The 133,526-nt window shown below is 41.5% G+C and overlaps 2 protein-coding genes and 1 long non-coding RNA gene across 14 annotated transcripts in view; 2 read left to right on the forward strand and 1 right to left on the reverse strand.

Annotated features, from left to right (window-relative positions):
* Positions 1 to 7,015, forward strand: part of C9orf72 (C9orf72-SMCR8 complex subunit) — a 13,871-nt gene extending 6,856 nt beyond the window's left edge. For 5 of the 7 annotated variants that reach the window (XM_062604500.1, XM_062604501.1, XM_062604499.1 and 2 more), the window contains 7 exons: positions 1 to 39; positions 2,138 to 2,210; positions 2,655 to 2,771; positions 3,147 to 3,382; positions 3,833 to 3,890; positions 4,417 to 4,526; positions 4,606 to 7,015. The exon at positions 1 to 39 is cut by the window's left edge and continues 26 nt beyond it. In XM_062604500.1, coding sequence (XP_062460484.1) covers positions 1 to 39; positions 2,138 to 2,210; positions 2,655 to 2,771; positions 3,147 to 3,382; positions 3,833 to 3,890; positions 4,417 to 4,526; positions 4,606 to 4,792 — 820 coding nt within the window. In that variant the 3' untranslated portion in view covers positions 4,793 to 7,015. Of the gene's footprint in view, positions 40 to 2,137; positions 2,211 to 2,654; positions 2,772 to 3,146; positions 3,383 to 3,832; positions 3,891 to 4,416; positions 4,527 to 4,605 lie in introns of those variants that run through there. The other 2 variants (XM_062604503.1, XM_062604504.1) reach the window with 2 other exon arrangements.
* Positions 7,016 to 27,993: 20,978 nt separating this feature from the next.
* Positions 27,994 to 112,643, forward strand: MOB3B (MOB kinase activator 3B). 6 transcript variants are annotated; one of them, XR_009961899.1, is made up of 6 exons: positions 28,246 to 28,269; positions 65,779 to 65,920; positions 66,856 to 67,460; positions 96,831 to 97,033; positions 102,075 to 102,204; positions 112,507 to 112,622. XR_009961899.1 is itself a non-coding variant. In XM_062604412.1 (4 exons), the coding sequence occupies exons 2-3, from the start codon at positions 67,043 to 67,045 to the stop codon at positions 96,990 to 96,992; spliced, it is 576 nt and encodes a 191-aa protein (XP_062460396.1). In that variant the 5' UTR covers positions 27,994 to 28,269; positions 66,856 to 67,042; the 3' UTR covers positions 96,993 to 97,033; positions 102,075 to 102,203. The 6 variants fall into 6 exon arrangements, 3 of the variants coding, with proteins under 3 accessions (XP_062460396.1, XP_062460395.1, XP_062460394.1); XR_009961898.1 differs by lacking the exon at positions 65,779 to 65,920 and having other exon boundaries at positions 27,999 to 28,269; XR_009961900.1 differs by lacking the exons at positions 28,246 to 28,269; positions 65,779 to 65,920 and adding an exon at positions 28,447 to 28,616.
* On the reverse strand, positions 112,484 to 115,549 carry LOC134156409 (uncharacterized). Its single transcript, XR_009961901.1, has 2 exons — positions 114,356 to 115,549; positions 112,484 to 113,679 (listed from the first exon to the last, which is right to left on the reverse strand). It is a non-coding gene; the product is annotated as an uncharacterized LOC134156409 (long non-coding RNA).
* Positions 115,550 to 133,526: the final 17,977 nt, after the last annotated feature.

A 133,526-nucleotide genomic window follows, 5' to 3' on the forward strand; every position in this document is an offset into this window, starting at 1 on the left:
TGACATTGGGGATAGTTGCCATGAAGGCTTTCTTCTCAAGTACGAATTTTAGTTTTGATTTATGCTGTAATAAAATGGTTTAAACTTGTGTGTGCATACATATGGGTGTACATGTACATATACAATTATCTGCATGTGCATGTGAACATGCACTAGATTAGTTTTGCTTATAGGAGGAGAAGAATTACATGTATTTGTCTTTTTGAATTTTTGTCTATAAAATGCTGTAGAAGTTCCCGTCACTTTAGAAGAATGTCTCTGGGCTAATAGCTACATCTCTGTAGACTGTGTTGTCACAGTCATTTGCTTTATAATAGAATTCCTATAAAATATAATTTTTCTTTTATATATTTGATTTTATGAGAATATGAGTCAAAGTTTTACATTTTTATGAAATGCCAAAAACTTGCATAAATAGGAGCCATTAATGGTATGGCATATAGAATGCTTGTTAAATTGTATTATTAAATTTCTGTATTTCTCTTTTTTTTTCTCCTGTCTTTAATGTACAAGTGAAAGTATTTGCCCGTAAGAGCAGTTTGGTTTCTTCCTGCGGGAAAACTTATTTCATATATTTTAGTTTGTTCTGTTACCTTTCAGAACACCTCCAATGTAACTGCATTCATTTATGTAGTGTTTAGTGCCTGTTTATAATGTCTCATACACTTTTCAGTGCTACAGAAAATTATCTAATTCTTCATAATAATGTTATACTTAGTTCCATAGAAAATTTATAAGTGAATATCATGGTATGGGTTATTGTAAACAACTAGAGCCATTGATCCTACAGCAATGAGCTATTTTTGTTTCAAATGTAGATTATTGGGCAGATAGACTATATGGTATCAGTTTTCTCTTTTTGCTGCTACTTCTCCTTGGAAGTTTTGTTCTGAAATTAAATAATAACTTGGCCATTTGTGTGAAGGGTCCAAATGTCTGCTTTTTAGCTTATCTGCAAAGCTTACCAGCTCATTTAGGTTCAGATGTCAAGTCTTAAATATAGTCTTGTATGGATTTATACATGTCATTGAATTAAAATTGGATTAAACCTAAAAAACTGGCGTAACAACACCAGCCTCTAAAATAGGCTGTCATTTTTTTTTAGTAACTTCTAAATGAAACTGAGCATCCATTTCTGCCTCAAAGGAAGAATTTTTAAGTATTCAGGTAGCCTTAAGTTTAACTCCTAGAATACACTTGATAAAGTAAATAGTAGCAGGTCCACTAGAGTGCACCTGCAGGATTTTAGAGTCTGAGCATAACTACTATAGTCCTTGTCTTTTAGATGTGTTTAACAGAACTGGTTAATCACACAATGCAGTAAGATAACATAAATGTACTTTTGTATAACCACAGATACTGGAGATTTTTTTAATGGTACTTACGTGTTCCAGGATATCTAGACTTTTTGAAGCTGTGGGCCAGGTGTTGCTTTGAGAAAGTGCAGGGGGGAAGGGAGCATGAGGATAAGAAACCGCAATAGAAGTTTGCTAAGGACAAGTTAATAATTGTGAAGGTTAGTCCAGGTATGTTTACTCTAGCCTCCAGACTTAAGATAAACCAAATCAGATCTGTGCTGCTGGCAACTCATAAGACAAGATCATTCAACTGCCAACATGCCTGTGTGTATTCTAAAGGATTCAAGCTTGTGTCATGGTCTTGCCCATGTACTTACCAAGAGCTAGAACAGTTTACCTGCCAAATCTCCCCAAACTGGTTTCTGATCCACAGTATCAAAAAATGAGAACAAGCATGAAACTGATCTTCTGTCAAGAAGCTTGCAAATCCATCATTATTAATATATTTTCTATTACTCTAAGGTAATGATATAGATTCTGTAATTAAACTAGATCGTAGCAGTAGATAGTTTTTGTTTGCTCTATAACTGGTGTTGGGAGATTGAGTGACAGTCTTCTTATTTACCAAAATGAAAATGTAGATACTGCCAAACTGATGGATTTCATCAGTAGCTTACACAGGTGTATGAGGTCCTATGGTTATGGGACTATAAGTGTGGGCCTATATTTATACTAGCAACTTCATTCTTCACATCTTCACACTTCATTCTTCTTGTGAAGATGGTAATTCTTTTATTTCAAAAGTTTGATTATTAACCTATGTTTGGTTTTATTTGCAGTGCAATTAGTTCACACCTGCAGACCTGTGGTTGCTCTGTAGTTGTAGGAAGCAGCGCAGAAAAAGTTAATAAGGTAATGCATTTTCTAATTAACCAAACTGAAATTCTGATTATTAAGAGTGTTAGTGTGTTATTTGGAACAAGGTTTATAAACACACTTGAGGTGAAGGAGGAAGGAATACTGTTGTGTGGTTATCTTACTGCAGCTGATTTGTCTAGCAGTTGATAATTCTGCCTGAAAATTGCCTTAGCAGTTGTGTTCTGGCAACTGTAAGAAAAGCAATGTATTTAATTGTTACTGATATAAACAAGTAGCAAATGAGTCTGAGCTTTTAAAATCAGGCTTATTAGCTAAAATACACAAACTGAAGAGGTCTGAACTGGCTTGCCCAGTTCAGCTATGTCAATGGCTACTGTCTGTGTACTCTTAAGAAATAAGTGTCTGCATAATTTTTCTTACATGGGTGAATAAATCTGCATCATGTACTGCTTGTGTTTTATGTTCTTTTTAACGCAGATTGTGAGGACATTATGTCTGTTTCTTACACCGTCAGAGAGGAAGTGCTCCAGACTCTGTAGAAATGAGTCTTCTTTCAAGTACGAGTCAGGACTTTTTGTTCAAGGCTTGCTCAAAGTAAGTATGCTTAGGAGAGTTCTATTCTTCTGTAGTCTAAGAACTTTATTCAGTGGATGGGTGTGCATATGATTTGTGTGCAAATGGTATCTTCAGAGAAATACGTCCTCTTCCTTTGATTCCTTTCTGGCACTATAGCTTTCCTTGTAACTAGTTGCATGTGAAAATTCCAAGCCAGTCTTTCTTCTGACACATATGTTTCTTGAGTATTGTCCAGAATTGTTCCTATGCTTCGAGGTACAATAATAATACTTTTTTTGCCTACCTGGGGCTAGAATCCCAAAAGGCCCCAAGTTTTTGTGTCGTACCAAAAGAAAAAAAAAAGAACAGTTCATCAGTCGTACAGTTTCCAAGTATTTTTTTTCACTAAAACAGGATGCAACAGGAAGCTTTGTGTTGCCCTTCCGTCAAGTAATGTATGCCCCATATCCTACTACACATATAGATGTAGATGTCAATACAGTGAAGCAGATGCCCCCTTGTCATGAACACATCTATAACCAACGACGATATATGAGATCTGAGCTGACAGCATTTTGGAGAGCTAATTCAGATGAAGAAATGTCTCAAGATTATATTATCCACACAGATGAGAGTTTCACACCTGATTTGTATGTACTTCTCTCTTACATCTCTCAGTGTTACTTGATTTGCTTTTAGAAAGCTCCTTGAGCTCTGGTAGTTGCATTCGTTTTGGAGGGATTTACCAGTTCCGTCAGTAGTTTTGTTGCACTAAATATTACTGAAATTCATTTTCAGTGATATTTCTGACCATGTTCTATTGATTTTGTTGCCTGTTTTAATTAGGGATGTAACAGAGCTAAGTGTATTTGACCAGGTCCAATGACTTTCCTGGGTTTACTTCATTTCACTCAAAAGTTTTACTGTACAATTCTTTATTAGCTTTAAAATTAGCAGGATAATATTTCACTTAAATTTTGAATTCAGTTTGCATTTCTGTCAGATTGTAAACAGTAATGCTACTGCTGTGCACAGCTGCTGGGCAGATAGTGGCCCTTCATGGTGTTAGCTCACATGCTTCTTTGCTTTCTTATCTGTAGAAATGTCTTTCAAGATATCCTGCATCGAGATACGTTAGTAAAAGCCTTCCTGGACCAGGTAATTGTTGCTTTTTCAGAAAGAACAAGAGCAAAAGTTCAGTACTTTGAGTCCTAGAAACATACGATTTAACATGAACAGATAATTGGCTGGCTTGTTAGCTCTTCTTCTTACTAGTGCTGTGATTCTTCTCTGCATAACTAGAGAGAAGAATACTCCTGTTTCTTGTAGTATAATAGTGAAACTCGTTCTTATATAGGAAAAACAATGCATGTTTTCTCTTGCTGTGCAACAGTGTCTACAGTTACAGTATTGAGAGAGCTACCTGACTGGAATTAGTTTCCGATAATTTTAAGAAGGAAAATAATGCTTTATCCAAACAGAATTGTGAAACAGCTCTTATTTATTGTATTAGAGCATGTAGAAAACTACAAAACAATGTTGAGTGTATCTGCTGTTCATGTGTCTGATGTGCTGTAATTAAGGATATTTTATATGTGTATGCAATGTTTGTTTATATTTTACATTCTTAAAATTATTCTTGAATTTCCATGTGTACTTAATTTTCTGGTATAATTTTTAACAGATCTTCCATCTGAAGCCTGGCTTGTCTCTAAGGAGTACTTTCCTTGCACAATTTCTGCTAGTCCTCCACAGAAAAGCCTTGACTTTAATAAAATACATTGAGGATGATACGTAAGTGAACAGATAATAGAAAGTAGGCTTTGAGAAAATTGCTCTGTTCTTTTTTACAACACCCTTTATTTTCTTGCAGACAAAGAGGAAAGAAGCCTTTTAGGTCTCTTCGTAGCTTAAAAGTAGATCTTGACTTAACAGCAGAGGGCGATCTTAACATAATAATGGCTTTGGCTGAGAAGATTAAACCAGGTCTACATTCCTTCATCTTTGGGAGGCCATTCTACACTAGCGTACAAGAACGTGATATGCTCATGACGTTTTAAAGTTCTCCACTGCTAACGTGCAATATTGCAATCCTGCATGGTGCGAGAAGACATCTGTTAGTGTGACCACCACACATGTGACAATCAGTGACTGGATTGGGGATGAAGCATTAGGCAGATACACTACAGTCTGTCTGAAGCAGGAGAGGAGCATCTTAAGAGAGAATATTAGCTTAGCTAGACAAGCATGATTTTAATGAATCCATCTCTTCATGTGTTTTTTTTAACAGTAAATGTTACCAGAGGTTCCTTTGCCATATGGGTTTAGTAGGTAAATTCTAACATACATACAATAAAGGGAAGCATTTTAATTTTCTTTCTCCAGGGACTTTCTTCAGGTGTGTGTCAGTTTTTCTCTGTTCTGCTGTGTCAGTAATTTTAGTGTTTCTGCAGAACACAATGCATACATCCTCTCTGATCATGGAGGCTGTGGAATAGGGGCCTTCTAGGAGTTTCAGAGAGCTTTTTAAAGTGTTATTATGTATGTGGTACATAATATGAAATAGGACTTCCCTCATCTCCCTTTTTAACATTACTGGCTCCTTCATTTGGAGCATTTAAAGGTGTTTGATTTTTAATATACTGCAAAGTGCTGTTCTGTGTGCAAACTGTTGACTGTTAGCATCTTAAAGAGCAGCACTCTGCACGTGGGAACTGGATCATTATTTAAGCAGCTTTGTGCCTGTAAGTGCCAGCTGGGACACTGTGACACCTCCTGCAGTGCAGTGTCAGTAATCCAGCATAATTGAGCTCTTTTAAAACACAAAACAGAAAAATGTGTCATTCAGCAGCAGTTGTCAGTCTTTCTCTCTGTAAACTGCTGCTGTTCTTTCCGTTTCAGTTAAAATAAAGTTCAGATTAAAGGATTAGACCCTCCCAAAGAACACTAAGGTGACAGCCAAATTAAAAGAGAAAACAGTGATTTTTTAATTTATTTTTTTTTCCAATGCTATTAATATATTTAGTAACCCTTAATTCGGAGATGAGCACAGCTATGGACTAACATTATTAGCATTTTACTACGCGAATGCTAGTCAGTAATCTTGCCAATCTTCTTAGATCATCTTAACACATCTCTGGCTTTGCTTTGCTTCAAAATAAATCCCTGTTTTCTGTTCACATGCCTCAACCTCTCTTTCTCAGTAGTAGTTAGAGGGGTATGGTGTCAGGGTAATCCAGACCCATTGTATTGGGTTTGAACACGTTTGGTGTGTGACATTGAAATCATCAGTACACGTGTACTGCGTGTTGCTGTGTCTCTGCTCTGTTTGGACAAATGCAGGAAATATATTTGTGTCATGTTTTAGCGTAACCTCATAACTCAGTATTCATTATGAAAGAGCTGCATGTGTGTTTGAGAAGCCACAGCTACTTTATTGCTTACATTGTTTGTAACACTCCGTGGTGATCAGGCTGCTGTTTTTAGTGTCCCTTGCATGCAGAGAGGCAAAGAAGGTAACAAAAGCCAGATTCCCAACTTTTCCTGAAATGCGCAATACTCGTATTTTACAAGGAATATTGTCCTTCATTTGGGTGTCCATAATTCCCTTACATTTTCTGAAAGACAAAGATTCACAATTACATATTTAGAGCTTATGAGAGACATGGAATTAAGCACCAGCTGCACACCATCTTTGTGAATGAACATCATCAGCATTACCTGGTTGAATTAGTAACGTTTTGTGGGGCTGTTTTGTTGCTGTGTATGTATGTAGGACTCCCAATAAGCTCAGTGCTTCATGAGGCTTGTCAGAATTACACTGATGTATGTTACTTTTGCCAGGATTGTGTTTGTGTTCCTACCATTTTATTTCCTTCTGTGTTTTTTATCAATTGATCCATTGGAGAAGAGCCTGATTGTGCTGTTTTTACTCTCATGTCTAAGATTGTGAAAAAAAAAGGATGTAATAAACACTGCTGAAACTGCCAGTGTAGAAGTTGTGTTGAAGTCTAAAGAGCTTTAAATGTGCTGCTGAGATTAATCACTTCAGCTTGATAACACTGACTCTGCTAACAGCAAAGGTCTGTTTGTTTACAGAAGATGTCACTTTTTGAAATTACTAAAAGCTGGGAACTTTATCAGTTGCTATTTTTGTTGGACAACCGTCACAAGTGCAGAATGTATAGTGAAGTAAGTTATTAAATGCATCCGCGTGTTGTGTTGTAAATCTTGATCAGGAAACAAAGTATTTTAATAAAATTCATGCACAATTTTTGACTTCAGTAGCTGCTGATTTTTTTCATAGAATTCCTGTTTTGTATCTGATAGAATCATTATCTTCTATCCTTCGAAATGAGGACGAAACCTTTTTCCTTCTTGTTAAATCAAAAATTATGGCTAGATGGTTAATCGCAGATTCATGGATAGAAAGACATTTGTAACTCCATTTCTGTTAAGGACCTGTGCATTTCAAGCTGAGACCAGTGTGACTTGCTATGTCTCTGATGTACTCAGGTAAGAATTTAGTCTCCTTACAAAGTTTTAATCCCATAAGGTAGAGTTCAGAAATGTTTCAAGGAGTTCACTTGTGTCTAGCAGTCGGTGAATACCTTTCCTCAGGATTTTAGTTCCTGACTGGGAATATATAAAGCCAGGACGGAAGGGCATCCACTGGAGTGTCGTATTTGATGGGACTGCAGAAGATACTCCCAGTCTATATATCAGTATGTCCTAATGTCAGTTTTATTTCAGAGCAAAATGGGTGTTTTGGTAGTGTTTTTCTGTCTGAACCACCAATATGATACACCAATATAGCGGGCCCAGGCCTCCCACACTCCACTCCACTTGAAAAAGGCATTAGAAAGATTTCTCTTCCTGTTTTCAGATCAGTGAAGACAAAGGGCAGTGGTCAAAAATTTAGGGATATCATACTGGCATGTGGGTCCCCTCTAGTGTCTAAATGGGAGCCTGAAAAATGTTCATTGTCTTTCCTTCAGTGGTAAAGTGGTGTAAAAACATATACATTAGTGTGCAGAATAGAGCATGGTTGTGTTTACCTCTGAGCTGGCATACAGCTCCGTTAGAGCTCCCACTCCAGCAAAACACCAAGGAAACTCCATGGCAGCGTGTCCTTATTTACAAGGTTGTTCATGTGAGACTTGGATTAAAGGAAGTAATTATCTTACTTTTCAAAGCCATGCTGTTCATGCACATGTCCAGAGGTTTGAAACACAGAGGCTTCAATTAAAGTTCAAATGTATGAAAAACAGACAGTCCTGACAATGACCATCAGGTAAGTCTGACTTCAGTTCTGTCCTGCAAGAACTTTCAGCATACCATAAGGCAGCTTTTCAAAGTAGGAATGAATGGAAAAAGAACTTGCTGCTTAAACAGCATGGAATAGCAACTGGTAATCATTCCCTTCTCTTAAATGTTCCTATCTCTATCGTCATCCAGATGGGGGAGGTCCCCGACACCTGGAAAAGAGCCAAAAGACAATCTGGGGAACTGCAGATTGAGCAGTTTCACTCGGGTACCAGGCAAAATCATGGCATATGTCCTCTTGGAGCCCATGTCTTGCCACATGAGGGAGAAGGTGGCAGTGGGAAGCTGTCAGCATGGCTTGACCCAGAGTGAATGATTCTTCACCCACATTGCTTTCTGTGATAAAAGCAGATTTGTGAACAAGAGGAGAACAGGGGTTATCATTCAGGTTGACTACAGCAATGCTTGGAGCACTCCTCCACAGTGTCCTTGTAGCAACGCTGGATGTTAGGGTCTGGCTGGATGCCCCACCAAGGGAAAAATGCCTGGCTGGGCAGTTAGACACAGAGGTGGTGGCCACTGGGTCATATCTGTCTGAAGGCTTGTGCCCTGTGGAGGGTCTGCTCTGGTGCTTCTTGTCCTGTTCAGCATCTGTGTCTGTGACCTGAGGAGGTGACCAAATGCACTGTTTGCTGGTGCCACCAAACCAGGGCAGGGTGAAGCAGCTGATATGCACAGGGGCAAGGGCTGCTGACCAGAGACCTGGAGCAGCGGGAGGAGAGGACAGGGCCCCTGTGCATCTGGAGCAGGAGCAAAGGGCAGCCCTGCCCTGGCCAAGCCGAACCCTGTCAGCCATACTAGTGAGACCAGGAGCAGCTCTGGGGAAAAGGTGCTGTCAAGCAGTGAGCTGGCAGGGCCAAAGAGGCTGGAGATAAGGGAAGGCTTTTTCCCTATTGAAACAGGGATAGGGAGGTGGTGCCATCTCCCTCATTGGAGGTTTTCCAGCTCGCACAGTATAACACCATGAGCACTGGTCTGACCCCATGGCTCAGCCTGCTCTGAAGAGGCTGGAGACCTACCAAAGTCCAGCCTCCCACTTGGACCCTGTCAACTTCCCATGAATGTTCCCAACATTCCCCATGGCATTGTATGGTCAGTTCTGAGTATCTCCAACGGCACATGTTAAGATGAATAGCAGCATATCCTTCATGTGAAACACAAGGGCTAACCAGGACCTCTTGTAGAAACATGTATCTTCAGCAAGAAAGGGAAGACTGCTAGAAGGGAGGAACGTAGACATTTAAGCAAGGATAATTGGGTAAAATCACTTAAAACACTTTTGGCCGAGTGTCGAAGTAAAAGCTTGATGCTGTGAAGCAGTGATATCCCCAAGGCAAACATCTGAAGCTTCATCCATAACCTGTATCTAACAATAAGCAAAATGTCTGAAAATGTGCAACAGCCAAAAGCTAATTGGTGGAAGTTCAATGCCAGCCTGCTCCTCTTCCATCTAGAAAATTGCCTCATTGCAGTACAACAGTGTCTTTTCCAGCTCCAGTTAAAAATGACTAACGGCTGCTGGACTTCTGGGTTTCAGTAGATGCAGCAACATAAGAAATTGCAGGTCAGGGAATACTGAAATCCAGTTCTGCAGCCTATATATACAGTAATTCAGTATTCCTGCCAAAGAGTTCAGTAGTGTATCTGACTGATGGAACTGCAGCTTTCTGCATTCATCCACAGGGATGCAAAGCAGTTTGTCCTGGCTGAGATTTCTGTCTGTCTCAGGCTGCCTCTTCACTGAAGATTAATCCTGCATCACATTGTCTCCTGCTGGTGTCCTCTGCCCTGCCTCTGTGACTGGAAATGGTTTCTGACAACTCACATTCTGGAGGAAGGGCCTTCTGGCATTTGGGGGCTTTTTCAGCAGCCAAGGGCAGTCACACAGACAAACCACACAGAGCAGAAAGGACCTGGAAAATAAGTAATGGCTAATTAACTTCATGCCAGCCTTTGGCAGAGAACTGGGCACTGGCAGGCTAAGGAACATTTTGGGTTCAGTCTGCTTTTAGCGTTGTTACTGCCAAAGCCTGCAGGTTGGAGACTCGAGAGCTAGCTGATGCAAAGTGATTAACACGTCTGTTGGTTAATGATCACACTAGAAGGAAATGGGCTGGACAGCAAAATTCTCAGTGACCTAGGTAATCAGATATACCAGCCTGTAATTAAATAACAATGCAGAGTATTTGGCTTGACAATGAAACTATTAATTACAGGTTTGAAGTCCAGTGAAATGCATAAGCATGTAATTACAATCAAAGTACGGCTCAGTGTGCAGGTGAAAAATCAATTTCCTCCCACAACAAATCTATGGACACAGACCTGATGGTGAGTTGTTCAAGGAGCATCCCCCCATACATCCCAATGGGCTGGGGCACACAGGTCCGCATCACAGTTGTCTGTGAACATTCCTGCTGCTGCTGCTGGAGGATCCACATTCCCTTTTTCTGTGACTGATTTAATACCTTTCTCCCTATTTTTCCTTATTTTATGCTGAATTTTTTAGCTACCTTTGCATCTTCTTTCCCCCACCAAGCTCCTCCCAACACCCCACACTCAGTTGTTCTACCCCATTGGTCCTAGTTTTCCTACATCTCCACACAAATTTATTATCTCTGATACTGCCACTTAGCCAATGTTGGGCATATGTGGCTTTACCAACAGTAAAGTTCAGACAGCTCCCCTGTCGTTACTCACTTCAACTTGGTTGGACTTATTAAATTCGCAGGCATAATCACTTTAGCCTCCACTCCCCTGTCCAGCTCCTGTTACATACAAGCAGGTTCTCACCACATGCACTGACTGTTTACGTAGCTGGGCAGCAAAGTAACTTGGTTTTCACACTTCTGATGCGGGCTGTCACTGACCCCCATAGGACTTTGGCTGCTGTGGAGCCACATGCCCCACGGGACCTCTGGTAGGCCAAGGCCAATGGGCTCGTGAGCTCTGGAATGTGCAGGAAGCAGACCGAATGAAGTCGTGAGGTACCTCTTGGTGCCAGGACTTCCAGGATGGGGAAACAGAGGGGCACTAACAAGGCTCTTTATAGAGTATAGGAGCATGGGGTAGCAACACAGCACTTCACAAAACAAGCTTGTGGTTACAGTTCGGGGATGCACAGAGTTAGCAGTGCACTCATGGACTTCTTGTGAGTCCATTGAATAAAGTTGCTCTTTGATGCCAGCTGGTAGTGGCAATGGTGGCTCTGTAAAAAGCAAATTGTGCTTTAGACCCTTTCACCAAATCTCACATTCGCCACAAAATAAAAAAAAAAGTAGCTATCTTTCTGAATGTTTTTCAGGATAGTTGCAGCCCAAATGACTGTATTATCTGGCTGAGCTGTAAGGATGCCTGTATTTCAGACAAAATCTTCACATAGATATAAGCCATATACAAATAAAATGTAAACTGTGAAGATGTGACAAAAATGAAGCAATTCCAGTCACCTTTCTGATAATGCATTTAAGGAAAAATAAAGATCATCAAAAATATCCTTAGCTAGCAGACTTCACTAACTTTCAGAATGTCACTGATCACCCAGTTTTCATTCCCATCTGTGCATATTTCAATAGATTTCTTTGTCCATTTGTGAGCAAACCTATCACTCTCTCACATGTGAAAAGAAATGTCTGTTTGTTTGGCTGGCCTTATGGAGACAACGTGACGTCTTCAAAACATTCCAGAGAAGTGCCAGCTTATAAATGTGCTCATTACAAAAAAGTACCCAGATCTAAAGCTTTACACTTTAGTATGAGAGTATATGTCTAGTTTTTTTAATTATAGAGTTTTGTACATAAAAGTTTGTGCAGTGATTGAGAGGATGGTTGTGTTGATGGAGGCTGCATTAAATGTTCCAGCATTTTATGTGGCTTTGGTATGCTTTCTCTTCTGGTAATTTTATTGAAAACTGCACTAGAGGTGACTTTTGTTTTGCTAAAAACTTTCAATTTTTAATCCCTTGGTTTTGTTGGTTTCTGATGCTTAGTAATGGCAGATATTACAGAACCAATGCATAGGGATAAATAGCAAATGGTATGTGCGCTGCATTAAGCATGGCCTTTCTACAGAGGATAATATCTGGAAGTTGAAGCAATGTTGAGCCAAGAGCTACCAGAGTGATGCTGAAGCTGCAGTCAGAGAAAACCCTCATAGCAACAGTTTTGAAACAGGGCATCACCCCCACTGCAGAGGCCAGTCCCTGTCTGAGTGAGGAGGCTGATGCTGCTGGTGCCCTCAGCTGCTTGCTCCTGGGTCCAGGCAAGGCTATGACAGGAGCTTTAAAAAGTTAAGAAATAAAAGATGCTGAAGAGAAAGGTTAAGTTACCTTGCAGGAGACTGAGGAAAGAACCCAAGAGGAGGCAGTCTAGTGCTTTAAGCCCCAGCCCAAATGTGGTTTACCTGAGTAAGAGAAGCAGGATGGGAATATAGATCATGTCCCACTAGCCCCTGTTACTTGAACTCTGCTCTTTTGGCTCTACGGCTCAGTGAAGGACAGAGATGTTTTCCTTTGGAGGGAAGAAACTCCCTGTGGCCTTGCAGCAGTTTAAATGGAGAAGAACTAAGTATTTTACACTTGAGGCCATTTGTCTGAACTCCAAAGGGCCTGACTGTGCAGACTGAAAACATTTTTGCTTTTAAACCCAAGCAGGGCTACTTCTTTCCCCAAACACAAGCCAGTGTTATTCTGCTGTGCAATGAAAGATCAATTCTTAGGGCTGTAAAAAGGAGGCTTTTAGACTGCTGGGGTGCCAGAGGTCACAAAGCCATCCTCTGCCCCATGCAGCACACAGAGACCTCCTGTCTATCTGCAGGCAGCTTCTGGGAACAGCTTTGCTGCAGTTGGTGGAGCCTGCAATGAACCAATGGGGCAGCAGACGGTGGGATTTCAAATGCTCTCTGTTTGCAAAGACAATTCACAGAGTATTTCGAGTCAGAAGCTGGGAAGAACAGCACAATGATACAGCAAAAGCAAACTGCGTGGTTATGTCTGTGCTGAAAGGGCAGCATTTACTCCAGTGCAAACAAAGGGTTTGGGTGGAAGGAGGAGGAGTTGGAGCGGTTAGGCACCAAATTCTTCCCAAGTGGGAAGGTAAAAAATACCCCATCCGTGGAGGTCAGGGAAACTGAGCCAAAGCCTTCTTGAAAGAAATGAAAAGATGCTAGGGAAGGCAGAGCAGTGAGAGACCATCAGTGGTCCAGAAGTGCAAAGAGAGGCTAAGAATTGTCAAGGCGGTGTGTGAGAATCACAGCACTGAAATGAAACCCAACAGAGGTATTCACAGGGTGCAGAACAGCCTTAGCGGGTGTGTGGTTACTCAAATACACATGCATGTTGTTTTGTTACATCGTGTTAGCACTTGGTGAAATGCTGGGCGGGGGTTTCATAAAGCCAAGTAACTAGTGCTGAGGACCTTAAGTCCACAGTGTATTTGTGTCAGCAGTTTCACTTCAGATAACCTTTAGTTCCATCCCATACCCTGATTGCTCACTAGCTGCTGGAGTGCCTCTTCCCTTTCAATCTAACAGGATACAATCCATTTTATGCAGTCCATTAGGTAAGCCAAACCACAGGGAGGAAAGGTGATCAGGTGAATGACCTTACGAGAGCATTCCTGGGGTGAGAGTGCTGCAGATGTACCCTCTGACCAGGCAGCTGATCACGCGTAATGGGTATGAGTGTTCAAGTGAAACTAGGAGGGAAGAAGGATACCAGAAGGGAGAAAATGGGAAAAAAACAAAAAAGAAAGGGGATAATTACCCAGGAAGCCCCAAAAGAAGAGGAAAAAGGAATACCATCAGGCCGTTATGTTCCAAGGTGGCATGGCACAGGCAAAAATTAATCTGAGATCTGTGCCTCTCCTTAGAAAAATTGCATGTTTTGTCATGAATTCATCTGAATTTTCAGCATTAAAAAAAAAAAAGAAGGTTGAAACCAAATAGATACGAGAATTATTGTACTTATGGGCCTCTTTTCCCCCATATCTGGTTTGGATTACTATTATTTTCTTTCTACTGTCTGAATATTGTTGAAATGCATTTATCTGATTCCTTCCTCCCATTTCCTCCCACCTAGCTAATCACTGAATGCAGTCAGCATTTCTAGCAGAAAATTCATGCATTCATGCATCATGCATCAAAAAAGCAGGCAGAAACATGCCTCAGCAAATACTCCCGTAATGCGCTTTATCATGAGAAGAATTTTTAAAGCCATCATTGCATACTGAGATGCTTGTACAGATGTACGGCTTGATCAGAGGCTACAGAAGCAGACTGAAAAACGTTTACTGATATCAGCCATGGGATGAGGTCAAGGAAGAACTTAGGATGTTTCAGTTTTTTACAATTTGTCTAGAGCAGTCTACAGAAAGGAACTGACTACTGTGTTCACTGCTGTAGGTTCCTGCAGTTCCAGTGTAGCCTGATTCCACTTAGTTTTACAGGGTTCCTCTCCAAGGGCCTTTTGTGCTGCAGCATCTCCAGTTTTCAGAAGTTTGGCTTCTCTTTAGAAAAATCATAAACACAGAAGCGAGGCATCTTGGAGACATGTCACACTTGCTTGTGGGCAGAAATCGTGGAATGCTGACTATTCTGCATGTCAAATCTTGGCAATGGCTGGAGAAAAATAATGCCATTATTGAAAACAGCATTGGTTGTTTTGTTTTGTTTTTCCTACAAAGGCAAGACCCATCTGGTTCTTATACTAATGGAGACTGTGTCTACCTGGTTAAGCAGTGCAGACTTCGCCAACTTAAGGACAGACTTCAGAACCAGGATATTTTTAGTGTTGTATGTTTGAAATCTGCTTAGCTCAGGGCAAGCAGGGAGGCTGAAGGTGAGGGGAAGAAGGAAAGAGCACCAAGTGCAAGATCTTTGTGTTTCTATGAGTCCTGAGGCAGGAAAAAGCTAAATGCCATCCACCACAAGCTGAAGGGATATTGTTAACACTGTGGCAGCATCTCAGAGTTTTTAGCTTGATGCATATGTGAAAGAAACAAGCTCTGGTGTCTGTAGTCATCTGGATACTGTAGGTTTTAGACAGCTGTTTGATGTTCTGGGTTGTTAGCCCTACTTTTCTTGTTAAGAGATTGCTCTGATGAGTACAAATGATCCTACAGGCAGGCGGCTGCAGAGATAAAAGGTGATGAGGTTTATACCTCATTAATCAGTGTTAACTGATTGTGGTGAGCCACTTGAAGCTAGCTAAAGATGGTTGGAACGGGAATTATTCAAGGTCTGCTATGTTTTAATACTGTTTTGCTTTAATGAGCGATTTCTCTGAAGGAGACATTTTGTTTGCTGTTATGTTTTTTTTCGGGGAGTGTGTGATAAATGCTCCTGGGCTAAAGGGTAGCAGAAAAAGCTCTTGAAAGTAGAAAATTTTAGTTAACAAAACAGCTGGGTTTTGTCCCAAGTGCAGACACATCTCAGTACCACTTTGAGCCAAGTCATGGATTGTAAGAAAGCAAGCTAGGCTTTGCTCTAGAAGGCATATCTACAGCAAGGATTTCATAGCCTTGATGATGCAAACATGTCATTAACGATCAGCTAATGACAGGATTGCTCATTTGGACACCTAAACCCAGCAATTGTTCACAAACCCTGTGGTGCAGTGAGGCCCAGCTACTAAGCACAAAGCCTTGCTGGCTGTGCAGAGAAGTGCTCACACAGTTACTCTTCAATCTGTCTGATGTGAGGTGACATGCATACTTACGATGTCCAACTTCTCTGCTCCCTTTTCTGGTCACAGTGATTTTCAGGAGGAAAGGAACAGGAAGCAGAAGCAGAAGTGGAAACAGAAGGTAAAGGAGAAAGTAAACAAGGCTCTTACTAATTACCTTCCTGGAAGTCTGCCATACAACTATGTTTCATTAAGGCACTTAGGCAGAGTGAGATGAGAACTGTAAACCACTATAAAGAGGTTTTGGAAAACAATCACAACCTCCCCAGAAACATAAATTAGCACGTGAACAAAAGAATAAACATGACAGAATTCTGGTATTTTGAGTGTTCCAGTTGCCTGTATATGCAACTAAACAAAACCAGAACAACAATTCTTTGTAAAAGCTGTTTCAGTTGAGATGACTTTGTTTGCCCTTCATTGTCTATACAGTAACTGCTGAACTGTGAAAGTTGTAATGGAAGTAACTTCTCTTAGGCTTTTTATTCTTTTCATTTCAAAGCTTGCAAGGACATTTTTGACACTGTGTTATTTGGTTTTTACAAGGACTGTTATGGGCTGTAGAAGTGACAGTCTCACTTGCTGAGGAGCCACGCTGACAAACTGAAATCTCTCTGTTCTTTAATCTCAGGTGTTTTGAATCTTTGCGTGTTTCTGCATGCAGTTTATTATCCTTGGACCCCATTCAGATACAATGATCACAGACCTAATGGGACTGGAGCAGTCCTGATGGAACCATCTCCCACTTCACATTATTCATGAAAGTTATTTAGCAAAAAAAAAAATCAGAAACAACCCAGAATGACGTACACTTGAAAAAAATATGCTAAAACACCTTTGTCTCCAATGTAATACAATAAGACTTGTCCTGGGTTTAGCAGTAGCAGTCAATTTTTCTCCTTCTTGGTAGCTGGTGCAGTGCTGTTTTGACTTCCAGCCTGGGAACAGTGCTGATAATACTGATGTTTTCAGTTGTTGCCAAGTAGTGTTTACCCTGACCAAGGACTTTGTGAGGCTCATGTTCTGCCAGGGAGGAAGGGAAGCCGGGAGGAAGGAGAGACAGGACACCTGACCCAGGCTAGCCAGGGAGGTATTCCATACCACAACATGCCTGGGGTGGGGGGTAACCAGGAGTTACCCGGAAGGACGTGGAGTCTTCGGGGTCGGACTCGTTTCTTGGCCGGTGGTATTGTATTCTCTTCCCTTGTTATTTTCTCTTATCATTGTTGTCGTTGGTGGTAGCGGTGGTGATTTGTGTTGTACATTGGTTGCTGGACTGTTCTTGTCTCAACCCGTAGGAGCTGCACTCTTTCGATCCTCCTCCCCATCCCTCCAGGAGCAGGGAAGGGGAGAGCCCCCGACGGGGGGGGGGGGGGGGGGGGGGGGGGCGGTGCTAGGTTTTAAACCAAACCACAACAGACTGAATTCCAGTATTATCAGACTAGGATTCCTTTGGCTCTGTCTTCTGTGTAGGAGGTGGAGTTGGCTTTCACAGACTGGATACTAGTTTGTTAATGGACATCACTTTCACGGCATTTTGGGTACCTCTTCTGTCTCTTTACTTTGGAGGTACCCATAAAGAATGTTTTGTCATGAGGTAGCTCACCTCAAGATCTTCATTAGACAATTAAGACCTCACTGAATTCATGGTTTGATTTGATTTAAAAGACACATCTCCTGAACCCAGCAGATTCAGAGATGTTCAGTGGACCATGCATAAATCTGAAAATCATGATGGAACTTTGTAAGCAAAACCAGTGGTCCCATACTGACTTTCTAGAAACTAAAACTGTGAGATTGTAATCCATGATGACAGGAACAGGAACATCTTGCATCAGTTTAGTAAAAAATGGCAATATAAGAATGTGTGATTAAAAATGCATGTGGGAGTTTATACATAACAAGACTTCAGGGCCAACACCGATGTTTTTTCTCTTCAGTTTCAAATCTTTTTTCTAAAGCATAAAGCCTCTGACTTAAGGCCACCGGGAATTCCAGTATCAGAAAGGACTGTCTTTTTTGTGTCATGTGCCTGTGGATGCAAAGAATTAAAACATTACCACATTCTCTACCTGACTGTGAACATACCGCAAGGACAGAGCAGTGTGGATGGAACTTTCTCAGTTAAGGCTCAAAAAGGCACTGAGAACTGCAGTCTGAGTTTTGTTCTTCACTTCCTTTCTATATTCAGTCCTTCCCACTGGACTGATTTAACAGGTTGCTTGGCCATCTGGATATAAATAACCAGTGATTAGTTTATGTAGTCTGGGAATGTATTTACATAAACATTGGTAATTTAGTCACCCTGAAACCAAGTTAAAGTGTCTGCAAAAGGCTTCATGCCCAGGTCTGTAGACTCCCACTGGAGTTACGCTAAGAAGATTTCTGTATGTAGCCAGAGCCCACTTATGCACATTTCATTTTATTTATTCAAACCTCGGTGCCTTTCCTTAGAGAATTATATTTCCTAGGCAAATAGTACCACTACAGATAATCCACAGGGATGTCTAGACTAGCTCTATATTTTGAAACGCATTCCCCACTCCTTCTATTAGTCCTTTTCACTACCTGGAACGTACAGTTTTATTTTGTGATGGATTAGCCCATATTTCTACATCTCAGGGAGATGAAGAGGTGTGCTGCTACCTGCTCTTACTGAATAAGTACACTATATTTTACCTGTAGTCACAGAACTGGTGTTTTGAGAGATGGGACTACTATTAAAGCTAGTAACTTAATTAAAAAAGGAAGTCGTGTTCCGAGATGAGATTTTAGAGTATGAATACTTTCTCTCTATCAAGTGAGCCCTTAATGTTATTTGAAGGAGACAGTCACCTTGGAAAATGTAAGCCTTCTGGTTTAACTCTGATTTGGAGCTGTATTTTCTAGATTTGTTTAGTTTACAAAGGAGTATCTTGTATGCCTTTGAAGGCAGTACTGGACCTTAGCCTTTCCTTTAACTGCTGTGGTAGGGAAAACTTTGCAAAACTTGTCAGACTCGGATGATATTGCTGTACGTGCAATGAAAAGTTAATTGTGTTCTTCTAGATGTTCCTATAGATGTCCTCAGTGAAACAGCACAGAGGGAAAAAAATGACTGCCAACACATCCCTGCGGGAAGCTGAAATGCACCATGTCTGCAGCCTTCAGCGTGAATGGGAGAACCAGCTGACTGCTAAAGAATAAATTTTAATACATGCTGCTCCCACTGCAGTATGCATGGGTCTGAGCCCTTCCTGGGGTCATGAGCCCACTCATCTTGGTGCCTGCTGTTCAAGCAAGTGCACTTCTTTCACTGAACTAGCACTTTGTCCATGGTTTTGCCTGTAACGCAGCCTTCCTTGTACAGAAGATAGTAGTGTTATCTTTAGATCAGAGAGAATTAAAAGGAAACACATGACAGTGTGCTCCATAGTCTGTCTTGTCATAATAGTCTGTGAATTAAAATTTTAGCTATTTAGTGTTCTGGATTTTCTAAGTCCTCAGAGAATAACTTTAAAAAGTGTGTTGTATTTAGGTATGTTTTACAAGACATAAACACCAAAAATGTCTTTCCAAGGACTGAAGTCTTCCTGACTTACAATAATGTTCATAATAACAGAATTTTGTTATTTATGTATTCAACCAGCTGACACTAGTGCATTCAGCACCTAAACTAATTATATGCTGCAAAAAAGCTCTTCCTAACCTTCCATCTCCCAGTTGTCAGACTGGAAAATAAGCTCTAATAACACATCTGGGAGTTCAATCTGGGAAGAAACAGACCTGAATATCCAAGTGCTCTTGCCACCCACTTCTCTTTTATATGAGGGCTTCTCCAAGTTGAGTGCCTCTTCTGCTGATAAAATAACCCAGATCCAAAACAATTAGAGCCTTGAAAGCTTTGAATTTTCCCTAGGGACTTCCAGGCAGCCAGTGCAGCTGTGTGAGCAGCAGTATAATGCTCTCCTGTTGTCAAGGCTCACTTATTAAGTGGGCTGCCAGGTTCCAAATGAGCTTTGGTGTCCAAATGGTTCCATTAAATAGGAGAGACTGGGGCTAGTCAGGGGATAGACCAGGCTGAATATAAACCAACAGTAATCTACAGCTTTTCCAGTTGCATATTCTGAAAGGTGCTAAAGTGTTACTTCAATACTCAACAGGAAAGACCAAGTACCAAGTAAAAATATGTATAATTTTGTGTATGAGAGTCTTTTAAAGTGTGTGTTCATACCCAAACTGTTCTATGTGTCATATATAACACATGGTATCCCTTGGATCACATACCAAGATGGTATCTCTTGGATCACACATCCAAGAGATACCATCATACCATCAGATTTCTGTGCCCCATCTATGTTATCAAGTGTTTACTGACAAAGCACGGCAGACATTCGCTCATGGTGTGCGTCCGTTCAAGATGTGGTTGGAGTATTTAAAGAGTAGTGAAGTTCTGCACAACTTTTTTTTTTTCTTTCTTTCCTAAGGTATTTGCCCCATAATGGCAGACCAGCACAGCATGGACTTACTGCATTTTGTATGAAACATTCAGAGTGGTTTCAAAAAGGGGTATAACTGCTCTACTAAACACTGGGATCACTGAGAACTTGGGCAAAGAGGGCAGACTGCAGGACTTTGCATATGGTGCTTTGATGATCTGCTCTAAGCACAGGTGGAGGAGGGATCATGGTAGCTTTAAGCAGGAACTAAGAAGCTTTGTGGGGAACCTCTAAGAGTGGAGGGATATAGGTAAGAGAAAACCTGGAGACAGATTTACTAGTAGCCATGCTTGGGGGAGTATTTTAAGTAGCTCTTGTACATTAGGAGAGAGTAATGCTGGATTATGAATATGAATGATGTTCCTTTTGCCTCTTTCCATGGAACTGTAGCTATATCTTTATTTCTGTGTGTCCTACAGTAAACAAAACATTTTTCTTTTTTTCTATTGTGGCAAATGCTGTTGGTTAGGTTGAGTCTGGGTGGGAATGTAAGCTTGTCTGATGGTTGATGTTATCTGGAGATCTCCTTGCTTCTTCCCCCAAAGATACTGTTGTGCATTATGTCATCTCACTGCCAGCAAGGGCTGAAAGAGAGGGCTCCACTTCACAAGCCTTGGGTCATTAGCTCAGCTGATGTCCCCAGATCAACCACCATAAAGCCTGTCCTGTCTGGTGCTCCAAAGGTTGTAATGGTTTCCACCCGCTGGGGTGATCACAATTCTGTCCTTTGCTATATGGGATCATTAGGGAAAGTTGTTTTCAGCTGCGTCTTTTCTGTAATGTCACTTGGGTTGAAAACAAAATCCTCAATCAAATAGCTCTTAACAGAAACTGAACCAGCATGCTTTGTAGACTTGACAGTGCCTTCATGGTACATTAACATCGCAACAATCCCAGGAGGAGATAGAATTTTGCCACTAGGCCCAGGAAAGCATTCTTTCTGCTGTTTATAAGGAATAGGAAGCAAAGATTCAAACAAACAAAAGAAAAAAAGAAGTACTTCTGTCAAAATGCAGTAAGATTATAGCACTTTCTGATCCACACATTTCTGGCAAATAAATCCTATAAATCCTAAAGAGATGTTGCAATTGTAAGCACAGAATTAAGTTCCAAGAACAGCTTGAATACAACCATTGTCCTGAGAGAAGCCTTGAGCAGTGTTTGAGACAGAGAAAAAAGTAATTGGATTTTGCTGTTTACTTTTTGCTGGGTATGAATGGCAAACAATACTTTAATCTCAAGGGGACAAAGGGCACTGAGTTCCACTCTTAGGCACCTTCATATAAATGTATAATCTCTTAATTGCCAGGAGTTGAACATTTTCTCTGTTTATGTTGCTAAGATTTTGCAAAACTTGTTTACGTGTACTTTAAGATAAAATCTAGAAGGTATTGCCTAATACCAGCAGAGGGGTTATATCTTGCACTAGAGAGTTCTTGAAAAGTTTTCTTAATGCAGAAACAAGGCTAATAATTCAGTTACATGCTGTCTTTTCCCTCCTTGATTTTAGCATCACTCACGCTGCTTAGGGAACACCAAAGAGATTGCATTACCACAGAGGTGCACACGTCCCTGCCTCTCCCCTTCAGCTGCCAGCCCTAGAAACCTGTGGGAATATCCAGAGGTGAGCAGAAACAGACAGACAGCAGAGGTAAATAACAGGATTCATGCAGGTCTCCTGACCTCAGCAGTGTTTCTTATTCACTCCTGAAGCCACCAGCAAATTTAGCCCATTGGTGTTCAGCTGCTCTACAAATGACACAGGACTCCTGCAGGCCAGTGCTGTGAGTTTTGATACCAATAACTGTATCTAAGTACCACACCTCCAGGTTATTGCCATCATCAGACCTCAGTGTTATTTGTTTCCCCCCCTCATCACCACATTTTGCTCTTGACATTATGCTCTTGAGGCAGACCTGGAGTAAAGGCAGGCAAGAAATGGCAGTATGCCTCAAAAGTGCTCTGCCCTCTGGCACCACAAGAAGGCCACCAAATGTTCTTGCTGATGCCATTCAGCTGCTGGAAATGAATTGTTGTATGGCAACTATAATTACCAGGACAATCAGCAGAGGGAATAGCTGTCTTTCTGAATCACTGAGCCAGAAAATAAGCTTTTGACAGGATCATCATAATCTCTGGCCAACATCAACAAAAAAGGATTCCAGCCCTAATGGAGCTGTCATGGGACCATCAAATGGTTTATTCAGAGTTTTTGTACCTTCCTTTCTGGTGTCCTGCCTCCCAACAGGTCTGGGAATGGTAAGCCCTGGTTGCAAGTAGTAGCCATTATACAGAAGCTGTTTTTTGGATGCTCTCTGAGCCACCCATAAAAATGCAAAGCTAGTGGTAAGGTGCTTTTTGTATCACTGTATTCACTGCTGCTGCTTACCACCATACTGCATATGGTGGAGCACCTCCGAATTGCTGAAAGCCATCACAAGCTAAAAAGAAAATTATAAAAAATTGAAAATAAGTCAATATAAGCAAAATTTGATTCTGTGTCTACTCAGAAATAGGAACAATTTGAAATCCCCCCTGCCAAACCATGTTCTTTTACCACATACATCAGTGGAGATACTGGAGATTTCCAGTCTGTGATACTTTGGAATAGGTTAAACTGGTGGCACAGTTACTAAATAGAGCAGAGATATGATTTACTGCTGTAATATTTCTTCTTAATGCCAACAACTTCAATGTATGCTCACCATATTAAAAAAACAAAAATGAAAACAAAACAAAACCAAAAAACAACAAACTACAACATAGTAACATATGAGTTTAGGGACTTTGGAGTAGAGTATTTAGACCTTCTATTATGACCATTTACAGCATCTGGAAGCATATTAGAAGTACTGCCATGCTAAAAATGGTAATTCTAGCTCTTGTTTTTTATAGGAAAGAAAAAGACTCCTTCTCTTTGTAATCACAGGCGCACATGTGTATGTTGGGAAGCGTAAATTGCCTATTTGTCTCACAAGTGGGGGAGACTGGAGACCACACTTTTGGGTCTGAGTTGTTCTGGCTATGTGAAGCAGGTGGCTAGGGAGTAGAAATAAAGCTAGGAATGAATGTGTGGAAGAGCTGCATTTGTTTGCAAGCCATAAAGTGGTGGTACCTGCTCCAGAGTGAGCAGTTTTGGCTTCACTGCACTTCAGACTATTTCAGCAACATCAGCATCATCTCGCCTTCAAACACAGGTGCAGATTTCTCAGCACTGCAGCCGTAGATGTTTTCAGTTCAAGCTGCTGCAGGCTGTCTTACTCCCTGCTGTGGCCTTGCCTAGGTTGGGGAATACTCGGTATGTTGGCAGAACTATCTGAGGAGCAACTATGCTAGATCTGTGTCATACATAGGAATTTCAAGGGGATGAAAGAGGATTACTGTATTGATCTTGTGGTTATGGCAGCAGGCCTTTACTGTGCAGTAATTTGGGGTTAAGTCAGAACTTAATGCTTGGTACTATGTAGGGCACCGTAGTGCTCTGAAGTACCCTACAGGCTATCAACTGAAAGGAGTACAGGGAGATAAAATCCAATCAGAAGATGTATTTAATTTTACATGCATTGTGGCTTTAAACTATTCAAAATTTTATTGATTCTCTGTTAAGTGTCAAATTTTTTTTATCATTATTCGTCTGGTTTCAATTTTTTTCCTACATAATTTTTCTGTAAATGATACAAGGTAGCCAAATTATGCTGGTGATTAAAAGAGAGGAAAACCATAGAGGTGACCATAGAGGAAGATCTCTTCTATTGATATGAAGGATACATAATGTTCTTTTCCTTCATTCAAGATACTCTGCTGCATAAACACATCCAAGACTCTGAGCCAAAAATGATAAAAGCTGAGCATATTCTATTATGGTACTTCTGTAAACTTTCCTCTTTTCTTCCTTTCATCACAAGGCACCCTTTGTACCTTGGGGTATAAAGCTAGAAACAAACACTAAATAAAACCAAAACAAAACAAAAAAAATTTTATTTAACTTGTTAAAACTTTCAAACACAGTACCTCTGACAGCAGCTCAGTTACATGTCACTGTCTATATGCTCAGAGGGTGTAGCATAAGCCTGTGGCTTCAGCAAAGCTGTGTGACTTACAGTCAGTAGTAAGGCCAGTCCCAATACACACAGAATTGGCTTCTGGTAAACACAAAGACATACTTACTTAAAAAACAGACTGAATCGTTTAAATTACATGTCCAAGGTTTTCTTAGTTACACTATTTGGAAGCTTCATGTGCCTACAGCCCCTGAGAAGAGAGCCTGCTATAACCTACTTCAATGCAAAATCAGCCGATCTGAGCTGCCACTGACAGTGGTTGAGCTAAATGAAGATGCTTTATTTTTTAGTAAAGCATCCTCAGCTTTGGGGGTGTTAACCATCACCAAAAGGGAGGCAATAAAAGATGCTGTCGACAACAACTTCTTAAATGCCCCAGCTGATTTCACGAGGCAGTATTCAGCAATGGCTTGGTTTAAACTGATTAAGGTCTTTGACATAAAACTAAATCAGGAAGTTCAATGCAGAATGGAATAAAAATTATTTATAAGTTTAAATTTGGTTTAGCAAAGCCATAACAATTTCTTGCAGACTCAAATAAAAACCATAAGCTTGCCATTTGAAAGAAGAAAGAGGATAAGGCAGGCTTTAATTTTGTCCTGCTATCCCAAGAAAACACAGTTTATGATAGCATCTTGGTTACAAACATGTTTCTATTCTTCCCACTGTCCCAAGATCAATTTTGATTTTGCTAGCCAGTTTTGTAAAACTGATTGAGGGATACCAGTCTTAAAGACGGTATGTTTCAGCAATTCCTATGCAAACTTATGTCAGCATAAACAAATAGAGAGGTACACAAACTTTGTGATCTATCAAGGAGGCAATGTTAAGTTAGTCATATCAGATACAAAACCCTAAAACAAAACAAAACAGATTGAAAAGAGACATAGGAAAATAATTCTTGTAAGCTCCACTTGCAAGTTCTTGGTTCCTTCAGAGTATCCAAGCACATCTAGAACCAGAAAGAGCAACATCACAACTGCTTGTTCCTGACAGTTTAAATTGTTTGTACCACTGTGATCTGCCCCATCTGTGTCATGCCCCATTTTGGAGTCTTTGTTTTGGTTTTGTTTTGTTCCTTGAGCTGTGTATTTTGCGTGGTAGGAAAAGGGAAGACCCTTGACTTCTGCAGCTTTCCTGTATGTGCTTAGAATAATAGGGCATACATGACCAAATCGATTCCTGGTTAAATTCTGCTGAAGTATGATAACTGGGTTTACAGTCCTGGTGTCTGGCTTCTCTCCCATCAGCAAAGAAGCACTTCCATTGAGTGTGCTGGTGAATGTGGCCACAGTAGGGCTCCAGTGTACTACATGACTACAGAGAAGGACAATGCAGACATCTTCCTGTTCAGAAAGTCAGCTGTCCTTGGTGTGCTTTTAAGCACTCTAGCAATTTGTGATAGTTACAAAAGAAGAAAGGGGACATATCTGAAGTTCAGGAAACAAATCATGTCTGTAGTTTGTCCTTTCTGGGCTTTAGTTTGTCACCAAAAATAAATCCTTCCTAGCCAAAGCTGGCAGGTTCTTGGTATGTTTTAATGATTATGAATCACGGAAAAGAGAATGCTGACCTCAAAGACACTGTCTATCCTTGTTTGAGTCTATACAACAAAATGAATCTTGTCAACCACACCTACTGCAGCTTTAAAACAATTTTCCACACAGCGTTTACAGGGATGCAGACTTTAAACTTTTGAGGATACTGGGACAATGGGAAAATTATAGCTTGTGTAGGTTGTTCACTTGTTTTTACTAGGGAACTTCTCTGAAAATAGTTTTACTATATTGCTGTTTTTTGACCTGGCATCACCCAAATATTACATTGAAACCTTTGAAAAGCCTTTAGGAAATTTTGAGCTTGGCACTTTCTCTTCTTTACTTACTTCTTCTTAGGGGTATGATCCCACAAACTCTTTGTACACATATTTTACTGTCCTTAATTTCCTGTACAGGCACACGGGACACAGTAATGACAACATCAAACCAGGTACAGCTCAGGAAAAAGAAAGGACTGATTCATTGCCTGAAAACAGGGAATTGGTAACGAGATAAAAAGCAGTTCCGCCAGTGACTTAAACCTGCTCATTCTGCTGTCAGAAAGAAGATTATTTCTACTGCTATTTGCTCAGATAGCTCTGTGAGAAACACCTAATGACTGCCACACTAACACTAAAAAGTTGTTTGAAAAAGGGTCACTTCTCAGGCTGTTCTTGCTGTATTTCTGGAGGTGCAAGGATCACTTCCACTATCTTTATTTGCACATGTTTGGGAAGAACAGTTAATCAGTCACAATATGGTGTTTCCTCTGAGCAACTCAATCTCCCCTCCCCAGTCACAAACTGCTAGATGCTTCTAAGATACATTCACCTTCTCTGGTTTGGCAGCCAATAGTTCCTAAGCCAAGCCCTCACCTAAGAGGCCACAGATCCAACCTCTTCCTCAAACCAGCTGAGGTTCTGCTTTGCTGCTGCCACGTGGGAGCTGCTCCCACACTTCGCCTCCCATTTTAAGAGAGGTAGAAGCTGAGTCCTTCTGCAATGGCTGGGGAGAAGAGGCCCACCTTCCTTTGCGTTTCACGGTAGAAAGGAGGCAGTGCCAGTCTTCAGCAAACCTTGGTGATTTATTGCAATCTTCTGCAAGCCGGTGAAGCAGGCAGACCTCTCCCCCATACCTTCCTCCAGACAAGATACTGAGCAGTTCCCAGGGACTTTTGTCAATGCTTGCCATAATGTCCTTGTTCTCAGAAGAACACCTTCAGTTTTGCATGGTCCTTTGTCTTGCATCTTTGTACAGCTATGTGGTTCCTCCTGGGTTTCTGTTGCTTGAAAAGAGGGAGTCTGGAGTTTTGTTCACTAAGTCTTAGTGAAAACAGGATTTCCCAAACTCAGTCAGCATTCCTGCTGGGTTTGAAATTCCTCCACTTAAGAATAAAGAGTTTGGCACACGGACATTTAATTTTGAGTTGGGTGGCACTGAAACAGGTCTCTGCTCTTACTCCCCTCTGTTGAAAAATGGTCAGTTGGGTATGTGTAAGACCCTGAAGTCTTTGTTAGCATGAAAAACCAAGAGCTCTTTGTCCAAGCTGTATATATAGACCCAGCTGTGAGGGTGGGTTTGGCTTTTTGTTTGTTTGTTTGCTTTGTTTGGTGGGGCTTTTTTCAAAAGAAGACAGTCAAATCAGTGTAAGTGTAAAGGTGGATTTAACTGTATGAATGGTTGTGTATCAGCCTATTCCGATAAATGCCACGGATTAGATAAACCAGAAGCCCCTTTAGCTGATAAAACTGCAATATGAATGCCATTACTTACCTAATCCTCCAACTCTGAGGGAAGGGATCATGCCCTTTGGCCTTCGCTAGTGTGGTAAAGCACTATGGCTGTGGAGGGCAAACCCCTCCGTAACACTATCTACGAGGAGTGCTGCAAAAGAAGGTCGTGGGGGTTGACATTTTCCTGGTGATTGTTATAGGCTCCGTGACAGATCACAGCTTCGCATTTGTTGCCTAAAGTAAAGTAAGTTTTCCACCAAACCCGGCTAAAGTTCGGTGTAGGATCTGGCCTCTTCCCGGTAGCTGTGAGGAAGGGGGCTGCCTCTCAGACGGGGCCCCATGGGTGGGGGCTGCCGTGGCGGGCTGCCCTTAGGGCTCCCAGGCAGCTGAAGGGAGCTGCGGCGGGGCCCGGCCCCCTCCTCCTCCCCGAGCCCCGCGGGGTGCTCCCTGAGGGCGGGCAGCGGCGCAGAGCCGTCAAGAGGGCAGCGCCGCCATTTCGGTCTCTATTGCTGCTCCACGCCCGCCAGGGGGCGGCCTCCGCCGAGGGCCTCACCACGCGCCGGGGGCCGCGCGGCGGGAGCCCGGTACCGGACGAGTGGCAGCGCCGCTGGGGGTCGTCCTCCGCGGACAGCCGCGCCGTGCTGTCGTCTCCGTTCGGTGTCCGTTCCCTGTCCGTCCTCCGGGGAAGACACCTGGGCGGGCGGCGGCGCCCGGAGGGGTGGAGGTAAGGCGGGGGCGGCTGCGGGGGGGGGGTCGGGTCAGGGCGGGTAGAGGTCGGTCCCTGCGAGGGGAGAGGTCCGTCCCGCCGCCCCACGGGCTTCCCGCAGTGACCGGGTTGCCGACTGCGACGCGCAGCCAGCGCTGCGGCCGGGCGCCCGTTCCCCGTCCGGTTCAGGTCCAGTGGAGGTGTCGTTCCCTGCCGCCCCAGCTCCTCCCAAGCCAAACGCGAGGCTCGACCACTGGCCACCCCTGCAGGGAGGTTCTCCAGGTCCCCGCGCTCGTCGTGGCCCGCCGGCCAGGGCCTTCGCCTTCGGATGTAGGGGAGGGACCCCTGTCCCCCCGAAACGGCAGGTGTGCGCTTGCGTCCCTGTGGCTACGCGTGACTCCCCGGTAAGCGGTAGTGTGGGTACAGCACTTAACTGGCCAGCAGCACTTGTAAAGGTCCTGCAGGCTTCCCCCCTCCCGGGGCTCCCCCACTTCGCCTTGTCTCCAGAAGGTGGGTCCCTGTGTGCCTTCCTGCAGAGCTTTGCTCACGGAGCTGTTGGTCTCTAGAACTTGCGGTACGGAGAGTGCCTGGAAACTATCGAATCCAGGCGCACCTGGCAGGACGCTGTGGCTCCTGCTGCCCGCCGTGTCAGGCGCTGAGCGGCGAGCGTGCACCAGGGTCAAGAGAGAAAGCAGGAGGCAAGTACTCGTCAGACTGAGGTTTGGGTTGTATTTCCCCCTTTATTTAAATCCGGTGTGGTGTCCCCCTGCCAGCCCATCGTCCTGCTGCACCGCGCTCTGACGGTGGTGAGATGCAGAGCCCTGCCAACCGGTCCTGTCGTACCCGTGTTGAGCAAAGGGGTGGGAGTTTGTCTTCTGACACGACAAACGCTGAGGCACAGCACGTTAAAACCAGCAATTTTGCTGCAGTTCTTTAATGTTGGGGCTGAATTTGGTGTTTCAAGAAACTTGGCATGCAGCTAATCTGCCAGGTGTTTCAGTTGTGGGGAGACAGGCTCAGGGTGCCGGATTTTGCTTTTGGTTTGCAGGGTTGCTCAGTGAAAAATGGTTTGTGTTAAACTCCTTGTCCATTAGTGGAATGCAGGATTTGAAATCTCTGCAGGCATCACAAAGTGACAACCTGAGAGCTAGTCTTGAGAGGCTGGCCCTAGGCTGGTTGTGGAGAAATCAGTAATTGCCGGTGGAAGGACCAGCAAACCCTAGAGGTACCTGCAGTTGGCTTAAAAGAGAATGGCTGCAGTGCAAGTGCAGAGTGGTCCTCGCTGGCAGAGGCTTCCTGAGAGTCCTGCCTGAGGCTGATTGTCTTCTAGCAAGACTGCTGCCAGCTGGCATTTAAAGCTGTAGAGGCCTTCCTGCCTCTACTTGATGGTCAGATCAACCTGTTCTGGGGCTGGCTGTGGGCAGTTCTCATAAACAAAATGTTCTAATTGGTGCAGAGGTGTGTCCTAAACCAAGTTAGAGCAAGAACAGGTTACCTTTATGATTATCAGATGGATAGAGGGTGATTGTGGATCCTTCCCACCCTTGCTTAGATTGCAGTGATTTCTTACACAGACAACACAATTGTTTCTGTTCTCCAAAACATTTAATTGTCTTTTTACGCACAAATATAATTTGTACATCATGAGGGAGACTCGTGAGAAAATGTTCTGGGCATTCTCAGTCTGGAGAGTTTGTGGGCCAGGTGCATTACAGTAGCTAGATGGAGAGCCTGTTTCCGCTTCTTCCACCATGGCAAAGCATGTTATTCAACATGTGCAGATTCTTCTGACTGGACCATCATTTGTGACGGTTTTGCTTCTTTGCTCTGTGGGGTAAAGAGCATTCCTGGCACCAGAAAAAAAAAGGGGGAAACTGTTCTTTTGTAGCAGAGAAATAACGCATCTCAAAGCACATCTCAAAGAACAGGGCAGGGGAGAAAGAGCAGCACAAGGTAGACAGGGTATAGCTAAGTAATACTGCATTCCAGAAAGTGCTAAAAAGCAGGATATGAAAGCAGAACAGTGTGATGTTGTTTGGCATCAAGCAGTTTGGCATGATGATTTAATGCTGTTTGCCACCGTATTGGTGTAATAGCTGGTGCTGCTTAAAGTGCATTAGTGAGTGATGTGAAACTTGGGACTGGACCAAACCATTTAAGCTCCTTTGCTGATATTTCTCTCGCTATAAATGTTTCTTTATCAACTGTCAGCTAAGTACTCGTCATCATTTGAGATCCCTGAGGAAGGTACTGTGTTCTGGAACAGAAACTGAAAGCAGCAGAGAGGGCCAAGCATCCTGGAAAGATGGATCATAGTTATTTGGAGTAACAGTTGTTCAAAAATGTATCAGGAAAAATGCGGTGCTGTTCTTTGTTTAATATTCAGTCTTTATCATGAGTCAGGTAAACTGAGGTCTGGAATAGTTTATAGATGGAGCACACTGTTTTTATGTTTCTGATTTAGGATATTATCTCAGGATTAGATGCTTCAGTAGTACCTATGACAGACATGAGTCTTGTGAGCCTCTTGTGAGACAGGGGCTTAGGCTTGTGCAGGTGAGATGGAGACAGCTGAAATAAGAAAAATATAACTGCAGTTTTAACTACTGTACAATTAAATTTACTTCTAGACAAATTAGTATCTTACTACTGCAATAAGCTTCTTTGGTGATGGGTAATTAGTATATTAGTATACTAAAGAAAAAAGGCTTCTGGGTGAACTGCAGGTATGGCTGAAGATCAGTTGTACACAAAGTAACAAAGAGACTCTTTAAAAAAAGTTTGTACTGGGTAACAGTAAGAGGGGAGGTTTTGCTCACTGTTCTCCTGTAGCTTTATTCAGTCTTGCTGCCACACTCGCCTTTTGTGGTGGTTGTCATATGCAGTGGGTATGCTTTAGTTTAAATCTTTACCTTTACAAAAGTATGAATTTTGTTATTGGTTTTGTTTGGATAATTTCCTTTTGGTCTCGTGAGCTAAGGAAAAGGTTCAACAATGTCCTGGGTCTGAGCAGTCTCAAGCACAACTACAGCCTGCATGAAGAATAGATTTGAGAGCAGCCCAGAGGAGAAAGACTTGGGGGTGTTGGTTGATGGGAAGATCTACATGAGCCGGCAGTGTGTGTACTTGCAGCCCAGAAAGCCAGGCATATCCTGGGCTGCATCAAAAGGGGTGTGACCAGCAGGTGTAGGGAGGTTATCCTGCCCCTTTGCTCTGCTGTCATGACATGCCACCTGCAGTCCTTAGCTCAGCCCCAAACACAAGAGGAATGTGGACCTGTTGGAGTGAGTCCGGAGGAAGGCCATGAAGATGATCAGAGGTCTGGAGCACTTCTCCTGATAAGACAGGCTGAGAGAGCTGGGATTGCTCAGCCTGGAGAAGAGGAGGCTCTGGGGAGACCTTAGAGCAGCCTCCATAACTAAAGGGGGCCTACAGGAAATCTGGAGAGGGGACTTTTTACAAGGCATGCAGTGACAGGACAAGGGGGAATGGCTTTAACCTGAAAGTGTGTATATTAAAATTAGAAATAAGGAAGAAGTTCTTTACTGTGAGGGTGGTAAGGCCCTGGCACAGGTTGTTGAGAGAGGTTGTGGCTACCCCATCCCTGGCAGTGTTCAAGGCCAGGTTGGACAGAGCTTTGAGCGACCTGGTGTAGTAATATGCAGTTTATTCAGTTACCTGGTAACAGAGGACCTTGCCTGTCTTAAAAACAAATCTTTCCCTATTGTTGTGAGCATTGGTTTTGGATTTTTGCTTTTTGTGATTTTACACTTATTAACATTTTGGGGTACAAAAAAAAAATTAAGATATATCTATCATAATTATGCAGCTCTCAAGTTTTAAAAGAAATGTGCACAGATAGATGAGTGCAGTCTCTGAATCAGGGACTGGAGGTAAAACAGCTGGGGAAGGCTTGACACCAGTCCTTGATTGGATGGTGCACTTAGTGTGCTGAAACCAGTGAAGTGCAGCTGAGAGCTGTAAGAAATGAAGTTCCATTATTTCTCATCCTTTGGTCATGTACTCTTACTCCAGCTCTAAATTTTGGGAGGACTTCAATTTGTCTTTTCCATCTCACAACTGTTTGTATTTCAAAGCAATCCAACCTTTCACTGACCAGCGCAACATGGTACAACTGCTAGCACTGAGCGTTTCAGGTGGTGCTTCCCTAAAAAATATGGAGTTTCATTTTTTCTTTTTTTACCTAGGAACATACTCAAGAAGCTGTCCACTTTTGTAGTCACTTATTTTTTCTTAAAAGAATTTTTAAGTGACTTCGAATCTCTGTACTAAGAGTCTTAGAATACCATTTTTACTTTCTTATTTTACTTCCCGTCCCCTCCCCCTTTTTTCTTGATGGAAGTACCCACTGACATGGTAACAGAGTGCTTGATAAGGTAGATGTTGAAATAGTGTGTATCCAGAGTGGTATCAAAACCGACAATAAAGAAAAGCTTGGACAAATAGACATGGGCTTGTTTCTTTGGATCTCCAGTTACAGTACTCAAAAAAAGTTGAAAAAAAGCACCAAACAACAAATCAAGTTTAATTGTGAAAGCTGTTACATGTGGCAACAGTCATGTAGAATTTTTCGTAGAAAAGTGCGGTACTTAATTTCTAGACACTGCTTTAAAGCAAAAGGTTGAGATTTGAAGTTATTTGACTTCAAGTAGTGAAAGACCATATTCAGTCTTAGCCAATGCAACTCTTTCCACAGGAATAGAAAGTTGAAATATAAAAATATTCCCATTTTTAACACTGAATTCCAGGCAGGGAATATGAAGATAATATTGCCTATAATAACTTCCTTTTTCTTTTATGGTATATAATTAGCTTGTAAAAGCAAAATTTTTTTGCAGAACGCCAACATAGGCAATTCTTAAATAACTGTTCCCTGTAAATGTGTAGCTAACTGCAGTCAGTTAAGGTCACCTGGATACTTCAGATTATCACCTAATGAGCACAGGGCTTTCCTCCTTTGGAAAAAAAAAAAAAGTCAACAAAACCAAAACAAAACAAACAGAAAGCAAAACCAATCAAACAAACAAACAAAACCCAACAACAACAGCAAAAAAAAACAAAAAAAGCTCTCCCATCCCAAGAAAAAAAAACAAAACCCAAACAAAAAAAACCACTTCACAACAATATTATTTCCCCACAGTAACCATCCATTAAAAGCAGCAAATTAAAAAAAAAAAAAAAATCAGACTTAAATGTGTAGATGTACTTGAACACATTTTGCTGCCGTGAAATGTCACTATGATGTCAGCATATTTGCAAAGTGTTTAAGTCAACAAAATGGAGATTTTGGAGATTAATTAACGTGGTTGTTGGGAATTTAACGTTATCCATGTGCCAGATGTATCTAAGGCTCCCTATACAACCAGTTAAAGAGCTGAACTCTTAGTTGGTGACGGAAAGTAGACTTACGACTCTGAAACCTGTTCTGTCCTTCCCCTGTTTCTGTAAAATAGGAGCACATGAAAATGAACTGGATGGGCCTGATCTCCTTAGCTAAATATCTAATTTATATGCCTAAAATTAGGCAGTTGTAAGTATCTTGTTGTTTGTTGTTGCACCCCTGGGATCAACAATAATGATACCATTCCATTAAGATCACTAAATGCAGAATTAGTTTTCCTTTTTTTTTTTTTTTTTAATTTTTTTCTCTCTGAAGTGGGAAGGAATTTGGAGATATATATTCTCTTTAAATAAAGACATGGGACTGAAGTTGCTGTCTGGCCCTCAAGCTTCTCAGGTAGTATGCTGAGTTTCCATATTCAGGCAATGAATAACAGCACATTGAAGTTGAGCTTTTGGGAATACTCCATTTTCTTCCCCAGTCCTATATAGTCACAGAAATATTTTAACTGTTTTGCCCTTACATTCCAGTTCCACATGTTCCATTTGTGATAAACATATTTTGTGAATCAGGTATGCTTAGAAGTCTGAGGTGGGAAAAGAAATCCATGTCAGAACCTATCCAGTGGTACTGAAGCCCAGTACATTCAAGGTCTTTTTAGAAGCAGTTAAACTGATGTAGATGGTGACTTGAAGCAATGCTTGGCTATGCCTGTATGAGGGGAAGTAAGGTAGGAGAGGAGTGGAATAAATTTGTTTGCATCTATGTTCATACAGTAAATATTTTCAGACTAATCTTGTCTGCTTATGAACACAAACCAGATACATAATTTATATGGTGTTGTGAACCAACATATCCTAAAAATCCATGCTGTAGTTATTGAATATGATATATAGCAAGATGGGTTTGATGTGCCCATAGCATATAGAGATAAGTCAACTTTCAAAATAAGGATCAAAGCTTGGAATTCACTTTTCTGCCTCAGAAGGTCTACTTGTCATTTTTTTTTGAGTTTAAAGAGGTTGAAGGCATGTTAAATTCTCATCTGTCTGTAAAGTAAGATCTTTATAGCATACAAAGGACTTGAGGAAGGTCTCTCTTCCTTACGCATCTTGTACTTTTTTATGCATTAGTGAAGTGATGCAATTAGTAAAATCTATGCAGTATCCAAATGCAGGAGTTGCAGGTCATAAGACAATTGGCATACACTGTGGGAAAACCACAAAATGTTTTTATAGTGCAGAGAGAATACAGAGGAGCAATAGCCACTTGTTCTTCAAAGAGTTTGTCTTCTACAGAAGTGGTGATACCAAGTGCTAGAGTACTGTCCATGTTTACCTTAGACTACTGAATGCTTTTTGAAAACAAGCCCCAATTATCAATTTGAAAATTATTAAAATATGGAAATTAAAAAATATTAAAAAGGGAAAAATGATTGAATTCTTACAAAGAATAAACAAAATAGATGTGACCTCTTCATGGTGTGTTTAGAAGACTCAAAAATTATAAGGCATGTTCTGAATTCCACTTGGACTGTTTCCCAGGAACAGTGGCTGTATTGCTTATCTTTTAGAAAATTGGTGATTCTTTGGAAGTACTTTTTCACATTTAATCTAGTGCTTTTTAGGAGCCATGTTTGAAAGTTCTTTCTTGCTTTTGATCATTCTTCTGACAAAGATATCTCTAATTGTTCAATTTGCTGATGAATAGCATTTTGGAATTTATCAATCTTGCTTGTATTACAAACACCAGCAGGAAGATTTTTGCTAAATAGTTAGAAGATTTGTTGGAGGAACTTGTAGATTATTCAGTGTGACATTATTCTTTGTGACCTTGGTGATCTCCATGGGGCATCTGAAATCGGTTGTTCCGCTGAGACATTGCTGGGAAAAATAGCCACCCATTTTGCACAGAAATTTCATGTTGTGGTAGTTCATTTCACTTCCTTGGAAATGGCAAACTGGATGAGAGATTTTGATGTACAATGCCAATGTAATGCAAGCTTGGAGTAAGCTTCTCTGAACCAAGGTGGTCATGCTGATGAAGTAGCCAGTAAGCTTGCAGTTTCTTGGTTGTCTTGTCTGTGGTAACGTGCTTCTCCTTTGTGTCTCTGAATTTACTTCCTTCGTATGACATGCTGGGTATTACTCATTTTGTAGGAATTACATTTTTATCAACTAAGATCGTGCCAAGGTTTACTGTTTATTTCAGTTTCAAACAGTTGCAAGGTTTGCTCGTTTCTCCTTTGACTGTATTTAATTGAAAAAAAAAATGATTCAGTCTGGTCAGTCAGAAGTTGTGGACATATTAGCAGGTTAGAATCATCTTTTCCTAGTCTTACTAGAGTAGGCAGTCTTGCTTTATGTTGGCTTAGACTGTGAAAAAGAATCACATCCCCAGATAACAGATATGCAGATAGGTCCTCTAAACAAGATGTAATTTTATTGGCTTTAAAACAAATGTCTTTTTTTGGTAGGACAAATTGTTTTGATTGAGGAGTAGCTTAAATTTTATTAGCGAAGTTACCCTGTTCTTGACACAAGCATTGACTAATTTGGGGCATATGTTGCTATCACTGCATTGTCAAAAAAAAATAAGTATATACAACTCAAGCCTTTTTCAAATGTCTTATGTTCAGGACCACCCCATCCAGTGTAATGCTGTCACATGTCTCCCAGTGTTTGGCCAGTGTTCTTCTCCAAAAATCAAGTTTTTGGTTGAGCTTGTAGAAGCACTGCAGGTAGCCACTAGCATTTTTATAGTAAGTGCCCAAAAGAGGCTTAACCTTTTGTGGTGACAGTTCTGAGATAGTGCCTCAGAAGCACTATGGCTCGAAATGAAAGTGCTTGATTGGCTCCTGAATATGCACTAGCAAAGTGCTATGTTGCTAGATGGTGCTGGCTTCCTCTAGTACAGTACCAACCCTTTTAGTTGGCTCTAATAGTCACACTACGATGGTGATTCAAAAGGAAGACTGGGTTGAACGTTAAGATAGGCAAACCTTACAAGGCATTTAACAGGTAGATTTGCTTGTCTTCTTGGAGGAATCTTTAAGGATTGCTAAATCTATATGTAAACCAAACTGATTTGGACACTGAAGTGTACAGAGTTTAGAAGGCATGGGGACATTCCTTTATGTAATTCAGCCTGCATAATTACAGGGATATTTGAAAAAGAATATGGAAAATGTTGGACTCCAGAATGTTTGATGTAAGCAGCAAAGGAACTTCTGGACATTTCTGAGATTAAAAAGTATTTTTTGTTTGGTTGGTTTTTTTTCATAAATGCTGTTGATGCTTGGGAGGACCTGTCATAATGTGACAGACTGAAAGACTGCTATGGATAAGCAGTTTAGAATCACAGAATCATAGAATAGTTAGGGTTGGAAAGGACCTTAAGATCATCTCGTTTGAGCCCCCTGCCATGGGCAGGGACACCTCACACTAAACCACATCACCCAAGGCTCTGTCCAACCTGGCCTTGAACACCACCAGGGAAGGAGCTTTCAAACCTTCCCTGGGCAACCCATTCCAGTGCCTCATCACTCTAACAGTAAAGAATCTCTTAAAGAATTCCTTAGCAAGCCACAGAACAGCTTCAGCAGTTATACAGTAGGACCTCAAGAATACATTAATGCTTCTGTGGTTATTCTTCTGGTTTTGCTACTGCTGTGTTAATGTAGCACTGTCATAAATTATTTTCACCCAGAGATCTTCAGAGAAGTTGGTTTATGAGTAAAATTGTGGGGAGGATGGTTTTGCATTTGGAAAACTGGACAGAGACTTAAGAAGATAGATTGGAATGGTAAATTTAATGCCTGGATTTACCACAGATATCTTTTGGTAAGACCTTGAATTACTTTCTCTTTCAATTCTTGGTTGTTTTTTTGTTAAAGATGGGATTATTAAATTTTCCTTTATTTTTTTTTGTTTGCTGTAGCTGTTTGCGTTCCTTACATATCTTATATGTGCTATGGCTTCTAGTGTATAAGGGATCTAAAGTTATTTCAAGACCTTGTCTTTGTTATATTTTTTTAAATTATTTTCAAGTCTGTGCACATATCAAAATGATTTAAGATAAACTATAATTAACATGTAGTGTTAGGTCAGAATATTTTTATCAAAATTTAGTGTAATAATAAAAAGTTACTGAAGGTTATACTAGAGGGATAACTGAGTTCACCTGAAATTAGGTGTATCACAAAAGATCCCGGGACATAGAATTTGTTAGTCTTTACACACGGTCTAAAGCAGCGGCAAATATATATGTTTCTCTGACTTTTTTACATTGACACAAAGTTAATGTTAAAAACGTAGTAGAGCGTTTATTTTTTAGCTGAGGAGGTTATAGTATTGAAAGTTTTGCTTTAATAGACTTGACTGAGCAGAATAAAAAGTAAGTAGTGGACTGAATCAGATCTTGATGAGTGGCTGGAGCATATAGTTGGAGATGCTGAGCTGAAATGGGTTAATTCAAGGCATCATGTGAGAACAACCAGATTCATGCCTGGTCACATTAAGAATGTCTGTACAGTAATGTCAGAGTGATCAGAGTCTGATCCAAAAGCTTTACCTTCAGAAACATGGTTTTAATGTCAGACTACAGGTTTGATTGTTCAGTTCAGAATTAAATGCTAATTCATTTCACCTTAAATTTGGCTCACGCTTTGCAGTAGAAAGCTCAGGACAGAATTTCAACTTGAAGTACATATTCATGCCTCTGTTGCATTAAATGGAGCAAATCCAGTAAAGCCTGGCCCTTTCATCTACTAAAGCAATATGAGAAACAGCTTAGTGATGCATAGCAAAGCTGGATCTGATTCACTGTTAAACAGTTTTATTCTGTTTATGCACTGGAGAGCAGAGTCACATCACCAGTCACACCTTGTTTTCCTTCCATTTTGATTTCATAGGTGATCCATGAGTTATTTGGATGTTGTGAAAAAATACTAAAATTTCAAGGGGAGCTTAAACAATAATTAAGAGCCTTTAACTGTTACTGAAAACACTTAAGTTTTCTTTTTTTCTGGTAGGAAATATACAGTTCAAGCACTAACTGCTTATAAAGCCCTCATTCATATTACTGAGGGCTGTACAAGTGATGGAACACTCACAGGGATAAGAAGAAAAGATTAATCTTTATTGAGTATCTGCCATGGGGAAAATGTAGACGTCATAGCCAACCAGAAAAAAAAAAAAAAAAAAAAAGAGGTGGAATATCCTGCAAACGTTGCTTGGCTTTCTAAGGGAGTTTCCATCTGTCTCACTGTGTTAGATCTTTATGACCCTAGTGTTCTCATCTGTTTGCAATCAGGTGTAATGAACAGACTAGCATTACTGTTCATCTGTCTGTAAGGTCACTTTGGCAGCCAATAAAATAGCATTCGTGAAAGCATATCCACAGTGATAGGAGATACAAGGTTCCCAGTGCTTTCTCACTTGTACTAGTCAGTGCTGGTCTTGTTAAAATGGTGTGTGTGGTAAAATAAGAAACCAAAATGCCAGACTAGATTCCAGGATAGGGACTCACTTGGTTTTCTTGCTGAGCAGTGTTTCTTTCTTTCTGGGAAGAGTGCTATCATGACTGTATTTCTTCTCTCAGATGTGAAAAGCCCTTAGGCCTGAATCACAGAATCCAATAAATATGATAGGGACACCTCCATCCAGCCAACTTGTTTGTTGTCAGTGGCGGAGGAAATGTTTCATGCTGCATGTGTTTTTAGAGGTCTTAGTCAAATTACTCTTGGGAGCAAGCCTCTAACAGGGTAAAGATGATGTTGAGCTTAGGGTTTTAAGTTTTAGCGTTTAGCAGCCAAATTGATGTGGTATTCTGAATTTAGGAGCATGTGCTGTGTAGAAGGTAACCTGAAGTCATGTGATCATGTCTTAATGTCACATCCACAGAGGCGAGCATTAGCTATATTGTGAAGTGTCTCAGCTCCTCACTTCTAGTACTTGGTTCTAAGACTGGTTGCAGAATGTAGAACAGAGCAAAACCATTTAAGACAAAACTCGTAAAAAGCTAAGAACTGCAGCAATTTACCGAGATTTCTGACTACCGTATGTGTGTTACAAACCTGTCTTACAGTGTTGGTGCCAGATACAGGTCAGTCTGTGTTGTATGTTAGTCCTGTATTAGAGGCTACAAACATGCATTAATATTATTCCATGTTATAATATATGCATGCAATGATTCTGTAGTTTATCCTGTGTATCATCCTCATAGTAACAAGAGAGTATTTATGGTCACTAACATTGTGTGGAGGGCAACTACTGTTCTGATGTAATGAAAACTCCTTTGTGTTGCTGAAAAATACATTTTACTTCAGTATGGCAGTTTGCTTGTGAGAAATGTCTTGAACAATGAGGCATGACTGTACGAAACTGCTAAGCAGTGATGCAGAATTGCCCAGATACGAGGAGGTGAAGACTTAACAGTATGTGCCAGGTGTGTTTATAATTTTTTAAAATTTATTTTAGGAGCTAATGAGACCTGTTTTCTGACCTTCTTTCACTTGACTCTCCAACTCTTCATCACAGTGTTCTGTCAAAGCTTGCAGAAGGTAGGACAGAGGCCATACTGTAACTATTTTAGAACTCAGATGTGATCTTAATCTCTCCTGAGTGATTAGGATTTTTCTTAGTGAGGTCAGCAGGCTCTTTTTCATCCCTGTCCAGCTTCTAATTTTGTGAACTTTGGAGGACAGCATTTATTTTGAGGTTTGAACTGCTCTCTCAAACATCATTGAAGCTGGATGATGGTTTGGAGAAGTTACTGTGGGAAGCAAGACAGTTGGACTGTGTAGTGCCTTGTTTCTAGGAAATCAGTTGAGAAGCGTAGTACACATAATTATGTATTTTCCATTTAAAAGTTATTAATAATACACATAGTATGTCTTTGGAATTAATCATTATTGTCAAGTATAGTTACAGTGGACTTCTTGTGAACTTCCTGTGAAATCTGGTGAGGACAGAGTATTGACGTGGACTTGCTTTTACAACAGAAGTAATAATCATGCCAGCTTCTGCTTGGGTATTTGGTTTTGTTGTTTGTTTTGTGTGCTTTGTGTTTTTTTGTTGGTTGGCTTTTGTTTGTTTTGTTGTGTTTTTTCCTTTTGTTTTTGGTTTCGCTATGTTTTTTCTCGGGGGAGTGGGGGTATTGTGCCCTTCTCCAGTAAATGTTGGTGTTTCAGATTAGATTTCTTAACCTAGGGAGATGATCACATCATGACAAGGTAATTTCCAGCAGTTCTAACAGCTGGCATTGGTAATGATCTTGGCTAAAGAATTAAATGTTAAGTGGTTATAGAGACACTTTTGTCTGTGACTGATGGATTATCAGGTAAAAATGTTGTTGTTGAAGGCTCTCATAAGTCTTGACAGAAATGTGTGATCACATAATTTGCTGCAGCAAGGCAGATTCCAAATTGGGAACAGTTTGGGTTGTTCCAGGAAATATGACTGTATCAGTTCCCTGCCTGCAGCATGCATGGGAGCGTTCAGGCAACATCTATTCTCACGCTTCACACTACATCAGAAATAGTTGAGGCTTCCTGCTTGAAGACCTCCAGTGAATCTTGGGACATTAAATTCTTTTGCTGTATAGAGTGTGACTCCAGAGTGAAGAACTATCTGTACTGTGTGTTTTACTACTTAGGATTTAGCCAAAGTCTGACTGTGAAAGAACTAGGTGGGCTTTCTAAGCCCTTTCTCAGTCTTTGTTCAGTAAAAGATTGTTTGGGCGATATGGGAGGAGACAGCTTCTGGAATGAGTGAATTGGCACGTGTGCCTTTTAATGTAGTGCAGTTAGCAAGTGGTCTACACTTTGGTACCAACACTTATTTTGAAATTCTCTGCACAAATGAGCAGGCTAGAGACAGATCAGTGTTGGGGGCAGCATCTGAACACAGGAATGTGCCAAAACTGTGACCCAGTTTACCAAAAAGCTTATTTCAAAGCTTTTAGGAATGACAACTTCAAACCCTATGATAGAATAAAGAGCATAGGTTGATGGGTTTCTGTCTGGACACTTGCATGTTAGATGAAGAGAGGCTGCAGTGCTTATTTCAACTTAACTTATCCCAGCTCCACAGTTATGACACTGACTGAGCAGTTACATCCTCACTTCAGAGGCCTAATAGTCACCTTCTGTGAACCATCATTCAGATTAGGTGTATGGATTTATGTCAGTATTGCGGTTGTACTCAATGTTGAATGCTGGAAGCCCCACACACCCACCTAATTTCTAGAATTGATGATTTCTTGGAAAAACTAAAACTGGGTTAGTGAATGAGTCCCCTTCAGTCCAATATTCCTCTTGACTGAAAAACAACCTGACTTGGAGACTAAGAGCTGCAAACTTTCCTAAAGCTTCTTTTCTAAAGGCCACTTTTGCTTTTGTAGAGATTTATAGTAAAATCTTAGGACTAATGAGGAGGGAGTAGAATTCAAACCAATAACACTTTTATTGTCAGATGTAAAACATTCACTTACCATGTAACAACATACTGAAGGTGCTGGAAATTCTTTATTATGAGTATGCCCTTGGGATACAGTAGGATTTATCTGCTGTGCAATACCTCTATATTGAAAGGGTGAAGCAATTGAAATTTCTCTTGCAGGTCCCACACCACAAGGTGTTAACAAGGCGAACCCCTGAGATGCACCACTGTTTTGGCAGGTATGTTGGCTTTGATTGCCTGTGATATTAATTCAAGTTAAAATAATAAACTAGAAAGATAATGCAAGAAAAACTCTTGGCAACAGTGGCATCATCGTTCACACCATAACAGTCTAAGGACAAGGGAATCATAGAATGGTTTGGGTTGGAAGAACCTTAAAGATCATCTAGTTCCAACCCACGAAAGGGACACCTTCCACTACTCCAGGTTGTTTAAAGCCCCATCCATCCTGGCCTTGAACACTGCCAGGGATGGGGCAGCCACAGGTGCTCTGGGCAGCCTGTGCCAGCCCCTCATCACCCTAACAAGAAATAATTTGTTCCTAATGTCTAATCTAAATCTTTTCATTGACAGTTTGAAGAATTAAAGATTAAAGAATTCAGTTTAAATTCAGGCTCAAGTTCAGTTTAAAGAATTAAAGGAAGGTAATTGCTTTCATTCAGTAGATAACAGTCGAGGAAGTAACAGACCGGTTTCTGGGTATAGAAGAGCAGGAGTACATGCTACACTCCTTGCCTGTTACTGCTTAAAATGTAAAAATTATTCTGGCTGTCCTGCATTTTTTTAACTGAAACAGCACTTCTGGCTCTGAAAGCCTCTGTTTGAAGTAAGTCTTGTCTGTTACTGTGCAGTTAGTACCACACCATGATTCAGACATGAGAAGAAGAGGTGAAATGGGATATAAGTAGCTCAGAACATGTTTCAGTGTAACTGGATATTGTATGTAGTACTCTTCAAGCCTTCTGAAATATTTGTAGAAAAAGAATGAGATTTTTTCAGACTGGAATGACCCTAGTGTACACAGAACAGGGTTCTGATTTGGGCTGCAGATGGGTCATGTGGTAGAATAGCCTTTGTGTGGGTCTGGAATTTCACCACAGTCCCAAGACTTTCATGGTAACTCTTAGGAATAACTGAATAGGACCAATTTTTACATGACGGTTCCCACTTAGTGCTGTTCTGTTAGAGGTGATAATCAAGGGGACAGCCTAGTAAATCTGTCTGAGAGACATAAGTTAGTTATAACTTACTGTAACATAGTAAGTTATATCTGAGAGAGATGATAGAACAGTATTGGTAGTTACCTCTCTTCTTTATTTGTTGCTTCCTTTTCTGTGACTGCTAGAAAAATGCCTTTATTTCCTGCCAGCTTTAGGTTCCAGGCAGCCAGGACAGCTGTAGACTGGACTGACCAGTCCAGCCTGCTGAAAGTGCTGTTGAAAAATCCATGCCAGCTGGGCCCTCCGTAGCAAAAGAAAACAAGTACTTCCATGATTCTGGTTACTAACACACTTTATTTCTACAGACTTGTGTGTCTTGGTAAGGTGATGGAGAGAAGTAACTTTTGGGTATTATTTCTGTAGTCCTAAAAGGGAAAGGTTTTCCTTGTGTTATTTCCAGTTTTATAAAAACTTAAGAGTATTTTTAGAAAGTGGAGTTAAAGTGCTGTTCTGGCTTTCGGGCTTTTTCTACCCATCTTGCCTGCTTGTTTTGGGCCACCTCTACTTTTTAGAGATGTTATCTCATCCACAAAGTCCATTTGTAAACTTGGTGAGTAGTTTGTGGTTTGCTTCTTTTTTTCTCCCTGTATTTTATGCAGCAGCTTAATTTAAAATGCTGCACAGGAAAGGTGTTGATGACTGCTATTGCCTAGCAAGCAACTAATAATTATATGATGCCCCTATTTTCTCCCAGTGTGAGGTAAGAAGGAAGGGGAATTCCCAGCACTGAGTGCTTAGCTCTGACATTCTTTTTTTGTGACAGAATTTAGGGTGAAAGATTGAGTCTTTCCAGCTCTGTAAAGAGAGTTGGGATGGGTTACTCAGTTCTTTGGATCTTGAGCAGAGGAGATCAATGGTAAGCTGTTTATAAGGAGCTTAATTTCTTGTAAGGAATATACTTATAAGTAATATATACCCTTTCAAGTAATATCTTTGTAATGCATGATATTTCTAATGGTGTCTTGAACAAAGTAATTTCCTGAATTAAAATCTTTTTTTCCTTAATTATGCTGTGGTTTTCACCACCAGGAGTGTTACTAGCAAATGGAGGCCCGATTTCTTCCTTCAATGGGATAGCAATAATTCAGCTTGGAGGAAGTGTGTTTTGTTCCCCAAATCCAAATAACTTTGTTCCAGAAAGCCATTTACTGTGGTAGAGTATGAACCTACACACAGGTTGCAGGTGTATGGAAATCACTTGAGTAAGTTCACATGTAGAAAGGCCTTTACTCTTGGTGCCCCAATGTGAATGCGGAGCTGTTAATCACAGGTTGATGGACAGACGTGCTATGTTGGAAAGAGACACAGGAATGGGAGAGAAGATGCTGGACCTCGAAACCTCAAGAGGTGTTGCATTTTCTGTCACCAACTTAAGTTTGCCTCTTGATACCTTTTTTTTTTCCTCCTCAGAACTTACGGTTTTCAGACAGTGACCTTAGGCAGCACCTTATAAATCTCTTCAGTCTAGAATATTGCTGTTCCTTTGGAAAGTGATACAGTTTGCAGAGCTAAGAAACAAGAAGTGAAGGAAAGGTGACAATCAAGTAGTTGAGATGATTAGAGTACCTGGAGGAGACAAATGTGAACTCATGAAGTAAATCAAATTAATCCTCTGCTCTTCATTCTGTCTCCAAAAATGTGATGACTCATGTATATGCTTTTTTGCATAACTTGGGCTGACACCTCCCACTTCTACTTTATTCTTCTCTGTTTGCTGGTTGAACATGCTAATTTAATGATTATGACCATGCCTATTCTAGTTTAATAACTCCTGGTTCAGAGAAAAAACTTCCTGAGGGACAAAAAGATGCCAAGTTTGTTACCCATTTTTCTGACATCTTAAAGTCCAGATCTATTTCCAGTGTGGATATGTTAGATCCAGAAGACTCTGTTATCCAGGGGAAGTTGGGACATAATGTTGTTTAATTGTGCAGGTTCAAGCTGAGTTAAACAGAGGTGCCAGCGTCATTTTGGAGTCTAGCTTTATGAGCAGATGGCAACACGGAATGAGGCAACTGCGGTTTTCTTCCCCAGTCTGCTGTTGGCCTGCTGTGTGACCTTGGACAAATGACTTGCTGTCCAGTACTTGCTTTTATCTACTATTCTCCAGTCACTGGAGGAGACAAATACTTTATACAGGAGACAGTGAGACTGGTTTTGATAAGAATTTTCTGGTTATATCTGCCAGCAGAGAGAGGGGCCATTTGAAAACCAGGTCTGTCACTATTACAGTAAAGTAGCTTTTATGATCTGATTTTTTTTAGTTTATTGTACTGATAAAGACGCCAAACACAGCTTGGGTACCTTAACCACCTTTAAAGAATTCTAAAGAAGGAAAATGCCCCTTGGGTTGTACAGCTCACTGTACAACCTCTTTTTACCTTTTTATCTTTTTCTAGTGCTTTGTGCTAGCAATTTAGAAATGTGTTTTCCATCATTAACTAAAATGGGAATCTAGACAAGAACTAACTGTGTCAAAATCTACAACAGAAATACCTACATTTGAGCAAATAATTCCTTTCCCCAAGGTTCTAGCTGTAATCGCTTTGTATCTTATCACTACCCTACACCTCATCCCAGAAGAAATCAGTCCCTGGGTTTATGTACTTTGACAAGAACTCATACTACTTTCACGAAAGCTTTAACATTTGCCACGTTAGCAGTCATGGCAGTGGCAGCTGTTCTTGCTCCTGCTGGTCTACTGTATTGATATGTGCTGGGGCCACCAGTGTTGAGGGGACCATTGAGTAGCCTAAGTGTACTGCTGGGCCAGAGTGCTCCAGAGGGCCAGATGGCCTTTACTCCACCGCACTCTGAGGACTGGTCTGGGCTGGTAACACAAAGCCAACACGTTTCTCTGTCCTAGATGCAGTGTTGAAGCATCAGGGCTAGCTAGGGTCAGGTGGCTGAGGTGATCTGGCTGTGCTCTGTATGAAAATGTTTACCTGACTGGAATTGTGTTGTCCCTGTAAATCGTAGTCAAAATTTGTTCAGTCATAAACCCTTTCAGAATATAGGCCATTGTGAGCAATGTCAGTCTAGAGATAAAATTGCCTTTCACTCTTTCAGGTTTCCCACCGAGTAAGCTATTGATAGATAACTGAGGGTTGCTGGAGTTGCTTGTTAGGAACTTTGTTCATGCACTTACTTGATTAATGTGTGTAATTGTTTATTGTACCATATAATCTGACATTTAATCTAGAAGGGTGGAGTTGCTGAGTTGTTATTTGCCATTATTAGATTTCTAAAGCAGGGCCATTAATTACTCTTAATATAGGCTTGTGCTCAGCAATGCAGTAAATTAAGCTGATAGATAAAACATTATTTTGTTGTTCATATTACCCTGTCATTTATAAATTTTGGGGTTTAATTATGTCCTGATCACTGTTTATATTGCTGCATTAATGTTATCTGGCATTAGTATTAAATTCAACACAATCTGGTTTTAATGATCAGTTAAGCTTTTCTTTAGAGAGGCCAGTCTTGTTTGATTCAATAAACTAAAGGAAGAAATGTACAATAGTCCAGTATGTTTCATCTGATGTGAAAGCTGTTTTTCAAGCATGTATAGGACTCTTAAATTCCACTTGATGGAAAACACAGAAAAAAATCAACTGAAAGTGTATTTTTGCTATTAATTTTAGGCAAGTATTTGTTGGCCCTCGAGACTACTCTTACCACTTAAGGTTCGGTAGAAAGGAGACTAAATTACCATCAATGGGCTGGTTTAGCACTATATTACAGAAAGGAGCAATTGTGAGTGCATTTTCTGAAACATTAAATCCTTGTGAAGAATTGGCTCTTAAACTTCATAGTTAGGAGGTCCTTAACACCCCACTGAATCTCATGCTTGAAAAGTATAGTAATTCCAGAGGTGGTTTCTTCCTTTAACAAAAATAGTTCAAAGGGACTGTAACTACTTAGTAGTAGTTATTGTCCATGGGGTCATCATCGCAGTTCTTCTTTAGAACTAATGTAGGACACTACTAGCAGATACTTGTTTCGAACCTGTGAATATGAGTGAATGTATATGGGTGCAATAGCAGAGAAGTTCTGATACTCAGTTTGACATGGAAGCTGGAGTTGAAATTTCAGGTTAAGTGGGAGCATGTTTACCCACAAAAAGATCTCTGCTTTACTTTAAGAAGGTGTTAATTTGATTGTGTGCTAAATTTAAGTATTCATAGGATAGTTTTGTGCTATTATGTGCTCCTTTTTTCCTGTTGTCTTGGGGAAGCAAAGCATGGCTCAGTTCTCATTCTCTGCTTAGAGCTGTAGTTTAAATGAGAATTTGTCTTTATACTGAAAGCTTATTCCTGAAGATCTTTCTACTCAAAGTAGGCAGTAGGATTAACAGTAGGTGTTGGTTTAGTTTTCAGGGATACTGAGGCCTGAAACTGAGTTGATTCCTTGTATTGCCAAAACTGTATTGCACCTGAGAATGTTTTCCTTGCTTCTATTAATGAAACCTTATTTTACATATAAGCATTAATGTGTTTCTGCTAAGAGGAGAATGGGCAGAGGAGCATGCCCATAAATCTAATGATATGCTAGTGATGAGAACATGAATGGATGTTAACAATGGGATCTGTAGCTTTGTCCTGGTTTCGGCTGGGACAGAGTTAATTTTCTTCCTAGTAGCTAGAGCAGTCCTGTCTTTTGGCTTCAGTCTAAGAACAATGCTGATAACACATCCATGTTTTAGCTGTTGCTTAGTAGCACTTTCCCTGACCAAGGACTTTTGAGTTCAGAGCAGCTGAACCTATCCACTTGTTTGGGTTGCTTCCTGCACTCTGACTGTGTTCCAGCAACGTCTCATCTTTTAATGCTCATGTGTAGCTAATTGTATTCCTCGGATAATATCTTAGGAACCAAAACAGTTTGAGTCTTAAGCAGACAAGAAGTGTAATGCTTGACATGATGTTTCCTGTGTTTTTTAAAGTGAAGCTGTAACGTCTGCCTCATATGGGAATAAACCATGCAATTAATCTAACAATCCTAATGATAAAGGGATGTGACAGATCAGAAGCAAGCATATAAGGTTACCTCTTACCTTTTAGCAACCGTATGTTGACATCTCTTTTGTGTGAGGCACAGTTCAGTGTATGCAGTTTCGCAGTCTGGATATGGTATCTCTGCCACACAGGTGAAATACGAGGCAGTATAACCAAAGACTGCTGTTAACAAGCAAAAGTTTTATGTGTCCAGCCTACCTACAACTGTTCTGTGGAGGTTTTTAAGGTCTGATGTCATTTGGGTTAAGGGGTGTTTGTTAGGTGCCCGTGTATTAGAAATTAAGGTTTATTTTATGCCTTCATGGGTATGTCTTGAAAAACTGGAGGTTACATCAAATGTACAAGCTTTAAAGAAAATCTATAGAATGTGAAGGGAAACTATTATATCTCTGTAAGCCAGAACAGCTACATGTTAAATCTGTGTAACCCTCTGTAGATGTAATCTGCTTCACCAAGTTACATTGGACTTTGAATAGTGCATTTTCCAAGGGGCCTATAGAACTTCAGAGGCACCCTTACATTTTTATTATATTCTCAAGACTTATTAATATGTTTATAATAAAATAAATCTCAGGCCTTGAGAGAGGTCTAGATGGACTTCTGAAAGTTATCTGTTATGTTGTATTAAAATATATCGGCATTGACCATTTTATTGCTGTGAGCTTAATTTTAACTCCTCCTGTTCAATCGAGTGATCAAAATGTATTTGAATATGAATGTATGCTTGCATTGCCATGTAACTTTATATTTTTCCATATTCAGAATCTTTCAGTTTTGCCTTTTGTTTTGACTAGGTCTGGTTTTGGTTTGGGGTTGGTTTTTTTTTTTTGCTTTAGTAGGTAGTGGATTATATAGTGCCACTATTCATGTATGTTATAAAATAAAGCAGTTGGGGATGAAGGAAACAGAAGAGTGATGATGCTTAGCAGAATTTGGAAAATCCTAATCTCTCAGCGGTAGTAGGTTAATTCCATTGTAATTATAAATGGTGTAGTCAATATTTGAGGTTTTCTCCTATTTTTATCATGTTTCTTTATAGTGATCATGTTCTCTAAATTTATATATTATTTATAGCACCACACTTTTCATACCAGCTCAAACAGATGTATTAAAGAATGCATCACAGAGTAGTGGGTTTTCTCTTGAATTCCAGATGTGCTGCAACACTTCTGGCTCTGACCTAAATGGAGCTAATCTCGCTTTATTTTAGAGCAAGCAGGAGAGGAATTGGGTGATAGGCTTTTGTCTTACAGGCTGTGTAACTTGTAGTATGTTGTCCTGTTCTTTAAACAGGAAGTATGCAAGAAGAATACTTCTCTAATTGCATTGTACTCCCACACACTTGCAATAATTTAATAATTGAACCTGTGTACACATAATGATATAAAAAGCATCAAACGTAGGTGGTTTACACTGTCTGTATATTTACCTGTTTGCTTTCCTGAGGTGAACCTAAGTTAGAAACTCAGTAGAAACAAAGTGGGATGTAGCCAGCAGCTTTTGCTTAGTGTGTGTGTCAGCCTTCTAAATTGCTGTTTAGCTGGCACTTAAACAGAAGCCTGTTGCAGTTCCTGTGACACATGACTGTGAGAAACACTTAAGTAGAAGAGTGAAGAACACAAGAAAGGGAAAAAAAGCACAAGGAAAATGAAGAGGATGTTTCAGAACAAAGAGAAGGAAGGAGAGAAATTCCTTATAGAGAAAAAACAGTAGGGGAAAACATTTTTCAGTCTTTTTCTGATCATAAAGCAGAAAGGGTGTGTGAAGCAGTATGGAAGAAGCTATCAATTACCATCCAATTTGCTGTAATCATGGCATCTGCAGATACACCTCCAGTGATTTTCACCTTGGTATTCCTGTCGTGGTTTAACCCCAGCAAGTAACTGCACCATGCAGCCACTTGCTGACACCCCTCTGCCCCTACCCCAGATGGGATGGCAAGGAGAATCAAAGGTATGTAAAACCTGTGGGTTGAGATAAGAACAGTTTAATAACTAAAGTATAATAGAATATATAGAATATAGAACTAAAAGGAGAAAGGGAAGAGAAAAAAAAAACGACAATAAACAATTGGTGCACAATGCAGTTGCTCACCACCGACACCCAGCCTGACCCTAGCATAGATCACTCCCTCCCAGATAACTCCTCCTGGTTTCTATACTGGGTGCCATGTGCTGTGGTATGGAATATCCCCTTTGGCTAGTTTGGCTCAGGTGTCCTGTCTCTGCTCCCCTTTGGTTCCTTGTGCCCCTCCTCATGGCAGAGCATGACAGACTGAAAAGTCCTTGATTAAGTGCTACTGAGCAACAACTAAAACATCTGTGTGTTATCAGCATTGTTCTCAGACTGAAGCCAGAACACAGCCCTCTACCAGGTTCTAGTGAAATAATTATCTATATCCCAGCCAAAACCAGGACAGTATGCACCCTTTATTCCATAGCATTCACGTCATGCGAGGTCCCACACTTTCCACCGTCACCTTTCCTGTCCTTTGAGATGTATATGTATGTATATGTTCTTTGAGATGTATATATGTATGTATGTATACACACATATATATATACACACATGCACATACACAGAGATATCATTCCCATAGTCTATGGACCATCTATATAAAAGTTTGTTGAGTTCATTCAGTCCATGACTTGGGGCTCCATGAGTCTCATGAGTCATGAGTCAGTTTGGGCAGGAAAGATGGGTGCTGTGTGGTGGTGGTTTGTTGGATGCTGAAGCCTATTCAGATGCCATCACTGCTGCACTTGTCCAGCTTTATCAGAGTTCATGCTTCATTAATGTGGTGATCAAAACGGAGTCAGGTTCAGATCCTCAAATCCAGAGCAGTGGAGATGGGCACCACAAGGCATCCAGCACAGTGATGGGTGTGTGGCTGCCATGGAAGTGATAATATCTAGTGTGTACAGCATTATAAAGTTCAATTCAGTGGCTGTCGTCACCCAAGATTACATCCACTTGAGGTACACACTGGCCTTCCCCATCCTCCCACATTACTCACCAAGTGCAGTAGGGTCCTTGAGTGAAAGCAGTCTGACAAGTGGGTTAGCCTTTGCTCGAGGCAGGAATAACCCAGACTGTTTTCCCCAGCAGGTATATTCTGTGGTGGTTTATTGTACAGTGGGGCCTCCTCAGTATGTGTTGCCTCCTCCTTTGGTGACATTCCAAAATCTTTGCCCTCTCTTAGTCCATGATGACGTCTAGGATTCCTTGATGACTGGGTTTTCCTATTTGAGCTTGCCATGTGGTTAGTGAGGCCCATTTACTTCATGTAGCATCAGTTGCATGATGTGTAGAGGACACCCTGCCTTTGAACATCCATCCCAGCATGGGCCACTGGGCTGCCAGGAGGAGCTGTGCTTCAGTGCCAGTCACTTCCGAAGCAGCTCAAACCCCTAAATAGCCTGCCAGTATGTCTTTCTCAGTTGGGCCATAGCTGGCCTCAGTTGCTCTGTATTCCCAACTCCAAAAGCCGAGGGGTCGACCTTGGGTCTCCCCTGGAGCTTTCTGCCAGAGGCTCCAGGTAGGACCGTTCTCCCCAGCTACGGTGTAGAGTACATTTTTTACATCTGGCCTGGTCCGGACAGGTCCAAGGCCTACTGCATGAACTACCTCCCTGTCCTGGGTTCAGCAGTAGCAGTCATTTTTCTCCTTCTTAGTAGCTGGTACAGCGCTGTGTTTTGACTTTTGGCCTGGGAACAGAGCTGATAATACTGATGTTTTAGTCTGACCAAGGACTTTCTGAGCCTCATGACCTGCCAGGGAGGAGGGGAAGCCAGGAGGAAGCAGAGGCAGGACACCTGACTCAAACTGACCAAAGAAGTATTCCATACCACAGCACGTCATGCCCAGGATGTAACTGAGAGTTACCCAGAAGGGCTAGGCACTGCGGGGTTGGAGGAGGTATCGGTCTGTGCTTGGTCGGGGGAAGCAAGTTATCGGTCAGCTGGTGGTGAGGTGTTGTATTCTCTTCCCTTGTTATTTCCTTTATCATTATTATTATTGGTGGTATCAGTAGTGATTTGTGTTATACCTTAGTTACTAAACTGTTCTTATCTCAACCCATGGGAGCTGCATTCTTTTCAGTTCTCCTCTTCATCCCTCCGGGAGTAGGGGGAGGGCAAGAAGGGGGGGAGTGAATGAACGAGCTGCGTGGCTGGGTTTAAACCACAACACTCCTGTTTAATTTGCTCAAAGGCTTGTTGTTGCTCATTTAAAATCATTTTTCTTCCGGGTCACATGATAGAGAGGGCTTACAATCAAACTGTAATTTAGGATGTGCATTCTCCAGAACCCCACTGCACCCAAGAAAGCTTGTGTTTCTTTCTTATTAGTTGGTGGAGACATTGCTTTTGTCTTGTTGTTCACATCTGTGGAGATCTGTCTACGTCCATCTTGCCATTTTATTCCCAAATACTGAATCTCTTGTGCAGGTCCCTTGACCTTACTCCGTTTTATGGCAAAACCGGCTTTCAGCAGGATTTGGATTATTTCCCTCCATTTCTCAAAAACTTCTTGCTCTGTATCACCTCACAGAATGGTGTAATCAATGTATTGCACATGCTCTATTCTGGTGCAGTCTGGATCAGTCCATGGCAGATGGTAGGGCTGTATTTCCACCCCTGGGGCAGTCGATTCCAAGTGAATGGGATACCCCTCCAAGTAAAAGCGAATTGTGGCCTGCACTCTGCTGCCAAAGGAATTGAGAAAACTGCACTGGCAGTATCAACTGTGGCATACCACTTGGCTGCCTTTGACTCCAGTTCATACTGAATTTCCAGCATGTCTGGTATGGGTGCACTGTTGTGGTCACAATTGGCACTTCTTGTTTGACTTTCAGTAACCCCACAACAGAGAGACCAGGCAAGATAGAGAGCTGCTTCATTTGCTCTGTCTAAAGCAGCTATTCCAAAAGCTCACAGGTTCCCTTTTTGGTCCTTGAAATGCCTCTGGACCAATCACAGTGGGGTGCTTTTGCCAGTCCTTCCCAGTCAACCTTATTTCAGTTGGCAACCCCCTGTCACTCCAGAAATACAAATATATTCTGACCCTTTATGGTATTAGGGTACACTACTAGGGTATCTACGAGGACCTTATACTTGTGTGGCTCTGATGTGTCAGGCCATCTAATCCGTACAGTCCAGTTAACCCGATTGTCCCTCTTCTCCACCTGGCTGGAGGCAGGGCCTCTCTATGCCTGGTCATAGGATGCTGCTCTTACTTCTGGTAAAAATGGACTAGAATTCAATACTATAGGATGAGGTGCAAGTCAGCCCTCCCACTCTGCCTGGGAGGCTGTCCACTGGAGACTGGAGCAATGTCTCTTCTGGAAAATGGCTCATTTGTGGTTGTTTTTCCTTGCAGTTCACATACCTCTAGGACTGAGGTAGGCTTTCCATCCCACTTCTTTGTATGTTCTCCGTGATCTCAGAGGTAAAACCACAGGGGTACCCCCTGGAGTGTACCTTCTGTATCCTTCCTCTTGAGAGGAAGAACATTTACTGTCAAAGCTGAGAGGTTGGCCCATACACGTGGGGAATAGGTTCTCTCCTCTTGTTGTTGCTGGAACTCCTGGAACGGTTTCTCGCATAACTCAGTTTTTTCACAGCTGAGATGTCAGACCTTAGGAAGGAAGAGAATTTTTCTTCACATTGCAGGAGTTGGGAAGCGAATTTATTCACCACTGAAGCCTCTACATGTCTCCAGTATTGTCAGTGTGTTGGCATGTAACAATGGTGTACTTCATACCAATTTCTTCCACGTGACTCATGTGTCACTGGAGTTGGAATAGCTGCCATGCCTCTTGCTGGGTTGGAGGAGGTGCAGTGACTATGGCTGGTCCATCCCCAGCGACAGGCACTAGTTGCAGTGTCTGTCACCGTGGTTGCAGCAGCTGCAGTGTCTGTCACTGGGGAAGAAGTAGCTGCAGTGCCTCTTGCTTGGGTTGGAGTAACAGCAATGACTACAGCTGGTCCACCCCAGCGACAGACAGCAGTTTCAGTGTCTGTTGCTTTAGCTGTTGTGGGCACAGTGCTTATTGCTGGGGTTGGAGTAGCTGCTATGTCTGCTGCTTTGCCATCAGAGACGTCTTTTTCCCCTTGAGGGTACTGCATAGTGTTGAACTGGGCTGGGTCGGCATGGGCTCAGCCGCAGCAGGTTGCTGTGGTTTGTCTTTATCTGGTGATGCCAGGAATACAGCGCACCTTTTCTAAGGGTTTTACTAGTTTGTCCAGATCTTACAGTTGATCAGGGATGAAGGTCCAGGCACTGAGGTGCCACTGGCCTGGGTACTTGCCTCTACTGTCCCATATACCCTGCCACTTATGGCTGTCCAGACTTGGGGAAAATCTCTTGGTGACATTCTTAGATAGTTGTTGAGCCTTGAGCAAGGCCTGAACCCTGTGCAGCAACATGCTTGTTCTCAGCAAAAGGAGCAAGTTGGCTTCGAGGGTATTCAAAGGATATTAAAATTCTTTGAAGTTCTCAAATACTTCCATAAATAGGCACCAGTTGGGTTGCATGATGGTATAGATGGGTGCTAAGCTGCTGGACACCATCACCGTGTGAGAGAGAATGTGCTTCAGTTCAGCCTCCTCCTCAAAGAGGGTGCAGAAGATCCCCAAGTATGGGAATAGCTTTGGCTGTGCAGAGGGTCAGTGGTGGAGCATGGTTTTATTTGTGACTGCAGGCACACCTCTGCAATTCTTCAGGACAGTGAGGAACAATGTAGAGCATTATCTTAGCCACAGAGCTAACTCTAAAATACAGGTACTAATGCACATGGGTGCAGTGGGGTAGAGAAGTGAATGCCGTTGGTTGACACAGTCTGGGAGGGGGAACAGTGCTCCAGTTCTAATTGCACTGTTGCTTATGGAATCATAACTGATGGTGGCTTGGGTGCCACAAGTCCAGTTTTGCCCAGACTGGCCATCAGCTTGGAGCTTTCCAAGAGTGTGTGCTGCAGCAGCTGAGCAGTACCAGTCCTGGGTGGCAAAGGGACTTTGTAGTCACCACTGAAATGGTTGCCCTCTCTCAGGCTCCTCAATTCCCCCAAGCCTCATCTCTGGGCTGCATGGTGGTTCTTGGGGTTGGCAGGGCTGGGACAGGCTGGTGGGGATGCTGTCCTCCATGGCTGCCCTGTCCTTGCTGGGATCTGCCTCCTGTCCATGGGCTCAGGCAAGTTGTGCCACAGGTGGGACAACACCACAGAGGGGAGCTGCAGCAGCTGCCCTGGGGCCCTGAGGGGACCTGACACCCCCTGTGCCAGCTGGCAGGGGACAGGCTGGTCTTGGGCAGGCTCCAAGGACACCCGGAGCCCCGGGACAGAGGGTAACACGCGGGTAAGGACAGAACACTGCGTGGCCAGAGCAGTGGAGCTCAGACCAGACACTTCCAATGGCATCAGAAGCTGGAGGGGAATCCTCTGTGTTGGGAGAAGCAGAGAGAGGTGGTGGGGTGAGACATGGGCAGGCAGAGCCAGCTGGGGGGTTCCCTGCAGGGCAGGGGCACCAGGAGGAGCAGGAGCTGCTGCTGTACCTGCCGTGACCATTGGTCAGTGTTGGTTGGGCTTGGGCCAACTGCCTCTCTCCAACAGGCTCCGCCCCAGTGTTTAAATACCTTGACTTCATGTCTCCTTGGTGTGAGTTTGAAAACATCCATAATCAACTGTGGTTGCTGCCACTCTCTCCAAGTCTACTATATTGAGCACTTTGATGTAAACCATGGGAAACAAAGATTTATTCTGTTGATGCTGTTAGCCTTTCTAATAGCTATACAGTGCTGTGGTTTAAAGTCAGTGGATTGGGCCCAGCAGCTGCTGGAACACCATTTCGGGACAAGATTTTATGTTTATGGTATAAATAATTAAATGATACTTTCAGTTAACTTTCAGTTAAATTATCTGGGTTTTTTCCATACTCCTTCATTTGCAAAGAACTAGGCATTTTTCTTTGTCTTGGTCAGTCCTGCTTTATAAATACAAATAAATCCTATGTCTCCTTAGTTAATACTGAAGCTGCTTTCACTGTCCTCCCCCTGTAGTGGTTTGCTCCTGGGTAGCAATCCCACCCAGTTTGGAGTTATTGCAGTCAATTTGAGGGTCTGCAAAGGTAGGCTGACTGGCTCATCAGTTACTGACTCCCACATGATTTTAAGCTAATTTTGTCTCAGCAACATGGAGTTGAAGGTTATTTTTTGTAAATGAAAACCATCATGCCCATGTTGAGAATTACCAGTGTTTGTCAGAAAGGGTGCAGTGCACCAGCTGAACAAAGCCTTCTTTGCAGGTCTTTGCTTTGGAAAACATCTCTGAAATCCTGAGGTGCTTAGGACAATTGCTGGGGCTCAGTGTTTCTAATCTGCCTTTCTCCTGTCCACTCTCCCCTTATTAACTTGGGCTTTGGTCTAGAAGCTAGACTGAGGCTAAATAAAGGGTCTTAGTGGATGTCAGCTGACCTTACATCTCGTTTCCAGTATCTATGCTTGCAGGAAGTCCTGCTTTCTCTATGGAGTTTAATTTGTCTCTGCCAGCTTAGTGTATGTAACATGACTCTGCCTTTGTATCTCTGTTTCTTTGCATGTTTTTCCTGGACAAGAAAATCAGTGGTTTTAATTGAAATGTCACTGAGATGAAACATATGATTTAGACATATACGGTCTCCTAAAGCTAAGATTTAGACCAAAAATAAAACTTAAGTTTGGCTACTGCATGCAGAGTAGGGCACTTGAAATTCTACGGGATGAACTGCTGGCTTCTAGCAGAGAATATGTTGTATTGCTCTGTACAGGAAGGTTGTATCTGGCAGGTTGCTCTCTGGTTGATCTGTACACGAAGGACAAAACTAAGGCCTGAAATGTGAGGCCTGAGACCACATTTTTGTGTTCATGTTTTGCTGTGCCCTGTCACTCACATGACCTGACTAACATTTTTTCAACAGACTTCCATGGATTTGGTTTCAGGCTTTTGTATGGGAATTGTGTGGATGTTCTGAAGAGTGTAGGAATGAGCAAGAAATCATATTGTAACTGTCTCACTGTGTACTCAGTTGTGTCAGTGCTTTTAAAGCCAGAATATAGATTTAGGAGTGAATTAAGATGAACAGAACAAAGATATTTGTGAAATTAAACCACAGTTTAATAAGGAGTTTTTACTGTCTTGTCGAAGGAGAGTGTTCAGAGTATCAAAGTGAAATTTTAGCTCTGTTGAAGTCAGTGTCAGAGCTTGCACTGACTACAGCATAGTCAAAATTTCATCTTCAGAAACAGGTTGGAGTCAGAAATGAAACAAACTGGAGGAATCAAATGTGTGTTATCATAGAGAATCACTGTGTAATTTAATTTGTATCTCCTCCTCTTCTTCCAGGCCACTAAAATTTTCTTACTCCTTTCACCTGTCCTCTGAATGTTGTTTCTAAAATGATGGATAAAAGTTCTGTGTTGAGGCAAATGCTACAGAAGTGTAAGAGCCAAACACTGTTGTGGCGAGGGTTCCATCTGAAGAGCTTGGAAGATTCTGGCAGAAGCACAGTTGGTTCTGGTTCTATTAGCTGGTTCTGCTGCTACTCTTGATGCAGTAAGTGAGCTGAACTATCCAATCCACCAGTATGGTAAATGTTACAAGAGCATTGATTGTAACTGCAGCTGGTGAAATGGGGTAGATGCACACATGAAGGCTTTGCTTTGTCGGTGGTGGAAGGGCATGACATGGCAGGTCACAAACACTTCGTAACTGAAAGCAGAAGCTGTTTGTGTGCTTGAGAGACCTTGGTTTAGTGCCTGTGCTTGCACACATGGTAGTCACAGCTCAGACCTGTAAAAGCCTATGAAAGAAGGAGATAATTGGAGGAACCTGGGTAGATAACGAAAAAACCCAAAACAGCATTCAAAGGGACTGTTAGAGGTGCATGCTTCACTGTGTGATCTGTCCCTCCATGAAACTTCAGCTGTGGTAGCTGACTGAGCTAAAGGGAGTTCCCCACCTGCTTTAAAGATTTAGAAGGTCTGAAATGACCATGGCAAATACTGTGATTCCCTAAAGTGGTCATGGCTGAAAAACACTCCCTGTTTTCTGTTCCTTCTCATCCTCTGCCTTCCAGATTCTTTTCTCTTTTGTGTGCTGTGTGGCTGAGCAGGGGATCAACGAAGTTGATTGCAATGCAAAATAGATGGTTTATTTAATTACTGCAGTCTTGGTCTCCTCCAGTTCCCTGCAATAGGACGTATAAACACCTGGGCAGGAGATAAAAAGAAAGCAGGAACATGAAAGGGGAGGAGGTGAGGCAGCGCTGACTTTTCAGGAAAACAATGCAGCCACACGTACCTCTGCATGACTGCCAGTCTGTAGAGGGTTAAGACCTTAAATTCTTGATGACAGAGGAACATCCAGTTCCAACCCCCCTGCCATGAGCAGGGACACTTCACACTAGACCCCGTCGCCCAAGACTGTCCAACCTGGCCTTGAACACTGTCAGGGATGGAGCATTTACATTATGTATCTTTGTATACTTCTTTGAAGTCTTACATTCTGGGAGCTTAGTCCTTATGGATCTTGGAAGATTGTTGAGGCTAGGACGGAATGTAGGAAAAGATACACTGACCCTTAGAATCCTGTTCCTGTGTTTGGGTACACTGCTTTTAAGATGCATTTTATCAGTAACCTAAGTTTGCTTTGATCTTTTTTCCTTTCGTTTTCAACTCTGGCACAAGCATAAGGCAAATCTTAATCTCCCCCTGTAATTATAGGTTAGTAGGGGAGGGCTTTTTTGTCCATCGGAGAATGTGTTCTCATATCCTGAAGTTTTTTGCTGTGGATAAAACAATTGCACATTTTTTTTTCCTTGTGATTTCAAGTGAAACTTAGCAGAACCGAACAAATTTAAGTATATGTAAATAGGATACATGGAATATTATTGTTTCTACTCACTTGGATAATTTTTACTTTGTAAATAGGAAAAGGTGTTTTCAGATTTCAGGTCAGGCCTTTCCATACTGAATGATTCTTTGTACTTAAGTGTGTTAAACAGAGAACCTGTTCGTTGTGTAGTATGATACGCAATATAGTTCATTGTGTGAGTATAATGGCTGTCAATCAAGAGGCTGGAAGTAGAAAAAGTACATTTTCCCAATTAGAAAGCAGCATGGTATGTGTATGTTCTTCCATATAAAGCAATTCCTGTCCCAGTTGTCTGATGTAGCCATAGTAAAATGGCTCCTTATGTGGATAGTCAAGCCGGAAGCCAAACATGAGAAGTCTACAAAATATTGGACATTAATGGGATTTGGATCAAATATGCTCTTTCCTACAGGCTTCAGCTGGCTTTGGATCAGACTGTGCAATTGCTCTAAATATTTTAGAAAGAAACATGTAAAAAATCAGCTGATGCTGTTGCTTTTCAGACACTGTCTGGATAGACAGTTTACTGTGTGTTTGGTGACGAAGTAATGTCTCCTCACTTTCTTGATTAATAAAATGGGAATTATGCCAGTTACCTTCCTAGCAGCTTTCTAAAGTTGCGTAATGCTCACTAGAGTGTTCTGATGAAAGGTGTTTATAAACCGTGTGTCATTCTACATTCTTATTGCCTGTGATTTAATAGAAAATATGTGACGAAATGATATGGCATGTTTCTAACTCAGCAGTGACTCAAGCATGATGGTGACCATGGTGTCTGTTTTGTTGTGTGTGGTTTCTTTTAGTGGAATCTGCATGTGTGGGACTGGTTTATTATTTCCATAAGTTGGCTTGGAATACCTGACATTTAGACTGAGTTGCTGTCTCTATATGTGAATGTTTCTACATAAAGCTGGGAACAGCATTGATTATTGCCATGCTGACACCATGGATAAAGGTACCATCCTCAGTCATGGCTCTGGCAGCAATTCACCCAACTGCATTATTCATGCCATGCAATAGTCCCTTGGGAAAAGTTGTTGGTGACTGTCACACATCTTCAGAAGTGCATTGCTCTGAAAAGAGAAGCTGAAGTGTCAGAAGGAGTTATCTACCTGAGCTGCCTGTACCAAAAGCATCTAGTTCAGAAGAGCATCCAGAACCTTGGCTCTGTATGCCATCAAACCAAACACCATGAGCCACAATGCCATTCTCCATGCCCTGTAGGACTTGTCATAAAAGATCAAGAGCCAGTTTCTATCACCTTTGACACAGGTACAAGTCAGGAGCAGTTCTGCTGGCATTATTTGAGGTAATGAAACTGGGAGCATTTCTCTTTCTTGTCAGATGAGAAGTGTCATGGGAGTGAAAGTGGTACCTAGCAAGCCAGGTTACATTCTCAGTGCTTTAAAAATGAGGTTTTGCTCACCATTTGTTGCTGAGTCTATCTGACGAGTTTTCCTGTCACTAATGCTATGTGACTTTGAAGCAGAATCTTTGCTTTGTAAGTCCAAGACTAGAAAGTTTTAATTGACAGTGCGTGATTTGGGGTGGAGTGAGAAACCTCTCATCACTGATTGTTGATACAAACAATGCAACAATGTGTTGAAAGCCTAATGGAGAATGAGTTCCTGCAGTGGCTTAGTGATTGAGTCCAAAGCAGAGGAGTGGCCATCCTACCATAAACCACCATCAGCTTATTGCAGAAACAGTCAAGATGCTTTTAGAGCTCACAGACTTCCTCTAGAGCTTTCCTATTGGCTTCAGCTTCTCAAGGATCCAAACCTGAAGAGTTTATGTTTAATCTCTGCTGAAAATTGGGTGAGCCTGTTCTTCTTGTCTCTTGCCAGTGAAATGAAAGCTTCTTCATTCTAGGGAAGTAATGGTGATGCTGTCTGTAACTGTTCAGAAAAGCATAACTGAGCTGGTTGCTTGACTGGGGGGAGTAGGGGCAGCTGTATAACCTGCAGTCTGTTTCAGAGGTGAGGAGGTGTCTCAAGATTCTAGTTTATTTCTTTATTTCTGCTAGCTCTTGAGCAAAGACAAGGGTTAATTAGGTAGCAAATACCATCAGGAAACAGGATGCAAAAAAGCATTTAAATGGCTGATTCACTGTAGTATTTCTGTGAAATTCAGGTCATACACTTCTCAGTTTTCTACTCTTGCACATGAAAATGCAGGAGAAAACAAGTCTGTCCATCCTCTGGGTTTGCATAAATGTTTGCATAACATTTTAAGAGAGAGAAAAAAATCAGCTCTTAGCAGAGCTAAGTGTCTAAGATCAGTTAAACAGTGAGTTTGACTTCTGCAGTCCAGCTTTGTAAAGATAGTGTGTAGGTTTTTATTGTGTAAAGTGATAGAAAGATGAAAGAAGAAAAGCCTTATCTTTTATTGCAGGACACTGAAGAGGAGACTTTCCAGACAGGAAATATATAGGAAATTCTTGTTCTGATTCTGCCTTGGTGAGTTAAAGAAGAGTTTCATTTGGCTGCATAGTAACCTTTTGGATTAGTCTTTGCTTTGAATTTGTCTATATTGTATGTGTGCTCCCACAGACAATTTCAACATGTGATTTCTTTGACTTGAGATAATGAGTTATTTGCTGAATGTTTTGGTTGCTTTTTCTTTACATTAATGGTGTTAGGCAGACTTAATGTAGGAAGAGGAGTGGTAAAGAGTATGTATTTATTACGATTGATTATGTTGGCCTTCTATGATGGGGCTACAGAACTGATGGACAGGGGTAGAGCAGTTGATGTCATCTACCTGGACTTGTGCAAAGCATTCGACACTGTCCCACACAACATCCTTGTCTCTAAACTGGAGCGACATCAATTTGATGGATGGACCACTCAGTGGATAAAAAACTGGCTGGATGGCTGCATGCAAAGAGTTGTGGTCAATGGCTCAGTGTCCAGCTGGAGACCAGTAACGAGTGGTGTCCCTCAGGGATCAGTGCTGGGACTGGTCTTGTTTAACATCTTCGTCACTGACATGGACAGTGGGATTGAGTGCACCCTCAGCAAGTTTGACGATGACACCAAGTCTTGTGGTTCAGTTGATATGCTGGAGGGAAGGAATGCCATCCAGAGGGACCTTGACACGCTTGTGAGGTGGGCTGATGCCAACCTCATGAGGTTTAACCATGCCAAGTGCAAGGTCCTACACCTGAGTCGGAGCAATCCCAGGCACAGCTACAGGCTGGGCAGAGAAGAGATTCAGAGCAGCCCTGTGGAGAAGGGTTTGGGGGTGTTGGTCGATGAGAAAATGAACATGAGCTGGCTTAAGTGTGCGCTTGCAGCCCAGAAAGGCAACCGTATCCTGGGCTGCATTAAAAGGAACGTGACCAGCAGGTCAAAGGAGGTGATCCTGCCCCTCTACTCTGCTTTTGTGGGACCTCACCTGGAGTATTGTGTGCAGTTCTGGTGTCCTCAACGTAAAAAGGATATGGAACTATTGGAACAAGTCCAGAGGAGGGCCGCGAGGATGATCAGGGGACTGGAGCACCTCCTGTATGAAGACAGGCTGAGGAAGTTGGGGCTGTTCAGCCTGGAGAAGAGAAGGCTGTGAGGAGACCTCATAGCAGCCTTCCAGTATCTGAAGGGGGCCTATAGGGGTGCTGGAGAGGGACTCTTCATTAGAGAGGGGTAACAGGTTCAAACTTAAACAGGGGAAGTTTAGGTTGGATTTAAGAAGGAAATTCTTTCTTGTTAGGGTGGTGAGGCCCTGGAATGGGTTCCCCAGGGAGGTTGTGAATGCTCCATCCCTGGCAGTGTTCAAGGCCAGGTTGGATGAGGCCTTGGGTGATATGATTTAGTGTGAGTTGTCCCTGCCCATGGCAGGGGGTTTGGAACTAGATGATCTTAAGGTCCTTTCCAACCCTAACGATTCTATGATTCTATGTTTGCATATTCAGTAGAAAATAGCTTCTAAAATATGGTGGTGTCGTGGTTTAAACCCAGTCAGGTAGCTTGTTCACTCACTCCCAGTGAGTGGTGCCGAGCTGACAACAATCGAGGTCCGTGTCCGTCTTCCCCCCCCGCCTCCCCGCACCGGGGCTCTCCCCTTCCCCGCTCCCGGAGGAACGGGGAGGAGGATCGAGAGAGTGCAACTCCTACGGGTTGAGACAAAAACAGTCCAGCAACAAATCACCACCGCTACTATCAGCTAAAACAATGATAAGGGAAAATAACAAGGGAAGAGAATACGATACCACCGGCCAAGAAAACGAGTTCCACCCGGAAGCCCCTGTCCTTCCGGGTAACTCCCAGTAACGTGCTGTGGTATGGAATACCTCCCCGGCTAGCCCGGGTCAGGCGCCCCGTCTCTGCTTCCTCACAGCCTCCCCTCCTCCCTGGCAGAGCATGAGCCTCACAAAGTCCTTGGCCAAACCAAAATATCCTTGTTATCAGCTCTGCTCCCGAGCTGAAAGTCAAAGCACTGCACTGCACCAGTTAACACAAAGGAAAAACATGACTGCTACTGCGGAACCCAGGACAGGTGGGTTTTTTGTTTGTTTTTTTTTTGAGGGGGGGGGAGGTTTACAGCAGTGAGTACTGTGCTTCAAAATGTGTCTTTGAAAACAACTTGGTGCTTAGTTTGTTGTTTAAAATAAAATCTCCTTGCATGTTCTGGTGAGTGTTTACAGGTGAGGAAGAGAGTGAAAGTAGCCACATCAGAGTGCCAGGTATATTAAAGTGGGAGGAAAACTAGTTACATGAGCTTTAAAACCCTGAAGCTAACATCCTTATTATTGCAAACTGGGCCATTGGCTCCATGCCATCTCAAAAGTGTGTCAGTCACAAGCTCCGTCTTTGCAGCAGTATTATTCTTTGAAAAGCTTTTAAATAAACAGCTGAGTGCCTCAAATGCTCTCACGGAGCATTTGAGAGCTGAAGGTTATGGGACTTCATAACAAACAGCAAACTGTAGCACAAAGCTATGTCTTTAAAGTGCCTTCATTTTCTGCCAGTAACACTTAATTATTCCAAGGCTAGTTTGGTTTAGTGTCTTCCTTGCCTGACTTTTGGCAGGTTTCAGGACCTCTGTGTTTGAACATAGAATCATAGAATAGTTAGGGTTGGAAAGGAACTTAATATCATCTAGTTTCAACCCCCCTGCCATGGGCAGGGACACCTCACAGAAAACCATGTCACCTAAGGCTCCATCCAGCCTGGCCTTGAACGCTGGCAGGGATGGAGCATTCATACCTTCCTTGGGCAATCCATTCTAGTGACTCACCACCCTCACAGTAAAGAACTTCTTTCTTATATCCAATCTAAACTTCCCCTGTTTAAGTTTGAACCTGTTACCCCTTGTCCTATCACTACAGTCCCTAATGAAGAGTCCCTTCCCAGCATCCTTGTAGGACCCCTTCAGATACTGAAAGGCTGCTATGAGGTCTCCTCACAGCCTTCTCTTCTCCAGGCTGAACAGCCCCAACTTTCTCAGCCTGTCTTCATACAGGAGGTGCTCCAGTCCCCTGATCATCCTCGTGGCCCTTCTCTGGGCTTGTTCCAACCGTTCCATGTCCTTTTTGTGGCTGAGGGCACCAGAACTGCACACAGTACTTCAAGTGAGGTCTCACGAGAGCAGAGTAGAGGGGCAGGATCACCTCCTTCGCCTGCTGGTCACGTTCCTTTTGATGCAGCCCAGGATACAACTGGTTTCTGGGCTGTGAGCACACAATGAAGCTGGCTCATGTTCATTTTCTCATCGACCAACACCCCCAAACCCTTCTCCACAGGGCTGCTCTGAATCTCTTCTCCACCCAGCCTGTAGCTGTGCATGGGATTGCCCTGACCGATGTGTAGGACCTTGCACTTGGCATGGTTAAACTTCATGAGGTTGGCATCAGCCCACCTTACAGGCATGTCAAGGTCCCTCTGGATGGCATTCCTTCCCTCCAGCATATCAACTGAACCACACAGACTTGGTGTCATTGTCAAACTTGCTGAGGGTGCACTCAATCCCACTGTCCATGTCACCGACTAAGATGTTGAACAAGACCAATCCCAACACCGATCCCTGAGGGACACCACTTGTTACTGGTCTCCAGCTGGACATTGAGCCATTGACCACAGCTCTTTGCATGCGGCCATTCAGCCAGTTCTTTATCCACCGAGTGGTCCATATGTCAAACTGATGTCTCTCCAATTTAGAGACAAGGATGTCATGCAGGACAGTGTCGAACACTTTGTGCAAGTCCATGGAACATGTCAAATAGGACAATAGTCTCCTGGTAGTTCATCCCTGAATTTACCATATTTTGCTGGCACAGAATGACTGTTCATAAACTCATGATTGGAGTATCCCTCCATCATGCCATCAGCAAAAGGGAAAAGAAGCACTTCTCTGCTCGTTTTGTTCAGCTGCTGCTTGATGAAAAATTGTCTAAATGCTAACCTTTCAGCTATTTGGGAAAGTACTTTTTTATGGCACTTACGTTCTTTTGTGTGAGGATGGGGTCTAGCACACCAGATTTCTTTTTACTTGGTTATGTCTTGCTTTCTTGTTGTGCTTAAGAAAAAATAAGCACCTCTTTCTCTTCCTTTCTGCCCCTCAGCAAAGCTTTGGGCAACTGTCTTCAGAAGAATTTAATGCTTTCCACACACAGCCTGGTAAAATTTTCATGGGCATGATTTTTGTAAAGGGAAGCAGTGAAGCATACATAGTCCCATGATGAGAATTCATCAGCCACTGATAGGGTAGGATTTTTGTAGTGCTTGCAAATTTAAAACATACTGTATTATTTAATTTAAATTATGCATTAAATGTTCTCTATCTTTAATCATAAAATCTTCAGTACTAAAATAAAAGTCTAATTGAGAAAGCCCCTGTCTACCCAATTGCCTTCTAATCGTCTGTGTTTACTGATGATAATACTCTTCTGCACATACACATAAGAACAAGCAAGGTTTTAATGCAGTAATTTATTTTTTTTTTTTTGGCTGTTAAAACTATTCTCTGTTGCCAGAGTAGATTAGATGGAATAATGCAAAATCTAGGCTCTTTTCTTTTGTAAGAATGACAATGCCAAGTATTCCCCTGTAGAGGAGGTGAATAGAGCTATAAAGCAGCAGCGTCACTTTTGCTTTTCAGTCAATCCACCCAATCTAATAGAAAATTAAGACCACTACTGAATTAAAATAACAATCTCTGTACAGTTTTGTGGGAAAAGTGAAGTTATTTCTGTGCAATACCGTAGGTTTCACTGTAAGTAGGTTCTACGAGGTTTGCAGAAACAAATAGCGTGTTAAAAGTGGAGAACAAATATGGAAAAATCTTGCTCAGGGATTTTTTTCCTAGAGAAGGGTGCTGAAGCCATAGTGAATGCCTAGGGGCACTATTGGGCGCTTCAGGAGGGGTTAGGTAAGACTTCTACATTGTAACATAGTATTTTGTCTACTAAACTCATATTATGTGTAGCATGCACTTACTGTAAAAAGGCAGCAAAATGAAAACAGTTTAAAAATTATCTAAAGATGGAAAGATTATGCAAGACTTACCGAATTGTCATCTTTCTGGTAACTTAAGAAGCCTCTATTTGGGTAGGTACTTAAAAAAGAGAAGTAAAACAGTAACAAACCAACAGGGCCAGACTTGAGCTTATCACTAATGTTTACTGTTTCCACATTCTCAGGGATATGAAGCCTTTCAGGAAGGCTTTCCAGAGGAAGAGCTAACAGACTGCTCTGAAGTCAATACAAACTTCTGTGAAAAAGCAGGGTTTGAAGGACCTGTGTTATAGAGCAACTGTTTTCAGGTACCTGCATTAAATCTCAGCCTTGCTTTTCTGCCAGCTGCTGCAGAGCAGAAGATTAGCAGACATGTCCACTGCACTCAAACAAGTCTTTAATAAAGACAAGACTTTCCGCCCAAAACGCAAGTTTGAACCTGGAACCCAGAGGTTTGAACTTCACAAACGAGCACAGGCGTCTCTGAACTCAGGCGTGGACTTGAAAGCAGCTGTGCAGTTGCCTAGTGGAGAAGACCAAAATGACTGGGTTGCTGTTCATGTTGTTGACTTCTTCAATAGGATCAACCTCATTTATGGAACTATCTGTGAATTCTGCACAGAGAAGACCTGCCCAGTGATGGCTGGAGGCCCTAAGTATGAGTATCGGTGGCAGGACGACATGAAATACAAGAAGCCCACAGCATTGCCAGCACCCCAGTATATGAATCTTCTTATGGACTGGATCGAGGTGCAAATCAACAATGAGGATCTCTTTCCTACAAATGTAGGTAAGTGCAAGAAAGAAGTCCTAAAGCATAAACTGCCTTTCATGCTGTGTACTAAGCATGTTCGCTTCCTACCCTCTTTTTTAGTGACTGTGAAATTCAACCCTTTAAACAGCAGGTGGGAAGGAGGAAGGTGTCTTGCAGGAATAGTGTCAAATGTATGAAGCGTTAACTGTGGCTTATTGTGAGGTTAATGATGGGGTATGTTAGCCTAAAATGTTATCATTCCATTTGTCCCTGGTAAGCCTCTCAGGTTAATCACTAAGGGTGGTCATATTGTGTTATTAGCTGGTTGAAAGCTAATTTACATTGTTGAAAGCTAGTTTACATTGTTTTGCGTTTTGCCTAGGCACTTAGGCACTTGTATCTGGTATAGAATGGATGGAGAGCAAAGCATAATTGGAGTGGTATCTTCCCTTAAAAGTATGTACAGTTGTGTGCTGTACAAGGCAGTGGAGAGTCAGGAATGCAGTGAACTCTGGCCTCCCACCCTCTCTTGATTTCCCATCCAAATCTGAGGACTGAGTAGTGAATTGTTCTCTAAAGTACTGTTTCTAAGACTATATGTAACTAACAAGCTTTGCTGTAGTTTAACCAGACAGCCCAGATGAGCTGCACAGTTTTCCTTTTATAATACTGTTCTTAGTTTTTCTGAAGAGTAGGGTGGATAGGGGGAAGTATCTTTGCTGGAATAGTTTCCTCTGCATGAAGAGAACTTTGCAGAAGATTTCATGTAGTGTAAACAGCCTGAATCTTTAGCTGTGGCTGCGTTTAATAAAACAACCCCCAGAATGTTGCACCTTAGAGATGTCAGTGTACCTGTGTATTTTTTGGCAGTTTTAGGTAATGAGTCCTGATTCACTTGTTGCAAGTCAGAAAGATGGGAGCTTGCTGTAGGAAATGTGAGATGTCATATATAAGTACTCAGCCCAGCTGAGTAACAATCAAGAATAATGCTCATAAATTAGTTCAGCCCAATATTTTGCAGTTTATGTGCAACTGCAGTCTGTGGTAAGTTGGTAGATGGCACATCAAGAGACTCTCTATCAGTATTTTCTGACCTTTAAAATAATCTTGTTCTTGGCCTTGACAGCTGTCTCTGCAGACAGACTTGTGGTTTGTTTGCCAATTCCTATCACTTTTTGTCGTGGTTTAAACCAAACCAGACAACTCGTTCACTCACTTCCCCCCTTCTTGCCCTCCCCTACTCCTGGAGGGAGAGAGAGGAGAGTCAAAAAGAATGCAACTCCCACGGGTTGAGATAAGAATAGTTTAGTAACTAAGGTATAACACAAATCACTACTGCTACCACCAATAATAATAATGATAAAGGAAATAACAAGGGAAGAGAATACAACACCTCACCACCAGCCAACCGCTAACTCGCCCCCCCCCCCCCGCCCAACCAAGCACTGACCCACACCTCCTCCAACCCTGCAGTCCACCAGCCCTTCCACGTAACTCCCAGTTAACCCCCCAGGCATGACGTGCTGTGGTATGGAATACCTCTTTGGTCTGTTTGGCTTCCCCTCCTCCCTGGCAGAGCATGAGGCTCGCAAAGTCCTTGGCCAAACCAAAACATCCTTCTTATCAGCTCTGTTCCCGAGCTGAAAGTCAAAACACTGCGCTGCACCAGCTACCAAGGAGAAAAATGACTGCTACTGCTGAACCCAGGGCACTTTTCTACACTAATGGGTAGAAAGAAGGCCTCCTAATATGTAATCTAAATCTACCCTCCATAGGTTTAGTATTAAAGCTTTATTAATATTAAAAAATTAACCTTTATTTTCACTCAGAAAAATTAATGATGGTGAAAATAATGATTGTTCGTTCTTCAAAGAAGTTGAAACAGATCTTGAAAGATGATATACTCAGCTGTGAAAACTGAACAGGCTTAGGTATATCCTTACTAATAGGACAGCAGTTTTAAAGCATTGAGTGGCTGTAACTTAAAGAGCTTAATTATTTCTTTGGATCTTTGTAGCATATGGTCTGCAGAGAATTGTTCTGGTAAAAGTGTATGTCCAGTGAATGGAGTTGGGGATAATCTTTCCATTAGCAAATGAGTTTGGTGAAGAGATCCAGAGTCAGCTTGATAGGATCTGTCCACAGAAACTTGAACATATTTTTCTCAGTTTAATCCTATTAACCTTGTCCTCCTTCATTTGATGTATCTCATGCATACTGTCTAAAAAGGGATTTCAAGAACTGTGATCAAGTGTAGCTTTCATTGAGGAGCTACTTTGAAGGAAAATCACTCATTTCAGGATAGGCAGGACAGGGATACCCAGGCTTGGTGGGCTTTTTTTTTGCTTTTTTTTTTTGTGGTGGTGTTCCTCTGTGGTTTAAAAAAAAAAACTGAACCATCAAATGCACTTGAGTTATACATTGCCATGAATGATGTATTTAACCCTCTCAGTGTTTACACTGGCATGATTACTGACATGAAAGGCAAGGGAAATAGATCAAGCCTGCACTGGGCAGAAACCTGAAAGGCTACAACAAGCAATGTCCTTGAGTGAATTGCAGTGCTTCAGGGTGATGCATTCAGCTGCTGTTTCTCACTGCCGAAATGAATAACAATGCTACAGCACCCCAACAAGGCACATCTTTAGTACCACTCTGGTTTCATTAGAGCCACTTACAGGTCTCTGTACGTCCTGTGGTCTGATGCTGTTTCCTCTCTGCTTTTCCTAGTCATTCTGGTCTATTCACTCTTCTTCTAGCCACTCTCCTACTAAAAGAGCTGGCTGGCAGGAGAACAGGGAGCTGGTATGGGAACAGGAGAGTTGTCAAGAAATTGTGTGCAGGTTTCAAAAGCAGGTGATGAATATTAGGACCACTTCTTTGTGTAGCAGAGCTTTACAGACTGTCTTTGTAAATGGCCTCAAAACCTGAAAGGGTTTTAAACATGCTAATTTCTTTGCTCTTAGTTCTGTTATTCTCAATTTCCTTTATCCATTTTTATGTGGATTTAATGCATCTAAGAGGCCAACGGCTCTGGAAACAAGTTCTGTATGTAGCCACAGATATATCCTGACCTGTCTCAGCCCTCAGTGAGTTGGGAAATCAGAAGCAGAGTGGAGAATTCACTCTGTATCCCTGCTCAGGCCACATTGGTGAAACTGCATGAATTTTTGTAGTGTGCTGGAGTTTTATTTAGCTTTAGGGTAAACTCTCTCATCAGTAAATACTAGGTTTTCCAGGCACCTAGTAGTCTTACTATTTAAACACATTTCAAGGGATCTTTTTCTCGGGCTTGTATCGGGCTTTCTCGGGATAACTTAAATACTTCATAGCCTCAAAAGTACCTTTTCTCCTCCCTTCCCCACCCCTGTTCTTTTATCTCTGTTCTTTTTTGGTAAACAGGTTGAAGAAATACTGTGGGAAGCAGTAGATCCATTGGGCAGTTGCAGTTTTTGGTGGACTGGACTGCAGTTGTCAGCTTCCACCGTATGTGTTTGGGCAGCATCAAGAAAAGAAGGTGCCAAAGCGAGCAGTGCTCTACTGCTGTGCTCCCTGCAGACCCTGATTCCCAAACAAGACAAACTCAGTTTCCTTAGGTGTTCTTGCCTCCTCATTGCAGCCTTAAATTGGGAGTAGTTCTGTCTTGCTTGGATTTTCATTGAATGGAATGTTGTTTTTTTTCTGTTGTAACAGTTGGTGGGAAAGATACCCAGGTATTTAAGGCCACAGTGAATTATTTCATTTATTCTAATCTGACCTCCAGCATAACACAGGCGAGAAAACATCACCGTGTGTTTTTTTCATCAGGTCCAGAGTTTGAACTTCCACCTCCTTGCTCACTGCATCTGAGCATCCCTCCCCATCCTTCAGGCTCATCCTCAGGTTTCTGCAGCAGAGTCTCAGTTGTTCGATTCCAGTAAAGAATCATTTAATAATTGAGTGGTACAGGCAAAGGGGCAGCTCTGTGCTGGTGCCACTGGAGAGGGACCTGAGCTTCTGATGGTGCTGACCTACTTATCTTCTTGTTTGTGCTTCTTATGTAGTTTGTTTCTTTCATTGTATGACAAGGTGTCGTGGTTTAAACCCAGTCAGGCAACTCGTTCACTCACCTCCCCCCCTTTCTTGCCCTCCCCCTGCTCCCAGAGGGACGGAGAGGAGAATCGAAAAGAATGCAACTCCCACGGGTTGAGATAAGAACAGTTTAGTAACTAAGGTATAACACAAATCACTACTGCTACCACCAATGATAATAATGATACAGGAAATAACAAGGGAAGAGAATACATCATCTCACCACCAGCCGACCGATAACTCGCCCCCCCCCAAGCCCGACCAAGCTCTGACCGATACCTCCTCCAACCCCTCAGTCTCCCAGCCCTTCCGGCTAACTCCCCGTTACATCCTGGGCATGACGTGCTGTGGTATGGAATACCTCTTTGGTCAGTTTGGGTCAGGTGTCCTGTCTCTGCTTCCTCCTGGCTTCCCCTCCTCCCTGGCAGAGCATGAGGCTCACAAAGTCCTTGGCCAAACCAAAACATCCTTGTTATCAGCTCTGTTCCCGAGCTGAAAGTCAAAACACTGCACTGCACCAGCTACCAAGAAGGAGAAAAATGACTGCTACTGCTGAACCCAGGACACAAGGATTTGCTAGGGAGTGGAGGGAAGAATCAGACTGCTGGCTGTTAACTGGTCATTCAGTCACCCAGTGGTAGGTGCATATAGCTGTAGGCTATCAGTTGAAGACTGCTGTAAATTCCAAACAATTCCAATTTCTTTTCTGCTTGATCTTTACACCTGTCATACCAGTGCTGGCTTTGGGCTGAAGAAGAAGTTAGCTTTGAAATGCTTACATTCTTTTCATTGTTGCTGCCCTTCCTTGTTCCCTCCTTAGACATGGGTGTGCTTGCTGAGTACTTTGAGTTAATCTTTTGTGCCAATGAAGTAAAATTCTGCAAGATATAAGACTGTTGTATGGCTGTGGCTTTCCTTTAGTCTTTAAACTTTGTGAATTCTGTGCAAATTTTGTTCCAGAAAAGTTATAGCAGCAGTACATCTATCCTCTTAGAAGGCTTGGTATCTTGAAATATATGCACTTGGAAAATATAGATAGATATTTTACAACTGGATCACATGTCAGAGCTTTCTCCTCTTCTCCCCTTTTTCCTCTTCTTGTGGTTCATGATGCAACAGATTCTTCTGTGTAAACTAAGCTGGCAGATGAATCAACCCATGAACCTGGCACATTTCAAGAGTACCATCAAAGAAGATTGATAAAAACTGTGCTGGTTCCATCTGTATGGTGAGCGGCACAGTTTACTAGTTAGCTATCCATCTGGCCTTAGCATTGCATTACCTTCTTGCTGACTGATAATATGTTGCAGCAGTTTAATTCCCTATTTTTGTCTAGTATCTAAGACACCTTGATTAGGCACTCTTCTCATATGACAGTAGGGACTGAAGCTTAGGAGTAGTTTAGGCAATCCTCGGTCATTGTTGACTGACATGTGGTTGCTCCCAAAGCTATTCTTCCTAGCTGTCTTAGCCAGTGTACTCTCTTGTTCTGATGCAAGATGTGCCATTTGAGGCACATGTAGGTCTGCTCCAGGTCAGACGTATAAATTAACCCATTCTTGAGTCTATTCCTGATAAAGCAAAATATGTGTGATGGTAGGTGCATATTCTTTAGCACATTCTCTGTTTTCCCATGAGAAGGATTTGGCACTGCTGGTGTGAAGGAATGCTGCCTCACCTGGAGAATGTATGTCACAAGTCTGATGCCTCAGTTTTCTGTATTATGGTAATTACTGTGGGCTAAAAAGCGCTTTTCCTAACATGTAGAAAAGCAGATCTCAGCAGCTCCCTTCTTCCTCTATGTTACAGAAATTTATTTTTTTTTTTTTTTTAAAGGGTAATTAAACTTCAGTGGTAGCATGAATGGTGGGGGAAAGCTTGTGGGGCAAAGCTCATGGGGAAAGGGATGTGTCAGCTGGCTCTGCAAAGGCTGAGAGGTTTCAGGTTCTCTGCTCACTCTGATACTGTTTTGGGAAGAAGAAAGAAGTATGAAACACCTGCAAGAAGTGATGTCCCATGTGGGAACTGGAGTGGTCTGTCCTGTAGCTGCCAGGTCCCTTGTTGTTGGGTAGTGTAGGTCTTCAGAACATTGCATACACTGGGGGGCATCACTTAAATTAGTCTCTCAAAGAATCTGCCACTCCACAGCCACAGCTGCTACTCTAACTGAACTTGGGATCTCTTCTCCTTAGCTACCTTCACGGCAAGGCTGATGTCTGCAGTATGTTAAAGTCTATGGCATACCAGGGTTGAGCTTGTGCCCAACTCAGAAGTGTGGGAAATTCAATACCTTGAATATGGTTTGCCTTGGAGAGTGGGTTTTTGTGAACTGAGTAGTCTGCATTCCACAATGTTATATATATGATGAACTAGGAGAACAGCTCCTTATTTGAAACCTTACAAAACAGACTTTGATATGCTGCAAAGCAGAATATATGTAGTAGTATTTACAGATCATAATGACTTTGGTAGTTCATTTTTTGGAACTAAAATGAAGTAAGATTCTTAAGTATCAGCTTTCGTAGTGGCTGCTTCTTGGCTGTGTTTATTTTGCCAAGTTTAAGTTGTTATTTAGGCTTGTAAATATTGTAGAAAATTCATGGCAATCTCTATCTCCACAGACTATTTTCATTCTTAAGGTCAATCTTTTGAGAACAGTGCTGATACTTCTGGAGCATGTTTTATGCAGAATCTAGCCAAGGGAAGAGACATATCTTATTGGGGTCTTCAGCTGCCCCAAATGTGTGGTAACAATCATCAGAATAAGGTGTGGTCATAGAGCTATGAAAATAAAATAATTTAGTCCAGTTTAAAGTGCAGTCTCAGTTTAACTTCAGTGGAGACCAGCTGGAGTGCTACAGTAGTGTTCTAAGGGAACTTCTGGGAAGCCTAAAGCAAGGACACAGTCTTTACTTCAGCCAGAGGTATATGCACCAGTACTGCCTTTACATTTGGCCAGCTTCTTCCAAATAGAATTTTGGCCTTCTAGATTCACATAGAATATATAAATACAGTAAAATTAGAAACCTTAAGAGGAGAAATCTCACTAGCTGCTTTTAAATGAGGTTGTCATGTCTTTTATAGGTATTTTTTGGAGGAAAGTCAAATATATACTTAAAAAATACATGGTTAAAACCCCCTTGTATTGATAAAATGCATGTGTGAGCCTTTGTATCAAAACACTGTGGCCAGCAGCACTAGGGAAATGATCGTCCCCCTGTACCTGGCACTGGTGAGACTGCACTTCAAATCCTGTGTTCAGTTCTGGGCCCCTTGCTACAAGAGAGATGTTGAAGTGCTGGAGCGGGTCCAGGAGAAGCTCAGTGAAGCTGGTGAAGGGTCTGAAGAACAAGTCTGATGAGGAATGGCTGAGGGAACTAGAGCATTGAGTTCGGGAAGGTTCAGGGGGAACCTTACTGATCTCTGCAGCTACCTGGAAGGAGGTTGTAGTGAGGTGGCAGTCGGTCTCCCCTCACAAGTAACAAGTGATAGGATGAGAAGAAGTGACCTCAGGTTGAGCAAGGGGAGTTTTAGATTGGGTATTAGGAAAAATTTATTTACTGAAAGGGTTGTCAAGCACTGGAACAGGCTTCCAAGGAAAGTGGTTGAGTCACCATCCCTGGAGGTACGTCAGTGACTTTTAGTTGTGGTGCTTAGGGACATCGTTTAGTTGTGGACTTGGCACTGCTAGATTGGCAGCTGAATTTGATGATCTTAAGGATCTTTTCCAACCTGAATTGTTCTATGATTCTTTAATTGTTACACACAAAGGCAAGAATGGCATATTCAGAAAATCTGAAACATTTGTAAGCATAGTGTGAATCCTGGTACTGCTGCAGAGAAAACCATGACACTTTCTTGTCAGTATTACTTGTAAATGTGATTATGTCACTTGCATGCGTACCATTAAAGACAAATGTAGTAGTATGTTTTTGTGCCTCATTATGCGAAAGTTCCCTGCTTTGAGGGGCTTACATGCTTGGAGAAACAACAGTCAGCAAGAGATTATGGGAAAAAATATTATTCTCAGAGAAAAGCTGTTTAGCATGGCTCCAGCCAGAGTTTATTTTTCTGTAGCAGATTAGTTTGGCCAGTCTTCAGCTGAATGCTCACTGGTAGTGCTGCGCATGACATGATTAGCCTTTGTCTCCTTGGCTGCATCTAATGGTTTATCTTTTCTTCATGAGCATGTCTGCACTGGAAAAGGCCATACTGAAAAAAGTGAAAGCTGTGGATGATAATGGTGGTTCTGAGGGGATTTTATTTCAAGGTCTCAGAGTAGCTTCCGTTTAACTTTGTTTTCGTTGGGTTAACCATTTCTGTGGTATGTGTACTACTGTAGTCCCTGACCAATTTGGTGGCCTTCTATGATGGGGCTACAGAACTGATGGACAGGGGTAGAGCAGTTGATGTCATCTACCTGGACTTGTGCAAAGCGTTTGACACTGTCCCACACGACATCCTTGTCTCTAAGTTGGAGAGACATCAATTTGATGGATGGACCACTCGGTGGATAAAGAACTGGCTGGATGGCTACACGCAAAGAGCTGTGGTCAATGGCTCAATGTCCAGCTGGAGACCAGTAACAAGTGGTGTCCCTCAGGGATCGGTGTTGGGATCGGGCTTGTTTAACATCTTTGTCGGTGACATGAACAGTGGGATTGAGTGCGCCCTCAGCAAGTTTGCTGATGACACCAAGCTGTGTAGTTCGGTTGATACACTGGAGGGAAGGAATGCCATCCAGAGGGACCTTGACATGCTTGAGAGCTGGCCAGTGCCAACCTCATGAGGTTTAACCATGCCAAGTGCAAGGTCCTACACCTGAGTCGGAGCAATCCCATGCACAGCTACAAGTTGGGCAGAGAAGAGATTCAGAGCAGCCCTGCAGAGAAGGGTTTGGGGGTGTTGGTCGATGAGAAAATGAACATGAGCTGGCTTAAGTGTGCGCTTGCAGCCCAGAAAGGCAACCATATCCTGGGCTGCATTAAAAGGAGCGTGACCAGCAGGTCGAAGGAGGTGATCCTGCCCCTTTACTCTGCTCTCATGAGACCTCACCTGGAGTATTGTGTGCAGTTCTGGTGTCCTCAACATAAAAAGGACATGGAACTGTTGGAACAAGTCCAGAGGAGGGCTACGAGGATGATCAGGGGACTGGAGCACCTCCCGTATGAAGACAGGCTGAGAAAGTTGGAGCTGTTCAGCCTGGAGAAGAGAAGGCTGTGAGGAGACCTCATAGCAGCCTTCCAGTATCTGAAGGGGGCCTATAAGGATGATGGGGAGGGACTCTTCATTAGGGACTGTAGTGATAGGACAAGGGGTAACAGGTTCAAACTTAAACAGGGGAAGTTTAGATTGGATATAAGGAGGAAATTCTTTCTTGTTAGGGTGGTGAGGCACTGGAATAGGTTGTCCAGGGAGTTTGTGAATGCTCCATCCCTGCCAGTGTTCAAGACCAGGTTGGACGAGGCCCTGGGTGATATGGTTTATTGTGAGTTGTCCCTGCCCATGGCAGGGGGTTTGGAACTAGATGATCTTAAGGTCCTTTCCAACCCTAACTATTCTATGATTCTATGTCAGTACTTGGTGCTCTAAATATTCAGTACCTTGAAGAAAGCAACTTGGAATCTTGACTCTGATGTGATCTTGAAGGAAGTAGCTGTATTCAATCTACTGTATTGATTCTGAAGGATGATGAGAGGCCTTAACAATAACAGGCATAAAGTAGAAAGGACAGCAGTTTGGGGTTTCTGGTTTTTAGAGTTTTTTTTTTTCCCACCTAAATTTAACTTGGTGTAATTCTGAACACAAACATATAAGGCTGCTTAGGAGGCAGAGAAGAACAAATCTTTGCACCATTAAGGCCAATGTTCATTTTGGTAAAACAACTCTTCTATAGTACACTCAAACCTCCAGCTTACTCACTGCCCCTTTGTCCTCAGCAGAGGGGACCAAGGATGCATTAGAGTCATTCATCTATTCATTAAACTAGAACTTTGAGCTTGATTATCTTCTATGTTCAGGAAGAGCTTAATTACTCGTGAAAGCAGGTTCAAATCGTCATTGACTCGGTAATGGAGAGGAGCTTCCTATAGCTTTTTACATAGCTTCCAAGCTACCATCACCACACAGGACTGGCAGTTGGCGGTCTCTATTCAGCTAATGCAAGCCTAGCGTTGGGCTAGGAGAAAGAAACGGAGATTAGTAAGGTGGAGATTGGGTCTAAAGTTGACTCTTCAGTCATATGATCTTAACTGTTCTTTTTTTTAGATTTTGAACACTGGAGAGTATTTGCAAAAACTTTGAGTTTGTGTGTAACTCACTAGTTATTACTATTCTGTATCAAGAATGGGTCCCATCTGCCCTCAGGGTACCTCTACACAGTGCTGTTACCCCCAAAGAAATCTACTTACTATTTGACTCTTAGAGTTGCACAGATATGTAACAAGCTGGAATGTCACTGTTATTTTTGTTCATTCTCCCCTTAACATAGGTAGCTGCTGGCATAATTGAGGTTTTTTCCCCATAAGCTGTACAGTTTTGACTGGGAACCTGTCAGCCAACACAGTTCAAAAACTGCCTGCAGTGACAAAGGAAATATAAAGGAAACATAAACTAGTGATATTTAACATCTTTATCAGGGTCATGAACAGTGGGATTAACGTGCCCTCAGCAAGTTTGCCGATGACACCAAGCTGTGTGGTTCGGTTGATACGCTGGAGGGAAGGGGTGCCATCCAGAGGAATCTTGACATGCTTGAGAGCTGGCCAGTGCCAACCTCATGAAGTTCAACAAGGCCAAGTGCAGGGTTCTGCACATGGCTCAGGACAATCTCAGACACAGCTACAGGTTGGGCAGAGAAGTGACTCAGAGCAGTCCTGAGTAGAAGGACTTGGGGGTGTTGGTCAATGAGAAACTGAACATGAACAGGCTGCAGTGTGTGCTCGCAGACCAGAAACCAACCATATGCTGGGCTGCATCCAAAGGAGCGTGACCAGCAGGTCAAAGGGGTCGATTCTGCCCCTCTGCTCTGCTCTCATGAGACCCCACCTGCAGTACTGCATTCAGCTCTGGGGCCTCTAACACAAGAGGGATGTGGTCCTGCTGAGTGAGTCCAGAGGAGTCCATAAAGATGATCAGAGGTCTGGAGCACTTCTTCTGTGAAGACAGACAGAGAGTTGGGCTTGGTCAGTCTGGAGAGGAGAAGGCTCAGGGGAGACTGTAGAGCATCCTTACCTAAAGGAGGCCTGCAGGAGAGCTGGAGAGGGACTTTTCACAAGGGCATGCAGTGACAGGACAAGGGGGAATGGCTATAAGCTGACAGAGGAGAGATTTAGATTAGATGTTAGGAATGAATTCTTCACTATGAGGATGGTGAGACACTGGCACAGGTTGCCAGGAGAGGCTGTGGCTGCCCCATCCCTGGCAGTGTTGGACAGGGCTTGGAGCAGCCTGGTCTAGTGAAGGGTGTTCCTCCCCTGGCAGGGGGTAGGAACTGGATGAGCTTTAAGATTCCTTCCAACACAAAACATTCTGTTATTCTATGATAATATGCATCCTTCATAAGCTTTTCGGTGTTTGAAACCAAAAGATCAAGTCCAGTCTTACCAGTGTAGCTGTGAAGGGACATGCACTCGTTCTGCAAAGAGATCTGATGAGTAGCAGAAGAATCATGGAATAGTTATCTTCACTCTTACCTTTTGCCAGCCAACATGGGGAAAACTGCACCAGCTGTTGTAATTAAAGCAACAAACTTCCCTTTTCCCCTGTTGATAGTTAATGTAGCTCCTATGTCCCTAAGCAGTGCACTGTGGTGATGGTTCTGTAACTCACATTAACGACAGCGTGCTCAGAGAAAGGCTCTTGCAGCCTGACAGTCATTCACAGTCTCAGCTGTAAGCTCTGTGTCACAGGGATGACCCAACTCTTGTAGTAAAAACTCTTCAGTTATAGTAAGCTGCACACAACAAAACTTACATGTGCAGCATATGGACTATGGAAATACCAAGTAATTTTCAGTGTTTAACAGTGTTTGTAAGAGACCCAACCTCTTGCGGTTACATATTTAACCTCAGAAAATTGTTTTCAAGTAGAGAAAACCATAAAGCCAACGTCTAAATTGTTCCATTTTCTGTGAAGACCAACTCAAGACGCTATCCAACAGATAATGCACTACAGGGTTATTTCCACCACATGCAAATGGATAAAGGAGTTTCCTTAAAAAAGATCTCATGTTCAGTGTTTCATGAGTCTCCCTTTTTGAAAGTTTTGCTTTATTTGGAAAATCCTCTGAGTCATGCTTAAAATCCTTGAATAGGGCTAAGTCCAGGCCGTGGAACCAGATGAGTGACTGTTTTGTATGACTGAGCCGAAAACCCCAGTTAGAGTACAGTGAAAGATGAGAAAAGACCTGACAAATGCTCAGTGCATCTCAGCAGCACAGTACATTGAAACAAGCTTTACGGACATTGCTGACACAGAGGATTTTTTTTCTCCTTTCCATCTCAGAGTGAGTCACGTATCCAAGGAACGTGCTGGGGCTGTGCCCTTTCATATGCTTGAAAATATACAGTGGAAACTTGTATTTCCATCTCATAGTATGAATCAGTGACACTTTGACTCCTAAGAAACAAAACAGGTTGCCAAGACATCTGGAATTTGAGATGATCAAGAAGGGAATAATCAAAGCCTGTTAATAGTTGGAAGGGGAAAGGGAAGACAATGAACAGCTTGTCTTTGAAACTCTGATCTGGATATGGAAAGAGGTACCTTTCCTTTTAAGAAGTGGATGTTCATCTGAACTGAGAAATAGTATAGATTACCAATAAATGTATACTGTCAATATTAGCATGGTGGAATAATGGTAATTGTTGTTCATACAACATAAGATCTAAACAGCCTTAACAGAAAGAATTCAGCATCTAATGGACAGATCCCTGAAGCTATAGTACTCAGCAACTGAGACACTTCCAAACCGCATGCTGAATGACATCAGACCTTTTAGAAAAGTGCCAGTGAATATTTGGGCATTAAAACAATACATCTGTTTAGAATTTATGTGCCTTAAAATTAGTTGCATACTATGGCTGCCTTTCTTTTGGAGTTTTAGGGCTTGGTTTTGGGTGGAGTTTTTTTTAAAGATCTAATTGTTGAAGAGCCCTGTAAAGCCAGGTAAATGTTTCTATTTAATTTGTCAAATAAGAGACCAAAGCTGAGGCAATCAAGGTAGTCTACATAATGTATGAGTATCTATTCAGATACGAAATTCTGAGAAGTGATTTTTCTTGGATTACACAGTAATTTGTTGGTGGATCCAGAAACGAGTAGTGTCAGTGATGCTGCGGATACTCTACATCTGCTCCTAAACCCCGAGCTTAGTCATGCATTTGGTGTAAAGGAAATGAAAACTAAAAGAGTTTAAAAACACTCCAGTCCCATGCATTTCTGCCCCTCTGTGAGAATGCTTAACCGATTTTCTGGAGGAATTATAATTGCATATCAAACAGAAAAAGGTTTTGCTGTGGTGAGTGTTTAGAAGGACCTGTAGGATTCCAGTCTTTTGAATGTTGGTTCCAGATCCATGGCTTTTGAGCACGTGATTTGCAGAAGAAAGGCTGTGAAGATGAAAGCAAGAGTTCATCCAGCTGAATGGAGGATGTCCACGGGAGAAGAGTGTAAGAAAAGGGGAACAGAACATCCTTTGATCCAGGGAATTCTGGCAAGAATGAGGATCTCACAAATGACAGTCCCACTATTCTGTCTTAGGGTGAACCTCTGTTCTTCTCATTTTGGTTTTCTACTGGTTTGGGCTGTATTGAGAATTCCTGTCCATAAATTTTCCTGATGGAAAAAAAAGAGCAGTTGGAGGTTTGGGCTGAAGATGCATTGTTCTGTTCTCCTTTGAAGCGAAAATAAGGGATCTAAAACTTTATTCCCATTTTTTCATACACTTGCAGTTCCTTTGAGTACTTTCTAAATTGTCTTTAGACAGGCATATTTAAAAACTCTTTATGTCACAGGAGGCATCATGCCCAGACCAAAAATTTCTCAATAGAAATCAGTGCTTATTTTAGTATTCAGGTTGTGTTGTAACTTAAACTCACAACTGAACCTTGTTGATGCAAAGAAATTGGGGCTATTCACTGACGTGGACTTTTGCCACCAGGATTGCGTTAAAGTTCTCATTTTACATAGTCCATGTCTCCTGCAGACAATTGAGTTTTAGGATACTGAGAACTTAATTTTGAGGTTGCAGCTGCTTGCTTTAGTGTAAAGCTAAGATGCTTTATACTAAAGCAAGTGATGATGTAAATACTCAAGATGAAAAAATTGTCACACTGAATGTAGCCTTCAGCTAAAATGAAGGATTTCCTTATTATCTTGGCTGCTATCTTCCCAAGATTATCCTACATGTCTCCTATTATGAGGGCTCAGCTGTTAACATTCAAAGAACTTCTTTTCATTCAGTTTAAAATGTCTTAACAGTTCCTCTTTCAATATTAAAATCTAAAAATCTTTCAATTTTTATAGTAAATGCTGGTGAAAATGAAACCTTCCTTGATTTTCTGAGCAGGCTTTTCTCTATGTGAACTTTTATATAGCTAATTTACGAAAGTTGGGTTTGTGGTATGAGGATCTTATCTTGCTGGTAGTGTAATTTTCCCTGAGTTTTTTATCATCAGATTGGGTTTTGCAGATAAGGGGGGAACAGAGATGGGTTCTGACAAATGTCATTGATTTTCGGTGAGATTTCTGAATCTGAAATATGGATCTTTTTTCACAAAACTTTCCTGAGATAGACTGATTCTGTATGGCGTAACGGGGCGTTAAGTTAATAATTTCTGTCATTATGAGTAGTTCAGAGCATGTAGGCCAAAATATATAAATAGAGACAAAAGCCCAGTTCTTTCCACCAGCTGCAGTCTGTATTCACTGCTTAGCTAGAGCTGTGCTAAAGGTCTGGGAAAATTTCTCCCACGGGAGAGATCCTCAGACATACTCCAGTAGCATTGTAGTGCACCAAACCCAGCTTAGCAGGGATGTAGCATGAGACACACTGCTGGGTTTCTACTTCGGCAGAGTTCTGTGTCAGGTAGTTTCAGAGATCCTGCAGAAAAAATGAGAGCCACCTTTGAAAGTTGTTTCGTCTCTTGCTTTATCCTGCAATCAAACCCACAAAGGCTCATCTGAAATAGCAACAGATAATGAATAGTACCTGCCTTCCAGCCTCGTGAAGATGTACAGCTATGGAGGCCACACATGGATTTAGAGGTCTCATTAAAGCATTATTCCTTCAGAGAATTCAGTCCCCATTTTTCCAATAGTTTGGCTTCTAGAGTTACATTTTCAAATTGAAAAACTTCTTTTCGTCACATTACATATAAACTGTTACTTGCTGTATTTCTGGCCTCAGACTATTAAACTGGGAAACTTTTCCAGTGATAACTTTCACTCTTCTTCCAGTAATAAAAAAACAAACTGTCCCGTGTCAGAGCCATATGCTGCCTTCACTGAGGTACACAAAAATGTTGCTGAGCATGTAACTAAGTTATCTGGACCCCTGAATCTGTTCCCAGACTCCTGGCTGTGCTGTTAGCCTGTAGTGGAAGTGAATTCCTCTCCTGCTGCTGGGGAAGGAATTGCTCTCTGAACCTGTCAAGTCAGTGCTGTTTGGTGTAGGGTCTGGTACTACAAGTTACTCTGTCAACAGCTGTTGGAATACAGGTCCAGATGGGAGTTGTACAGTACAGCTTCTGTACAGCTCCAGACTGGAACAGGCCTCTTCACATCCAAATGAGGTCATGTTTAAATAGTTCCCTAGCAGCTGCAATGTAAAAGTGTTCATTAAAGACCATGAGTGCATCATGGTAAGACATTGAGCAGCACTGTGGCCCTTGGAGCTGTACTGGGCAGAATTACAGAATCACAGAGTAATTTAGGCTTCTGACAGTGCCTTCCCTTGTGGCCTGCTTGTGAACCAGTACCCTAACTGCTGCATTTCTCAGCACATTACAGTAAGCTCTTATTTAACTTTTAGGAGTAGATCAGGCATACGTATCATAATGATAGTGAAGTATGTGGAGGGAGTAGGGTGACAGGTTGAAACAGTAGCAGCCAGTTGATTCGCTGTGCCCCATTGTCTGTCTGCCCGAGCTGTAAGTTTCAGAGAAGACACACACATTTGTGGATGGCAGGCTGAAAATCTCCATTGTGTTTGGCAGTGTAATAGATCTTTTGAGTTACTGTAGTGCTGCTTTAAGCACTGAGTACAACAGGCTTTTTCTCCTCCACTTGGTAGCTTTGTTACTAGTACTCATTTTCAATTTTCAAGAAGGGGAATAGAAAGGTAAGAAAATATGTAAGACTGCAGTGAGAAATGTGTGTTTGTTATACTAGGGCATCCCATATAACTTGTGCTTGTTACCTTATGTTGTGTATTGTATTATTTTAAGAAGCTTTCCCACTTTACAAAGGTAGGTAGGTGTTTAGGAGCTGTCAAGTAGTACAGCTGCGCCCCTAGTTTTACAGAAACAAAACAACCAACTTGTTTAAGAATTTTCTGTGCTTCTTGAAGTACCCCTTCCTCATTTAAAGTATTCAATCAGGCAATATATTTTGTCACTATAAAGGACCAGCAATAATAACCTTGGATGTGGTTTGGGGGATTTTTTTTCCGGCTTGGACAAGTCCTAGGAGTCATAGGGAGTGCTGGCCATAATTTTCCTGGGCTTCCATGCATACTAATTTAGTTGACACAGGAGAAAGAACTGTCCTTGGACATTTTATGTAGCATCCAAAAGGGAGTCTTTGTAAATAGTCTTTGTAAATCTTTATGCAGAAAGTCTTAATGCAATATTATTGTTCCATTTCTTCCTGGGGCTTGTATTACTGTGGGAAACTGCAGTTGTCCTTTTCGCAAATACTGTGATGGAGCAACCTCATTGTTTTCCTTTCTAGTTCTGAGCAGTTTGCATTTATCTACATGGAACACCCAGGAATTAGAAACCATTAATTTTCAGTATACTGTAGTAGACGTTAAACTTCATGGCAATTTCAGTAGCCACTGCTAATTTCTGTCTCATTGTGGGGGTTAGAAGGATGAGGATAACCTCATGAAACCAGTTTTGCCATTCTTCACATTCAGATAATGTAAACCAGAGTCAAGAGTGCCTAAGGAAAAATACTGTTTCTTAGTTTTTCTGCTTTTTTCAGAATAAGATTTTGGGAGTTTTCTGATCACATAAGAGAATAATACAAATTGTGGTAAAACAAAAATTGCTAAATAAATTTACTGGCATAAGGAAATTCACGAAAATAGTCAAGCTAATGAGGAAACTTGATAAGGCATGAAAACCAGATCAGACTGTTGGAAGAAAAACTTGACTCTGTAGAAGTTTTCTTTTATACAAAACACCAAGAGGAGGAGGAGGCCCAGCCTTAGAGGCTGGCAGAGCTAAGTTTGAAATCCACCCCTTGTATTGAGCAATATTTTGGTGCTAACATAAGAAAAATACAAAGGAAGTAGAGCAAAAGACAGAATGAAAAAAGAAAGAAAGCACAAAGCAAGTGGGATCTAACCCTGTGATTCCACAATGCCCTGCATTATAAGTTTAATATTTAGCTTGTATTTAAACTGTGCCTCCTCAGTTGCACACTTGTGCCTCTGCAAAGACATAAAATGGACAATGATAGTATTAGGGAATCTTCCATCATTATATACTTACATTATGTGTTTTTTATTTTTACTGACACTCTTCCTCCCTGCCCCCCCCCCCCCCATCCCACAGCCTTCTAACAGGAATGTGATGCTTTAGCACAATTGCACAGTCAAAGAATAGTTTAGAGAAGTTACCTTCAGAGGCTGTGTTCTCTCCACTTTCCCCCCAAACTGGGGGGTTTCTGAAACGATTATCAGAATGGCAGAAATTGTCCTTCGTCACCCAGAGCTTTTGTCAAAAAAATTGAAGAGTAAGTTTTAATTGTATGTTCTGAGTTGGAGCCATTTAAATCTAACTGAAAACAGTAAAAATAAATGAATCTGGGAGGTTGATCTGTATGCTGACTAGGGAGGCTACATATTTTGCACTTGGGTTTCTCTTTTTAATATTTCAGAGCTGCTGCATGTTCTCCTTTTTGCACCAGAAAGCTGACTGGAGATACTGCAGCTGCTTAGTGCTTCATAGTGCATTCTGAAAACACCTGTGCTGTAGACAGATTTTTTTTTTTTATTTGACAGGGAGCCACAAACAGGTTTGATTCAGGGGTTAATGCAGCCTTTATTCTAACCTGAAGTTTACTGCTAGGAAGCAAGTGAAAGTATTATGGACTGTATATACTGCTTCATGATCTATGCCCAGGGAGAGCTTTTCTTTTTATTTATGTAAATCTCTTTATATAGAGACAGATATCTATATCTGCCATTTACCTGGTTGGTAGGTGATTTTCTCCACAGCAGTGGCAAGACTTCTTTTGGGACTTACTGTGACTCACTGATGGTCTGGAGGAGCTATAAAAATGTAACAAAGTCTTTTGTAAAGAAACCTCCATAGCAAATTTTGAATGAATGAACGCACAGTGGAATCAGTGTGATGAGTCTATGCACTCTTCAGTCATCTTGTGTGCAAACTTAAAACGCAACTTAAAAGGCATCTTTGACTGAACTTTCAGACTGTCTTAATAACTGAAAAAGAGCATATTTTTAAATGAATTTGTTTAGTTTTGTCTTCTGGATTCTGTTTTTAGTGTTCATGTTTCAAATCTTCTTTGAATTCGTAGCCATGGTATAGCCAGAAAGTGTGTGACCTGGTGCAGAAATTAGTATGTGAAGTTCTGTGCCACGCATATTGAAGAACACTGTACTGTAGTATCAGTCTGTTATGGCTAAATGGAGTGTAACAGCCATCTCTGTCTTCTTACCACCCTATTTTGTCTAGGTTTTTACCCTCAATATAGCATGTTTGTTGCAGCACTTTGTTGAACACATTCTGTAATAATTTTGTCTTTGAATATTACAATGTTTTCAAGCACAAGTCCATGCTGAATCTGAGTGGTGGGCTGAAAAGCCTCCTCAGTACTTTCTTTTGCCCTCAGTCGTGTTAATTCTTAAAGCCAACAGATGAACCTGGATCTCAGGGCATGTACAAATAACTGCTTGCCCAAAGAACACATTGTCTTAGTTCACAAGTGTTTAGTTAGTGTTTGTAGAAATCTGTTTTTGAGGTTCAATGAGCCTGTGTGTATTAACAGATGGTGGCACTCCACTGGAACAGTAAAAGTGTCTTGGTTTTGGCTGGGATAGATAAATTTTTTCCTAATAGCTGGTACAGTGCTGTGTTTTGGCTTCAGCCTGAGAATAGTGCTTATAGCACACTGATGTTTTAGTTGTTGTTGTTTATACTGAAGCCAAAACACAGCACTGCACCAGCTAATAAGAGGGAAAAAGTGTTATTCCTGAAAATAGGACGAACATTTGTTTTGATAAGGTGGTGTTGCCCATGACTAGTGGGGCCTGAGGTGTTTCTTCAAAGCTGTCAAATAACATTGATGTTCCAAGCTGTGGTGAGAGGGAATTGAAGGATGGATAATGAATTATGTAAGGATTCAAAGTATGTTAACCTTGTAAGAGATCAGAGAAGAAGAGAAAGAGAAAATTTTACTCTAGTTAAAGCAGGGTGCCTCTGTTCCTCAACTGATTTTGATAATAGAGCAAACCAAACTTTTTTGTCTAGATATGTTTTAAAATACTAATTTCATTTGATTGCTCTGAAAACTTTTGATCCTGTAGTGCCTTTGATTTTTACTGACTTTCATTCAGAATTTTTATTAGCAGATAAATCTTGCAAAAGAAGTTGGTTCAGGTCAAAGTAATGTAACTTTTGAAATATTTTCTGTAATTGTCTTTTGCTGGTGACATTAAGATAATATTGTGCTGCTTAGTTAGCTTCATGATGCTTTATAAAAATCAGGATATGCTTCCTTGCTCATTCATTTTCCAGACTCATTTTCAGTGAAATCAGTGGTAAAGCTTCCCTTGATTTCTAGGTACCAAATGGAGCCCTAGGCATATGAAGAAACAGATCTTATCCATTTATGACATATTGGAAGAATCTTTTTAAATGATAGTAACTCCTTTGCATGGACAGTAATAGGTTTTGAGTGCCTCATACATCCAAGTGTCATTGGCCTAAACTTTAATAGGAAAGATGGTCTAACAGGGGCATGTGCAATAAAAATACACAAATCCTTTTTACATTATTTCAGCTGCTGTTTTGGAATTGCACTGCTGACTTGTCAGTCCATGACAGCTTTTTCACAGGCTTCACAGTATGAGTGTGTGTGGATGAGTTTATCTGTATGGATTTGTGCATGCCTGCTGACGTAAGCTGAAATCCCATGGAAGGTGCTGCCATTTGTGAGTGTAGTGCCATGTACTCTGGTTCCTATTCCAGAAAGATTTGAGATGAGGACGCTACTGCAAAATGCAGGAGCACCTTCAGGCCAGGACTTTAGCCACTGGGCTACAGAGTCTTCCCTTCTTTTCAGCACAGTGGCTTCAAGGTAGCACAGAGGGCAGCTGCCCCAGATTCATGTTTTCTGTTAAATATACTTCCCTGCTAAACAATAGAGAGAAGTTTGAGTGTCTTTAACTCTGGAAAACTGAATGATATATAAAAGACAGACAACACTACTACTTTTTCTGACTCTGCTCCAAAATGACAGCTGCCTTTGGTATTGAACCTGATGCAACCGGTGCATACCAGGCATGTGCTGAGCTTTCCTCAGAGAAAAGCTGCATATCCTTTTGGAACATCAGTTAGCGTTTACATGGGAGAGGGGGACTGACCTCTTCCAGTAAGGCAGTTCTGAGAAAACAAGAGAGGTAAAACTTCGAGTGCCTGAGAGGTCGCTGGTGGAACAAGGGCATGAATTGACAGCAGCTGAAGACAGAGTAGCTCAAGTTGCAGTTACAGACTTCAGAAGAGTGAATCTGGCTTAGCTCTGGGATTGTCTGAGTGTGCTGAGAGCTGGTTGCTTGGCTCTTTTTTTCTTCAGCTGAAGAGGTCATTCCATTTTACAACCCTTTAATAGTTGTAAAAACAGAGTAGTGAAAAACATCTGTTGTGTTACCCTCAGATCCAATGTTATTAAAGCAAAAATAGTTAAACAAGTACCAGCAGATTGAAAAGCTCCAAGTAGCACTTATTATCAGCCTGCAGAATTCTCTTCTAGGATGCTGGACTTTATTTCAGGCTGAGCTGTTGTAAATCAGGCTTAGCTCAAGTCAAGTCAGGGATCAAGACTGTGTTCTTGGCTTTTTGTTCTGGATCAGAACTTCCAATCCTCTATTCAACATCCCTTCCACAGTGCTATGTAATTGTCTTTCCCTATTTCATGGAAGAGCTACATTTTACTGGAGAGAAAAAATAATGTATTTAAAACTTCTAAATCACCTTTCCAGTGAACTATCAATGTGCACTGAGGGTATTCTTATACACATACAAGATCCCAAAGTCAGCACAGATATTAAAGGGCCAGAAAATGACTTGCAGTAGGAGGCACAAGATCTGTGATCTGAAGTGGTAGAGCTACCTGAATGTTTTTTCTAACAGCCAACTGAAAAAAAAATTAGCACAGTAATAATCTGAAGAACACGTTTCTTTTGTGATATTAATCTTTCAAGTACAGTTACTTGTTAATGTCATGCCATGAGTTTTGGCAGATGTAAGGGTTCTGTTTTTTCAGTTAACTGCTGGAAGATCTGTGTCTTGGGGACAGGCGGCTGTTTTATGTGATTCTGAGCGCATCTCCAAGACGTTGCTCCTGATAATATTTTATATTCCTGCATCTTACTGCATCAGTAAGCCGGAGAGGGGTCCTTAGAACAGCACGTTTCTTCCAATGTCCCTGTAAAATTAAAGGGGAGCTAGAATGTTTATTTCCTGAAGACTTCAGAAGTTAATAACAAAAATAAAAGCCATGCTGGGTAATGGTGCACTCAGCTTGGAAAGGCAAAACCATGCCATTACTCTGAGATTGTCAGGCCATGGTAAATATTGTAGGAAAAAAGCTATTAACAAACCTCTGCCAGGTGGGGAGGAAAGTTCTTCCATTGATATTTTGGCTGGGTTACAGTGTTTGTAAATACTTTTTCCTTGCATTCATTCACTGGGCTAATTTTTCCCATCCTAAGCTGTTACACTGCCAAATGGCAACTATATTTTCTATCCGAGAAGAGGCTGCATTTTGTTCACCTGTACTATAGTTTCTGCTAAAGCAGGGAGAGCTCTAAATTATTCTACTGCATCTCCAAGCCTTTATTTAGACTATGTATACATTATTGCCACATAAAGTTGTTTAAATGCAGTGCTCGAACAAATCTTGTTTTGTTACTATGGTGTGGATCAATCTTCCATGGCCCACAATCATGACTGTGCAGGTTTTTATGACGTTCACTGTTCTCATTGCCTTGCAGACCTGCACATCTATTCTAATGGGTTTATCAGATTGTTGTCTGGCGTAAGACTAGCTATGCTTGCTACAGGCAATAGAAGCATTCTGCTCTCTGGTGTTGTTTTTCACTTCTGCTCCTCTGCAGCAGCAGAAGTAATAAGTAGTAGTAAGAAGTAAGAAGTAACATCAATGAGGTCAGATTCTAGTCAGGAACAGCCACTGCGAATTTGCTTAAAATTCAAGAGATCTGGCTTATGCAGTACAAGGATTTTGGTCACCTTGTCCTCTAATTTCAGTGACAGTAAATTTAGGTGCTTTGCATACTCTAGGCGCAGTATTTTGCATTTTAAGACATCTTTTCTCGTGAAATTGATGATTATATAGCAAAATTCAGTATCATCACCAATTTTTTGATATGAATGGCAGGGAGGGCCATTGTGAATTTTCAAGTAGTGCAAAGCCTCAAGCAATTTTCTGATCTGTACACTGTTCCATTTAGAATTACCTCCAGGACAGCAGGGGAGTACCTTTGTTGAAGATCTGGCAGTGGGCCTGCCTGCTGATTTATTCTGTTAGAGACAGTCCTGCTTAATACTAAAAGAAGGACAGCATTTTTGCTTAGAAAACCATATCTCAAGTGTTGAGATATGCTTTCTTCATCTCTGATCTGAGAACAGAAAGGAGGGCAGTATCAGGAGATAGTCTAGTTTATCTCGAGTATTTTGCAGCTGTCTGGTTACTTATGAGAGGAACAAAGTCCAGCAAAACTGACATTGTTTTCATTGGCCCTTGAGACAGACATTTCCTCGACTAACACATCAAGATAACATTTAACATCTGCTCTTATCAGGATAGGAGTTTTTTTAGCAGAGCTTCTAGCAGTAGCTAAGGGTGTCTTTGGTGGTCTTTGTACTTTTATCAAGGATAGGAGAAGAAAAGCAGGGTAGGAGGAGGGGAGGAGGGGTTTGGTTCAGGTGCCTTCTCCAGATTGTTAGTGTCTGGTAACACTGTTTTCATGCTCTGTATTGCAACACTAGGAAAAATTACTTTAGCAGGTTGATCTGTTTCTGAGCTGTGTTTGCAATAGTACAGTGTGAATCCTTTTGCCAGTGGAGAAGAGAGTCTCTTCTTCTTCCCATATGTGTACTTAAAAAAAAATGAATGAATTATGACTGTGGCCTGTAAAAGGATTTTCAAATGTGCAGTGAAATTTCTGAACATAATTGCTAAAGGGTTCACCAGCATCCCTTGAGTAAAGCAAGACTTCAAACCACACGAGTACAAAAGCTCAAAAATACTCATCTGGCATCACATAGGATTTAACTGGGCAGTCATTTTCGTTGCATGTTATAGGAGGAGTGTGAGCCAGTCAAGAAATGCATGTAACACTACAGGGCAAAAAGTCTGTGTTGTTCCCTCTGGTTCCTCAGTATTGACTTTCTGGGACCATATACTTTCTGCCTCTTGCCTTGGGATATTTAGGCAACAAAGGCAAACTGTATCATCACTCTTCTTCTGTTTCCTCTCTAACATCAGAGGAGGTTGTGATACACATTGAGGTAAGAAGAGTCAAGATTTTGATGTATCGGATGAGACAGACTTTCTGCCTGTTGCCATAATCTCAGACCTTTAGTTACTCTCCTTTATCCTCACCTAATTTCATTTCTTTAACATTTAGTCTCTATTTTATCCCACTGGAGTTTTTGTGTCATGTGAAAAACAGGCGTTGTATCAGTGGGGTTTAAAGAAGGACCTTCATCATGGCATCAGTGTTTTAAACTAACATACCACTGACTTACTGGTAATCACAGCACAAGATGGTCAACATGTTCTTCCATGTTATTGTGACCAGCCTTTTGAGCAGATAGCAGTTGTAATACAGCTTTTGGGGAGCGAGCATCATAAAAAGGCCATGACACTGTCTGCAATTGTCATATATGTCTGTCTGGTAATCAGTCAGATCTGAATGCTCACTCTGTACAGGAACAAATCACCTGATCTCAAACTAAGAATGTGTAAGAAGCAAAGTCGATAGCTTACAACAGGCTGACTTCAAAAAGAAGGGGGAAATCCCTCCGTTTTCTGATGGAAAAGAAGGTGGGAAATGGATCAGGCAGGTTGACTTTTGGAAGTTGTAGATTCCTGCTCGTCTTAGGAGCAGCCTTTTCCAGCAAGTCAACAGAAGCAGAAAGGTCAGGAGAGTGCAGGGAGGTTGAAACAGAGAGGAAGTGTTGTGATTGTTCCCCTGCACTGCTGTGGTACATGTCACCAGGGGGTATGGGTGCAGCTTTTTCGCAGGGGAAGTCTGTCAGTACAGAACTGGCAAGTGCAGCACACACTCCAGAGACAAGTTAGCAGGGGTGATTTAGGTTAGATATTAGGAAGGAATTCTTTGCTGTGAGAACACTGCCCAGTATTGCCAACAGGCTGCCCAAGGAAGCTGTGGCTGCCCCATCACTGGCAGTGTTCAAGGTCACATTGGATTAGGCCTCGAGCAACCTGATCTAGTGGGAGGTGTCCCTGTCCATTTCAGGGGGGTTGGTCCTTTCCAACCCAAACTATTCTATGATTCTACATATGGGTACAGTCATGCTGGTGATGTTTGTTACTGGTTATACCATGCCTAACAACCTCTCACTGAATTGTTTCCCAATTACATTTGTAACTCTTGAGTAAAGGGAGCTTCTACTCTGTGACTGGGATGTTTCAAAGCTGCTTGAACATCCTGGGGACACAATAGGGAGCTCTGGGGTTTTGAATACCAAGTTATTTTCTTCTCATACAGCAGCACTGGGACTCAGCCTATGAATGAACCAAGGCTGCAAGTTCACTCATCCAGAAATTCTTTCAGCAAGTAGCAGATAGCTCAAAAATTTCAGTGTCATCATTGTATTTCTTTGTCTTTTATTAACCATAACTTAGCAGTCTAATTTGGTGGGTTTACATTGTGTCTCTTTAAGGTATCACCTTACAAATAGTCAGAGAATCGTTTTTATTCTTGGATATTTTAAATGTTAAATGAGGGCTTAGAAGGGAAGAAGGCAAAGGCTACTGTGGCTGAGCTGAAGAACAGAGAACAGACTCCTTAGCAAATTAAGGATCTAAATGTAAGCTGCTCCATTCCCAAGAGGCATTCATAATGATTATGTTCTGTAGCTGATTTATTTATAACTGTAGCAGTTGCAGTGGGAACAAAACATTAGGCCAAATTTTGACCTCAGACTATAAATCGAGAATCATTTAACTTTTTTTTTTTTTCCTTTTTTTAATGGCATTACTTTGGATTCATCCTGCTGTAACTGAGATCAGGATCTGTTCTGTTGTATTAGGTTTTTTTTTTTCTCTGAGACCAGATTTGTATCTTTTCTGTTTGTTTGTTTGTTTTGTCTAATTTTGAGCACAAAGAGCAACAGAGTGTATGTTTAAACTAGTGCTGCATCCATACCTTGAGGATGACCAGGCTTTGAACCTCCTCTGCACTCCAGGGGCAGGCTGGCTGGCAGGCTTTCCAAGGCTGAGGAGTCTACCACACTGCACCACTACCAGTTGCTTTCAGTGGCACAAGGAGGCACTTTTTAACTATTTAGGACACTGTGTCAGTTTTGTCCTGGGTTCAGCAGTAGCAGTCATGTTTCTCCTTCTTGGTAGCTGGTGCAGTGCAGTGTTTTGACTTTCAGCTCGGGAACAGAGCTGATAACAAGGATATTTTGGTTTGGCCAAGGAATTTGTGAGCCTCATGCTCTGCCAGGGAGGAGGGGAAGCCAGGAGGAAGCAGAGACAGGACACCTGACCCAAACTGACCAAAGAGGTATTCCATACCACAGCACGTCATGCCCAGGAGGTAACTGGGAGTTAGCCGGAAGGGCTGGGAGACTGCGGGGTTGGAGGAGGTATCGGTCAGAGCTTGGTGGGGCTGGGGGGGCGAGTTATCGGTCGGCTGGTGGTGAGATGATGTATTCTCTTCCCTTGTTATTTCCTTTATCATGATTATTATTGGTGGTAGCAGTAGTGATCTGTGTTATACCTTAGTTACGAAACTGTTCTTATCTCAACCCGTGGGAGTTGCATTCTTTTCGATTCTCCTCTCCGTCCCCCCGGGAGCAGGGGGAGGGCAAGAAAGGGGGGGAACTGAGCGAATGAATTACCTGACTGGGTTTAAACCATGACAAGTTTTTAAACCAGTTTTGCAGGAAAGGGAGAGAAGTCAGAGAGCCATTACAGATTCTGCTGTACCTAGTTAATAATGCTGTGATAGCAGCAGTGTTCCACTGTTTATTTAAGAGTAAATGAAACAGTGATAGCTTTGAAAAATTGGGGAAGTTCCGCAGTGGCAAGTGAAACTACACATCCTGTCTGAAAACTTAATGCATGTGAGAGGCAGTGGGGACACTGCAAGCTAATTATGTACCCTAAGCTTCTCTGCACCAGCTATTTTCTCTTTCCTGTGTGTTATTTACATCTCCTCAGATTGACTGCCTAACCCGTCTAAAAAGCTGTCAGATGAAAGTCCTCACACGCAGCAGAAACAGTGCTCTATGGCCTTTGCACTTACTGCACTTACTGTTAAGTGGGAGCATGGGCTGCAGAGAAGTTAAAAGGATTCTTCAGCTTGGCTTATTCAGCATGTTTGAGTCAGTTAATACAGAAGCATGAGTTTCTTCATTACAGTAACATTCTTCAGTCATAATTAGGTCAGCCCGTGGAAGAAAGTAATTTTTCTTCATTTTGGGACATACCTGTTCTGGATCAGAACATACAGCACCTTAAAGAATTTTTATGTCTGTTCAATGAACCAGTTTGCTAGTTATTCCCCTTTGTTAAGGCCTAATATTTTAAAATTCTGCTTTGGGTAGCTTTTACAAAAATGTAAAGCAGGCTGCTGCGGTAGTCATTCCTGAATTTATACATGCTCTTGTAGCAGAAATGTGATCCCCCTAGTTAATAAGCAAACTGGAGGTTCTGTCATGTTTTCTGATAGATCGTATTTATTATGCCCTTGGAAATAACAACAATCATGTATTATAACCCAGGTGTTCAGCTAATTGAGCAGCTTTTTGATTCAAGTATTGGGAAGGCAGCTGTACATATTATCATTTCCGTAGTTTAGCGATGTCTCAGTTCATGCTTGAGCATTCAGGCCTCCTCCTCTGGGACCTTTGATATTAGCTCTAGGATTAAGATGAATGGATGTGGCAACAGAAAGCAAACATTTCTTAAAGAAATAAAGGGCTTGTGTTTTGATAGATGTGACCATTTTGCTGGTTCCTGGTTAATACATAAAGAGTAAGAAGAGCTGCACTGCATCTCTAAAGCTGCTTGAAATTACATCAAAAGGGTTTGCCTCTGATGAACCCAATACAGGCCAAAAAAACCCTAAGGCACTTTCCCACATCATCTGCACCTCAGCAGTGGCAAATCTAGAGGCAGTTCAGGGATACACTGAGCAGGATACTTCTGCTTGCTAATGTGCCATGTTACTTCCATGGTAACAAACACAGCAGTGTTCACGTCTGCAGTGCATATACCCTCGTACCTCCTTGGCTAAGGAGTCGAAAATAAGGTGCATGTTTCTGTTGATGTGACCCAGACTGACACAGCCACAGCTGATAATATATGTGATCTATAATCAAAAATCTGCTTTCATTATGGAAATTGTCGCTGTATGTCTTCATGTCCCCCCTCAGTGCAACTGGGCAATTTATCCATTATCTCACATTCTTATGAGTCCTGAGCAGTATTTAATTTAACGAGACTAAAATTTGAAAACCAGAAAGCTTGCAACAGTATTAAATCTACTATCTCCAGCTTCTTTCTGCAAATAATAAACGTAATTTTGTATGGCAAAATATAAGGTGGGAAATACTGTCATTTGAAAATAGAAGTTTATTTGTCTCCTGCTTCCTCTTGTATTACATATTTTTGTTGTTGAGCATGAGTTGGGGTTTCAGAAAGTGTGGGACTGGCTAGCTGTGATGTTTGTTTTTTGTCTTAAAAGAAGCAATAACTTACAGTTAGGTAGTTCAGATCTCACTAAAACATGAACTATTAAGAAGTCAGGAGGATGTGCAGCAAAGAAAAATAACAGTACAGTTTTGACAATGGCACTAAAGTCATCATGTCTGAGGGACAGTCATAAAAGAAGATAAACGCTTTAGCTTTTTGGAACAGCTCAATACACAATGCCATACAATTCATAAGTCTTTAATGAGGAGCAGTTTTGAAGGAATTATTAGTGCCACACTGTGGATGCCCGACTGTTTACTTGCAAATACTGCTTTTGCTACTGCTTTGGAGTCTCTGGCTGTGAAGTGGTTTAACTTCTAAGGTATTTTGGATGAGCTATCCCTGTGTCATCTCAAGAGTTTTTCTATTAAAAGAGAGCCGGATTGGTACACACAACTGGGAGGAAGGTGAAAGCAAAGGGGTGTGTCCTTCAAACAAGTTATTTCAAATTCATCATTAAATTTGATGATATGAAATGCCGCTGTTGAATGAAATGAGCAGGAGAGTGTCACTTCTAGGATGAGCGCTGTGTCTATCAGTGTGCAAACCAGCCATATAAGGTTGTAAAACCATTGAAGTTAATGGGACAGTGTGCACTGTAGTGAAAATCACATTTCTGAATGTTATAATACTGTTTTTTCTCCATTAAATTATTTATGGAAAAAGGACCAGTACCTCTCAGTCTTGATTCACTAAAGTTGCTTAAGTATTCAGTTACCTTTGATGCTAGTGGTCAGATGTGTGCATTAAGTGACCTTCTAGATTGGAAAGGAGGCCTAGGAAGTCATAACCTAGTTTGCATTTCCAACTCATGCTTTGCTCCAAAGCCGTTGTCTTGGGAGGATGACAGGATGGTTATGACAATCCAATCTACTCTATTCACAGGTGTTCCCTTTCCGAAGAACTTCCTTCAGATCTGCAAGAAGATACTTTGCCGGCTTTTTCGGGTGTTTGTTCACGTCTACATCCATCACTTCGACCGCATCATCGTTATGGGGGCTGAGGCTCACGTCAATACTTGTTACAAGCATTTTTATTATTTTGTGACAGAGTTCAATCTCATCGACCGCAAAGAATTAGAGCCTTTGGTAAGTGTGGGGTTGGGGGGAAAGCTCCAGGAAGTTTTTCTTCTCCTTTCACTGAGCCTTTCCCAACGCTTGTTGCAGTGGGTTTCCTCTGAGGGTAACATCCATGGTTGAACACAGGCAGTTTATAGGGATAAACACTTGCATCTGTCCATAGACCCATTCCGTCTGCTGCAGTATTTGTGTGATGCTTGGTAGGCTCAGTAGAAAGAGAAAAGTGCAGTATATTTTGTATGGAAAAATATAAGGTGGGAAATACTGCCATTTGAAAATAGAGGTTTATTTGTCTTCTGTTTCTTCCTGTATTACATATTTTATATATAATTTTATCTTTTTTCATTGGTCAGTAACAGCATAATACTTACACCCTCGAATCACTCAAAACACATATGAAAGGAAGACTGGTCTGTGTAAAGGTGAATTGTTCATGTTTTTTTTAAATCTTTAAGTAACTGTTTGTGGAGGTATTGAGTGTGTTAACATCCAGAACACACTCTGGATCTAAGTGAGACAGGTGAAGTGAGACAGAGGTTCAATTAGCAGCATAACAAAACTAGACATTTCCATTTGGACTGAAATAGATCAAAGTTAATTTCATTGTTTCCAAAAATAAGACTCCAGAAATGGAAATGCTTTCACTGTTGCTTTCAAATGCAAATAAAATAAAAGTGTAAGCAGGGAAGGAAAAGTAAGGTGCAATTCAGGAAGCAGTTTACCTGCAAATCCTCACTGGCACTTTAAAAGTGATCAGGGCAATGTTTCTCCAAGTGTCAGAGTTTGGAAATACGGTATCATATAACTATTGATGAAGTGCTCAAAACAGTGGGATTTATTATTTTTTTCTCCACAGAATCATAAAATGGCTGAGGTTCTATGACAGCTATGGATATTATGTAGTCCAAAGCCTTGCTCAGAGCAGTGTCACTTAGAAAGGGCTGACCAGGACCATGTCAAATTTTCAGCTGTTCCACATAAAGGCACATTGCAAGGAGGTATATTTCATAGTTGATATGAAACGCTTCTGAAAGTGTGGCAAAGTGATTTCTGCCTGGGTTTCCACAGGAATTGGAGCTGTTGCAGGTGTGGTACATGTATATGCTTATGTGGATTGAAGAAAAAACTGAAAAGTCAGACAAAATGGATGGTCTTGTTTCCAGCAGTTCACAAGGCCTGCTGAAAGACTGCTTATGGCATGTATCAGTAACTTGCAATGTACCTATGGTTTCTTTCTACATAGAAGAGCTTAATATTCCATCTGAATGTGTCCTAAGGGACAGAAGGAGGGCCTGCAAAAGAGAACTTCCCTGCCAGACTGCTGATTCTGGATTAGCTGTAGCTGTTAAGTGCTGAGATGTGTCAGAAGCAAGATCCAAGGTAGGATATTTCAGAGGTAGTAACAGGGGCAATTTTCAGGTATTACAAGTTTCTTGCTTACATTGGAATAGAGAGAGCACACAAATGATTTAATGCTGCACTTATGGCTTCTGCACTAAGTGGACAGACAAAAGATTTGGGCCAGTGGTGCAGGCGGTGGCCCAAGCCCAGCAGCAGAGCAAGCTGCTAATATGTTCCAACTGGTGTGTGCATTCCAGCATTCCCTTCCTTCACAACATTATCTTTAGGACCATCATACGATGCAGTATTATTAACTTTGCTGGGATGGAGAGTCTCCCAGAAAAATGTTTCACCTGCCCTGGGAAAGCACCATGTCAGCAAACTATCAAAGCTCCACCTGCTTCCATCTTCCTGTCCTTGGCTTGTGTGGGTGTCAGCAGTGTGGAAATGCAGAAATAACACATCTGTCTTTTTGTCTTCATCTGGGCAGAGAGAAGGGAGGGAGTTTTAAAACAAAAGCAGACATTACAAACACTCTTGAATTTTAATGCAGTCATTGAGTACAACCTGTGCCCTGCCAGATTCACCGTAGCAGGAAATGAGCCCACATTATCTCCCTTAATTAGAAAATGGGCCAAGAGCTGATTAAATAAACTGCCACAGCTTTATTAAACCGGGAGGCAACTGATTTATCAACATAACTTCAAGAAGGGGGAATGACTGGGGAAGCAGGCAGTAGATGAATAGTAATATTAGGCTGCAGGACTTTGCTCTTTAGATTTTATCAGCCTTTTGCAACCCAGTGCAGCACTTATAAAATGAAGCAAATGAGTCAAGTGGGGTTCCCCCTCCCATTCAGGAGTTACATAAGTTACCCTTTCTGCAATCAAAGAGGGGGATATAGTTCAAAATTCTGCATGTCTTTTTCTCATCCTCATCACTGTGCTAATTTGACAGATCCCCAAGTTTTTGTAGACCTGTTTTATGTGGGGACAGAAAAGGAGGCTGGCACAGTCACTGACCCCACAGGTGGTCCTGAGGAAGAAAATGTATGTCCAACTGGTAAATCTGGGGGAAAAGAAGTCTGAGTGCATATCTGTCCTTTCCTGAAGCTAACAGGCAGAAAAGGCAGCCCACACCATGAGAGTTCTCAGGAGACCCTTAAGGCCTGCCTCCATGGGGAAGCTATCTGGGAATAAACTAAGATTTGAATTTTAAGATGTGGCATCTGCTTTGTGGTGGCTCCCTGTGTGACTGGCTTTATTTCCACTGGCACATTAATTCATTTCCGAGCCTCTTCCCATGGCCAAAACTATCTGGCGGTGTGGTGCCTATTACCTCCATCCCACCCACCCTCACCCTGTGTAGGTGTCTGCTTGTATAGGGTGCTTTAAACACTTCACCTGAACGTGCCCTTTAATGAGAATCTTAATGCAGCTGCCTCAGTATGGTAGGTTACTGTTCAGATGGCAGTCCAGCTACAGCAAGTAATGCTTCTCTACTTCCTTTCCGTGATCCCCTTTCTCTAACAACAGATTTCATAGTATATAGGACTGAAGAAATATGAGTACTCTGTGTCATGAGCAACATCTTGGTTCAGGAAATTTTAGTCAATTTATTGCCAGTTAGCAAAACTTTTCATTACAGATCTGGATAGTGAGGAAAAAAATCCACAATTAATCGAAACACTTGTTGAAGAAACACCTTTCTTTGTCAGGCTCTAATTCAGTGAAAAATTTCTCTTCCTCCCTTCCAAGTCGCAACTCACTTTGGTTTTGATACACATTGCACTCACATACTCCTGTGATGAAACCCGAGGATCAGCACAGCTACAGCAATATCACTTCTAGGAAGGGCAGGTAAACTAGAAATTGAAGGCTTCTGAAAAGTGATAAAGTTAATGCCAGAGAGGCATTAAACTCAGAGTGATTTGTTTGGGTCCTTTTTCCCCAGCAGAACTTGACTGTCAGACAGAGGAACAGAGACAAAGAATCCAGAGCTATAGCTCTCCTTCAGTCATGTAAGAGCCCTCTGATTCAGAGGCCTTAGAGATTTGTTACTCAATCTCAGTGCATTTTGTCAGATAGCAGTTGGTGATGCAGCCAAGTCTGCTCCCAGCTTCTCAGCATTCATCTGTGTGTATCAGAGTATCTTTTTATGATTTCTAAATCTCTGCATTTTAATTTGACTGATATTGCACTGTGCCTTGTGTTTGTCAGAGTTAAGTAAAAGAAACCCCAACCACCTAAAAATGCGGTGAGATTTCAGTGTTAAATTTAGAGATCTGATCATGATGTAATATTTTAGAGCTTTCAAAAAAAAGGAAGACGAGAAAATGTGCGCCCCCTCCAGAAGGAAACGGGAGACCTTATCACCTATGACATGGAGAAGTATGAGGTACTCAGTGACTTTTTTGCCTGGGTCTTCACTGCAGGAGCTGCAGCCACACTGCCCAAGTCACAGGAGGCAAAGGCAGGGAGTAGGAGAATGAGGAACTGCCCACTGTAGGAGACGATCAGGTTTGCAGCCCAGAAAGCCAACCGTATCCTGGGCTGCATCAAAAAGAGCGTGGCCAGCAGGTCAAAGGTGTTCCTGCCACTCTACTCTGCTCTCATGAAAGCCCACCTGCAGTTCTGTGTTCAGCTCTGGGATCCCCAACATAAGAGGTACGTGGACCTGTTGGAGCGAGTCCAGAGGAGGCCACAAACATGATCTAAGAGCTGGAGCCTGAAGACAGTCTGAGATAGTTGAGGGTGTTCAGCTTGGAGAATGCTCTAAGGTCTCCCCTGAGCTGCCTTTCAGTATCTAATAGGGGCCTACAGGAAATCTGTAGAGGGACTTTCTACAAGGTCATGTAGGGATAGGACAAGGGGAATGGCTTTAAGCTGTCAGAGGGTAAATTCAGATTTAGATATAAGGAAAGATTTCTTCACTATGAGAGTGGTGAGGAAGTAGAAGATCTTTATTGTCCCTTACAACACAAACCGTTCTATGATTCTAGATACCTGTGCAAGTTCACAGAGGGCCTGAAAATTTATGCACTTATATATTCAATATGTACCCTGAAACTCATGATCTAATAAAAAATCTAGGTTGCAAACCCACGTATATTTCAAGTCTCCATAACCACACAGTTACAGAAATGTGGGCAGGTCAAGTATTTATACTGTGCCAGTGAGCAATGGGAAGTTATGCACAAGGAGGACCCTGCCAAATAGAAAGAAATTATTCACGTGCTTTGAGTATATCTGCTTCTCTCAAAGCTACTAGGATTCATCAAATGCACAAATGTTTGCCCGAGATACCAGTATCTACCAGTTTTGAACAAGATTTTTTTGTTTAACCAAGGTAGTGACCTCTTATGGAGCAAAGATGAACTTTTGTGCTCTTTACAGAAATACGAAAAATATATTGCAAACCAGTGAGATTCCCAACAGATCCCTACATAACTTTGTAACATATAGTGAAATTTCCCTCAGAGGACAGGGTAAAAGACAGAAGAATGTGACCATCTGCTTTACTCATTTTCCACTTTTTTTTTTTTTTGTAAGTCACATCCTGTTAAAACGTTGATCTTCTTCTCAGAAGTAATTTTTTTATATTAACATTTTAAGAACAGAAAGTAATAATTACACTTGAATGAAGTAAAATAAAGGATATTACTTACAAGTGCTCTTCTGATAGCTGTTAAAATGCTGATTTCATTTAGATGCAGAGACAGTCAGCCACAGTAGCGAATGGATAGCATTGGGGCTGGAAGTGGTGCAGTCAGTGGAGCTCAGTGTACAAAAATGGTGAAGCTGGTAATTGCCTCCATGAGGATGGAGTTTATCTGCAGGGTAAGCGAAGACAGTAAGATTTTCTTGCCTTATTCTCCATAATTTTCAGTGTAAAAGCTTCCTTTGGCTTGATTTGCTTCTGCTAATATTTTCATCCAATATTTGGAGCTGTTTAAAAGCAACCATCTAAATGCGGGGGAATTTCCTTGTCTCTCTAGAAAGCTGTCTTTCTGAGTGAAACTTCTAGTGCTTGTCCAGGCAGCCTACTAAGTAAAGAGACGGATGTCTAATACATTAACCTAATCCTTAAACTTTGTTCAGTTGTTTGGGTTTCTTTTTCTTTTCTATCTTCTTTTTTTCCCCCTAGAAAGTATTATTATATATTATTTGCTAAAGCATGTTATGGTCTGGGTGACAGAAGATTTCAAAGATAAATGTGTTCAGGAAATTACACATCTGGGTTTGTGTAATTACCATAATTCTACCTTCCTATATTCTATGATTCAGAGAGTCATTGATGCCCCGATGACACTGATATGAACCTGAGGTACTTTCTTCTCAGTCAGTGGAGTTATTCCAGATCTTCACGTAAAATTCAAAGAAAAATTTATCCCTGCAGTCACAGGTGGTATGTTCATGTGCCGTACAGGTGGTAAGTTCATGTGTTTTACACCAACACTGGCGTTACACAGGATGCTGCTTTGTGTGCTGCTGTAGGGTGCTCTGGCCCCATGATTGTATTAATTGACAGGATTGTAGGCAAGTTCAGTGCAACAACAAAAAACATGTACACGGGCAAAGGGAAAGCTTTCTTTGTACTTACAGCCAGAATGTCAGAAGTGCTGCCATATGCATGGCATTGATTGTGAAAACACAGCGTTGCCATTTCCAAGCTAGTATCTTACATAATCTATTTAAAAAAAAAAAAATCACTCAAGGCATAGTTCCACAAGCATTTTAAGCCATGATGAATGCAGTCTGAAACTGGAAGCAACGATCCTGCCCTTCATTGCTGCTAACTTGATAGCCCTCTCAACTTCCTTCAGAACTAGCCTTTGTGTTATCAGATCCAGGGATGGATCAGCTGGGCACCAGCTCAGCTGAAACTGGTGGTTATCACAGAATTGTAGAATCACAGAATAGTTCAGGTTGGAATTGAAATTTAAAGGTCGTCTAGTCCAACCCCCCTACAATGAACATCTTCAACTTGATCAGGTCCAACCTGACCTTGAATATTTCCAGGGATGGGCAACCTGTGCCAGTGTTTCACTGTACTAACTGTAATTTTTTTTTTTTCCCTTATATCCAGCCTGAATCTCCCCTCATTTAGTTTAAAACCATTCATTCATTCATTCATGGCTTGACTTCGCAAACGAAGTTTTGAGAAGGGCTTTACCCACGCTTACTACATGCACGCTGATGACTAAAAAGGCCAATGTGAGATAGGCAAATCTGGCTGCAAAAGCACAGCAAAAGGTCTCATCCTATCAACACAGCCCTGCTAAAAAGTCTGTCCTGGTCTTATAAGCCCTCTTCAAGTATTGAAAGGCCACAGTAAGTCACCCTTAGAGTGACTTAGAAGGGCCTTAGAACAATCCCAGAACCCTGGCAGAAGTAGACCTGCTCTGCTCATAGGCTGTCCTTTAGACACTGATGATTGGCCACTTTGGGGACAAGACTATTGAGCCAGATGGACCTTCTCTCTGATGGAGTACTGTTGTTCTCAGGCTTTTGTGTTTCAGTCTGTTTTCCAAAGGGAAACTGCTCCAGCATTTCTAGAAATGAGCATGAGGAAATAAAACCAAATTCATACGGAACTGAACAGGTATTGCTGACACTGCTGAGAACAGAAGGACAGAATGGCTTTCCTACTGACAATTTTCTGTGTGTCTTCATCTCATCAGAGTTTTTGGAGTTATTCTGTAAAGTGCTCTGGATTAACTGCTCTGCTGTCTTGTGCTTTGACACAATTACCTGTCTTTTGTGGGTGCATAAGTACAAGTGTCTGTTGCTGGTGAGGAGTATACAACAGAAGTCTTGTTTTAAAGTTTAGCCAGTGAATTAAAATTATAGCCTGTTGATTAAAAGAGGCTCTCCAAATTAATCCGCATTTCGCAGTTTGCAATAAACAATACTACATTTGAACTTCAAAGAGATTATAGAAACAAGATAAAAAAGGCCAGAATAAAGGAAACTTTAGACTAAGTTGTTGCTCTGTGCTAGTTCAGTATCTGTGGGGAGTAGCTGGCTTGGTTACAGCAACAAGGAGAAAAAAACACAGTAGAAAAGAGCAATTGTGATTGCAAAACCACAGAAAATTACGGGGGCATTCCAGGTCAGGTGTGATATAAAAAAGGGGTTTGAAACTATTTGCTTTATAATGGATATGTGTTTCTCCTGCTCTACTCACATGGGAGCTTTCTGCACATGGGCTTGCTCGTGTTTAAATTCCCAGATGAGTCAGAGCCAAAATTGCTTCTTAGTAACCACGTGATGCCTTAGTAACTGGTAGATGATGTGAATCAGAGTTGACAGTTCATGCCCCATCAAGGAAAAACCGTGGAGAATACGCTGTAAGTGGAATCAGAAAGTGACAAAACCACTAAGAATTTAATCTGATGTGATTTTCCATCTGTAATTTGTATCCGTTTACACTGGTTCTTGTATTGATTAGCAAAACAGGTCCTTGGTGATGGTCTGTGCTCTGTTTGGAAAGCACATTAACAGCAAGCAGAAACTGGAAAAAGCTTTTTCACCAGCATTGCAGTTTAGATACATCCTGTGCTTCTGTGAATGACATAGATCAGCTGCCCTTACTAGACTGAAACAAGGAAGCAATCCACTGATTGTTGTCAATCTTCACAAATAACAAACTTGTTAAAAAAAAAGAAAGCTCAAAACAATTTGAAATTTTGGAAAACTGTTCGAAAAATAGCTATAATTTCCTTTCTGTAGCACTTAACAACTTAATCCTGTAGCCTAACTGGCATCAGAAGGCAACTGTGAAGACATTATTGAGAACAAGTTCCAGGAAAGCTATTTTACCTAACAAAAAATACATATTTTCCTAATTTGAACAGTACTTGTTTAGTGACTGTTGGTTTTCTTGAGTGTTGGATTAGGCTGTTATTAGTTTTTCTAAATCCACACAAACTAGGAAACTGAGAAACAGCAAATCAAATTTTTTGGTTTGTCAAAGGAAAAAAATGAACTTGGCAGTTTTGTAAAAAAAAAAGGGGGAAGGAAAGATGTAATTATTGTCCCACTTAAATAGATCTGTTAGTGTATAAAAACAGTTATGTAAAATACCTACTATATATAACAAAACTGTAGTTCACAATAGAGAACTAGCATGTCTCCTGATAAATTTTCTGCAAAATTTTATGCTATGGCGTAACTGTTTGCTTATCCACTCTGTGTGACCTTAATGCCAAAAGCAGCACATTTAAAGTCCATTTGGTAAGGTAAGATACAGAAGACAAAAACATGCAGAAAGTGAAAGTACCTCCTTGGAATACTCTGCCTTTAAGCAAGTCTGCCATCCAAATGCATGTTCTGAGTATCTACTTAGATGTAACCCTACTGACAGGTGCATTTTGCAGCACAATTTCCTGATCCTCTTCCGACTTGCAGTTAGTTGATAAAGTGCCTTTGTCATCCGTGATAAGGGATTATGTTTGTAGACAGGAGTTTTATCCTGCAAACATCACTGTACCAATTCAGGAGTCATCAGCTGGGACTATTATCAGGCCATCCATAGCCTCAGAGTAACTGCCATGAATCATAGGAGAAATTCATTTGGTCCTGTGTATGATGACAATTAAGAATGTGGAAAACATCCTGAAACCTAATGCAATACCCAAATGATCAATATGCTCACTAGATAGAAATTGCCAGTCTTTTATTTTTTTCTGTCAGTATACGGAGGCAGGGGTAACTAAAGAAGTCAAGGAAATTTTTTAGGTAACTTTGGAGAAAACAATTTCTAAGTGAAGATTCAGGGTGTGTTTCTAACTAAAAATGCTAGAAGAAAGGAGTTTTGCAAATGGCTTTGCTATTACAAATCTGGCTTCAGCCTTCCTATCCTGGTCAATTAATTGTCTGAGTATAGATTAGTTGCACAGGACAGAACTTAAACCTCATGATCTGTGGTATTGCATAGTAAACAGCATCTTTTGTGACCAGGATGCAAAGAGCTTTGTCCACCTAATGATTGTCAACTGCTGAAATCTTTGTGAAGAAAAACAGCAAAAAGGTTGCAGAAGTCACAGCCATTTGTGCTTTGAAGAACAGTATGTAAAATGTTCTTTTAATCCTTTTGCTTCTTCGTCTACTTATTCTGTGGTTCTGATCTGAACAAAAAGCCTGTGAACTGGCTCCATACTGAGCCAGTATGAGCCTCTCTGCATGTGTATGAGATTCCCCTTGGGTGTAGCTTGCTTTTTTTGTCTGTAAGAGTAGGGAGGAGAAAGGTATGTCCCGGTGATGCTTGTGTTTGCTCCAGCAGAGCCTTCTGATCATAGAATAGCAGGATGGTTTGGGTTGGAAGGGACCCCAAACATCATCCAGTTCCAACCCCATGCCATGGGCAGGGACACCTTCCACTAGACCAGGTTGCTCCAAGCCCTATCCAACCTGGCCTTGAACACTGCCAGGGATGGTGCAGCCACAGCTTCTCTGGGCAGCCTGTGCCAGTGTCTCACCACACTCATACTACAGAACTTTTTCCTAGTGTCTAATTTAAATCCCTCTTCTGACAGCTTAAAGCCATTCCCCCTTGTCCTATCCCTACATGCCCATGTAAAAAGTCCCTCTCCAGAATTCTTATAGACCCCTTTAGGCACTGGAAGCTGCTCTAAGGTTTCCCCTGAGCCTTTTCTTCTCCAGGCTGAACAATTCAGGAACACACTTGATGACTCATGTTGAACTTCTTGTCAGACAAATCTTCCAAGTCCTCCTCTGCAGGGCTGCTGCCTGTATCAGGGTCTCTCCAGATCCCATCCCTTACCTTCAGCATTCACTGCACTGACAGCTTGGTGTCATTGGCAAACTTGCTGATGGTGCACTCAATCATGAGCCACACAGATCAGAAGCAGTATGTATTACCTTCCTGCCCAATACTATGTATTTATTCACAGGATTGTTATACAGTTGAGTTCCTTAACCATAAGAATATAGTTAAGACTGAGCAATGTTGGGTTTTTTGGGGGTTGCAGTGGTTGAAGACATGAGTATGTGACAGGATACATGTGGAAGGTTGTTTTCTCTAAGTCAGTTAGTTGGGACAGGTGAATTAGGCATGGTATCTGTTGCTGGCCTCTCCTTGTTAGCTACTCAGTCAGGTTTTCCAAGGTATTGGACACATCTGTGCAGTGTATCGCTACCTGTCAAGAGCCAATGTGTTTCCTCTAACCACTGCTCTGCTGAGATACTTGTATTCACATCTTCCACCCTCACCTTGTTTAAAACAGTTGGCAAATGGCTAAAACAGGCTGTTGTCAGATCATCCTTAGGCTTGCCAACTGGCAATAGCAGGAGGTGGTAAGCCCTATACAGCTGTGGTTTGAGGAAGTGGAAGTGGCGGGTAGGACATGGACACTGAATGAGGATTCAGATCTTGAAAACAGCCCTGTTTTTAGTGAAGATGATCATTGCATTAACTTTTCTGGTGTTCTTACAGGATGCTGTCATTTATACTATTTACTCTTGTCACTTCACTCACTTTCCCATTAGTTTTTGCACAAGACATAGACTCCAGACCACTTGCTTCCATTAGATACTGGTACATAGGTGGTACCTGTTTTTTTCCAACTTATGTTTTCCAACTCCATATTTGACTCACGTAATCATAGCAACACTATTTTCTTAGAAGAATATGATTCTTTATTCGGGAACTCATTATTTGTCCTGTTAAAAAGATTTCTTCATCTACTCATGCATGCTGTAAGATGTCAGATTTTTCCAATTCTTTTCCTGCAGAAAAGACAAGCTGAGGAGTGGAAATTGAAAGAGTTAGGTATAGATTTATGTGCTGAATATATCTGACACACATATTAAAACAGTAGGGAGGGAAAAGAACCAGGTATCCATCAGAGATAAAGATTGATTGCCCTCTTAAGACTGTGTGTTGCTTTTCTCCCTTCTTCTGGGGAATTATGTTGGTTGGTACTCCCTGAAAAATACTGAGGAATGAATCCTTCTGTGAAATCACAGATAGTAACAAACCAGATGGATTTCTGGTGCTTACAAAGTGGCTTGTTAGTGTTAACTCCAGCAAGTGAGGCAGTACTTTAAAGGGCTTGACAGAGAATGACCAGTGTTTCTCTTTAAGCTACTTAGAAGGGAGTCCTGTGTTAAATTCTTCTCAGTGGCTGTTTTTTCGCCATAATCAACACACAGATAAGATCAGGAATTTATTTTCTGGTTTGTATTTTGGGTTTGGAAAACAGCATTTAGTTCTGCCTTCATTTTTTTAGTCAATTGTGTAATCCGAAATTGAAAGCAGGGGCAAGTCTGAATGCAGCAATACAGAATAATGCTGTGGAATATCTTGTGATGTATTTTCAAGAGGAAGCGTATCTGGTATCAAAAGTTCTGGTGTGAAGAGTTTCTGTTAATGGTGTTTTGTGTGTTTAGTCAGCACAGGAAGACTTTGAAAGTTTTAAATATCTCTAAAAATGTTTGTGTGTGCCTGTCTGTGTCTCTGTGTCTGATTCTCTAAGTTGTCTGTCTAGCCTGTATATTATATTTAATATCCAGCTGCAGCTGGGTATCCTAGTACTTTAAACCAAAGAGTCAGCATTACCAGTTTTCCTGCCTTCTCAGAAGAGTCAGTCAGCCGCGAGTTGTCATTTCCCATGTTTGGGAAGTACCCTCGTGTGCTTTTAAGTGATAGTTATTACTCAAGAACATGCCTTTACACCTTGCCAAATTCAGTGAAGTTTCGGAGAAGCACAAAGTTGCAACAACTCCGGAAACACTGAAGAAGACTCAGCTTTTGAGTTTGTATCAAAGGCAGTGCTCACTTAATGGCTGTATACCACCAGAATAAATAAGGAGCCAGATCTTTGATGAGGTTTGAGAGGGACTTTTCCGCTGAGTTAAGCAGAGTGGAGCTGTGTATCAAGTTCCCTTGTGCTCATCAGAATCAGTGAGGGATTTTCCATCAGGCTCTGTAAAGAGCAGGTGATTAGTTTGTAAAGGTAAGCATCCCAGAAGGAGTGTTTGGCAAGTAGGAGAGGTTTGCTCTGTTAAAAGCTCAGCAGTATGCTCTGCAACACACCTCATGCCTTGATGGATGCTGTGGGTATGACCGTTCCTCTCATTCTCACCAGCATTTTAAGTAAGCTAGCTTTTTCTTTGCCTCCTTCATAACTTTATCTGTCTCTTGGAGAAACCATTGCCTGTGTGTTTTTCTTTCCTATTGTAACAAACAACTGGAAGTAGATCAGTCTTCCAAAACATGTACCAGGTCACTGTTTTAAGGATCATGCGGGTTTTGTTTGCTTGCTGCTTAGTTTGTTGTTTGTTTAAAAAAAGCACATCCATTTCATTGTCATGGCTGAAATCAGTAAAAGCTGAAGCAAATATATGCAGGAATGCAGTGTGACTGTATGTCTGTACTTCTGTGTCCTACATTTAGCAATAATAATATAGATCAACACAGAGAAAGTTTCTGAGTCAGAGATGATGTTTTGTAAGTTTTAACATTATTCTGACTTTACAACTTTGGTGAGCATTTCCAAAGCCAAGCAGGTGTTGAAACAGAAGGCTGGTTAAGTAGAAGCAGGGAGAAGACTGCAGAGCCATTTGCCAGAAACGTTCTCCTGACCGGATGGGTGGAATAGGATGTAATGAATGTAAGGGACCTTGAATATAACTGTCCAACCAAACAAAAACCCAGACATGAAGGGAGGGAGAAGCTTCGGGAGAATTTGTATTACTGTAAAAAAATAAATTCTGACTCTACGGAAAAGTTAGGAATGGCATGGTAGGTCCATGCTTCATAACTCTCAAGCAGTGAAGCATTCACAGCTGCATATGACTGAAACACATGGCAAACTCATTTAAAGCCGTCTGGTTACATTTTAGGCATAAATTACCTAGGCTTTTATTCTTTCCTTTGCCTAGACACACGAATGCCTCAGCTCCTGTCTCTGATGCCATTTTTTTCTTTGAGGTAAGAATGGAGACCCATTTTGCCTGTTGAATATGTTGCTTATGATGTTTTGTTATTCTATCAGGAAGCAGTTTGCACTGCTTCTGAAGGAGGATAGCCAATTTTACAACTCCAGTAGTGTCCACATTACCCTCTTTACTGCTTTTCTAACAGGATAAGATGCTGTTGTCTTCAAGTATCTGTTCAGCAGCAGATGGAGAAAGAAGTGAATCATAGAATCATAGAATAGTTAAGTGGTGGTGTTTTACCTCACAGATCTGCTGTGGTTATTGATAGTATAATATGGACATGCAGGGGACTGCAAAGATTGATGCTGCTTCAAGCAGCATTAGCGCCTAATTAATCTTCAGATAAGGGAGATAAAGGAATAATTTAAAACTGGGAAGAAACCACAGACTTTGGCAACAAGTGCTCTTTTTCTGAGCATGTTTCATCTCCTTTCTACTAGCAGCAGATTTTTGGAGAGGAAGGCACTGAGCAGCCTCCACAAGGCACGTGTCCCTGCAGCCTGTACAGAAGCCTGGCAGCCCATGCCGAGGCAGGTCGGAGCCCAGATGCTGGGGAGTGGCCAGGGCTGGGACAGGGCATCCTCAGATGGGAAAATCAGCTTTGGAAACAGTGTCAGGCCCTCTCAATAATGGTTCTGCATGGTGTCAAACCACACCAGGGCTTGTGGAACTGACCTGCCCTCCCTGGGAAGAGCTTCCTGTCAAACTGAGTGCTGCTGGGTATTTCCAGATTCTAGGTGCCTACTTTGGTCAGACGTAGTTATCATGGTGTTTATGTATTTATAAATTGTATTTTGGTCTTTACTTCCTATTATAGTTTCTCTTTATGATCCTTCAAAGAAAGAAGAGGGAGAGGCATTTTGTATCTCCTTATGTATAAAACATTAGGAAGCTGTCCAGCAGTGTGCTGAATTATATCAAGTTATGCTTCTGGTATTTGTTGCTCTGAAGTCATAAGCCTAACTGCAGATGTTTAAAAGAAAAATTAAACACCTCAAGCCCCAAAAATATTTAAGGAGAAAAAGGGACAGATTTTTCCATGAACATTCACCTTTGTCACCTTTAATAAGTCAGAGGAGAAGCAACTACTAGTTCAGATCACTGTATGGATCACTGTGAAGATCACACCTTACTGTATAAATTGCTGTACTAATTACCATTGTCTTTATAACAGCTGCAAATGACATTATTCCATTCTGTTACATGCATGGTAGCAAAAGAATAAGTGATGCAAGACAGTTTATGATTCTACAAGAAATGAAAACTAAAGCTCTGGAAGGGGAAAAAAGTCCTAGATTTCTGCATGGGAGAACAAAGATAGAGTTGCAAAACTGTCAGAAAGCTGTTTGCATTAGATATTAGTGATCTTATGACAAACTATTGGAGCCAGCTAAGAAGATTTTCAAAAACTTCTCATAACTTGGTAAATTTAAATAGATTCTCCAAGGGAAGTGCTGTATGGTCTCAATATGAAAGAGGACTTAAATGGAAAACCTGCACAACTACGGTGACCCTTATATGTGGCAGCCTTCAGCCTTGGCAGCAAACAGCACACATTTCTGCCATGTATGTGGATGGCTACTGGACAGATCATCTGATATTTCTTTCCAGAATGGGGTATTTACTGGAGAGTTTATGCCAGAGTGCCCTTAAATCAGATTAGAAAAAAAACCTGTATGGATCCCAAACCCCAGTTCCTAATGGACTCTGGGAGTGCTCCAAGGCCCCATGCTTCAGTGCTGGTCAAGTCTTCAAGAAGATTTGTGTCCATGTTCCCTTTGTGTCCATGTGTAGGCAGAAGTAACTAGGCAGAGAATGTATCTCCATGTTTCCTGTTGGCCACAGCTTCAGTAACAGTGATTGAAATCCTTTTTCTTACATTAAATTGACAGGTGTCTTGCTTTTGGAGGTGAATAATTTCTTTCTTGTGGGATGCAGCACCATTTACCTCGAGAATTAGTAGGGTATTAAAGCTGATAAAAATGACAAAATGGTGCATGCTAATTGACAGTTATGTTCATTGTCGTTGAATGTCACAGGGGGGACAGAACCACAGTGGTACATAAAAACAAGAGCAGAGATGCAGAAATATTAACTAGGAAGATGTGTGTTCAGGCTTTACAACAAATGCTATTTGTTACCTGTAAATGTAAATCTCCCCCTCTTGTTTTACAGAAAGAGATGACAACCAGGATGTGTCACTAAAAGGCTATCCACTGAAGAAAAGCAAAGTCCAGTTTTCTTCTTACTGCAGAGTTCAAGAATGTCACAGCCCTTGTGGACTGAGCCTGCTTGTTAATCCATGAAAGCACAAAAGATGGGAACCACAGTTAATTTCACGAATGCTTTCCACCACTTTCAGTGTTCTTAGCCCTGCATATGTTGCTAGGAACCTCATCTGAGCAACATGGATTATTGAGAAAAAGAAGAATCAATTTCATATTAGATCTAACTTCTCCATTAGGGATAAGAACCTCTTCAGCCACAAATGATGGCAGAATGTGCTCCTGCTGCTAAAGCTTTACTGAAATTCAGGTCAGGTCCCTGGGCTGACCTCCAGATTAGTTGTTTAGGAATGAAACTGGATTGTTAGCAGCAATGTTGTTTTCTTTTTATTTTGTTTCTTGGTTTGTGCTTTGTTTCCCAAGTGCAGCAGAGTATTAAGATGATCTGGAATTAATCTGAAATCACAGAAGACGTCTAGCCTTTAATGCCTCTCCCCATCACCAGGCCACCCAAGGCTTGGCCATTGTTCCCCAATGCCAGTGAGACTTGTATTTCCAGGAACACAGCTGTATTCTTCACCTGATCAGGCAGCTTGTGCTTCATTGTGACTCTGAATTGAGTGACAGGGGAGAGTTTCTGATCTAAATTACATGAGTAGAAATCCAGATACAGCTCTGCAGTGTTGAAATCTATTCTTTGAATTCATCCTGTGACTGACAGCAAATCTGCTCAGTATCTTTGCTGTACTCAGCATTTTCCTGAAGTACCCGATGAAGTACAACAATGTGATTTGGTATCCTCCTGTCCTCTTAGAAAAAGGATCTCTCTCATTCATCTTTTCAGGGAAAAATAAACTTAATTTTAGTTACTGTTCTTAAATATAGTTACTTCCTGGAAGGAAGATGGAGTGAAGACGTGTAACATAAAAGTTAGAGTGGGAGGGACTAAGTGGAGGTCTCTGTTGCATCTGAACAGTGTCCAGCAGTGTGGCTTGCTTTCCACGCAAAGTTTTTTTGCAATACTCAGGCCAACTTAACTAATTCATGTATGTACAGCCTGGAAGCATACATTGCAGTAAATCAAGTCTTCTATGCCAAATACACCCTGATAAGAGGCTTTCTTCTGAAAAACAAAAAAGAAGAAAAAAAAGAATACTAAAGCAATATTTCACAGAGAGATCACAAGAGACATACAGCTGAGTACATGGAGTCAAGTGGAACACACTTGCATATTTTGTGCCTTCTAATGAATTTTGCACACTTGTGTTATTGTGAAAGATTATTCCTTCCTGAGTAAGTGCTGAACTCTGTTGCTCCCTTCTTCTCAAGTGAGTTAGGTATGTTTACATCTTCTGAGACAGTATCAGAAGCAAATCTCACAGATCATGGAAGGGGTAGCATGCACTAAAGAGTAACAGCAGTTTCAAGCTCATATTGTGGTACATTCTGATTTGCTTGCCTGCTTGCTTAAATTGGGGCTTGTAAATGTTATTGATTGTCCTTTCCATGACGAAGGGCTTTTAGTGTAGCTAGGGTGAAGGCTTTTCTGCATCTTTAAATTATGCAAGCAGCATTATCCTTTGCTTTCAAGGGGATGGACTGTAGTGTTCCTACCTCCTTTGGTGGTCTTTGCAATCGGGTTAATTCTTTGGATGTTGGAATGTGCACACAGATAACTTCTGGCCTGCTGGCACTTTTGCAGGATATAACTAGCTTGTGGAATTCATTGCCACAGCTGCTGCCAAGCTTAGTTGCCTGATTTTAAAGATGAGAAATGTTACATCTGTGGAAGAACATACATGGTACATGTGGATGACGGCTGCCTGGAATTACGACATTAATTGCATACAAAAAGGTTTCTTGCACCCCTCTGAAGTGCCTGGGCTGTTGCACTGTTGGTGATGGAGCTGTAGCTGGTGCTACAGCTCTTGAATTTCAGTGTGGTCAGTTGCCATCTGCTGTTCTTGTGGCTGGGCAATACTGTAGTGCTGTATTTTAAAGATTAACACAAACATGCAAATGTGTGAAATTTTGTTTATAAAGATTAAAGTCACTACATAATTTGAAAATCATGGTATTATATGCATAAAATACCTTCATCTTATTATGCTACTTACCACATACTGGTTTGAGTCTGTTCACTGTAGCTGTCTGAAGTAGAATTTGTTCCCAGTTACTTTGGATTGTATTTTAATGACCTTTTTGCGAATGTGTTGATCTTGTGAATGCAAAACTTGTCTGTTGGAGTATTTTTCTTCTTCTGAAACTGCTTGTCATAAACTCTTGTGTTTCTTTTTCTAGTACAGCACACTGTATCAGGAAATGCAGAGTTTACACTAGAGGATTTGTGTTTGACCTGGCCAAAATTCCTGTAGTTAGAAAAACCTGTTACAATCCAGGAGCTGAACCAGCCACAAGGAAGTGCAAAATGTACTTGTTCTGGTTGTTTATTCTACTGGGGAGAACAGTGAGGTTGCTAGGTGATTAAATAAATTTCCTCTGAATGGTAGAGTTTGGCCTTTGGCTAAATATGCCTCCAAACAGGTGCACTTGATTCCACGGCAGAGGCGTTCAGCCAGAGCCAGCCCATCTCATGCTGTGAGCCGTTTCTCTTTTCCTGTGCCTGGTATGTGATATGCAAATAAAAATAATGTCTGGAACGTAGCATCGCTATGTGAAAGTATATTTCCCTTCCCACAGAGGACAGAGGTGCAGCATCCTACTGAATCTCATGCTTAAGGATGCCAGCTGCACCAGTAGTCGGCTCTGGGCCGCATCTGGACAGAATTTTGTTTTGGTTGTTAATTGCAGGTCCTGACTTACGTGATTCCTCAGGATATGTAATGAGAACTGACTTTAAACATGATTGTGTGCAGAGGCACCATTTTCACCTACTGAGAAAAACTTTCTACCTGATCTTACCAATTATGTATGTTCCTAATCATTCCAGCATTCCATATAATTCTGGGATTGATGGGAGGGAGATGTTTGGATTTGTTCTTTTGGTTTGGGTTGGGTTTATTAACCTTTCTACTCTTTCAATCAGGTCTTGGTTTTCTTGCCTAAAAACCAATTATTTTACTCTTGTACTTATCTTAAGGTAGGCTGTTAGTGTTAAGCTTCAAGGCACTGTAAGAGGGATTGCTTCAGCTGACTGAGACCATAGCTTTACTTCAGAGTGTGAAGGGTTCCTGTGATACCAAATTGCCTTCGGTGGTTAAAGACTTAATAGCTTTTATTGATTGTCTCTGTAATAAGGCATTTTGTAGTGAACTTCTGCTTTGTATCAACACAGACTAGTGTCACAGTAGTGATAAATGCAACATGAAACAAATCTTAATGTCACCTCCCTTTCAGTGTTAGGAAGGATGGAGTTCCAGGGTCTGTCAAAGGGGCTTTTTTTTTTACTGATATTCAGCAGTAAAATTGATATTCTCCATCAGATTTGAGAGCACTTTGGTACTTACAAAAACAGGAGTTTTCTCCAAAACCTCAAGCTCTAAGCAGCAAAATGTGCCCCAGACAAGGTACTTGACTCTCCTGACCAATAGATTCATTAACAACAAGGTAGGGAAAGAGGAGGAGAGCAGTTGATGTGTAACTCTGTGGGGACCTATGGAAAACTGCTCAAGATATGCAGAAACCTAAGAGGTAAACACTGTACCAGTGGTCATGTGTGAAATAATTCCTGGAGCAGTGTGGAAAGGACACAAAGAGTACCCTTTGTAGTCAGGGAGCCGCTATTACCAAGGTGCTACTAACAATAGACTAGGAGGATCTTTCAGCACCTTTGTACTTTGGGTTGAATAAATCGTACCTCCTGGAGCCTTCTCACAAAAAGCAGTTCCTTTTTTTACCTTTTCACCGTGTTCTTCGGGTTTCTCACATTTTCAGGGAACGGGGTCTCAGAGGTGGCCTTCTGCCTTTTAATCTTCTTTTTTGCTTCCCCAAGGACAATGTTATTACAAAACGCAGCTTTCTCACCTCTCTGTGCCTTCAGAAAGGATACCTGTCACCTGTGCCCTCCAAAGAGAGGTTAAGGATTGTGTTTGCATTGTGTCTTCAGAAGAGTAGAAGCAGAGAGCCGGAGGAACCTGCCCGCCCAGCAAAACAGGATGCACTGTGTCTAAAAAAGATACATGCTTGCTATTGTGTAACATGCTTTAACTGCTTTAGAGAGGGGATAACACTGGGGGATGCGGTATAGACAAGTGGTCAGTGTTTAGACATTTTTTCCTATATATTGGAAGAAATTAAATAATTCCTTAAATAACTATGAAGACTATTCCAAGCCAAATCAGTAGTAAGAACCTGGTAGTTGTATACATTGAAGTCTGAAATTATCGATCTTGATTCTTCATGTATTTCAAGCTCAGTAGAGAGTGTTTTGTGTTTTTGAGGGTTTAGCCAAATAAGTTTGAGCTATTAAAGTAGTTGTTTCTTTTCTGTTTTAATACAGATATAATATAATGCAGAGCTATAATAATATCCTCCCAGGAAAAAATAAATACTTGTCCAGTCTAATACATGTGCATGCTTTTATGTGTGTGCACATACGTATATGTGTGTTTGGGTGGGGATATGCATGTGGACGTCTGTGTGTGCATATGTACAGTGTGTACATATGTACACTCCTTGCTCTCCCTCACAGAATTTTAGTGGGGATAAGTCTTTCTAAGAATAAAGTGTTTGATTCCTTTTCCATGATTCTCCAATGCATCAGCACTGTTTGGAATGTCAGGTGTGTCTTAGGCTTTTTTAGTTCTGTTATTAAATGACAGTTCAGCTGTATGGGAAGAGAAACTGATGCTGTTGTAGTCATTAAAAGAAAGAGTACTTTTCAAATCAGTCTTAGTAAATGAAGCAATGAAATCCAAATATGAATAAAAGAAACTTAAACCTTGCAGAAGTGTTGTGAAGTTGTTTGGGGTCTAACTCTTCAACAAGAAAAACACTTGTGGTTTTCATACCATGGGATGGAATTTCCTGGCAAGCTCACAGGATTTAGGACCATCACTGCCAATGCACCGATTTCCTCACAGCCCTCCTGGCACCAGTGTGGCAGCAAGAAAAATAAACCAGCTGTCATGCTAATGGAAACTGTCCACCTTTTCACAGACACCAGTGGGATTGGACTAGCCATGCACGTAGCCTTTCTCTGCCTAAGCTAAAGACCCTGTCAGGTCTTCCCTGACAGTTTTTCAGACTTAAGTAGCACCATGTTCTTCAGCTAATTCCTGATGGGACACTCCAAGACAAGAGGGACATACATACAAATAGCACCAAGCCAGTTCAGGGCAGAGTTTCGTCTCCTAAAACTAAAGAGCCTTAGAATTTGACTGTGGTAGAAGGAAACAATTGGTCCAATAGAGCAACAGAAACTATCTCCAGCATATGGACTTATAGCTCTCTTGTATGGACTGTTCTCTTTGTCCTTTGGCTTGATTCCTAAAACATACATAACCATATGTGTATATTCATCATTATATATAAAGCTACTATACACTGAGTGAGTTATGGAGCTTGAGGGGAGCAAGAGCATGGGGGTTAAGAATGGCTGGTGGCTGGGTAGAGATAGCACCCAGGAGAAGAAGAGCTGATGCTTGACCTGTGTGTCTCTCTGATGGTGGGGAGGAACTGAAGATTGTTGATGCTGAGACTAATGGAGTGACTGGAAAAGTTGCTGAGGGAAGCTGGGCGATTTGGCAGAGCTGAAAGAAGCCCAATGGCAAGGGAGGTGTGAGGTTTCTGAGGGTAGCATGTGCATATATGGATGTGCTGCCATTCAGAGGGCCCTCAATATTTGGAGAAAAAGGCCCACCAGAACCTGATGAAGTTTTGCAGTGGGAAATGCAAAATCCTTCACTCGGAGAGGAACAGCTCCAGGCATCAGGATGTGCAGGGGCCATACAGCTGAGCAGAGAGGCCCTTGGGCCCTTGGTGGACACCAAGCTGACCATGACCCAGCAATGTGCCCTCATGGCAAGCAAGGGCAAAGGCCTTCAGGGCTGCATTAGGAGGAGTGTCACCAGCAGGTCAAGGGCTGAGGCCTAGTGAGACGCATGGAGTGCTGTGTCCAGTCCTGGCTCACCAGTGTAGGACATAGTGCAGGCTGGAGCAAGTGCAGAAAAGGGCCATGAGGATAATGAATGGACTAGAGCATCTCGCACAAGTAGAGACTGAAAGAGATGGGACTGTTCTGCCATGACTGGGGCTCATGGGGAATGTAATCCCTATGTGTAGTTTTCTGATGCAGTAAATGCAGAAGACAGACTCTTCTCTGTAGTATCCAATGGCAGAAGGAATGGACAAACGTTAAGGAAGACCTTTTTCTCTGTGAGGGTGGTCAGACACAGTACCAGCTTGCCCAGAGAGGTTGTGGAGACTCCACCCTTGGAGACATTGAAAGACCCAGATGGACACAACCCTAAACTACCTGTTCAAAGTGACCTTGCTCTGCGTGAGGGTTTGCACTAGCAACCTCCAGCAGTCCCTCCAGCCCAGTGGTGTGCTGACCCTGCGGTTACAGCAGCGGGTACAGGTTCTTCAGCAGTGATGAGGCCCTTCAATCTGCCAGTTTCCATGTCTAGGCCAGAAGAGACCTGTGCTGTCAGGGGTAAGAGCTGCAGTACATTCTTCCCTCCCTGCTTTGCTGCATACCCACCTCTTTTTCCCTAGCTGAATCTGTAAAGCTGAACATAGCTGAAACCATAAAGCAGAGGCATCTCCTAGGTCAGCCAAGGAGTGAAGCAGCAGGGGAGAAGTGAGACTGGCTATTTTCTGCCACACACCTTGCTACACTGCATCATTGCCACTAGAGTTGGGATGGTGACTGCCTGCTGCTGTACAATATGATGGTGAAGCAGGATTCAGCCTTCCTTTTCTATTCCATTCTGCTCTTCACAGTCCTCCACATTGAATATAAGTGAGGCAAACCCAGCAGGTGACACTGAAAAATGAAGAGACCTCCCTGATTAAAAGTAATTCTGACATGCACCATATGGACCTCATGATTTGAGCCCTTGGGTTGTATTTAGTATGTTGCAGCAATTAGAACAATTCAAGTAGATTGTCTGGCCATCTGAAGGTATCACCACCTGGTGCGTGCATTTGGGTAAGGGGGGCCATTCTGGCACCATTAGTAGCAGAGTGAAAGCTACACATTACTTTCACCCCTAAAAGCCACACTGTAGGTAGTTACTAACCATACACAAATCAAAATGGCACAAGGGGTAGCAGTAGTTAGGAGTGGAAGTGGCATCTCATTGTATAAATAGTAAACCAAGCCCCTCTCCTGCTGTAAGCCAGTTATCATATTCTAGCAGTCAAACAGTAAAAAAAAACAGAGCAACACAAAGCCAAAACCAGGCCATTCTAAAATTTGACATTTATACTGCAGGAGTCCTAAAGAACTGCAAAATCTTGCCAGGCTTGTCAGCTCTGCAAATCAGGACACTTATTTTAGTCAGTGTTAAGAACCTGTCACATTACTTGCTGTCTTAAAATGGGCAACTTCCATCAGCTTGCAGTACTCGTAGCTGTTGCTGCTGCTCAGCAACAGACTGACTTCTAACCAGTGGCATCACTCACCAAACGAGGGAAGCAGTCTGCTGAACATGCTCACATTCATGTGGATGGAGCAATGAAACTGCTATGTGCGTGGCTGGGACCACACTGAGCATAGCTGCATCCTTCACTGCTGGTAGCCTCTGGCTCAGCAGTGCTGTCATTTTGGACAAATCATTGAACAGTTTGTTTTCTACCCAGTGGAGTCCATATTCATGAGAGAAAAGAGAGTAGCAGAATTTAGGCCCAGGTTTGGAAGACCTCCTCAGTCTTGCAGATAGGCGTGAAGTCAGCTGTGAGTGATGTCGCGTGCTGCACTGGAGTGCATGTCACTCACAGTCTGAGTCTTCCAGGCTCTCCTGGGTTCAAGCAGTAAAGGTCATTAGATGTTTCCACAGACTGTTCTGCTTTGCTGCCAACAGACAAGTGCTTAGTAAACTAAATGCCTATGCACTTTACACTATGTTAGTGGAAAAAAAACATGTTTTGACTTCCTGAGACTTTCTCTTAGCAAATAATAAGAGAAATACACTAACAGTGCAGTCTAGTTACTCTCACCAGTAGTTTCAGTGGCACACATACATATGACATGAACAGTTAAGCCCAAGAATTAAGTCACCTGCCATTCCAGTTGCTACCATAATAAACATCTTAACACTATACCAAATTAACCTGCCTACTTGCTTGCTTGGTTTTAAAGTAGTTGTAGCATGATCAAACTATGTTGACAAACTCTTCAGGGATAACCAAACCAAAATCCTAATCATTTAAATACATGCATTTATTCTTCCAACCCTAGCTATTCTGTGATTCTATGATTCTGTCTTTCTCAAGCTGGGTGGTACACAATGCATTTGTGAGCTGGTGCATATAACCTGAGGAAGGCTAGGGAGGAAGGTTAGGCTAAAGGAAGAGGCTGAGCTGACTCACAAGACTCATCTTACAAGTGGCACTTATGTGTTACGAGGGCATGATCCTAAGCTTTGTGATGTCTGCTCCAAATAATGCACAGAAACCTGAATTTTACTGACAGATGAATGTCTTAATGCCTGTCACGGTTCTTAGCTCAAGCGACCGGAATGGATATGAGCAGGAATGGTGGTAAAGATGCTAGTTTAGTCTGACACAGCATTTTGTTCCTATTAGCGTACATTTCACAAGCTGATTTCATTGGACAGACTTACATGAATTGGTTTTTATGCCTGCCCATTGAAAAAAAAAAGAATTAAAAAAAAAAATAAAGTACAGCAGAGAAGAAACATATCCAGGCAAAGGAAAAACAAAACACAACAAAAGAAAGCCCTGCCAAACCGACCTGGTAGATTTACTTTGTAGGTCTGGAGCGTGATGCCGAAGCCTGCGCTGCTGTTTCTGAACTGCTGCTGCAGGTGCTGGGAAATACAATGCCTTTACTTTGTTACTGCTCTTCTAGAAGTTGTCAGGATGCAAACTGGAAAGTGATCAAACTACTGGACCGTAACAAAACTCTAAACTTGCCCCTGAGTTCAAGCAAACCTGCATAAATCAAGTGGTTCAAACGCCTGACTGCATCAGCTCACTCATTAACAGACTGGAATAACAAATGGGACTAGTCTTTATTGCTGTATCCTGTTCTTAGTTTGGAGGTGGTTTTGCAGGATTCAAAGTGAGCAGGATTTAAAGTTTTGGAAGCATTCATCTGAAACGCTTAATTGTTCTAACAGGTTGGCTGTTCCCTCAGGGGCTGGGGCCAAGCAAGAGGCTAGTTATTAGTTCGAGTTAGCATTTGTTATGGGCCATGTTCAGAAGGATGAAAAAAAGCTTGTTTTGCTCAAAATGAATGAGAGAGGTACAGAATAGAGCAAACAGCAGCATGAGTAAAGAAGAAAGCGCTTTGTTTGAACCAAATAAAAGAACAGAAGACCATACAGAGAGTGAAGTGTGGTGTTTAGCTTTTCCTAGTGAAACAGCTGGAAACTGTTACAGGTTACTTTTTTTCAGGTGAAAACTCTCAAATAGTATATTTTTTATTCTGATTCCTATGTGAATGTACAAATTTCAGCTGTTGCCCATGTACTTTTAGTTTTAAATAAAACCAAACCAGAATGTCTCTTCCATATCTGTTTTAACTATCCAGAGATCAAGCACTCCAGGTTGGGTTTTCTAGGGATTTTTTGGTTTATTTTTGTAAGTGTCTGTGCTGCACTGCCTCTGGCCTTCTGCTCTGAGCCTGGGGTGATGTGAAAAGAATAAGGAAACGTCAAAATCCTTTTATCTTGTCCTTTCTGCAAGCTAAAGTCATCAAGCCTTGTTCTTGATTGTCAAACCAGAATTTATACAGGGGAATTCCTAAAATCTTTCCCAGAGTCCCAGTGACAAGGAATCAGCATGCTAGAAATGGCAGTGGAGCTGCCAGTGCTCAACACTGTTGTGTTATCACTATATGCTTTTTAGTTTTGAGATAGAAAAAGTTGTATTTTCTTTCAAAATGAAATTCAATGTACTGTGTTTGCAGATTGCAACTAAAACCCCAATTGTGTGGTTGGTGGGCAGAATGGTATAGACCTAAGAGTTTTCTAAGCAGAAATTAGTTCATAGGTTAGCATGAAGTTCCTTACATTATATTGTGTTCAGGGTTTTGATTCCTTCTTTGTGTTTATTTTGGTTTGGATTGGTTGGTTTGGTTTGGTTTGGTTTGGTTTGGTTTGGTTGGCTGGTTGGTTGATTCATTGGTTCATAGGTTTGTTGTTTGGTTTTTTTTTGGTGTGCCTGTTTGATGAGTGGGGGTTCATTAGTACCTCCTATGGTACTTGTTTTGGGAAAAAAAATCAAGTAAGGAAAGCAGAGAAAATTACATCATTTGTCTCAAAAATATTCTCCACATGCAGTAGGTGCTACCACTCTGGTGAATGCCCAACTGGTCCCCTCCTGCAGCACCCAATGAGGGCAAAGAAAGGAAGAGATAGTCCTAAATGGAATATATATTTATGTGTGGAAAGTTCTGCATTTTCAAAGGCAATGACAGGAAATTAAGAAGATGGATCTCATTAACTTTGATCCTGTAACTTTTTCATTAAGATGTCAGGCAGTATAATTATTTCTTGAAAAATGAAAATGGAAGAGAATCTGTGATCTATGGTAGAATGAGAAAAGCAAGTGATAAGACAATTATGTTGTTGTAGATTTATTGCAAGACAGCTAAGAACTAGTATCCTGAAATTAATTGTACCTGTTACAGATTATCTGTATAATAAGGTTCTACACATGTATCTCAATTTTCTATGTATGAAAGCTAAATACATACACAACCCATCTGGATAATTTCAGTCTCCTGTGGTTAAAGTGGGACGGTGGTTTAGGCCATGTAAATAAACAAATGTTGGGTTTGAAAATAATTTTGGCCATCTGTAATGAAGAGACAATTTAAATCTGCTGGTTTGTGACTGCAGGCAAAAACCTACATTTCCTGTCTGCTATTTTTGTTATCAGTTTTATTTTCTGCAAGAAAATAAAAGGTACCTCAGGATGCACTTTGTGACCGCTATGGTGTCACTGATTGGCTGGCTGTCACTCTGACTTCACTGGCCTCAATATTCCAAAGCGTAATTATAATAACTAGTACATGCTACGTTAAAAAGTACAATCATTACTTTAGCTTCAGTTACGGCAGATCAGATGCATGGCAATATTGACACTATGATTTATATTTCCTATCCCGTCTGCAAGTTCCCTCCCTTGCTTCCCCCTTGGTTGGGTGCTCCAAGGTTTACAGCCTATCTGACACATATTCTCTGCATGACAACTGTCTCACCTCTGTTTACATCTCCCCTTACTCGATTTTGTATGCCTCTTCCTCTTATCTATTTATCTGCTTTTATGGTTTGATTTCAGAACTCTCTGGCAGACATATGGTATCCCAACCTACTGTTTTAATTACTGAACCAGTTTGCACCAGCTTAGCTTCATAGGTTGTACAAAGATAGCATTCTTTTTAACCACAGAGTGTGTCTGTTGCCCAAAGATGACATTGTTTTTAACTACAAAGTGTGTCTGTTTAAGCCATGGTATTTCAAACCCTTTGTTTCGTTCCCTTAGTAACTTAGCCTCAGCTCCAATATTGTAAGGTCTTGATATTGCAAAGCCTTAATATTACAAAACGTTAATATTGTAAAGCCCCATCCCCAATATGCGAAACCAATAATGTTTCTGTCACGTTTACTTCTGTCCTCTGCGTATAATTATGTTGGTCTCACTCTCCTCGAGCTCCTTTTTCCGTAAATACTTTCAGTTTTTATAAACCTGACTTTTCTTTCTGTAGCCAGCAGAGGGAGCTATGTCACTCACTCCGGTAGGACTTTTGCAGTTTGCGCTTTTAATCTCGGCGCTTTTCCAGCTCCCACGGGCTGGAATGATTCTCATGCCTTAAAATTTCATTACAAGGCTCTGGGACGGTGGCAGTCACATAGGCAGTTTGACAAACCGTTACACATTAGGAATAGGGTACCTTTCCCAGGTTTCTCATTAAAAATTAACCGTGCCAAATAGTACTAGAAGTCTACATTCTGCACTATCTGAACCACAGACATTGGCTTCTGAAGCAGTGAAGTCTTTAGACAAAAACCTTGTAATCCAAAACATGGGTTTGAAACAGTTGTTGCTTGCAGTCAAGAAAAAGTATAGGTGAGAACTGAAAGCTGTGTTGATCTTACTTTTGCAGATGGAGTTGCAGGATGTGTGCTGCAGTAAGACTCCTCAGCAGCAGAAAGCTGGTTTGTTTTTTGTCAAATGCACCTCTTCCCCTGAGCAACCCACAGCATGGTTTAGCAGTGTGGAGTTACATGTGAAAGGAGCCATTCAGTCTTTCTACATCCATAGGGCCCTCCATTTGTAAGACTGATCGTATCACCTTAAGTAAGCGTCCTCTTTACTCCAGTGTCATTTGTGGAGTATTTCCAGACCAAAAAAAAAGGCTTGCATTCTCCTCTGACTGCCTCATGACAGCTCTCATGACAGCAGGATGATGATGTCACAGTGCCCCACCTTGGAAGGCACTTCTCATGACCAGGATAATCTCTGGAGAAGTAGCACTGTCTGCACTATGGAAGTAACTTTGCTTGTCTTTTTATCCCTCCTAATTTCTGCAGGGACTACTGGAAAACTCATTTCACGTGATGGTATGTTCTAATCAAAACTTTCTTCTGTTAAAAAATATCCCAGAGGTTACATCCTCTAGATATAAAAAAAGCAGAGGGTATTTCTTCCTCTCATTATTTTTCAGTTAAGTTTTTCCTTGGAGAACAAGTCCATTCCCTTCCACCGCAGTAGCACTGCTGTTTTGAAAACATGTTCCACAGTTTGACTTGTTCTGCCTGTGCAGAGGTGCAAAGGCATGTAGGAAGCAAAAGTGCACAGAGCTTGCACAGTCTCTCCAGCAATGACACAGCACCCAGGCAGAACATAACCATTAGAGTTCCTAACACCAGAGAGAAGAGCAACTGCTCTAAGTCCTGTGAGCTAAGCAATGAGTTTAAATGAGAACTGCGCAATGTTTGCTCCTGAGCTTTCTAATGGTGCAGGGACAGTCAATCCTGCAGGCACACCACAGAGTTCAGTCATCAGGAACTCAAAACAGGAACACTGAAATACTCGACTGTTTCTCTGGCTGGCTGCTTCTCAGATTTACCTTCACAAAGGGAAATGAAAAACAATTGTTTCACAAGGTCAGAAAAGGACTGTTGTTTTCCTGACCATTGCAGACATAGTCTTACACTGCAGACCCCAGACTGGAACATTGTTTTCTTAGCATATATAATTTTTCATCTTAACTGAGAAATATTCTCATTGGCATGCTGTAAAGGCTGCAGGTTAGAGCAAAGTGGAAGCCTGTTGCAGGAGACAGTTCCTGAATGTCAGTGTATGTAGCCAGCTATTGGAAACAGGCCATATTTAGAAACACAGTATCATAGAACTATTGAGGTCTTAATAAAACTATTAAAGCACTTAAAAAATTGAATAGTATTGTTTTATCATTTACTAAACTGCTTTCAGTCACTTGTTGCAGAAAAAGTATTCTGCAGCTTGTCAAATAATCAGCAGATAGAAGGTTTGGTTTGGTTTGGTGATTTTTTTTTCTAATAAACCAACCTATATTTCACTAAGAAGTTACTGACTAAGAATTTTCTGGTTACTCTAAAGTGGCGCTACCTGGAGATTATTTAGAAGAAGAGAAGGAAGATACTGATGATGATGAAAAAATGATTAATGTAAACAAAGTCCTGGTAAGAAGATCATATAAACTAGCAAAACAAAGTGAAGTTGCAAAATATAGACATTCTGTTACCTCAGGATAGGGTATTAAAAATTTTATGTGAGGTGGAATCCTCCCTTTTATACATATTTTATATAATGTTTGTGGTCTCTACTCATAGTATTGTTTCACAGAGTCACTGTCTCCACACAAACCAACTGACTGGCTTATACATTCATACAAATTCAGTGGGGATTTCCTAGTAACAGGATGGGATAAATGTTAGCTATGTCCTTGGAACAAAACCCTGTTCTTTGGTCATGAAATGGCATTCCTAGTGCTTATAGATGGGAGAGAAATGAAAGGGCTATCTATGGTGAGAAAAGAGTGGACTATAGAACACCTCAAGGACAAAGTCAGCTTGGCTCTTTTTCTGGCAATATTTGAATTATACAGGTTTGTAATACTAGCCTATTACAGTGTTAGAGAATGGAATTATAAAATACTCCTGTAAGGAAAAGATTTTAGTTAACTGTTTTTTTCTTCTAATGCATCAGGAAGGGTAAGATTGAAGAGAGAGGAACTATGCTGTACTATTCAGTCCTTGAACTAATCACGTTCAGAATTTGTACTAATTTATAAGCATGTTGTATACTGGAAACAAAACAGGTTATGAATAAAAAAAAAATAAAAGAAGAAACATGTTACACGTGGACTTCAGAATACCCATTTCAATTGCAATTTAGACAGTTACAGAGTAGAGCAATCTAAACTTTTGAAGAGAATGGTTGGTTCCTTTGTGAAAATGACTGTCAGTTAAGCACAGCTAGGTAGTTTGGAAACCATTTCTCTCACCTGAATGTGACTGTGTGAATACTCCTATTTCCTTTGGAAAATGCCAAAATTATATGGCAAAGATAAGCATTTAACTTAATACGCATAGAAATTTCTCCAAGCACACTTCTGTCCTGGTTCGATGATGGAGAGGATCTGCTAAGGAAGAGTATTCAGAGTTTGCAGGAGAAATGTAAGTAACAGAAGGTATCACTGGTGCAGTGGGAAACTATATACTACATTTTAAGAATCCTCTTATCCTACCTGCTGCTCGCTGGTGACCTTTGTGATCACCAACATGGTGTTTAAAGATAGCCCACATATAGTTAAGTGCAGAAAATAAGTAAAGCCACAGCATGTGAACACACATGGCACTGTGTACAGATCGGCAAAGTCCCTTTCCAGTTCTGCCTGAATCATTCCTTTAAGACAGTTATGTTACAATTTAGACTTAACAATTGATGATTATGAAAATGAACTATAATAGTAATGTGTTTTTTTGCTGAGTGACCAGTTGCATATAGGAAGTGACATGCTGATCATGGCTATTACACTTATCAACTCTGCCAACAAGTGTGAAAGATGGTCTCAGGTTAAAACTTAACTCATCCAGAGCATCACAGGCAAATAGCACATTGTCTTCCATACATGTCCATCAAATGTCAAATATGAACATGGAAAATGCTCTTGACTTTATACATAGACTAGGATTTTTGCGGGTACTTAATTTCTGCTCCTAAGAGATTGACCCAGCCTAACTTCAGCCTCTTTATTATAACTGCTTGTAGCAAAATTCATCACCAAAGGAGAAGAGGAGAGTTTCCAGGAAGAGCAGGAACTAGGTAACAGCTAATGGGTGTTTTCATTGGCATTTCTAGTATTATACCATCACATTCTGGCTTGACATGCTGATCTGACATGAATTTCTCAGTTTCACTGAGCTCAAGACCAGGTGTTCTTTTGCCATTTGTGGGTTCATAATATACCTATTTGAAGTTTTCCATCTGTTAATCACTGCAGAATTGCAGACTACTGCAGAATAAAACACACAGTTGTTTGGGGGTTGTTTTGTTTTGTTGTTTGCTTGTTTTTTTTTAAGAAAGCAGTTATTACCACTTTTCCAAACATGTTTGCTAATGACCTACTTTCATTTCCATTTCCTTTAGCTTTCAGACTTTTGTCAATGATGAAGCAGGTTCCACAGGCATGCTTCATCTCCTTCCCTTTCATTTCAGATGTTGAAATTCCAGATTTTTTTTTCTCTGCTTTATTTTAGGAATAATATTTGCAGCTCTTTTCTTTTTTTCTTTCCAGAACCCAGACTTGGACCCCATTACCTTACACGACAGAACCATGGTGAAGAACCACCTTTGGACGGTATGGTAGAGGACTCAGCAAAAGATTAAATATAAGTTAAATTCTTCTAACTAGACAGTGTAAGAACAACATCAGTTCTAAATACGGTGGGCAAAAATGAAATGAAAAAGAAACTTGAAATCAAGAGACATTTTCACATCTTCATCTGAAAATCATATAAGAAGTAAGAACCTGTAGGCAAGCCCTTTCTTCGAGACACACAGTTGTTAGGAGGTAAACAAACAGAAGTCCCAAGACAGTGAAACTCAGCATGGGGCATATTAGTAAGCTATAGAAAAAGTAATGAAGTACTTTGAATCTGAAAACATGCTTCTACCCCAAAACTTTGAAGAACGCTTTAGTTTGTGTGTCTCTTGTTTTCGTACCTCCAGTTACGTTTTATTACTACTTTGCAGCTGAGACGGAATGTTAAGTGTATTCACAAATGTACAGATGAAGTTCAGTTTCTACTAACTTGAATGGAAGACACACATTTGTGTGCAAAATCTGGCCTCTGAAATTGTGTGTGGTTTATCCATATTGACTGATGAATGAAACAGCAGCATATGCTTTCTGTATCTCTGCGGAAAAAAAAAAAATAATGGGAAAAAAACAAAACCCAAACAAAACAGTTTGTTTCTATTTCTGAATAGCTAGAAAAAAAATACACCAGCTTTGTTTCATTTTCTAAAGTGGGCTTTTAAGCAAAAGCAATTTTATAAACAAAACTGTAAGGAAGGAAATTATCCTAAAAGGTTCATTTCTTCTTTGAGTTTGTATATAGGATGATAAATGGTGAAATAAAAGGTTATTGCTTATATGTAAGGTTTTCCCTTGTGGAAAACCTCCAGTAATTACTCCAGTGACACTGGAGTATTACTGTATCTTACATCTTTCAGATCCAGAGCCAAATTTATAAAAGTTTATGAGAATGTCTCTGAATGTAATAGAAAAGCACAAATAGGGAGTTTCACCTTGATAGATAAAAGTAACTTTATGACTGCTTTGGAGCCCTTCTTTGACTGAGAATTAGTCATCACTTAAAAGCTTTAGAGTCCTAAATGAAAAAGATCTGATTGGTGCTGCTTATTAGAACAAATTGTCCTTAGGAAAGTTGAGAAGATCTAGGAGAAACTGATTTTGGTTTAGAGCTGTACAAACTGTAGCAAAACTAGGGTACATAGGTAGTCTTAAAAAGCAGTAAAAAACCCTTAAAAATGTTAAGACAGAGTTATCAGCTCGCAGACGGCTCCTAGTTTCATTCCTTTTCACAGAAGTAACAGTGTTGCAATTGTGTTGCAGCAGTCACACAGAAATTGCTTTAAATCGTAGAACAGCCAACTGATAGCAAATAATTTGTAATCCCACTTGTTTCTCTTGAAACAAAAGAATTAGCTACATATTCAAATAACAGTCAATGGAAATGCACAAAATAGATGGATTTTTTTACTTATATCGAAGACATTTTTATCATCAAACATGAGCATATAATCAATTCCTTATCTCAGTGACATCATATACCATCCACACAATGTATAAAAAAAAAATCCAAATAAGAATATAGTATAACTTTCTTGATTGGTTTTGTGGTTTTGCACACAGTAAATTAGGGCATGTAGAATTGATGGTTCCATGGATGTTTTAGACCACCCCATCTCCTCAGAGGTGAAAAAATAGGCTCTTTCATAATTCAGAGTCCGTATCTCAAATACCTCCATAGTCCCTGGGGCCTGCTAAACTTCCGTGAGAGTTACCCTTTATGATGGATACAAATCACATCTAGGATGATTGTAAGACAGGCTTTTGGCTAATTCATCAATAACTAAATGCATCTGGGTTTTCACAGGCCTAGTTCTTTTATGAGGAAGTGCTTATTTTTATTAGCAAATGGCACAGATATAACTCATTTTTATGTATCTTACTTTGTCCAGGACACTACCCACATGCATTCTAGTGGTGTCGTGTGCTTTACTGTTGTAGTGTCAGACACTGCTGACCCGCTTAGAAAGAACACAGATCAAGAAGGGCTACAAAGAAGATGTTAAAGTAAGAGTAATGCTGGCTGTGTCATGTACAACTCTTATCTGCTCCTTCATGTTTGTGTCATGCTGTTTTATAGCTTTCATCAAGTACAGAATGAAAAAGGGGTAAGTTCTCCAGTTATGTGCTGGGATTTATTATTTGGATAGTAAAATAAGGTGCTATTCCATAAGATTAAAGACTGCATGAAAACGTGATAAAAGCTCAGAAAGATTGTACACAGATATAGTTTGCTTCCTTTTTCCCCCAAAACTGAAAAGTGAAGGCAGAAATTATTAAAAAAATAAAAAATTACATTATTACCAAAGACAAGAAAAATAATATATGTACGAAACATTTCCTTGCTAGTTGAGATGCTCTCTCTTTTGTCAGTTCAAATATTGGGGGGAAAAAAGTAATTATTCGTCTTCAATAGTATCTGTTAAGTTTCTATTGGATTCCTCTGGATAGAATAATGTAATTATTTTTGTTCTGCATTTTAGGAATTTTTGTGATAAACTCAGATGCTCACGGGAAAAAACAGAAACAATCTGTATCTTTCCTGGAACATGTGAAGAGCAGTCCTGATGCTTCTGTTTCCAGAGCTGCAGAAAATGGCCTATGGGGTGAGAATGGGAAAAACACAGTATCAGATACATCACCTGTCACAAACACTGTAGTTTATATACTACAAATTTCCAGTGTACCGAGTCTCCCCAGTAGTTTCTCAGATGAAGACTTAAATAGAGACCAAAACTAAGCAGAATCTCATTGACAGTGACTGACAAGCTTTCCAAATCAGATGCTGGTATTCACGCACTGTGTTTATACAAACATTATGATTCACTAAATTTGTAACTTGAAATTTCCTGACAGGACAGAATAAACTTTACATTCTGATAAGACAGTGATGAGTCATTAAAATCAGACCACAAATATTTGCAGGCAAACATTAACTGCTTCATAATCAAGAGCCAGGAGATACAGCCATAGCCAGAAGGCAGATCCACATTATTCCTCATGCTGAAAAGGAACAGTTGGAATACAATAACTTCTTAAATGAAGTCAAGCAATCCAACATTAGTGACACACACTGAATAATAATATAGTGATAGATCTCTAAACTGCTTACTTTCTAAATCAGGATTATTCTTTTTTAGCAATAGCTATCTTTTTAAACAAATACCCTTAGGTAAATGTATGTGAGCATACGTGCATTTTGGAATCTTTGTGTACATAACAGCCCTCTATGCTGTTTGTATGTATATAAGAACATGCAAGCCCAAATAACTGCTTCCCAAATGGAAGCAATGCAAGATTTCTTTTTCTCCATGGTTTCTTATATATTGGTAGTTATTATCTTTAGCACCTGACAGAGCAGCCTTCCCATTTCCAGCCAGCAGGGGTCATCAGCAGCCCATTTTCTGTTAATTTCTTCATTCTTTTCCTCGGTTTTCTTGGGCGTGGGTTGGTTGTTTGGGTTTGGGGGGTTTTGTTTTTTTTTTGTTGTTTGGTTGTTTTTTTTTTGTTTGTTTTTCACGTTTTGAAATTGCCCCTGACTATCCGAAATTAAAGTCTTGCCTTACGGGTGCTACTTTAACTCAGCTCATCTGTATTGGCTGACAGTGTTGATGACTAAACCTACCAGAATTAGTAGGAAAAGAATACAGAATAGCATATGAAAAATGATGGCACTGTTCTGCAGATTCCCAGTTAGACTGGGAATTCACTCTGTGAATAGCAAGAGCAAGCCCAATCCCTTGCTCTTAAAAGCATGACAAAAATCAGTGAAGTTTCAAGGTAGGGCAGCAAAGATCATCAGAGTATGAAACTGCTTCCACCATAGCAGCCGTAAAAGTGGGCTGGAAGAGTATGTGTTGGTGGGAGGAGGGGAGAATCTATTATAAGTATTGAGTGCCACAGATAAAACAGATTGCAGTTGAATTTAAGTTGTGGATGCCCCCTCCCTGGCAGTGTTCAAGGCCAGGTTGGATGGGGCTTTGAGTAGTACGGTCTAGCGTGAGGCATCCCTGCCCATGGCAGGGGGTTGGAACTAGATTTTCTTTAAGGTCCTTTCCAACCCAAAACTTTTTATGATTCTATGACTACCTGGTCACAGAGTACCCATAGAATTTATTACTCCAGTAATAAAAGCATGGAGCATCAAATGAAATCCACAGGAGCCAGGTTCAAAGCATGTAAGAGGTGCTGTCCTTGCAGTGTGAAGCAAGTAGACTTAGACATGCTGTTGCACGTTCTGAACAGGTAAGCTCAGCAAACCCTCTGCTCAGAGGCCTGGAGTGTACTCCAGGGGAGACGTGCATAGTGCTCTGTCTTCACAGCCCTCTGTTTTCACATGGCTTCTGGCCGCTGCCGGAGGCAGAGCCCCGGGGCAGACGCTCCTGGTGCGAACTCATCCCGACGTTTGCTTCCGTCGACAGGAGCTACTGCGTTCAGGGCAGGAGGACAGGCCCGCAGATCCGAGAGGCCTCTCGACGAAACGCTGGCTCTCCTTCTGTTCGGCCCAGAGGGCTCCTGCCGGCAGCCTTGACACCCAGCTCACAGGTACAGACCTGCAGCCGGGCACCCACCCGCGGAACGAGCAGCACTGCCCCGCGGAGAGCGGATGTCCCGCCCGCTGCCACCTCACATCTTTTCCTGCAGCTAGGGCTGCAAGCCTGAGCCATAGCACGGCTCCCCGCAGCTCTGTCCTTTCCCCTAAGCGGAGGCGGGACACCCGCTCCCCACTCCGCCACCGCGAACACTGACTCACCCCTGCATTCCCTTCGCGGAGACATCTCCTCACTGGCTGGGGAGGCCCAGGCCCCTTCGCTTTTGCCAGCTCCTACCGCGGCTCCCTGTTCCCTTAGACGGGGCGGCAGTGACACCCCATCCCTATCCCTGCCCTTCCATATCCCTATCATCCCTTCCCTTCGCTGCACTCCCTTTCCCTTTCTTTCTTCCTTTCT

Source organism: Pezoporus occidentalis, unplaced genomic scaffold (assembly GCF_034315485.1).
Source record: "Pezoporus occidentalis ecotype Australia unplaced genomic scaffold, CSIRO_AGI_Poc_V1 ctg86, whole genome shotgun sequence".
Taxonomy (NCBI): Eukaryota; Metazoa; Chordata; class Aves; order Psittaciformes; family Psittacidae; genus Pezoporus; species Pezoporus occidentalis.

Excerpts from the sequence above, each read along its gene's own strand:
- MOB3B (XM_062604410.1), top strand. The coding sequence starts at position 67,043 with ATGTCCACTGCACTCAAACAAGTCTTTAATAAAGACAAGACTTTCCGC. Across the intron at positions 67,461-96,830 it reads TCTCTTTCCTACAAATGTAG|GTGTTCCCTTTCCGAAGAAC; the intron begins GTAAGTGCAAGA and ends CTCTATTCACAG. Across the intron at positions 97,034-112,506 it reads GCAAAGAATTAGAGCCTTTG|AAAGAGATGACAACCAGGAT; the intron begins GTAAGTGTGGGG and ends CTTGTTTTACAG.